Genomic DNA, 104,334 nt, shown 5'->3' on the forward strand with positions numbered 1-104,334 from the left:
TATACAATAAGTATTTATCAAATGAATGACTGCCTTGTAATGGCATAATGAGATCACAGAGAAAATAGTCATGCTCCTCTCCTGACCAACTAATTTTTTTTTGTCACATAGGAAGTGCAGCCTTTAATGATCCTATTTCTTGGCTCTTGGAAAGATCCTCTGTCTTCTCTCATGTACTGCTAGAGTCTTGGGATATGAGCATCCAGTCAGTCCTACCCATATGTTCCTGTTGCTTCTAGAAGTCTGGTGTTCTTGCTCCAAGGGAAGAATTTTGGATGGTAGATCCTTTTGCATAGAAAAACAGGGAAGAGAAAAAAAAAAAAAAGAAAACCAGGGAAGGGTTAAAAATCCTGCCTCTTCCACCAGTGGCTCTCTGGGACCAAGAGGATGTTACCTTCACTCTGCCTTTCAACATGTTGTGTCTTCTGTGTTAAGAATCCTGAAAGGAGGGGCACCTGGGTGGCTCAGTGGGTTAAGCCTCTGCCTTTGGCTCAGGTCATGATCTCAGGGTCCTGGGATTGAGCCCCACACGGGGCTCTCTGCTCAGATGGTAGCCTGCTTCCCCCTCTTTCTCTGCCTACTTGTGATATCTTTCTCTCTGTCAAATAAGTAAATAAAATCTTAAAAAAAAAAAGAATCCTGAAAGAATCCAAGAGTGAGATGTCCTTGACCAATTTCAAGACTTTAATTTTTTTAAATCTCTATACATTCTAAACTCCAACTCAATCCCTCCCAGAACTCCCAATGGCTTCTTCAATATTATTAAACTTCACTTAATCCATAGGTTGATGTGCCTGACTATTATTCCAGAGGGTGGAGTGGCTGTCACAAGCAATCTCACACATTTTACCTTCTTCCCAGACTCATCAGATAATACCTGCTTATTCAGGGTGCCATTCTCTAGTAGCCCCAGTAGAATATAGTCATCACAGTCATTGACCCTATTAGTAGCATCATAGCCCAGTTCTACTTGTCCCTCTTCCAGATGATTCTTGCCTTTTAGGTGAGAGCCAGTCAGCACTTGAACTTGGAACACTTTGGCAGGTACATCCAAAACCACAGTCAGATGACTGCCAGCCTCCGCTGATTTGGTATAAAAGAAATTCTTATCCAAGCTATAGGCATTCATGAGAACAGAGTCATTGGCAACCTTCAAGCTGGTGTAGATGGAAGCAGCAGGGTTGCTGGGAGAACCAGGGTCATTTTCCTCAATCTCTTTATCTTTGAGGCTATTGAATTTGCTATCAAAGAAGGAGTAATTACCCATGTGCTGGAAAAGAGAAGGGAAGAATTGGATTGGTGCTGGTTCCATGAGAAGGTCATGAAAATGAGTGAAGAGGTAGTCACAGGGCATTTTTTGGTAGAAGAGGAAAAGGAAGTGAACCAAGCAGGGAAGGTCTCTCGTACGAAAGAGTTTTCCAGTGAAGCCCAGCTGAGAGAAGTTTAGAGTCAGCCAAGGTTTGTTTCTCCAGGCAGACACTGCAGTAGCTATCTGGGTGACAAATCCTGGAGCACATGTCACATCATCTTCGATCATCAGAAAATAGTCAGAGAGGTTGGTTGCAAAGTTCATGAGGAAGGCATAATCCATGTTCTGCTTGAAGTGGAAGGCTACATAGGCTGGGGTGTCATGAAAGTTTTTCTTAAGGTCCTTTAAAAGAAGATAGTTTTTAAGAGGTGTATTGATCACTACTAGCTGTCTGGCCTGGATATATGGTTTAAACAGGGTTGAGATGTTGGAGATCATTTGAACAAGCCACTTGGGGTCAGGATCTGCCAGGTGTACCAAGACAATGAAGTGTTTCCGCTCAGATGAGGAGGAAGCAATGAAGAGAGATTGCAGGGTGTCCAAGAGGTAGCTCCCACTGGAATGTTGAACTGAGGAAATCCCTATGGTCAGCAGTTCTAGGATTGGGGAGAAAAGAGGACCTTTAACAACTTAGAGAAGTGAGGAGAATAGTTGCTATGAGTGAGGTTATAAATCTTTCTTAGGTCTTTCCATATGCTAAATTCATTTGTCCCTCCGGTTATTTTACATTTTCTCGCCCCCAGGTCTGGGTATGGACCATATTAGGAGTTAAAAATATCTGGTCATAAGCTATGAGTTAAAAAGATTATCTTTGAGGGGGCGCCTGGGTGGCTCAGTGGGTTAAGCCTCTGCCTTCGGCTCAGGTCATGATCTCAGGGTTCTGGGGTCGAGCCCCACATCGGGCTCTCTGCTCAGTGGGGAGCCTGCTTCCTCCTCCCTCTCTGCCTACTTGTGATCTCTATCTGTCAAATGAATAAATAAAATCTTAAAAAAAAGATTATATTTGAAAAACTACTGTGGGAGAAATAGATAAAGAAGATAAACTAAAATCATTGCATTCACGTCTCCTCCCACCCAAAGTCCCACTGAGAAACCAGGAAGGTGGCCATGAAAAGATAATAATATTTGAAGAATTCCCGGAATATAGAATTTGGAACAGGATTGGTGGAGAAATCTAAGTAGAATTTATAGCCCCAAAGACACACAGAGAAAACAATTGCACAGATGCATCTGTATCAGAACTTCAGAAAAGTTCTCAGTTTGAGCCACTAGATAGAAGAGGTATGGACTCTGGAATGGTCACCTGGATAATTACAGAACTGTTTCCAGAACCACTAGACCAGTGATCACTAAGAGGCTGGTGGTAGCAACACACATGCCCAGGCAAAAGTCATAAGGATTTCTATCTAAATAAAGTGGAAGGTTTGCCAGGCAAAGGCCCAGAGTGTGAATCCTGGCGGTGGAAAGAACATCAGAAATGCAGGCAAGAACTCTAGGCAACAGAAGAAGGGGGAAAAGAGAGAGCATAGCTGACTATGGCATTTACCTTTACACTCCCTCAAGTAGACATTCAGAAATGTAGAGCCTGCCAGAGTGTGTAAGCAGGTAAATGGGGGAAATTCCCCACATGACTTAGGGTTCTACTGGGAGAATTAGCAGGACACTTTGCCCAGAAGATCTGTTATCCACATTCCTTACTTCCTCTCTGTGTCACTGCTCCCCCATAATCTAATGAGGCAGGCTTCTATAATCACAATACACTTCTACAGAGAGGCAAAAAGGACTGGTTATCTGTAGAGAATTACACTGCTCATTCTAGATCCTGGAATATAAATCTGAAACAAGAATCAAAGAACATTTGAATATAAATATGAAACAAGAATCACCAACATAATGGAAGAAAAACGACTCGACCAGAAAGAAAACTGTAAAAATGTAATAGAGGGAATCCTGAAATGAAGAACATTTCAAATATATTATTATCAATCCTCAGAGAGATTGAAGAAGAAATCATACTTTTTGGTGAAAGGACAGGTTCATATGAAAAGAAATTTGTAGAAAATATGGATATGGTGACTTGATCGAGTTCAGCTTAGGTTTATCTGATATGTTCTTCCATCAGAAGGCACACAAAGGCAAACTGTTTCTGTTTTTAGGTTCTTAGCAGCCTTTGATGTTCAGTGTCTAGATCCATTAATACTCTAAGGATTGTAATATGGTGATATTTTAAGTCAAACATTCCTTCTGCATTCATTACCTGGAATGTTTCTATAAAGTGAAAATTCCCTTAATCTCCTCTTTGGTTACCCAGTGGTATAGTTCATATAGGTAAATGAGATAAGTATTTGATTCTTTCCTTTTACTCACCAGCTTTCAAAATAATGATTGGTTGCCTAGCATTTTCCAATTGTGACGAAATTGGTTGGTTGGTTTTCTGTTTGTTTGTTTGTTTTGGTATCTATATGAACTCATGAATTTTATGATTCAAACCACAGAAATTTTATCGATGTTTAAATTGTCCTATCTTAGGCAAGTAGTCTCTTGAAGTTGGGTCCTGAGCCCATTTAATACAAGTTTAGTAATTTTTCTTTTCTTTTTCTTTTTTTTAATATTTTATTTATTTATTTGACAGAGAGAGAAATCACAAGTAGGCAGAGAGGCAGGCAGAGAGAGAGGGGGAAGCAGGCTCCCTGCTGAGCAGAGAGCCCAATGCGGGGCTCGATCCCAGGACCCTGAGATCATGACCCGAGTCAAAGGCAGAGGCTTAACCCACTGAGCCACCCAGGTGCCCCAATTTTTCTTTAAAAAAAAAAAAAAGATTTATTTGTTTGTTTGTTTTAGAGTAGGGGGAGGAGAGGGGGAGAGAATCTCAAGCAGACTCCCCACTGAGCCAGGCTGGACATGGGGCTCCACGTGGAGCTCAGCATCACGAACCATGAGATCATGAACTGAACTGAAAGCTAGAGTTGAATGCTTAATCAACTGAGCTATCCAGGTGTCCCTCAACTTTAGTTATTTTTGAAAGATTCCTTGCTATCGGTATGACACTTCCTGCCTTGGACGTGAAATCAGCCTTTTTTTTTTTTTTTCAAGGAGGACTGGTTATTTTATTATAAAATGGAATTACTCACTCCTAGGGGGTTGTTTCTAGACCCTAGGGGACAGAGCTAAAAAAACTTTTTTTTTAAGTCTTTTTATTTATTTATGACAGAGAGAGATAGCAAGGGAGGGAACACAAGCCATGGGGAGCTGGAGAGGAAGAAGCAGGCTCCCCCCTGAGCAGGGAGCCCAATATGGGGCTCGATTCCAGGACCCTGGGATCATGACCTGAGCCGAAGGCAGAGGTTTAACCCACTGAGCCACCCAGGTGCCCCCTAAAAATTTTTTTTTAGAAAAAGATAAAACACATCATGGGTTCAGGTTCATTCAATTAAAAATGCATTTAAACTTAAAGAAAAATGTAGTTTTCCCTTGCTGAGATTTCTTTGTATTTTTAAGACCAACAAGCTTAAGCCCTCTTGAACTTAATCTTATTTTATTGACAATAAATAACTTTGTGTTGTTCTTTGAATTCTTAAAGTATATGAGTCAGTTAATGGTTATTCTGTCACAAGATTTATTTTTTCTTATCAAATACCATCACAACTTATGGGGATCAAATGAATGCCATAGCTGGACCTCAGAAGGGTACACAATGCCAAAATGAAGCTTGTTCAGCAAAGAGAATCACAAAGTCCTGGTTGAGCTGACGGATAAAAGCCACATAGTCAGGGCACCTGGGTGACTCAGTGGGTTAAGCCTCTGCCTTTGACTCGGGTCACGATCTCAGGGTTCTGGGATCGAGCCCCACATCGGGCTCTCTGCTCAGTGGGGAGCCTGCTTCCTCCTCTCTCTCTGCCTGCCTCTCTGCCTACTCGTGATCTCTGTCAAATAAATAAATAAAATCTTAAAAAAAAAAGCCACATAGTCTCTAGCCATAGACTTCATAATGGATGCTGGCACAGTTACCAGCGATAGGGGAAAGAGGGGTACCCTTACTGCAGAAGTTGGTGAGGACCACAGTCAGATCTAGGCTGCAGCCGTACTTTTGAGAGTACGTGATGGTAGTTAAGGCTGTGAGATTAGATGAGGTCACCAAGACAGTGAGTCTAGACAAGAACTAGGATACATCAGCATTTAGGCAATGGCGAGAGAAGATAAGCCAGCAAAACAGACTGAGGATCTACTAGTGAAGCTGGAGGAAAACCAGAAGAGTTTGGAATTCTATAAGCAATTGAAGAATGTTAAAAGAAGAGTGATCCACTGTATCAAATGCTATCATAGGTCCATTTCCTTCCTACTGCCTTCTGTCTCTACTCTTGTCTGACCTGTCCCAGCATGTTCCATACCCCTTGTGCATACTCACTTTTTTCCAAAGGAGGAGCTCCAATCAAGATTTGGGCGTTTATGTTTTTGAGCAGTTCTAACTTTTTCTGCATATTTTTGAAGGTTTCCAAGTGGTTTGTTCTACCAGGGTTGATCTGCATCCTGGCTCTCTGCCAAGCTACCATCTTGTTTTCCTCCTGAGAAAAAAGTAAGTTTCAGCTCTATTATTCAAGCCCTTTGGGAATAATAGTTGAGTGGATTCTCTTTGTACGACACAATGAAGTATCTCTAGGATACAGGGCAGGTTGCTCAGGGCTGACTTCAATTTCTTCCTTATTCTCTAAAGAATATTTATTTATTCTTTATTTTTATTTATATATATTTATTCTTCTAAAGAAGTTCTACACGAGGGGCTCTTGTATAAACAGTGGGTCTTGGGATGAAGGGAACTGGAATTTCACTAGCTTTCCTGGGTTCCCTATGACTACAGCTTGATACGGGTTCTGTGAAGGGCAAAACATCTATTAAGTGTGAGAGATACAGGAGAGAACGTACTTCCACCCCAATGTCCCAATCTAAACTCTTTCCTCTAAGTGGCAATTCACTCTTGCAAATTCGTTTACTACTCTCCCTTTTCTTGTCATTTCTGGTTTCTAGGGCAATTTTCTCAACTCTTGAGACTTTTTCTTGGCTTCGATAAATGACTTAACTTTTCTGAAATTCAGCATCCTACTATATAAAGTGGGCCGGAGGAGATATGTAACTTTAAAACTGAAGGAAATTTTCTAAAATGGGAAACTTACTAAACAAAGAGAATATTTTAAAAAATAAACATATAATGTATTATTCGCTTCAGGGTTACCACTGTGAATCATCAGTCTCACACAATTCATGGCACTCACCATAGCACATACCCTCTCCATTGTCCATCCCCCAGCCACTCCATCCCTCCCCCCACCACTGCCCAGCAGCCCTCAGTTTGTTTTCTGAGATTAAGAGTCTCTTATCGTTTATCTCCCTCCCCATCCCATCTTGTTTCATTTTTTTTCCTCCCCCTCACGACCTTCCACCCTGCCTCTCAAATTCCTCATATCAGAGAGATCATATGGTAATTGTCAGAGTATTTTATGTCTCATCAATTGCTATTAAAAAAGAGCCAACTTTGCCGAAGTATTAAATAAGCGTTATTTTTTCCTCAGCCCTAAATTCTCTGTTCTGGAGTGCCACATCCCTTATTTTCTCCATCAAAGAAAAATGATATGCTGAGTCCTCAAATTCATTATCTTTTTTCTTCTTTGAGTGTCTACAGTGTTAGTGACAATTTCACACAAATAGATAATTAGATAATCTTTTTTTTTTTTTTAAGTCAAGGGATTTTAACTTTGCCCTATCCATAGTTTCTGGTACTCACCGAAGATAGGAAACTTGTAGTATCAAAGGGATTTTCTCTAATGAAAAAGCAGATCGGGAACACCATTACTGTTGCAGTAACAATGAATAGCCATAGAAAATCTTTCATGGTGTTGGGGCTGGGAGCTTGTAGAGCTGTTTCTCAGTCTGTGATTCTTGGATGTATATTCGGATGTCTGCAATTTATAGAGTATCAAGAAAAGTTTTCATTTGGCAGTAATTTTTTTTCATGAATCAAGGAAGTTTACAGTATACAGTTTACTTATGTAAGTAGCATTCTTAAAAAAAAAAAGACTTTTTAAAAGAGCAGTTTCAGGTTCACAGCTACATTGAGAAGACGATATAGAGATTTTGCGCATACCTCCCTCTCCTACAGAGGCATAGCCTCCCCTGTGATCAACATCACTCATCAGTGTGTGTTGTTCAACTGATGAACCTACATTAGCACAGCTTTGTCCCCTGAAGCCCATAGTTTACATAATGGTTCAGTCTTAATGGTGTATTTGATGGATTTGGACAAATGTATAAATGACGGGTACCCATTATTATGGTAACTTACAGGGTATTTTCACTGCCCTACAAACCCTCAGTGCTCTGCCCATTCATCCCTCCCTCTCTCCTAATCCCTGGAAACCACTGATATTTTTACTTTCTCCATGGTTTTGTCTTTGCCAGAACATCCTATATTTGGAATCGCGTAGTGAGTAGCCTTTTCATACTGCCTTCTTTCACTTAGTAAGATGCGTTTAAGGTATTTCCATGTCTCTTCATGACTTTATAGCTTATTCCTTTTTAGCACTGAATAATATTCTGTTGTCTGGATGTACCACGGTTTATTTATCTAACCATTCCCCTACCAAAGGGCATCTTGGTTGCTTCCAAGTTTGAGCAATTATGAAAAAAGCTGCTAGAAATATCCCCATGCAGGTTTTTGTGCAGACATGTTTTCACCTCCTTTGGGTAAATACTAAGGAACTCAATTTCTGAATTGTATGTTACGAGTAGGTTTACTTTTGGGATGCCTGGCTGGCTCAGACGGTTTAGTGTCTGCTTTTGGCTCAGGTCATGATCCCAGGGTCCTGGAATCGAGTCCAGTGTCGGGCTCCCTGCTCAGCAGGGAGTGCAGCTCCTGCTGCTTGTGCTCAAGTTCTCTCTCTTTCTCTCACCAATAAATAAATAAACCTTAAAAAAAAAAGTAGGTTTAGTTTTGTAAAAAAACCACCAAAGTGTCTTCCAAAGTTGCTGTACCATTTTACATCCCCATTATGATATATCAGAGTTCCTGTTGATGCACATCCTCACCAGTATTTGGTGCTGTCAGGTGTCCTAGATTTTGACCATTCTAATAGGTTAGTGATGGTATTTCTCATTGTTGTTGTTGTTGTTTTTAAATTTTTAAAGATTTTATTTATTTGACACAGAGAGAGACATCACATGCAGGCAGAGAGACAGGGGGAAGCAGGCTCCCCGCTGAGCAGAGAGCCCGATGCAGGGCCCGATTTCAGGACCCTGAGATCATGACCCAAGCCGAAGGCAGAGGCCCAACCCACTGAGCCACCCAGGCACCCCTCATTGTTGTTTTAATTTTCATTTCCTTGATGGCATATGATGTGGAACATCTTTTCATATGCCTATCTGTCATTTGTATATCTCTTTTAGCTAGATGTCTATTAAGGTCTTTGTTCATTTTTTTAAAAGATTTTATTTATTTATTTGACAGAGAGTGAGCAAGCATGAGCAGGGTGGAGGGGCAGAGGCAGAGGGAGAAGCAGACTCCCCACTGAGCAGGGAGTCCTATGTGGGACTCAATCCCAGGTGCCAGGGATTGTGACCTGAGCTAAAAGCAGACACTTAACAGACTGAGCCACCCAGGAGCCCAGCATAGTACTCTCTTATACTTTTTTGTTTTTGTAGAATTGGTAGTAATGTCCCCACTTTCATTTCTGATTTTAGTAATTTTAGTGTTCTCTTTTTTTCTTCATCCATCGAGCTAACAGATTTTCAATTTTGTTGCTTTTTTAGAAGAGCCAGCTTTTGGTTTCATTGATTTCTCTTCTATATTTCATTGACCTTTGCTTTCATCTTTATTACTTCCTTCCATTTTCTTTGGATTAGTTTGTTCTGCTATATCTAGATCCTTGAACTGTAAAGTTACGTTATTGGTTTGAGATTTTTCTTATTTTTTTGGTGTAAGCATTTATAGCTATAAACTTTCCCTTTAGAACCACTTTCACTATGCCCCATAAAGTTCGGCATGTTGTATTTTAATTTTCATTCATTTAAATATTTTCTAATTTTTTGGTGATTTCTTTTGTGATTTACTGGTTGTTTAAAAGTGTGCTAATTTCCACAATTTTGTGAAATTTCCAGTTTTCCTTTTGTTAGTGATTGCTAACTTCATCCCATTTTGTCAAGAGTAGATACTTTGTATGGTATCTATCTTTTTAAATGGATTGAGACTTAATCTGTGGCCTGACATATCCTGTAAAATGTTCCTTGTGCACTTGAGAAGAATGTGTATTCTGTGGTTGGTGGGTAAAGTGCTCTGAAATGCCTGCTAAATCTAGTCGGTTTACTGTGCAGTTTAAGTCCTCTATTTCCTTACTTATTCTATGTCTAGTTGTTCTGTTCATTATTGTCAGTGGGATATTGAATTCTTCAACTATTACTGTATAACTGTCTATTTTTCCCTTCAATTCCATCAGTTTTTGCTGCTTATATTTTGACGACCTGTTATTAGGTATGTAAAAGTTCATAATTATATCTTCTTGCTATGTTGAACACTTTAATGAACTCTTAAAATGCCCTTGTTTCTTATAAACTTTTTTTGCTATAATGTCTATTTTGTCTGGTATTAGTTTAGCCACCATTCTCTTTTGCTTAGTATATGCATGGAATATTTTTTTCCATCCTTTCACTTGCAACCTGTTGGTGTCTTTAGATCTAAAGCAAGTCTCTCAGGGTGCCTGGCTGGATTAATCAATGGAGCAAGCGACTCTTGATCTTGGTCTTGTGAGTGGGTGTAGAGATTACTTAAAATTTAAAAAAAAATAAAAAAAAATTGAGTCTCACATAGACAGCACAGTTGGATCAGATTATTTTAAAAGATTTTATTTATTTATTTTAACACAGAGAGAAAGACAGAGAAAGAGAGAGACAGGCAGCGAGAGGGGATGGAGCAGGGGGAGAGGGATAAGCAGGCTGCCCTGAGTATGGAGTCTGAGGATGGCCCAATCCCAGGACCCTGAGATCATGACCTGAGCCGAAATCAAGAGTCAGATACTCAACTGACGGGGCCACCCAGGTGCCAGATCAGTTTTCAAAGTCAATTCTGCCAACATCTGTCTTGATTAGACAGTTTAGTCAATTTAAAGTAATTACTCCTAAGAGTGACTTCTGACATTTTGTTACGTGTTTTCTAAATGCCTTACAGTATTTTTGTCCCTTATTTCCTGCATTACCATCTACTTTTGTGTTTAGTTGATTTTTTTTGGTAGCGAAATGTTTTAATCATCTTCTCATTTCCTTTTGTGTGTATTTTATAGCTATTTTCTCTGTGGTTGCCATGGGGATTACATTTAGCATCCTAAACTTACAACTTTTTATCTTGAATTTCTACTGGCTTAACTTCAAGAACATAGAAACTGCTCCTTTATAGGTCTACTATATATATATGTGTGTGTATATATATATATATATATATACACACATATATATATTTTTATATACATTTATTTGTATTTCTATATTCATATATATAAAAGTCTCAGCCACAACACATGAAAGTCCTCACCTTTATTGGAGCTTTAGTTCTGAGACTTCTTTTGGGAAGTGCAGAGGAACTCGGCTTCACAATTCTTCAGAGTTCCGGACTTTCTCCAAAGTCAAGAAGAAGAAAGTACCATGTTTGGGGGAGCTGGGTCGGGGCCATAATTTGCACCCTCTGAGGTAAGACAAAGTTGGTCACTGCTTTCAGATGACACTCCACCTGACAACCATTGTTCTCCCTCAAAGGGGCCTGTTTACCCTCCAACTTCACACCAAACACCAGCTCCTTGGTGAAGGTCCTGGGGAAGTGGTGAGGAAGTTCTGATACCAGCTTCCTGGGATTCTGACCTAGATCCAGGACTGTGGACTGGGCCACATTTTTCTTCAAATAAAAATAGTTTTATTGGTGTTTCCCCCAAGTTTAAATACAATGCATGTTCAATGTAAAACTTTGGATTAATTAAAAAAAAAAGAGAATAAAAATTACCCAAAATCCCAATGGCAGGAGCCAACCAGGTGACCCATATAGCTTACTTTTAACAAATATATTTACTAGGTAGAGAAGCATATGAACGAACAGCTGCTGGATCTTCCTGGATTTAACTTGGTGACTTTCACATTACAACCCCATAAGGATGAAATGGTTGGTGACATATTTGACAGGATGCTTCCATTTATGGATTTTCTATCTTTCAAAGAAATGTTTCTGGACTACAGAGCAGAAAAGGAGGTCAGGTACAGGAAATAACCAATGGTTTAGTGGCTATTCGTGCAAATCATCTTTCTGTCATCCAGAACACGGCAACACTGGCTTTTACCTCCAGCCAATGGGATTGCTTTGGACATCTACAGCTCAGTAGGCTGGGAGAGGATTAGGCTAACAATGACAGAAAAATAGATCTTGGAAGATATGAATTTGTACCTGTTTGTTAATGTTAAGTATTGACGAGTCAAAAAGTAAACAGCAGATTTAATGTTATTAACATAACAACACTCCCCAAACTGATATGTAAAGAACTGTTGCAATAAAATGACAACCCATTTATGAGTGGAGTATTCTCATAGACATTTCACCAAAGAAGATGTACAAATGGCTTATTAGCCATGAAAATATGCTCAATATCATTAGTGAATAGGGGAATGCAAATCAAAACCACAATGATATACCCACGAGAATGGCTATAATAAAAAAGATAGACAATAACAAGTGTTGGTGAGGATGTGGAGAAGGTGGAATCCTCGCACACTGCTGGTGGGAATGTAAACTGGTACAGTTGCTTAGGAAAACAGTGTGACAGTTCATCAGGAAGTTAAAATTACCTAATGGGCTGGGTGGCTCAGTTGGTTAAGCATCTGCCTTCAGCTCAGGTCATGATCAGGCTCCCTGATCAGTGGGAAGTCTGCTTCTTCCTCTGCCTGCCACTCCCCCTGCTTGTGCCCCCTCACCCCGCCAAGTAAATAAATAAAATCTTAAAAAAAATTACCAAATGACACAGTGATTCCACTTTCATGTGGAATATACCAAAGAGAAATGGAAATGTAAGTGCACACAAAAATTTGTGTATCAATGTTCAAAGCAGCATTATTCAAAATAGCCTAAAAGTGGAAGCAATCCAAATGTCCATCAATTGATAACAGACAAAGTAAGATAGTTCATGCAATGGAATATTATTCAGCCATAAAAAGGAATGGAGTGCTTGTTTATACATGTTACAACATGCATGAACCTTAAAAACGTCATGCTAAGTGAAAGCAGACAGACTCAAAAGGCCACGTATTGTATGATTTCATTTATGTGAAATGTCCAGAATAGCAGATCTATAGAGACAGAAAGTAGATTAATGGTTGCTAGGGATTTGGGAGAGGGAGAATAGAGAAAATTGATAATTAAAACTGTGTCTTTTGGTGGTGATTAAAATGTTCTGAATTCGATGTTGGCGACGGTTGCACAACTTCGTGAATATGATAAAAAAAAAAACCTACCCAACTGTATGCTTTAAAAGGACGATTTCTGTGGTGTGTGAATTATACCTCAATTAAAAAAAACAACAACAAACCTTTAATGGCCTGAAACCTGACTTCAGGGATTGCTGTTTCCTCTAAACTATCTTCTTGTATTCGTAATTCTAGAACACCTCTCAGAGTAGAGAACTGTCCCAGGTGCTTCTGAATCAGACTACTTCAGAATGAGCTGAGGTTGAATATTCTACCTGGGAGCCCCTTTCCCCAGCACACATGCTGAACCCCCACTTCCAAATGCCAGAGACAGGATTTGTATGAATGTTTTGTGTGTTTATAGCTCTTTCCCATGGGCAAGTGTTTCAATTTTTCAAGCGCTGGAAGCTCAGCTGTGCGGTAGTTTTGAGTGTTTGGGAATGTTTATCTAAGATGTTACTCAAACTAGCTGCCCCTTCTTAAGTTTTCTGAAGATCCTATTTTCTGCCCACCATTCTAGGAAAATCATAGTTTTGGTGGTGGGAATCAATTGAAAGTGATGTGCTTTACCTAAAAGATAGATGTAAAAATCAGCCCCTAGGCTTCTGTTTGAAGTCCTTTTTTAAAAAAAAATTTTAAATAAACATATAATGTGTTTTTAGCCCCAGCGGTACAGGTCTGTGAATCGGCAGGTTTACACACTTCACAGCACTCACCATAGCACATACCCTCCCCAATGTCCATAACCCCTGCAGTCCTTTTTGCTAAAAGGACTGTATCTTTTGCTGATCCTGATGTAGTTCTACTGCTTCTAGGAGAAACCTCTTTCTTAAAAAAGCATTATTTTTGAAAAAAATATATGTATTTTAAAATATTATTTATTTATTTGACAGACAGAGATCACAAGTAGGCAGAGAGGCAGGCAGAGAGAGAGAGGGGGAAGCAGGCTCTCTGCCAAGCAGAGAGCCTGATTCGGAGCTTGATCCCAGGATCCCGGGATCATGACCTGAGCCGAAGGCAGAGGCTTTAACCCACTGAGCCACCCAGGTGCCCCGAAAGATATTTTTAATACATTAATATTCAGGCTAACCTAGTGGATTTAATCTTGGGATTTTGAATGATCACCTATTTAAGGATAAAATAATATATATCGTGTGCTTTCTCATTGTTAGTGCTGAGAAGGCAAAAACCCTTTATGTTTTGGAGTCCCTAGTTTCTTGGGCACCTATGAATGTATACTGTGTGCTGGAAGCAAATTAAGCAAGGTGTTCTTTTCTTATGGCATGTTCTGTGTCTTTGTGCAGGTTTGCTTAAAATCCTTTCTGTATAAATCAGTTCATTAGGTTTTCTGTTGGTGTGGGAGTAAGTTTGGCAAAAAGGCTACTGACTGTAAGCTAGGAGATTAGGAAATTCCAACTAAGTCCTCCTGTCAAAATCTCTTCTACCATCATGTTGTTCTTTTTTTTTTTTTTAAAGATTTTATTTATTTATTTGATAGAGAGAGATCACAAGTAGGTGGAGAGGCAGTCAGAGAGGGGAGGGGAAGCAGGCTCCCTGGTGAAGCAGAGAGCCCTATGTGGGGATTCAGGGCTTGATCCCAGGAACCTGAGGTCATAACCTGAGCTGCAGGCAGAGGCTTAACCCACTGAGCCACCCAGGTGCTGCCCATCATGTTGTTCTATAGTCTAGTTCAACGTGAGTAAGAGGAGGTAGCAAACAGCTTTACTAGTTACCTATTTATTTGGCTTTGGTTTAGTAAAATGTTTGGTATAATATTATTTACCAAAAAGCATATATGTCAAACCTTTGAGCCTAGGCCAGGCAATCTCAATGAGCTCAGCTTATGGGAGGTAGATGAACCCAGGGATGGAAAGCCTTTGGTCTCTCTGCCATGGGTAGAGCAGGAACTAATGATAGAGTTCCCCTCCACGTCACTGTCCCCTGGTATGTGATTTATTTATCTAGGCTTCTGATAACAAGGCAGTATAGGGGGAGGTTGTTTTTGATTTGCAGAGGATGTAAGCTGATGGGGTGAGGTTAAGCAGAAGGTTTAGGTATTTTAGGTAATAATGTGGTTGTCGGTTTGAGCCAAAGTCTGAAGGTCCAGGGGAAATGTGGCCGGCATTTCAACATTCTCCCACATGTACAGCTGGAGCTGTCAACTCTCCCCATGTGGCTAAGACTTGTTCCTCAAGGCCCTTCCCGATAGTTCTGTTTATTCTTAGCATTCACTGAGTGGTACAGCTTGCTATTTTTAGCTCTGTGTGGTTATAACCTCTATTTCCCATCTACCCATGCTGAGCCCCAATCAGTAAGTTGCAAGTACAGTGTTTACAGGTAGCAATGCAGTTCATTTGTTTTCTTTTTTCTTTTCTTTTTTTTTTGGCATCCCACAGGCTCCTATGTTACTCAGAAGAAAGGATCAGAGCAGATGTTCCCTAAGGAAGGAAACGGTATAAAGGTCTCTGAGGTTAGACTTGAGTCTAGCCCTCAAAGTTGACTGAGTCACGAAGTGTGGGCTTATGAGGCTAAGGAAGGTTGTGTCCACCCCCTAATGTGGTCTGCCGTTTGGACATGATGCTTGATCAAACCTCTTCAACTAGTATCAATTTCTTCTTATCTTTCCCATTTTGTACTAAACCATGGTTTAGCAAGTTAGCGACCCGATTCTCAAACTTTGTAGGGTTAATAACAACTTACAAAAGCAAAGTAGTGCACCTACTTGGGCTGATACCCATCCTAAACAGAGTGTATTAAGAGAATGCAGGTTAAAGGAGAAGAACAAAGAGCTTCTTAGCTGTGAGCATGGCCAGATTAGCAAGAGAACTGAGAATGTGAAATGCCATGGAGGACAGAGTTTGAAGAAGGATGGGATCTCCATAGAAATACAAGAAAGAGAACTCAGAAAATACAATTAGGAGGTCATTGGTGATCCTGGAGAATAACCTTCAATGAACAAATGAGCTTTGAAGCCAGAGTTCAAAGACACCAGAAATGACTAGGTGCTAAAGAAAGGCCATGGGTAAAAGCTCTTTTTACTAGGCATGAATGGTAGACAGAGGAGGGATCAATGTCTAGCATAGTTTTTTTTTTTTAAGATTTTATTTTTAAGTTATCTCCACACCCAACACAGGGCTCAAAGTCACAACCCAGAAATTAAGAATCATATGCTCTAAAGATAGCCAGCCAGGTACCCCTGGCATAGATGTTTTCAATACAGAATAGACTTATGCATGATTGGAAACTACAGAAAAGAGCTTATAGGTAGGAAAAGTATACTAATTTTCATAATTCCTGATGTGTTTAGTTTAGCAGTCAATTTTCAAGTTTAATAGTCCCTAAAATCTTGATCCTGTAATGAGGCTGTATTGCCCCCATGTGGTATGGGCTGCCCAGCAAATTCATTCTAAACTAGGAATTGACAAACTTGCTGTAAGCAGTAAATATCTTAGATTTGAGTAAAAGTAGCCACAGATACACATAAACAAATAGGTGTGACCATGTTCCACTAAAACTTTATTTTCGAAAGTAGTTATGGGACAGATTTGTCAGGTAGCCACTAGTTTGTTCACTCTTTTTTTTTTTTAAAGATTTTATTTATTTATTTGACAGAGAGAGATCACAAGTAGGCAGAGAGGCAGGCAGAGAGAGAGAGAAGGAAGCAGGCTCCCTGCCAAGCAGAGAGCCCGATGCAGGGCTCGATCCCAGGACCCTGAGATCATGACCTGAGCCGAAGGCAGAGGCTTTAACCCACTGAGCCACCCAGGCGCCCCAGTTTGTTCACTCTTGATCTAAACCTCATTATTTGGGCTGAACATTAAAGTTATCTGAGGGTCTTTTTTTTTTTTTTTAAAGTGGGTGCCCAGGCCCAAGACTTATTGAAAAAGAACCTTCGGTTGTGGGGCGAGGGGGTATTTCGTGAATCCCACCAGGGAGTCTGTTGTGCAACCAAGGTTGAGAATCACTGATTCAAACCAGTAAATTTCTAGTTGAAGTGTAGCAAATAATAACTAATTTCATCAAGTTGTTATTGTATTCCAGGTGCTGAGCTAGGAGCCTTCCATATATTCTTATTTAATCCTCACAACTCTATTAACTGGGTGCCATTATTATGCCCATTTGATAATAGATAAGGAAAGTGAATTTTAGTGAGATTAAGTAATTTGTTCAAGGTTAAGGGTACAGAATATGCCACCCCCAAATATGCCACTTTGTGCTAAAGGTATTTGCGATTCAACAGCTGCAGAAGAAAAGGCCTTTTAGACTTCCCTTACCTGACTAAAAGAAACCACTTCTGGGAAATAATACTACCATAAATTCTTCTTGAGGGCAGATCTACTCCCAGAAGGAAGGATAAGAATGAAATAGAATGAAAATGAGAATAAAACCTACCTTAAATCCTTTATTTAGGGAAGTTTTATGGTCCTAAAGGAGACAAAAAGACCACTTGCACCAAGATAGAAAACCATTTTCACAAACTTTCTTATCTCCTGTTTGTTCTCCTGAAAATCCATTTATCTTTCCAAAAAGTCATTTGTTTTCCTCTAAGTGCTTTGCTCCTCCTTCCTCTCACCCATTAAGATGGTATATAAACCTCAAATCCTAATAATCTCTTTGAGTTACTCATCACTGGAGTCTCTCATGTGTGTGCATGTTGCACATTAATTAATCTGTCTTTTGTCAGTTTAATTTGCAAGACTCCAGTGACAGAAGCTAAGAGGGTAGAAGAAAAGTTTTTTTCCTCACCTACAAGGTCATTAGCTTTTAAGAGGAGGAACAGGGATTTAAACCTAGACATCTGCTTCTAGAAACTGAGCTCCCCATTACTAGACTACTCTATTTATTATTGTTTTTAACTGAAAAAAAAAAACCCTCCATCTTAAACTATTTTACCACACACTATATTTTAAATAAATTATATAAAAAGTTAGTCATAAGCACTTTTCTCTAGATCAAAGTTAATATACTTTTTCTAGTGCCACTGAATCTTATTTTTTGAATCAAATTGTTGACGTACCTTGTCCACGACTTTGGCACACCATAGAAATTCATTAAGTACCCTTTCAGTTTGTTTTCTGTCCTATAGATTTTCCCCCCTCTCAGCCACTGTTTGATACCACATCTGTTTAGGCTATTAATATCATTCAAAGGCAAAGCTTTCATATGACTCCCTTCATTTTGGTGGTAATATGGTGCAGTGATTTTACATATGAGCTTTGAAACCAGATAATCTGAGTTTGAATTCTGTACTGTCTTACTGCATGGTAAGTACTCAATAAGTATCAGCTAGTCTTCTAGCATTTTAATCAACTAGAATGTATGTCTTGCTTCAATTTCTCTCTTTATACAGAAGCAAAAAGGACCTTAGTCATCTAAGGTGCCTTTAAATAAAAACACCACTACAATTTTAACTATCACTACCACAACAATAGCTGACATTTATTGAGAGACTACAATGTGTTATTTTAAATACTTTCCACGGATTAACTTAATTATTCCAAAAACCCTATGAAGCAGGAGTTATCATTATCTTTAGTTTATAGATAGGAAACTGAGGCCCAGGAAGATTAAATAACTTTTCCAAGGTCACATGGATAAGGCAGACACATTTTCTGAACCCAAGTAAGTCTGGCTTCAGAATCCACACTCTTTATTACTTTTCGATATTGCTTTATACTGCTTCCAACAGGAAATGCTACTATTATGTATTTCTTCAAATCAGTAGGAACAATCTTCCAGTCTCTCCAAAACAATGGTTCCTAGGCTTAGGACTTCATAGGCTATTAAAATTTAAAAGAAGATTCTGATAAACAGCATAGATTTGCCACTTTTAAATTTTGACAAGAAAGGACCTCAAAAAACCAACCACCACCACCACCATTTACTATTAGCCCAAAATAAAGGATGACTTAATACCCCCAAAGTAGGATGGATATAACTTAGAAAGATAACATCCTAATGCTCTCTGTATTCATGTATTGTCCTTAATTTTTCCACTTTGTTGAGGACAAAGACTTTAGAACATTCTCCTTCCTTCTTTTTTTTTTAATATTTTATTTATTTATTTATTTGACAGAGATCACAAGTAGGCTGAGAGGCAGGCAGAGAGAGAGAGAGAGGAGGAAGCAGGCTCCCTGCCGAGCAGAGAGCCCGATGCAGGTATCGATCCCAGGACCCTGGGATCATGACCTGGGCCAAAGGCAGAGGCTTTAACCCACTGAGCCACCCAGGCGCCCCTTCTCCTTCCTTCTTAATATTGGGTTAATAGCTACATGCTACTTGCATTTAGATACAACAGCTCTTTTAGTAACGTTTACAACTTGTCTTTCTAAAAAAAACCCATGTTTTGGATCTGGAAGCTAACAGTGGTACTAATTAAAAGTTATTGCTTTTTAATAAAAAGTGGAATAAAAGACCTATAGGTATTTTGTTCCACTAAAGTGGCCAAAGGACTTAATGGTCTGAGGGGCCTTATTTCTCATTCTTGAAAATTTGAAAGGTGAAATAAAGTTTTGGGATCAGCACTTCTTTCATTCCAATGCATTAAAGTAGTAGTGCACACCGTTGAAAATGGGAACATTTCAGTTAAACCCTTTAAGTCTGCAACAGTGACAGCATTTTAATAGGACTTTTTTTTATCTTTTGCACCTTTGATTTCCTCCAGAGTCCTGATCCCTGAGTGTTTTCAGCAAAGTGCCACATCAGCAGAAATCTACACGAACGTTGGCCTTATTAATTTTTTATTGATAACATTGTGAAATAAGAAGGCTCAGTGCTTATCAGCTGCATTTTGAACTTGACAACAAACATGAATTATGTATACATGGAAAATTATTTGCAACAATTTTTAGTTAACAGTCTATTGGATCCTTGTTTTATGTTATGCCTTTAGATAAATTAAATTTTAATAGTTCACAATTATAATCAATTATATTCAGCTCCAATTATAATTCCTAATTGATTCAAGCGTATTACGACAATGTTAGGAGAGTGGTTTGTTCCTAATGAACTCTTATGTATTACGCAATCACATTAAAAACAAGACTTTCCTAGGGCGCCTGGGTGGCTCAGTTGGTTAAGTGTCTGCCTTCGGCTCAGGTCATGATCCCAGGGTCTTGGGACTCAGTCCCACAACAGCCTCCTGGCTCTGCGGAGAGCCTGCTTCTCCCTCTCCCTCTGCCTGCCACTGTGCCTACCTGTGCTCTCTCTCTCCGTCAAATAAATAAATAAAATCTTAAAAAACAAAACAAAAAAACCCCGAGTTTCCTAAATATCTTAGGGTGGGTCCAGCAGGTTGGATGTCTGGCTTCTCAAGACCTGGACCAGCACCTTTTGAGAACTGCAAGGAAGTGAGAAGGACAAAGAACATAACTCAGAACAAGAAATAGCTTCTTATTCGTACTAGCGCTACCCGTCCAGGATCCTGCTCCCTTGCAGTTCTGTAACCTACACTGTGACTTTTTTTTCTCTCAACACAAAGGAATGACAATTTTCTTTTCTCATCGATCCTTCCAGAATTTTGTTTGGAGGATGGTGGTCCATCGAAAAACTTTTAAGAACCCCTCCCTCCATTTTGAGAACTCAGAACTTTATGGCTTTTGTATAAGAAATAAGAGTGAGGGCTCTTTACAGACTCATGTTGGAATAGCAAGCACCAAGGCGACAACGTACGGACCTTTGGGTGCTGGAGCGAACCCGGTGTGTGGACAGAGGCAGTAGCTGAAAAATCCTGGGGACCAGAGTGTAAACTCAGTTTTAGTTAGCACGGGCGTGGGATCCAGGTCTGAGACACCAATCACCTCATAAGACGTGCAGCGAAATCCCACACTGCCCAGAAAAACCGCAATCCACACACAGGGCGATTCCCTACCGAACCCCGGGGCAGGTAATCCGCAGGCGCAGGATGATGACGTACTCCGCAGGCCAGGCGGTGATTGGTTTCCGAATGGGGCGTGGACTGCCAACGCTACACGGGGCCCGGGCCTAAGTCCTCGCGAGAGCCGCGGACTCCGGTGCGGGATGGCCGCTGAGCCGGGCGGAGCTGGCGTGCGGCTCCCGGAGCCGGCTCTCCGGCCCAAGACATGGCCCGGGGGCCCGGCCTGCTAGGCCGGCCTCGCCCCGACACGGTCGCCATGCCCAAGAGAGGGAAGCGACTCAAGTTCCGGGCCCACGACGCCTGCTCTGGACGAGGTGGGTGAGGGGGCGGGGGCGTTGAAAGGCTGGGTGCTGGCGGCAGGGAGGGGGCTGGACAGCGCCGAGGCAAGCCCTGGCTTGCCTGTAACGGGAGGGCTCTGGGGCCGGGGACCTGCAGGAGCAGGAGGTCTTGGCTGAGAGGACGCTGACGGAGCGAAGGCCTCCTCCTTTGAGGGTTGTTGCTGTATTTCAGTGACCGTGGCGGATTATGCCAACTCGGATCCGGCGGTCGTGAGGTCTGGACGGGTCAAGAAAGCCGTCGCCAATGCTGTGCAGCAGGAAGGTAGGCTGCCGGCGAGTCTTTCGGACTCGGGCCGGGAAGGCAGAACTAGGTGTTTTATTTCCTGGAACTCCGCCTCAGTGTTTTTCTTGCAAAATCCTTTGGGCATCCTCCCGTGAACGAGTTTGCGGTCTTCAGTGGCCCGTCATGTATTCGGAGGAGGGGAACGGGAGGATTAGCCAAGAGCAGTAGCAGGTTCTGCAGCAGAAATACTTTATTTCTGTCTTTGCATCAAAAAAAAAAAAAAAAAAAGAAAGAAAGAAAGAAAGAAAGAAAAACCTTTGCGTTCTCTTCTGTAGTTTCAACTGCTTTCTTCTTCGTTATTCATCTTTTTCCTGTGATTCATTCACATATATTCTCCACGTCTTCTGCAGTTTGCTTTCTTTGTGAAATAAAACCCTGAAGTATGCCTTTCCTTTTCTCAACGTTTCTCTTAAGTTTCAAGCCTTTTACTCACAGATCCCTGAGACTTGTGCTTTTATAACATCTAGTCTCCAGCTTAGGAGCAGGGTCAGATTGGCTTCATTTTCTCTCAAACATTGCTCCTCAGAACTTACACAAATGAGAACAGCGTTCACTTTTTGTTTTTATCCTGCAGGGCTTATAGTGGGAGAATAATGCACTCCCTTTTTCTTCAGGTCTGAAGTTGACACTTTTAAGGAGTCAATCTCTGCAACTTTGGGGTCAGTTTGTTTATTGCTTTCCAGTTTTTAGTATTTAAATGCTAAAATTTCTTTCTTTTTAGTTCTCAACCTTTCTACAGCAGACTCACTCACACTATTGCTTCCCCCCACTCTTTTTCCTTGTCATCATCCTGTCTTAAGTCATTTGTATTTCTGGATGGGACTCTGCCATCTGATTCTCCCCTTATTTTCTTCTAGTAAAATCTCTTTGTGGCTTGGAAGCCTCCCAGGTTCCTGCAGTGGAAGCTCTTTCTGGGGTTGGTGAGCCCTGTGACATCATTGACAGCAGTGATGAGATGGATGCCCAGGAGGAGAGCATCCGTGAGAGAACCGTCTCCAGAAAAAAGAAAAGCAAGAGGCACAAAGGTATAGGGCTTGTTTGCTTTTGAATTAGTCCTGTCTGTGGTGATAGCTTGAAGCTCTTCACTTCAGTAGCATTAAGAGGTGATACCAGTGGAGAACCAGGTTTTGGATCTTAGTAGTGGGACAGGTTTAATATACCAGGGCTTTCTATTTTGTCTACATTTAAGAAGAAAGGAGGTTGGTCAGAGTCAGATTTCTGGAGCTCTAAACTCGAATATAATAGCCATTCTTTGAGAACATGTCATTATTAGGTGAAAACCCATATGGTAACATGGAAACAAAGAATCTTTACATTTTTGGATTTCTGAACAGGTAAGGAATAAAAAAATGTTTTCCCAAGTATGTGGATTGCATATAACTGATTTCATTTCAGCTGGAGTTAGATATTACTATGGACTTTTAAATGCTCTGCAATTATTAGTGTCTGCTTTATGTCTAATAGATACTGTGGGAAATAGAAAAATATGTGATTTTATACCTAAAGGCAATAAAACTCACACAAAGGAAACAAAGAAAAATAAACTAATAGTATATAATATGCCAAACCTTCACGAAGTGGTTTGCTCTAGACTTAATGAATCAGACTTTCTTGGGTTAGTACCCAGAATAGCTATTCTTTTTATTTTTTTTATTTTTTTTTATTTTTTTTTTAAAGATTTTATTTAGTTATTTATTTGACAGACAGAGATCACAAGTAGGCAGAGAGGCAGGCAGAGAAAGAGAGAGGAGGAAGCAGGCTCCCCGCTGAGCAGAGAGCCCGATGTGGGGCTCGATCCCAGAACCCTGGGATCATGACCTGAGCCGAAGGCAGAGGCTTTAACCCACTGAGCCACCCAGGCGCCCCCAGAATAGCTATTCTTAAAGCTAATCTGATTCCAGTGATCAGCTAGAGTTAGGGGAAGCTGATATAATAAGTGATATATGTATTTTTGGTCTCAGATCTACCAGAATTTTAACCTGTACTTGAGAGTCAGATAACAGACACTTGTATTTACTGAAATATATTGAAATAATTGATAATTAATGGACTGTCATCACTTTGCAATTATGCCAGCTATTTTCAGTGAAACCATTGTTTTCCAGAAGGCCAAAATTAATACTGACATTCCTCACATTTCTTTGTTTTTTAATTTCCGGCTTGAAATCCCTACTCATCATCACCATGCTGTTAGAGACTTATCTCGCTCTGTTTTGTTTTTGGGCACACTCCATAGAACAGTTTCCAGACTTTTAAAACATCTTTAATGACATAAAATTCATTTTTTTAAAGTGTACAATTGAGTGGTTTTAGTGTGTTCACATGGTTGTGCAGCTGTCAATGTGATTTTAGAACATTCCTGTTACTCTAGACAATTATATAATTATATAATTAGCATTATTCCTTATTCTCTCTCAACCCTCCCACTCCCCCTCACTCACCCCCCTGACCACTAATTTACTTTCTGTCTCTGTAGATTTGCCTCTTCTGGATATTTCATATAAATAGAATCACATAATATGTGGCCTTTTTTGTCTAGCTTTTTTCACTTAGTGTGTTTTCAAGTTCATTCATTTTGTAGGATATATCAGTCCTTCAGTGTTTTTTTCAGTTGGCTATTTTGAATAATGCTTTGAACACTCTTGGACAAGTTTTTGCATGGATATATATTTTCATTTCTGTTGGGTTGGGGTAAAATTGCTGAATCACATGATAACTCTAGTTTAACTTCTTGAATAATTGTCAGTGTGTATGTGTTTTTAAAGATTTTATTTATTTATTTGAGAGAGCATGAGAAAGCATGAGCCAGTGGGAGGGGCAGAGGGAGAGGGAGAAGCAGACTCCCTGCTGAGCAGGGAGCCCAACACGGGGCTCAATCCCAGGACCCTGCAGTCATGATCTGAGCTAAAGGCAGACATTTAACTAACTAAGTCATCCAGGCACCCTGCTGGTGTGTTTTTTGAGGTTTCCATTTTACATTCCACCAGCAATGTGCTCAGAGTTAAAGTTTCTTTACATTCTCGCCAACACTTGTTATTGTCTGACTTTTTAAATCATAGCCATTTTAGTGGATATTTTGTGGTATCTCATGGTTTTGAGTTGCATTTCTTTGATGGCTAATGATGAGCATCTTTTCATGTGTGCTTGTTGCTCATTTGTATGTCTTCTTAAGAGAAGAAGAAATGTCTATTCAAATCCTTTGCCCATTTTTTTTAAAAGATTTTATTTATTTGAGGGATGACTGGGTGGCTCAGATGGTTAGGTGTCTGCCTTCAGCTCAGGTTAAGATCCTGGGTCCTGGGATCGAGTCCCATGTCGGGCTCCCCACTCAGCGGAGAGTCTGCCTCTTCCTCTGTCTCTGCCTCTCCCCCTTCTTGTGCTCTCTCTCTCTCTCAAATGAATAAATAAAATCTTAAAAAAAAAAGATTTTATTTATTTGAGAGAGAGATTGGTTATGAGAGAGTACACGCTGGGGGAGGGGAGGGGAAGGAGAAGCTGACTCCTTGCTGATCAGGGAGCCTGACATGACCTCAGCGGAAGGCAGGTGCTTAACCTACTGAGCCACCTAGGTGCCCTCCTTTGCCCATTTAAAATTTGGGTTATCTTTCAATTATTGAATCGTGGGAATTCTTTGTATATTCATGATACTAGTTGCTTATCAGATATATGATTTTTGGCTTACAGGTTTTTAACTATAATTCATTTTTTAGTTGTTTGCTCTGCTTTATTCCCATTAGGTTCCTTTATTCTAGTCAGACTGGTTGTTTTTTCCCCTATCTTTTTGCTTCTTTTTAATGAAACAAATACAGTAGAAGAGAGAATTGTACAAGGAATCCCATCTAGCTCTTACCCAGAATTAACACTTACTAACTCATGGCCATTTTTGTTTCAGCCACTATTCCCCAACTCCAACACACCCACTGTATATTATTCTGAAATAGTTTCCAGGTATCCTATTATTATCTCTAAATGTTTTGGTAGTTCCCTTCAAAAGACAGGTACTTTTTAGCAACAACAAAAAAAGTCAATCATGTCTAAAAAAGTTTACAGTAATTTCTTGATAGCATCAAAATCCTGTTAAACTTGTCTCTTTATTACTATCACATGTATTTTGTTTTTCTAAGTATCTGGGCTTCCTGTTAGCTGTTTATTTCAATTGGAATACTCTTGCTCTTAACCTGTACCTATCAAAAAGTTCTTTCTGTCCTTCATGGTTTATCTCTGTGGAGTTTTACTGATTCCATTTCCTATATTTTGAAATTTCTTTTCTTTTCCTTTTTTTTAAAAAAAAGTATTTTATTTATTTATGTGTCAGAGAGAGAGAGAGCGTGCGTGCACAAGCAGGGAGAGCAGTAGGCTCCCGGCTAAGCAGGGAGCCCAGTGTGGGACTCCATCCCAGGACCCTGGGATCATGACCTGAGCCAAAGGCAGACGCTTAACTGACTTAGCCGCCCAGGCATCTCCATTTTGAAATTTCTTAATAATGTTGCTTAAAATACAATTATTCCTCATCAGTAATTATTGAGTTATGTCACTAAAGATGGAACATTTTTTAATAGCAGTCTGCTATGTTAAAGTCCTGATGGATCTCAGTGGGAGAAATACTGATAGTCATTTACCTTCTTTTTCAGAGAGAGACTTAATGTGGGAGAAGATGGGGCTCAAACATGCTAGGACCAAGCCGTCAGTGGTCACTGGAGATTACAGGGAAGATTAGGAACCAGAAAAGAGGATGTCGTTTTAGACTTATGAAGAACCCAGTGCAATAACCTGACTGCGTCATACTGCTGCTGTTAGCTCGAAAAGTAGAGGCAGCTTTGGGGAGGTAGTGTAGCGTCTTTTTGCCCAGGAAACAGAAAGAAGAAAGCTGGTTTTTGGATAGTTCTGTGAACTAGGTCTGAATTACAGGTTAGAAGTAGGATTTGCCCAGATGCAAGTACATTTATGGAGTGTGAGATTTTAACTTGAACCTGAGACACCCAGTGGACCTCAGGGTCAAGAGAATGAACCCTAACAAAGTCTGAAAGAGGAGGAGGTGGGGATACATTGTCACAGGGTATCTATGAGTACTGAACACCTGTGGCTGGAGTCATAGCGCAAACTGGCAATGAAATGAGGAACTAGAAGGAAAGAAACGTCTACAGGCATTTATTGAGTAATGAAAATATACCGTAACATACTGGGTGTTTTACTGAGCTTATACTTTGACATTTCCTCATACCATCTTAAAATCAGTTGTTGTGTTAAATGACTGAACTGAAGAAAGTGTCTGGTGGAAGGGGACCAGGAGGGAAATCGGGGCAGAGTTTATGGTGCAAAGCCGGAATTTAAAAGTAGAAACCCTGGGTCTTTTTACCTTAACTAGTGGTGAGGTTATATCTTCTTACTAGTGAAAAGGGCACAGGAATATTTTCCTTATTTCCGTTGAAGAATTGTTAGAATGGAATGATAGTAATGGTGTGCAAAATTTTGAAAAACTTTGAAAACTTCAAAATAGTGTGTGAATAATTGTTGAAGAAAGGTCTAAAGAATGAGACCCAGTCACTTGGGCAATAGGAAACAAAAGTTTCCAGCAGCTAGAAGAAGCAGGAAATCATGAGAATGAGAGGCTTTGTTGGACTTATTTAAAACCTGTTTTCTTAACTGTGCAAGCCCTGGGAGAATTGAGGTGATTGGGGTCCTTAGTATGTATGTAATTGAAGGTCAAACGTTATAATTCTTTTTTTTTTTTTTTTTTTTTTTTTTTCTGTTTCAGAAGACCTGGACGGGGCTGGAGGAGAAGAGTATCCCATGGATATTTGGCTATTGCTGGCCTCCTATATCCGTCCTGAGGACATTGTGAATTTTTCCCTGATTTGTAAGAATGCCTGGACTGTCACTTGCACTGCTGCCTTTTGGACCAGGTTGTACCGAAGGTGCGACCACAGAGACTCACTCTGTTATCTGTGTAGCTGATTTCATTGCTGTTTGTGATTTGGAGCTGCTCCCTGGATGGTGACCTCTTTTCATTTTCTTTACTGCATGCCTGGGCATGAGCCTAGTTTTGGACTCCTTGAGCCCTTATCTAATTTAAGTTTGATATTATTAATTCGTCCAGGTAATTGTCTTCCCTATGGCTGTCCCCTTCCCCCATCCAGTATCCACTTTGAGCAAAAAGTCTTGCTTCAAGTCTTAAAAAGCTGTGTTTGACTTGTCTTCAGAAGTTTATCTTACTAGAATTTCCAAAAGCTGCAGATGCCTATCTGCTTACCTTTCTAACTGGATTAGTTGTTTCTTATTGGGTAGTTATCTTGAAGTATCATAGAGTTTTTGTACTCATGCTGCTGAATGTAATAGTTGTAGTGGTGAGGAGGGAGTGAATGATAGGACTACTCAGACAGCTAGCTTTTGATACCGGGTGCAGAAGTGTAATGAAGATTATAAACTGTCAGTCAGGATGTTGTAGGAAGGGATGTTGAAGTGGAATGGTGTAGAGAACTTGCCGAGACCTGTGGTGGGAGAACCCGGTCGTTCTTCAGTAGACATTCCTTTTGAGCAATGGAAGTATATTGTACTGGTGTCAGGTCTGAGACATCATTTTTTAGAGTAAAATAGGATTTAAAATTTTAACATGGATGGAGGGAAGGATTAAAAGGTGTATGTGAATTGGGTTTTGCATAGCAAAGAAGCAAAAGTAGCTGAGAAACGAAGGAGGTGGTGATGTGTGTGTGTGTGTGTGTGTGTGTGTGTGTGTGTATGAGAGAACACTGGGGCCAAGCTAAGTATTGGCCAGTAGAATAGTGTAATTAGTTCATACAGAGACCAGGAGTCCTGGGAGACTGAGCTAGAGCAGGGGAGACAAGTCACATATTGGTAGGAGTAATGTGTCATGTTTCAGGCACTACACGCTGGATGCCTCTCTGCCTTTGCGCCTGCGACCAGAGTCAATGGAGAAGCTGCGCTGTCTCCGGGCGTGTGTGATCCGATCTCTGTACCATATGTACGAGCCGTTTGCTTCTCGAATCTCCAAGAATCCAGCCATTCCAGAAAGTACTCCCAGCACATTAAAGAATTCCAAAGTAAGTGCGAATTACTGTTGGGGCCTAACTAATGATGTGGTGGGCCTGTTAATACAGCTTATCTCTGGCTTCCTTGATGGGGAGGGCTAGCGCGGTTGGTCCCAGGCTGCCAGGGGGCTAATGTAAACTTCAGGGTTTCACTTCTCTAAGACATTCCTGCTCTGCTGGGCTGGCTTCTCTTCTCTTTACCTTAAAGCTTTCTTGTGCTTTTAGCATATTCTTTATTCTCTTTAATATATTCTCATGCATTGTACATTGGACCACTTTAGATGATTTTGATGGTCTGGGTTAGGAAGAGCACAACTCACATTGGGGTAGATGTTAACTGTTAATTTTTCAGGGTGCTATAAATCATGATGCAGAGATACAATATGAACACCTTAGTAATTTTCTTTTTCTAACATGACTTGATATCTGGGATTCTTCTTTCTTGTTGATCTCTTTAAAAGACTGTGATATGGACTTCAGCATACGCTAAGTGTCCACTATTGCTAAGCTCTGGGCTAGGTCATTTCGGATACTGTAAGGTATTCCCACTCACAGACTTTAACTCTCTAAAATTCTTCCTGTGTCTAAGGCTATATCTTATATCTTGGGATTTCCCCAGTAGTTTGTGTTCATATATTGTATTCAAGTGTTGGGCGTTCTTTTGATTGTAAATAGGTCTGTTAACCTTTGGCCCTTTCTCCTTTTCTCCATAACGAAATAGCCAATGAACCCACCTTTGCCAAGCTAGACCGTACAACAGATATGATTACTTAGGCAAGTTGATGTCTCAGCCTGTTTCTCCTTCAACTAATCCCATTGTCTGAATTTTCTCTCTTTTGAGTTAGTGAGTAATTTTTATTACTCTGTTCCTACCCCAAATCTGGTGTTTTATAGCACTTTCTTTGCTCTTCTATTTTGTTTCTATTTTGTTTTTGTGTTCTGGATGTTCTGTAATGATTCTTCTCCCCTAGTTTGCTTCCAGTGTGATAATATTCTACCTGATACATATTGATTGGAAGGGTCCTATTGGTCTCAAGATTATCAGGGTTCCTTCAGAGGTTGCAAACTGAGAGGGTCAGGGCCATGGGCTGAGCTCAGTTTAATATCACACTAGCTGGTGGCTTTAGGGCAGGAGTAGAATGCGGGGCGAGTAGAATGTCACCCAGCAGCTGCTTCTGCTAGTAATACGAGTGGACAGTGTATCATCTCACATTTGCAGTTTCCCTCCCTCAGAAACATTTGATAGTATCAGACCAACTATGATGAAGTGGGGATCCTCCCAAAGCTAACCATGCCAGGTATGACTCAGTTGCTGGGAGTAGAGCAGCATCGGGCAAACTCCTCATGCTGGACACATCCTAGCGGCTCCAGTGCACAATGCAAGTGCTACTGCCTAAATCAGAAGTACCTGTGTCTTCATATTCATGTCACTGTTTATGAATTTTTTTTTAAGTAGATTATAAAAAGCCAAGGTGGTGATAACTAAGGTCGTAATGCAGTCAGTAAGCCCAGGCCACCTGGTCGCTGCTTTTGTGCATTGTTGTTAGAGATCTCTGAAGAGGATACGGGACCTGCAGTGACAGGTGTCCCATGCATGGCCTTGCCACTTGTATAACCACGATCGCATGGCATTCAGGGAGTTGGCAGCATGCCTAAAGGAAGTTGTCCCAGGTTCCTGGACTCCAGCTTTTCGTATTTGATTCTCCCTCTCTCTCTCCAATAGCATAGCTTGTATGGGACACTGGAGCCGCTGTGATGGCAGCAGAAGTATTTGCCCCTTAAAGCCAAGCCCATTATTTTTGATGGAACAGCAGGACGTACAGGGCATGTCTGAAGGGCAGGACAGCTGGCACGGCGGACGACCCACCCCTTATCCCCTGGGAGGTACTTAACTTCTTGTGTTAACCCTAGCTGTAGCCTGACTTTCATGGCGGGGCTTACTCTAGACCGAATCCAGTCCAGCTCTGTCATTTTCACACCGGCTCTCTGCTCCCAGAAGGTCCTGAGTGGCTTGCTCCTGTTCTAGGAACGGCCATCTCTGCCTGCCTTATGGCTTTGTTATCATCTTGCCTGGTGGCAGCTGGCTGCCCTTATATTTTCATATAGAGGAGTGGCTTGCTGACTCAGAGAATGTCCCAGTCTCTAGAGACCATGATTCTGTCTTTTTAACGATGAGAACAGTGGGGGTTGCCCTCAGTAGCATCTGAGGTTGACTTATGTCGGTCCCTCTTCTCTTTATGGAATAGCCCTGGGACTGTCTCTTTTCATGTTGCACCAGTGTCAAATTGGGGGGGTTCTCTATCTGTGCCAAAGTGAAATCTCAGCATTGGGGCTGTGGCTGGCCTTGGAGCTGTCAGACAGGTTTTTACTGATTATTTTTTATTACCTTATTTTGAGTTTTTCCTTTTCTGTCTTTTATTTATTTATCTTTGGCTTATTTTATTTTTATTTTCTTACAGTGCTTACTTTTCTGGTGCAGAAAGATTGTTGGGAACAGACAGGAACCAATGTGGGAGTTCAACTTTAAGTTCAAAAAACAGGTATGTAGTCATATGTTCTCTTTGTTTTTCAGGTAATATGTTATTCTAATAAATTTCATTAGGCATAACATTTCCTCATTAAAATCCAATAGGACACATCGACATTTATAAAAGTGCCGGGAAAAGAAAGGGTAAAAGGAATCGTTCTGTATGAAAGAGATACAGCAGTGTAAAAGCTGAATGAGTGGGGACTGGATCAGGGAACAAAGGGCTATAAAAGATACCTGGGACAATTCAGAGATTTGAGTATGCTGTAAATGTTCGATGACATAAAATTATTGTTAATTCCTTAGGTGTGATAACGATACTGTGGTTATATATGTGTCTTTATTCTTTATTCATGCTGAATAGGGGTGGAGCGTCAGTGCTCCTTTCAGATGACTTTGCCCTCCTCCACCATTTTCTACATAAAATGAAAGGTGGGAGGAGAGGAAGCAAATTTGGCAAAATATCTAATGGTAGGGGCTATACAGGAATTTATTTACTATTTTATTAACTTTCTGTATAGTTGAAGACTTTCTAAAGGTGGGAAAAAGGGGAAAACTTGTTACAGCAGTGTAGTGAGGTTATTTGCTTATAACTTTTTTGTTTTTCAAAACAAGTGTATTTGCAAACAACAAAAATTGATGTCACTTTATACCTGAAGCTGTTTGGGGAAGTTTTGAGGAAAGGGACCACTGTTAGGAGGCTCTTTATAAGAAGACTAGATAGTATTCTACTCTGTTTCTGCCTTTTGCTTCGATGGTACCTGAGATCTTGGCCACAGAGGATCTCCTTTGCTTGTCTTTATTCTTACCCTCACTAGCTCATTTTGTCCTTCTGTCTCCCCTCCTTAGTATCTCACCGAGGAGACCCATTACAGATAGGATTAGTTATCCCTCACTTGATGGCTGGCAAGTTAAGATAAGTTTGTAATTAAAGTAAATAATATTTTTCCATTGATTTTTTTCATAAACATGGTTTTAGGGAAGAATTTTGGTTTCTAGTCTCTTGCTTTTAATAAGATTCTTCAAATGTGCTGTCGATGAGATGTTGATGGAAAGTCCACCATAGGGTCTTTCTGGGAGGGGGCTGCAGGGCGATCTCAGCAGGGTTCAAGCTGAGAGCAGAATTAACTAACTACAAGAAGGTGAATGCTCGCGTTGCCTTTAGTTCTGAGACTTGTGGTTCTTTTATTTCTGGTGCCTAGAACTAGATGGCCACTTCTGCTTCTGCCCTTTTGTGCAGCAGACGTTCTTTGGAGCCCGAAGATTCACGAGGGATCACAGGTTCAAACGTTGGGGAGCCTCTGATAGAAATATAAGCTCCCATTTCTTGCCGGATGGCAAAAACTACCATCTAAACGAAGCATATACTCACTACCACTTTGCCTATCCAAATATGTATCCTCTTCTTTCCAAGGGCAGGTTTTCCTTGAATTGTATAGAAACCAATATGTGTATAAAGAGAACCGTAGGATTTTCACTGATGATGGAGTCTTAGAGTTATCAGTATTTCCTCTAAGCCGTTTGAGTAATTCTCGGTTCTGTTCAGTCCCCTAGATTAAAGAGCAAGTGTGTGGGAGGGTTGCAGCCTCCCATTCAGTATGAAGATGTTCATACCAACCCAGACCAGGACTGCTGCCTCCTACAGGTCACCACGCTCAATTTCATCTTTATTCCAATTGTCATGGGAATGATATTTACCCTGGTAAGTGGAGACAGATTGTAGACTCTCACTATAGCTAGGTTTTGAAAGAAATTTGTAAATTTAACCACTGAGGAGAAAATCTTTGAAGAATAGTTTTTAAAGTCTGAGAGCAGACTTGTACATTAGGAGTGGAGTTATTATTTTTTTTTTAATTTGATGTTTCATTCTTTTTGTTTTTTTAAAGATTTTATTTATTTATTTGCCAGAGATCACAAGTAGGCAGAGAGGCAGGCAGAGAAAGAGGGGGAAGCAGGCTCCCTGCTGAGCAGAGAGCTCGATGTGGGGCTCGACCCCAAGATCCTGAGATCATAACCTGAGCCAAAGGCAGAGGCTTAACCCTTTGAGCCATCCAGGCGCCCCTGGAATGGAGTTAATTATATCTGAGAATATTTTATCTGTTTCCTTCTTACAGTAAAGGGAATGTTTTTGCATCTTCTGTGTAGTGATCATTAATATTTGAGAAACATTATCCTTTCAGGGATAATAGTGAGGCTTATATATGAGCACTGTATGTCAGGACCTTGAGGCTTGCTTATGGTGTCATAAGTGGAATACTAAAATGTAGGGTGATCAGCTCTGTCCCTTATGTGATGATGACTATTCACGTCTTAGTTAAGAACTAGATTAGTAAATAACAAATATGTCTCTGGTATATTTTCCAGGTTTTTAAAAATTTTAACCGGGTTGAGAACTTGAGAGTGTATGCAGTTTGTTTTCCCTGTCCTTTAGGCTTATTTGAGATAGAGTGAGCGAGGGAGAGAATAAGAGCTGGCGTGGGGAGTGCAGAGAGAGAAGGAGAAGCAGACTTCCCACTGAGCAGGTTGCCCCACACAGGGTTTGATCCTGGGACTCCAGGATCATGACCTGAGCTGAAGGTAGATCCTTAACTGACTGAGCCACCCAGGCACCCAGCTTTATTCTTTTTTTAATGGTGAAATAATCAATCCATGCTTCATGGAAAGAATTTAAATAATACATAAATACATGGAAAAAGTAAAGGTGACCTAGGCTTTTACTGGCCTATAACTATCTATCTTTCGGGAACTGTTCTTTCATGTATCTGTTATTATGTACTTGTATACACCCATTCTGTTAAATAATTTTGTTTAATTGAGATTATATCTTTTATGCTGTTTTGGTTGTTAGGCACCTCACCCCCCTCCCTCTAGGTTAAGTCACATTAGTAACCTAGTTATATACTCCTATTCCAGGGACTTCATATTCACATAATTCTGTTCAGACCAGCGTATACATAAACAGATTTAGAGAATTTGTGGTGTATTTTACCAAAAATGTGATCAGATGTATGTTTCATGCATCTTGGTTGACTTGCTCAACAATATCTCATCAGAACCCCTTCAAGTCATTTTGTATAGTTCCAACCCACTTTTAAAAAATTGGTTTCAGTGCTAGTCTGTGTGCATGTATCCTAATTTATTCAGCCATTTGAGATGCTTTCTTTAGCATAGTTTAAATGTGAAGAATTTCATTTCGTGGCCTAGTATAAATTTTATCTAGACTGTCTTATTTCAGAGTGAGCCATGGGAAAACAAGGTTGTTTAATTTGGGTACTGAATTTGCTTTCTCCTAGTTTACTATCAATGTGAGCACGGACATGCGGCATCATCGTGTGAGACTGGTGTTCCAAGATTCTCCTGTCCATGGTGGTCAGAAACTGCGCAGCGAACAGGGTGTGCAAGTCATCCTGGACCCAGTGCACAGCGTTCGACTCTTTGACTGGTGGCATCCTCAGTATCCGTTCTCCCTGAGAGCATAGTTACTGCTTCCTGTCCCTGAGGGCAGCCCTGAGCTAGGCCAGTCCATTAGTAATCAGATCCCAGTTTGGAAGGGGTGTCTGGATTGTATATCTGGTTAATAATGCACATGCTCTTCTGGTTCCTGTTAGGGGAAGGAGAAGGATTGAATCAAGAGGAAAAACGACTATGATTTATAAACATATTTTAATGTAAAAATTTGCATTTGAAAGGAGAAACTGGGCCCTATTTTCTGTGTTAAACCCCATTTGGTGCTATTGAGTTTGTTGTTCTTTATTCTTTTATCCCAGCAAAAATGGATGATCTTGCTATAGGGAAAAATTAAACTCATCCATCTCCGAACAAGGAAGTTTCAGCATTCCCTTGTGATCAGAGAGGAGCCTTTGAGGCCTGAAATTGTTGCTACTGCTGTTTCCCATTAAGCTGCCCCTCAAATTCAAGTGAATATTTTCTCTTCTCCCTTTACCCTTCTCCAGAAATAAAGCAGGGGACAGGGTTTTCAGAATCTTATAAGATTGACTTGTGTATCTTTCTTTAAAAATAATTTTGGATATTTATTGTGTGAATATTCTTTTGCCAATTTTGGATTTTAGGTTTTTTTTTTTTTGCATGAGGTTTGATAGTGATGGTGATGATGACTTTGTGCCCTTCGTACTATACCAGGAACTTTGTGAAATATCTCTAATTCTCATGATCCTGCAAGGTAGGGATGCTCTTCCCATTCTGTAGTTGAGAAAACTGCGTCAGTGACTTACCCAATGCCATATGGCCAGGTCTTTTTGCTATACCACAGTTAAAAAGTTCAGTTTCATTCGCTGTGGTAGATTGTGGCAAAAGGGATTAGGCAGAGGGTACATAGACAAGAAAGTAAAAGGGTGAATAAAAATTTCATTGTGGTATACCTTATCCCTCACCAATGTAAAAGGTATATAACATTGATGAGTCTTTGAAATGATACGTTTCTAAGTAAATTGTAAAACTAACCAAGAAAGGCAGGAAGGATAAGAAGCACAATGATATTTTCATTGAATTGTTAGAAAGGCATTTACGATGCTGAAGGTCATTTAAAAAAAAATGCATCCCATGTTAAAACTAGCCTCCTGAACTATAAGCACTTAATGACCTTCTTCTGCTTTGCCAGGGCCTGTGCTGTCCATCATCCTGTGTGCCTACAGGCCTTTCATCCCTGCAGAAATGCTAATAATGTCCTGTTAGAGGGCTTGCTGTAGCTGGTGTACTCTGAGAAGAGGATAGGGGGTAGGATTTTGGTTTTATTTTCTTTTTGCTAAGAAGATAACCTTGCTACTTGTCCTCCCTCCTTAGCCCTCCAAGTTAGCCAGTGAGCTGGGTATTAGCTGGATGTTGCCATGAGATGGCCATTAACGTAATATTCTTTGAACATGAAAATCTTGTGGGGCAGTTATTATCACAAACCAAACTGTTAAATTAGTGTTTTTTTTTTTTCCTTAATCATCCTCCCTAACCCCTGTTATTTAAAGAATATTCTTAGGAAGCATCTGCTTAATACAGCTGCTAGCAGTTAAACGTTTACCCTGCACTGAGGGTGGTACTAAAAGCTGTTTACATGGAAAGTGAGCCTGGGTCAGTGAAAATCAGAATTTGCTCAAGTAAATGATAAAAAACAATAAAAGAACCCAAGGACAATAAGCACCTTGGACAATAAGTACCTTTCACAACCAAAAGTTGCTTCTTTGAGGCAGAAGAAGAGAAGCACAGAGTTCTGGTTCCCTGGACTGAAGATGCCTAGAAGTAGAAGATACCTAGAATTATTCTGGTGGATCCATGTCCTTCCCCATTTGAGAGTTGCCTTTAAAAGGGGAGTGAAATTAATTTGGTTTAATAATTGTGTTCCGACTCATCCTTTAAGTTTTTATATTAAACTTTATGATGATAGGTACAATATTAGGTGTCATCTCAGCTGTTCTCTTAGCATGATATTGACAGACTTTGGTAAAGTGTATTATCATGGCTTCTGCCTTCCTTCTGCATTGACTGAGTTGCCTTTTCTAGGATGATTCATTTTAGTGAAAGGATGTGTGAAGTGTCTCAGATTTCCTTTTGAAGAACCCCAAACCACCTGGAGAAGAATTGGAACTTCTGGACTACTTTTGTAAAAACTGCTTTGTAATTTTCACTTTTAAAAATACATGTCTTGATTTTGCTCTCAGGGTCAAACAAAATAACACAAATTTAACTTCATTTCTCACCCTTATAATAAATCAGAATTACTCAAATTTTCCTGCCTTCTACTGAAGATACAAGGAAACTAAGCCAGTTGGTGAATTTATTGGAAGAAAAAAAATAAATGAAAGGTTGTATGTGCCACCGATCTCAACTATGTACAGTGTTTGTTGTAGAAACTGTTGCATGTGTATTTATAAATATGTACACATTGCGTGTATGTAAAAATTCTTTGCACTTGTAGCAGTGCTTAGTGGGTATTGTAAAGGATTGAGTAGGCACTGTGATGACACTTCACAAACCAGATGGGAAAGATGCAATTAATAGCCACACAGGACAGGGTAAGGAGCAATTCAGGAAACTGGAGAGATTTAACTAAACTTTGTCAGGAATTTGGCATTGAGACTGTCTTCATACTATGTATATATAACAAACATTTCATATTCTAGTAACAGTGTTAGCACAGCCAGGGGCCTAAATTTCACTCAAGTGCACACTATGGCAATGTATCTGGATTTCAAGATTCTCCACTTAAGAAACAGATGCTACCAAGAGAAGAGTAATAAATGGGCGCAAGAGAGCAGGTGTGAAGGGTGACAGACCGTTGGCAAGGAGAACAAGGCCAGGACCGAGGTCAGTTTAGTGAGCAAGTGGTTAGATGAGGAACAAGGGTGGAGGTCAAATGGAGGGACAGGACATGTGCTGCACCTCACTGGGAAGGAGAGGGGGCGCCACTGAGCCCCGACACTTTGGTCGTCCTGGGTAAAATGGCTTTCCGCCACCCCAGCGCGACTCTCCAGGCCAAGTCAAGATGGCGCGCAGTAGCAAAGGGGCTCTCGTCACGTGTCGGGGAGGGGGCGTGGCCTCGAGGGAGCCAACCAGGCCCCGCCCTTGGGGGTGGGGCCAGAGGCCTTCCGGGAGACAGGGGCGGGGCGCTTCGGCGCTGGCGGAGGCTGCAGCTAGCTATCTCCGCGCCGGCTCCGCTCCCTAGGACGCGTCTGGCTCCCCGGGTAGGGGGCGGCTCCCTTCCGCTTCGCAGCTGAGCAGCCCGTCTTTCGACTACTGCAGGCAGGTGAGCGTCCAGAACATGGGGTGGGGAAAGGATGCCGCTTTTCCCACCTCCAGCTCCCCTCCAGTTTGGGGAGGGGTCTCTGTCTAGCGCGCATTGGAAAACAGCATCGTTTTACTCCGGATGTGTCTTCTGCGGCTGACATAGATGCTGCTCCCTCCGCCGCTCCTCGCCGGCCTTTGCAGTGCCCTGTGCCCTTGGGGGTGAGAATGGGGGGCGATGCCCGGTTTGCGGGAGGGCGTGGAGTTCGCCCTCAGCTCCATCAGCCTCGGAGTTGGCAAGTCTCCCGGTGGGAGCTGGATGGACTGCGCCCCCATTAACCATCCTGGAGAGTCAGAGAAAAAGCACCTCTTAGCTCCTGGGCCAGCTCCGCTCATTTGGACACAGGAGGTGCTGAGGTCTTCGCGCTTACCGGGGGTCTTAATCCTTCCCGCGTTGCTGCTAACACCCCTTATTAATGTCGCTAGCTCTCTGTTCCTTGAACTGCCAGTCTCAGGCTCTGCCAGAAATGCCCCCGTCTCCGCAGTGCTAGGGCGATGGGATGGAAGGAGCGGCCAAACTGAGGTCTGGCGGGGGCGGGGGTGAGAGTGGGCGCAACCGGAAAAGAGGGCTGGAATAGGTTCCTGAACTGGGAGGGTGGGAGTAGGGAGTTGACTTTGGACCACGCAGTAGCGGTGTTTTGGTGTTTTCCGGTATAGATCCTGCAGCGTTTGATGGTGGGTGGGAAGAGAGAGGTCGGTTTGGAGGACTTGGAAATGTGTGGGTGGTTTTCTTTGAGGAGGAGGAGGAGGGATCCAGGACAAGGTGCCATTAGGTGCTGATGTCACCTTTGAGGAGAGATATACTGGTAGTATCCATTAGAGGGATATGGGAGTTGGGGCTGCTGTTCTGCTGTTCTTTGGTGAGCAAGTGGTTAAGGAGGAGGCTCTGCTTAGCATGGAGATCCCCTCCTGGTGGGAGCTTACAGGGCCCCTCCAGTAGCTAGGTTTCAGGGACTTCCCTCCGTCTTTCCGGAGGTGTTGGAACTGATACCTAGTAGTTTGTTCAATACTCAACAAATATTTATTGGGCACCTACTGTATGCCAAGCACCATGCTATGTGCTGGGTCTTCTGAAGGCAATTTAGGTCCATGGAGCAGCCGAAAGATACACACAGTAGGCATTCTCTTAACAGCCCCTACTCCCCATTTTGTTACATTGGCTATTACATTATAAAAAAGCAGAGCCCTGTCCACGTGCTTTCAAACAGCTGTCCGAACTGGATTCCAACCCATCCACCCCCTACCACTGTTAACTGGCCAGGTAGTCCCGAGAGAAGCTGCCTTAGCAAAAGGAACAGTTTGAATGATTTCGCTTGGCTGTTTTCTAAGACTCTGACTCCTGAGAAGGCTGCCTGAAAGAAACAGCGTCTCAAAATAATGAGATGATGAGTAGCACAGTGGTTATTGGGGGCTAAGAATGCAGCGAACAGCTGGCAGAGTGGGAGATGCCGGCTCCGGAAGATAGAAGAGTGTGGGCGAAGGGGGTGTGAAGTGAAACCTTGTCCGGGGGAGCTGGGTGTATGCTGGTGAGCAGGTCATGATGTCAGAACTGCGGCGTATATGAGGTCTGGTCTTTGGGTGGTAAGGAGGGATTGGAGGAGGGGCAGGGCAGGCAGCTGGGCTCCTGGGTCTCTTTTCTGAGTTGATGGCTGGAATCTCAGAGTTGGCAGGTGTCATCAGGGACTTTAGTGGGTCCTTTCAGAGCCTCTGAGAATAAAAGGGTGAGAGCTGGGGGGAGGAGGAGGAGCCAGGGTTCAAGCCCAGTGGGGCCAGGGAGCTGGGGTCAAGGGTCTTTAGGGTGTGGAGGCCGTAGCTGAGGAATTTTTCTGCCAGGGATACTCTCCCATGGGGCTCTGTGCCCTTGGATGGGTCACTGTAGAGCAAGGTGTAGCTTCTGATGGGCACAGAGTTGCATGTGGCATGTGTGTCCTGGAGAGGAGCTCGTAAAGAGCAGGGGGGACCACAGAATGGACAGCTGCCTCAGCGTCTAGGTCCCAGGTATGGGACCTGGAGAAACCAAGGGGAGGTCAGAGGGAGGGGCGGTGTGTATCGCAGCCACATGAAGACACCATCTGTCCCCCCTCTGGCCTGCTAGCTCACTGACCTATAATTAGCTCTGGAGGGCATCCTGTGTTGGCTCACAGGAGCGTGGCACTTCAGATGGCCAGGAGAGTAAAAAGTACTGGGATGGACCGTGGTGAGAGGGGCAGCTTCTAGGGGCCCCTCAGTCTCTGCTGTGCTGGGAGGAGCCCACGGGAACTGAGAATGCCTCGAGGGCAGGACCCATGAGGGGTAAGGGCGGGGGTGGGGGGATAGTGGGAGAAGGAGCTCTGAGCTAGCATGGTGTGAAACTCCCAGGCTGGGCAGAGCTTGAGGACGGCCCTCTTCTCCTTGGCAATGGCTCTCCGATCACACAGGAAAATTGACTGCTGCCCAGCTCATTGCTTGGCTCTCAGAGAGCCTTGGTTGGGTGCTGCAGACCACCCCCCCTTCCGCCTCCATCAAGTGTCTTCTATTCCCTTGGGTGAAATCAACTCTAACACAGAGCTGCTTGTTGCCTGTAGGGCTTCGAGGCCCTGGCTGGGGCTGCTTCATTCTGAGAGAGCTGCAGGAGAAACCGCCACCAGTAAATTCAGTTGGTCATACTCCAAGTGGTTCTCTGTGCTGACCCCCAGGCTGTGCCAGAGATTGGGTGTTTGGTCACATGCTACTCCCTGTTGCTTTTAAACCATCGCTTGGGATGGCAGTCTGCCTTTTCACAGGGGATACATTCCAGGACCCTCAGGGGATGCCTGAAACCACAGGTAGTACTCGGATCCTGTATATACTCTATTTTTTCCCCAAGCTCCACACCTATGATAGTTTAATCTATATGTTAGTCCTAATAAGAGATTAACAACAATAACTGATACTAAAATAGAACAATTATAACAATTTACTATAATAAAAATTATGGGACTGTGGTTTCTCTCTCTACGTATCTTACTGTCCTCCCCCTTTTACTTGCGATGATACAAGATAATAAAATGGGGGTGCCTGGGTGGTTCTGTGGGTTAAAGCCTCTGCCTTCAGCTCGGGTCATGATCCCAGAGTCCTGGGATCCAGCCCCGAGCCCCGCATCGAGCTTGCCGCTTGGCAGGGAGCCTGCTTGCCCTTCCCCTCCGCCTGCCTCTCTGCCTACTTGTGATCTCTGTCTGTCAAATAAATAAATAAAATCTTTATTAAAAAAAAAAGATAATAAAATGGCTCCCTGATGGGATGAAGTGAGGAGAATGATGTGGGCACCGTGATGTAGGGTTAGGCTACTGTTGACCTCCTGATGTGTCAGGATCTTCTGCTTCCATCAGTGGTTGACCGCTGGGAACTGAGATCACAGAAAATGAGGCTATGGATGGTGGTGGGGGAACCACTCTAACTGTGTTCTCTCAAGTAGACCATAAACTTTTGGGGGGTTGACGGCATATCTTACCTACCTCTTGTGTCCATGACAACTCTTAGCACTGGATTCAAGGAAATCTACTCCATAGGTTAACTGTTGTATTGAATCGAAGAGGTCTGTCTTCTGATTCCCTGAATTCAATGAAACTAGAAACATTGAACCTGGAGCAGAGCAGCCTTTGGGGACCTAGTATGGTGGTGGTACATCTCAGTGGGATAATTAGATTCTATAGCAGTAGGTAAAGTGAAAATCCCCAGGTCTCCCGTATAGCATGGTATATGGCTGTAGGTTTCTAATGTGGAACAATAACGTTACCGTACAGACGTAGCATACATTACATATTAATTATGTAATGTGTACAGTGATTTTAAAAAGAGTACTTCCATACAATATAATTTTGTAGTTAAGTGTGGAATGAAATAGCTGGTTTGCATTTGAGTCTTTTATGGCTTATTTTGCTCACCCAAGATAGTTAGATTCTTGCAGATAAATTATGCTGCCCGTGTGACTTCATGGCTACTGTCTTCAGATAGATAACTGTCACTTCAAAGGGGAGATAGGTTTCCATTCAATGGAAGAGGAAGTTTCCTTAGGACAATGAGGGCTTCCTCATTTAGCAGGGAGCTCCTGTTCCTGAAGGATAATCAAAGAAAGACTGAGCTGTAAGGGAGGCATGGAAGGTTGGCCTAGGTGACCTCGGAGAAGATGCTTCCAAGTTGGAATATGCAGTTCTAGGTAAGGGATGGGTTGGGGTAGGCGGTGGATGGTAGGGGTCCTTAGCAGCCACTCCAGAAGAGGAGTCCCCTTCTCCTTTCTGGCTTGGAGGATGCTGAGGGTGGAAGGCTTGGGGAGGGGGGACCAGGCCAGGACCTTGGTCTGGGCTGTTTTATGAGGAGTGACACGCCGGGACATCCAGGGGTTGACCACTGCCATCTCTAATGCACAGGGAGTCCTGGGCTTGGATGGGTGGCAGTTAGAAGGGTGGGCTGGGTGCCTTTCCTTGGCCTCGGCTCCCACCAGGCCAACTGCGGAGTACCCAGAATGATTTGCTTTCGTTTGGGTCAGAGCCCCTGGAACAAGTGGGATTTTCATTCTTTCTTTATCCTCTCCATCCCTCCCTCTCCTCCCTCTCATACACACTCACACAGGTTCAAGACTGCGCATGCGTGGACTCTCCTTCATGATCGCGCACGCGCGGAAGCTCTCATGGCACCCACGTGCTCTTCTGAGCATGCGCGATTTCACGACTCCCAGGTGTATGTGCTTACATAGCCACACGCATTCACTCTCATGACTGTACGTGCACGACACGTTGGCATGACCATAGTCCTATGTCGTGAGCCCTTGACAAATGACCACACACAGTCTGTCTCGCCATTATGCGTATATACCCACCATTATATGTGCCGCTCGCTGTGCATGCAACTGTTTGCAGGACTCCGTTCTTATGACCATGGCCGTCTCTGCACACCACATATTCTCATGACTCTTACACACTGTTTCATGGACGCACAGGCCCCCCCCGCCCATACACACACATTCTCTCTCTGATAATCACCGCCTCCCCACACCCTTTGGTCATCAGGCACACACATGATAATGCAGTTCTGAGTACTCTGGACCTTCCATGCCCTGGCCCTGGTCAGCACTTCCCTCTCGTGTTCCTGATGCGGGCAGCTCTGTTTTCTGCTCCAGGACAGCTCCCTCATCTAGGGGCTCATCTACTAACACGGATACTTCTGAGCTTTTTTTTTTTTTTTTTCCAATGCCAGAAGAATCATATTGGGCCTATAGCTTTGGACCCCTAGTTTTGAAAGATTTTTATTCTCCAAATAAGTCACATTTATTACTTTGTTTCTTCTTTTGCAAACAATTTTTAAGGGGATGTATGAGCGTTAACGGATGGCTCTGGTTAGCAGAAGTCAGCCAGGGTTGCCGAACTTAATGAGGTCAGTTCAGCCCAAGTCGTGCGCTGTGTTCCGGGGCTGCAGGCTTGGTTGGTTGAGATCTCTGGGGGCCCTTTAGAATGTGGGAAGGAGTCGGTGGACCCCCCCCCCCCCCCCCCCCCCCCCGTGCAGCCTTCTCAGGCTGGTCGTTCTGTGGCACTGATGTGCTGATTCTCTGAGGGAGCAGGTGTTTACTTAATGGGAGCCTTCTGGAAGCTGTACGTAAACATATGATGCTTTTTCGACTTGGAGCCCTTTTATACAAATGAGACCTTAATCAGACATCCAGAAACATCGACAGATTCGGAACAGATGAGATTATATTAAGAAAAGGGAGTTCAGGGCCTTTTGCCTTTGCCTCCCCTCTGTGCTGTGGTATTGTCCCCGGGCAGGCCCTAAAGGTACTATCTCAGTCTGCAAATCCTGTCTCCTTTTATTTTTTTAAAGATTTTATTTATTTATTTGACAGAGAGAAAGAGAGAGTGTGCAGTGGGAAGGCCAGGGGAGGGTCAGAGGGAGAAGCAGGCTCTTCTCAGAGCAGGGAGCCTGATGCGGGGCTTGATTCCAAGAACCGGGGATCATGACCTGAGCCGAAGGCAGATGCTTAACCGACTGAGCCACCCAGGCGCCCATCCTGTCTTCATTTAAAGAGGTAGTTGCGATGGCTCCACTTTTGGGTATTTTAGAAGAGGAAGTGTTTAGAAGAAGAGACTCCCAGTCCTCCTTTCCCCTCTAGTCTTTGACGTTATTCCCCCTGGGGCGGTGATAGTGAGGGTGACCATAAAGGCAGCTGTGCCTCAGTTTATACCTGTGTTCTGGTGTGAGTGTTCACAGTGCCTCCATTCGTTCTCAGGAAGGGCTCTTTTGGACAGTAAGTCATATACTTACCAAAATGGTAGGCCTTGTCTTGGGAAGAAGTGGCCCATACCTAGTGTGTGGGGAGTAGCTGGGGAGATGGGCTGCATAGAGACAGGCCCAGGGGAGCCTGTTGGATAGAGACCTCGCTCCCTGTGCCTACCTGAAGGTGCCCGGCATGAGGATGTGGAGTCCCTGGGTGGCCTTTGGTGCCCATAGGTCCTGGGGTATTATTTTCTCCTCTTCAGATCAGTTTCTGTCTTATCCCCTTTGACCCTCATGACAACCTAGAAGACCACTAAAACGTGTTGCGTGTTATGGCCTTCATCTTCCAGATTTGGGAACCTGAAGCCCAGAGAAATAAAGTCTCATTGTTGGTCTTTTCGGAGGCCTGGAAAACTGTGTGCTTTTGAAGGGAATCTTGCAGCCATGAGAAACTGTCAGGAGAGCTTTTCCAAGAGGTTTTCTTGGGCAGTGGCTTCCTGTAGCTAATACAGATTTTTAGTTTTCTTAGTATGTTCAGAGTGGGCCTGGCCTGGAGGTGGCTTAGGAGCCTGAGGTGCTCGGATTCACCCCTGAGCGCTGGGCTGTGATCCCAGCCCTCTGTGTACGTGAACTCCAGTGATCCTCAAATCAGCTGTCTGAGGTGGGCATTGCTATCAATCCCCATTTCACAGATGAGGAACTGAGGCTCCGAGAGATTAAGCATCTTTTCCCAGCCACGTGGGTGGTCAGTGGAGGAGCCAGCATCAGACCCATCAGCCTGTTCTACAGTCTGCCTTGCCAAGCGGGGTGGCCCCTGTCTTGCTCTCCAGAAGCTTTCATTTTCAGAAGGCAAGATAAATGAACCTCTTCCCAGGCCTTGAGCCAGTTTTTACTATTTTGGGAACTTGGGCAGGGGTGGTCTGTCCAGAAACAAACCCTGTCACACGTGTCTGTTCCATTCTATGTACGTTACAACCCCTGCGTTGGGGCATCCAAAGGTAAGTAGGGCATGGTTCTTAGCCCTGGGTCTTCCGATGAGATGATGTATCACGGAGAGAGGTAAGAGTAAAAGGCCGTGCTGGGTCTGTGGAAGGCTTGATCTTACTGGGGGGGATCACAGAAGGCCCCATGGACGAAGTAGTGTTTGAGGTGGGCTTAGAAGGGTGATTGGAAGTGCCTTAGGCTGACATGGAAGGGGAGACTGAGGCAGGCTGGGTGAGATGCCAGGATCTCGTGAGCAGTGGTCCAGGAGCATGACAGTGAGCAGGGGAGGAAGCTCACTGGGCTCTCACAGGAGAGGAGGAGTGAGGGCAAGGCTTTTTTGGGGCAGTGGGCTGAACAGGGAAAGGGACGGGAGGAGGAGAAGCTTCTGGGTTAGAGGGAAGGAGAGGTGAGCAGTTGGACGTCATTGTCCTGGGAGGGTAGTATCTGGAAACCCCACAGGGTGAGGGGAGCCGAGGGGTGTCCTCAGTTCCTGAGGGATGTGGTGTGGTGTGCGGGTCTCAGGGGACTGCTCACAACTCAGTGGGGAGCCCCTAGGGGAGATGGGGTTGGGGGAGGGATTTAGATGGATGGTGGCTGAAGCCTTGGACATGGGTCACCTCTGGTGGGGAAGTGGCCCCCTGGGGAGCGTGGTGGTTGCTCGTCAGGGGCCTTCCTTCTCCAGTGGGGTGGGTGGAGGAGGGCCAAGGATAGATGGCCCTGGGCTGCCATGCCCTTGGGCGAGGGTGAGAAATCGTGAAGGAGTCACAGTCTTTCTTGCCCTTTCTTAACTCCTCTCCCTGCCTTGGAGTCAGACAGACTGGGATAGAATCCGAGTTCTTCCTCTTCACAGCTCTGTAGACTCGGGTACATGACTCTGAGACCCAGTCCTCACGTCTGCAGAAGGGGAAGGACTGTGTCTTCCTTGCGAGGGACTGTGAGGATTAAAGTAGGTGAATGGAGGACAGCCTGGCCTGGGGTAAATAGCCAGTAAGTCAGAGCTACTCTCATAATTGGTATGATTTTCCCGGAGGACCACCTCCCTTCTTCTGGCCCAGTGGGGGCAGGGCCCGCCTGTCTTACCGCTTCGCTCCGGGGCCTCCAGCCTGAGGCCCACTCACACGGGCACAGCGGCAGCCAGCTTCGCCCTGGCCCTCTGGCCCCCATGGGGCCACCGGCTGTGCCCTCCAGGAGCTCCCTCACCAAGGTGGGGCCCAGCTGGCATCTGGGAGGGCTGTGGGGAGCCAGCCAGTTGCGTGTGTGCAAGTGTGTGGCTGGTCAGATCATCAGGCCCAAGTGCACAGCCCTCCTGTTTGTGCGGAAGAGATGGGGGTGATTTTTGAGAAGCCAGAGAGGCCTCTGATTTGCCTCTTCTGGCAAGAAGAGCCCAGACACCTGGTGTGGGTCTGACAGCCCCCCCCCCCCCCCCGCCAACTCCCGCCACATGCACACACACACCCTCACGCCTGCTCTCTCTGGAGCCCTCTCCCTCTGTTTCACAGCCTGCCCACACTCCTCGCTGGCAAAGCCCCTCAAATGCTCACTTTGGGGGCTGGTAGCTGTCGCCTCAGAATCAGGACCTGGGAGCGTTACTTAGAAATTGTGCAGGAGTCGAGGAGGCTTCTGTGAGGCTGAGATGATAATTACGCTATTTAAAGCCGGCCCCGGAGCCAGAAGGAGCCAGGTGTCCCCGCCTGGCTGGCCTTGAGCTCCCTTCTGCTCTCCTCGATGCACCGGCGGGACCAGGGCGGGGGGTTCCTTCTGCTCTCCTTGCTGCACCGGCCGGGGCTGGGGCAGAGGGTCTCGGGCAGCCGTCTTGGGGCATCGAGCCTGGCAGCACCCTCTGGGCTCATCCACAGCCTGCTCTCCACGATGCCATTTCACAAGGGGAAGCACAGTGGCACCCGGCTGGGAGGGAGGCTGGGAAAAAGCCTTGCTTACACAGCCAGCTTCTCTGTTGCCAGAATGACCAGAAGGATTTGAGGAGGCCAAGTTGGACCAAATAGCTAGCACATCACAGTGGGCGGCCCGAGGTCTGTTCTCCCTTGCTGAGAACTTCCAAGCCCTTTCCACAGGCCCGCCTTTGCACACCACCGATGGTCCTTCACACACCCCTGCAATCCTGCGCTGCTTTCTGTTTATCTGTGATCTCCTCCCTGGAGGGTGGGCAAAACAAGGGTCGTGGGTTCCATCTGACAGCAGAGTTCTCAGTAGGCGGTGACAAGCCCAAGGTCATCCCGCTGATCTGTGGCAGAACCACAGCCTCGCTGTCCAGAGTCCCAGCTCTGGGCTCCCTCCTCTCCACTACCCTGCAGGATGCTCGGGATCTGTTGGGCTGAGGCGGCTCCTGGACCCCTGAGCTCCTGAGCACACCATGGCTCTTCTCCAAAGGACAGATTCTGCCCCCAGGAGCCCATTTCCCAGCCTAGCCTTCCCTCCTGCTCTCTCATTTTTTTCTTGGAGTGGGGTGAGGGCGTGGGAGGGAATGACGGCCCGGCCGCTTGTGAGCTTGGAGAGGTCTGGGGGTGGGGGGGCGGTATCATGGCTTTCAGCCTCAGAGATCAGAGCATTCAGGGTGGATGGGAGAACTGGGGGAATGGCTGTTATCAGCATCAGTGAGTTGTCAGTCCTGGCAAGACTGGGCTGGCAGCCCGGTCCTGTCCACCCCCTGCTGCTCTGTGGGGTGGGGACGTTAAGGTGTGGGGGGGGTGCAGACCAGGGAGCTACTTTTCACCTCTGTGATTTGCTGGGACACTGCCCTCCACAGTGGCTGTTCAGCTTGGGGAAAGGATCCCCTGGGTTAGTGTCAATGTCCAGTTTGTGTCGAGAGCAGGTGTGTGGCCACATGCTTAGGTCCCAGGTCCCTAGGTTTCTGCGTCTGCCTATGTGTGTGTGTGGGCACACCTCCGTGCCAGCCTGAAAGCCCAGGCCCCCTGGGAAGGGCTGTGGGGGTGAGCTCAGGAGTTCTCAAGCTGGTGCTCTAGCTTGTGTCCCATCCAGGCTCACATTCCTCCCCAGCCTCCCTCTTGCTGCTTCCATTTCTGCCTAGATCCCGAGTACTTGGTGGGGGGTGGGGTGGCGGGGGAGATGACAGTCAGGTTCAGGTGGAAGGGGTGTGGCCCTTCTATGGTTGCCCTGCTGGGCTCAGCCCTGCCACAGGCTGGGGGCTGCCCAGGGTCTGACTTCTCATGTTGGGTCCTGACACCTCCTGTCTCTTCCCTGACCGTCCCAATCTGCCTGTCGCCCAAGCTGGCCACCTAAGGGGTAGGCGAGACGCTGTCCCCATGTCTCCCAAATGGGGAGGTTAGGGTAGGGAGGAAAGCACCATATATGGAGCGTCTCCTGTGTGCCTAGGGCTGTGCTGGCTGCCTCCCATCTTGTTTCTCATGCAGCAGGAGCTCTGAAGACAGCTTCCTCTGAAAACCGACTAAAGTGGTGGTCTTCCAGCAGCGGGCAGGGCACCTGGAAGCCCATGACGGGCAGAGAAATCCCCAGCTGCAGCCACCTTCCCTAGCACACCTTCCTTTGCTCTGACCACTGGGCTTCCCTGTGCCGGGCTCCAGGGGTTCCTGGAGTCAGGCTGTGCACACGCTAACTGCCCTGGCTGGTGATGGCTGTAGACAATTACACGGAAGGAGAAGATGTCTAGCCATGAGCCGGGGCCCGTACACATCAGGAAAGTGACACCCCGTACCCCCCGCATGACCCCGGGTCCCTTCACCTCATTCAGGTCTTGCTCCGCTGACACGGAGGTGGTGGGCCACAAATTCAGTGTGGCAGCCTGCTGTCTGCCTGGTTTCAGGAGTGGGGATGACTTGAACCAGAGCCTCTTTCCCAAATGATGGGCATGGAGCCGGTCAGGGCTGTCTGCCACCCCTGTGCCCAGCCTGTGCCTTTCCAAGGAACCAGACTGTGTCAGTGGTCTGGGTAGGAGCTGCCCTGCCCCTGTTTCCTGTGACCCTAGTGCTCCCCTGCCCATGAAGAGCCCTTTAACCCCTTCTGTGCTTACCTTGGCCTAAGTGCGGGGGAGAAGGCTATGGTGAGGCCAGAGACCCTATCCCCCCACTCTTCTCTCCCACCCCCGGGTCTCAGGAGGACTCTGGCCAGCCTGCTGGCTGCTCCCTTGCCACTGACTGAATCATTTCTATATTTGGCCAGTGAGCCACGTGGGTGGGGAACCACTCCACTGCGGCTGTACTTCTGACAGCTGGGGGTGGGGAGAGCTAGAGGCAGAGGCTACAGCAGGCAGCGGGCATGTGCATTCCTTGGGAGAAGTGAGCAAGGCGCCATCTGAGTGAGTAAGCCTGGAGAAGGGGCATGCGCCAATGCCTCGCTCTCCTCCCCCACCTTCTGGTCCAGGTCCTGTGTCCTGTGCCCCCACCCCCACCCCTGGATGCCCTTCTTTACTCAGCTGGTCCTCACGGCAGCCTCTTCTTCCACAGACCACTGCCTTCCAGTAACGATGGGTGTCGCTAGACCCAGCTGGGACTCGGCCAGGCTCCAGCGCTCAGCCTAAGCGGAGGGCCCTCTTCCAGCCCTGCTCCGTCTGCCTGTCATGGCCACATTTGGCTGCTGCCTGCTTGTCTGGGGACATAGGGCACCCAGCCCCAGCCCTGAGAGGTTAAACCTGACCCTCTGGCTCCAGTCCACAGGGGTGCCCCGGGCACCAGGCCCCTTCCAGAGCAAGAGCAACTGATGCCATGGGAGAAGTGCCCGCCCACCCGTCCACTTGCCTGGCGCCGCCTGCTCGGAGACCCATGCCCTGGGTCCCCCCGGAGGTGTCAACCCTGTGAACTCCGTCCCAGTCCCCTGCCGCTGAGAAGGCCCTGCCCACCCCCACCATGTGTGAGGTGATGCCCACAATCAATGAGGGGGACCCACTGGGGCCCCCCCACAGCGCCGATGCTGACGCCAACTTTGAGCAGCTGATGGTCAACATGCTGGACGAGCGGGAGAAGTTGCTGGAGTCCCTTCGGGAGAGTCAGGAGACCTTGGCGGCCACGCAGAGCCGGCTCCAGGACGCCCTACATGAGCGGGACCAGCTCCAGCGCCACCTTAACTCCGCCCTCCCCCAGGTAAGGCCACGTGGTCCGCACCTCCCTCATCCCTCAGCTCTCCCCTAGCCCCGCAGAGCCCAGCACGGGTGAGCTCTGGGTCCTCAGTTTATCTGCACCATTTGCATATCAACAAATGGAATTCACAGATCTTTTAATTTCCCTTCATCTGCCTGCATAAATCCTTTCCCACTTCCAAGCTCCTCGGCCTGGGATTGGGCCTGGGATTGGTTTCACCCGGAGAAATGGATGGAATTTGATGCTGGAAGAAAACCCAGCCATAGCTGTCCACTGCAGTGAGCCATGCGGCCAGCAGGTGGCACCCTAGACTGGAAAGACACCTCTGCCTTGCTGGCGCCTCATCAGCGCCCTATTCTCGGAGGTGGTGGGTGGGGAAAGGGAGGGTGGAAATGGAGAAGTCTTAGGATCATCTAGTCCACCTCTTATCGCACAGATGGAAAGAACAAGAGGCATGGCATAGAAAAGTCTAGGCAGAGCTGGATTTAGAAGCCAAGTATCTTGACACCTGTCTTGGGCTCCTTAATCAACACCACCACCACTGCTAGCAATGAAGTCACCATTTCTGTGTTTTCTGGGTATTAAGCACTCTGTGTGCAGTTTGCTTCGCTAAATGCTCGCAGCTATGAAGTTGGTACTGTTACCACCATCATTTCTATTTCACAAGTGATGGAAGGTGATGCTTGAGGAGATTAGCCGGTTGCCCAGCCTGTGTGTGCGTGTGTGCGTGCATGCGTGCATGTGTGTGCATGCGTGCATGTTTGTGTGTGTGCATGTGTGTGTGTGTGTGTTGCTGCCTGGACCGGGGAAGCAGCCGTGAGGAGCCATACGTCCACCGTTTCCCCACTTGTGGGGAGAAGAATCAGGGTGAACCCAGGTGGACCACAGGACTCTCCTGCCCAGTGCTCAGAAGTGGTGGGGGCAGAGGCCTAGTGGTGCTTCATGGAGAGGGATAGAGAGTCCTGCGGGAGGTCAGGGTTCAGGAGGCCCTGAACAAGCCATAGATTGAAGGAGCCAGGCCCTGCCCCTGGGGCCAACAGACTAGAAAGGAGACAGATAAAAAGCCGAGTGACTAGAAGTCCAGGTAGGTAGGGGAAGAGAAGAGCGGCACCAACAGTCATTTAAACTGCATCAGTGTTAAAAGTTGCTGCCTTTGGCAGACCTGTGCTAAGCACTTTACATACATTGGCTCATTTGATCATCGTAGCAACACGGAATGAGGCATGTCCTTCTATCTTATAGATAGAGGCGGAGCTTCAGAGAGTCTAGGTGACTTGTCCAAGGTCACATAGCTAATGGGACAGAGCTGGGATTTGAGTTTAGCCCCATGCCGGGAGCTGCTGGCAGGCAGGGCTTATGTGTTTCTTGTCACTATGTCCCCAGGGAGCATCACAGGACCTGGTACATGGTAGGTGTTCACGGTAGTTGTGGTTGAACGATGGGTTCCTAAGCTGGTGCTGTTGAGCTCTGTTCCAGGCAGCATTCAGGGCAGGGAGACAGCCTTCCTCTGTGGAGTCTGGAAAGGTTCCAAGGACGTGTATCCTTTGAGACAGACTTTGAAAGATAGATGTGATTTCATCACCTGGTGACAGAGGGTTGGGCTTTCTGTGGGGGTGTAGCCCACTGAGCAAAGGTGTGGAATCAAGACAGTTTGCTGGTGATTGGACATGGCAGGAGACCCAGGTTGACCAGGTTTTAGGGTGTATGAAAGGAGCCCATGAGAGAGAAGCTTGAAAAACAGGATCCTCAGGGCTTATATTCCACGTTGTGGACAACGCTGGGCTTTGGGAGACTGTCCTGGCAGCATTGTGTCCAATGGGCTCGGCAGATGTCCTGGTTGGGGAGCCCAGGGAAGGGCGGGGAGGAGAGGACGGGTCCTTCGGTGGTGGCGCCATGGCGTGGGGCTAGGGACATGCTGAGTTCCATCTCTGGGTATATGTACGTGTGCGTGTGTGCATGATGTGTTTGAGTGTGAGTGTGTAATGCGTGTGAGTGGGCGTAAGAGTGAATGTGTGTGAGTGTGCGTGTGCATGATGTGTGTGTGTGTGTGTAAAGGAGGGGAGCAGCACCGGGGCCATGCCTGGCTGGTGAGATGTTTGGCCACCTTTGGCCATGGCCTTGACAGAAAGACAATAATCAAGGAACAAGGTTGGAGAGATCTGAGGCTTCTCAGGCTCTGGCATCCCTGGGTCCTTTGGCCCCTTCCCACAGCCCTTGTCCCTGTTGCCTAAGCTGGAGTGATAAGAGGGGATTGCTTTGGAATTCTTCCTTCAATCACGAGTCCTTGGTGGACGGAAGGAGGCTTCAGTTAGGAGAGGGCTGCAGCTGCTGTTCAGTCCCTCCCAGACCCTCCACATCCACAGTTCGGGCCACCTTTCGGAAAACCTTTCTGGAATGAGGTGATGTCTGCTTGAATAAGTAGGGCACAATGGACCTGGAACTGCGGGGCCAGCCTCTCACCCTTATGTGCTTGTCCTCACTGAGATGCGTGGGCTGGAAAGGTGTCTCGGTGTGTCTGGGCCTGACAGTGTGGGGACAGGGCTCCTCAAAGGGTCACTTTGGGCATGGGTACTCTGTAAGGCCAGAGCGAGTGCCCTGGCATCAGGCACCAGGTTGCAGTCCTGGACTAAGGAAGTGGGGGTCCCTGGGATGTGGACTAGAGCCACATGGCTGACCAGGCAGGTCTGCAGGCTCTTCTGTTCCCACATACATGGGTCCTTATTTCAGTCCCTTTATTTCACGGCCACCCGTATCTTGCAAAGCCCTGGCGGCGGGTGCGTGGGAGGGAGCTCCCTGGGGCACTCACTTCAAAGCCCCCTCTCTTCCTTATCTAATATCCACCAGTCTCTGTCGGGACCTTGCCTTGCCAACCCAGAGGTGAGACTCCCCTCCATCTGTTTCTAAAGGATAATGTCATTGAGCAGAAATACAAACTAGGGGGCAGGATATAATGGGGTTATGTTGTTGGCTGGAGGGGGAAGGGGCCTCAGAACAGATTCTTTGACTTTCTCACTCTTGTTTCCACCTCCGTCCCCTCGTACCCTAATGTGTACTTGGAGTGGATGGAGGACCCAGAGATGGGGACCCCTCTGGGGGCATGGATGCTAACTGTGGGTTTGGATGGATGGGGACTTTTCTGGGGGCAGGTGCCAGAAGTAAGGGGTGGGTGAGAAGATCCCATCACCGATGTGGGCATGCAGGGCACTGGTTAGGGGGCAAGTCCCCGAGCACTTAGGGGCCTTGGGGGTTTTTAGGAATTTGCCACCTTATCTCGGGAGCTGAGCATGTGTCGGGAGCAGCTTCTAGAAAGGGAGGAAGAGATATCAGAGCTGAAAGCAGAGCGGAATAACACGAGGGTAAGTGGGGTGACCTGGTGTGTGTGTGTTGTGGGGTGAATCCCCCACCGAGGGCGTGGCCAGGGCCGGGCACATCCCCGGCCCCATGCTGACCTCTTCCTGTCTTATGTTCTGGGGTCAATCCTAGGTTTCTGCCCCATAGATGAGGGTGGCCCTGGGAACGTCTGGGTCTTGGGACAGAGGCTGGGGCAGCTGGCATGGGGCAGCAGCTGTTCACCAACCTGAAGCATTTCAACATTTTAATAAGGGGGTGCACGCCCTACTCATGTCTTCTCAGTGGTCACGGGGGTCCTGCTTCTAGCTCCCGGGGCACTGCTCACAGCCCTCCCTCTTGCCCTGCCCCGTGCCCTGCCAGTTGCTCCTAGAACATCTGGAGTGCCTGGTGTCCCGCCACGAGCGGTCGCTGCGGATGACTGTTGTGAAGCGCCAGGCCCAGTCGCCTTCAGGGGTGTCCAGTGAGGTGGAGGTGCTGAAGGCCCTCAAGTCGCTGTTCGAGCACCACAAGGCCCTGGACGAGAAGGTAGCCGGCCTAGGCCTGCAGCCTGGCCCACCCCACCACCCGGCCTCGCCTCTGCGCGTCCCTCCTCTGCGGTTTCTGCACCTGGTGTTGAGGGAAAACTGCCCTTGAGCTTCGCCCCGGCCCCTCCTCCCACCAGCCTTATTTCCGGGTCCTGTGTTCCGTTCCCTCTCGGAGATGGGCCTCTTGGCAGGCCCCTCTCTCTGCCCCAGTGCTGGTAGACCAAGGCCAGGCTCCTGCAGCCGGAGTCCCGTGGGGTCCCTTGTGTCTTCCTCCATCTCCCCTTACCCCGGGCAGGTGCGGGAGCGGCTCCGAGCAGCCCTGGAGCGAGTGACCACCTTGGAAGAGCAGCTGGCAGGGGCCCACCAGCAGGTGAGCCACCCGCCCGCCCTCCACCTGCAGGCTGCAGCTCCCGGTAGCCAAGGCGGGTTCACTGCTCTGCCCCACTTGCTTCTGCACTGGACTTCTTCCCACGGTCATGGCTGGAGACCACTAGCTAACGCAAGGCTGGGAGGAGGCAGGGGACTCAGAAGGGTCTGGAATACACCGGAAGTTCTCTTCTTTTTGACTCACCACCCTGGGGGCTTTGCCCTCCATACAGGTGTCTGCCCTGCAGCAAGGGGCTGGGGTTCGCGATGGAGTGGTGGAAGAGGAGGGGACCGTGGAGAGGGGACCGAAGCACCTGTGGAAGGTGGGTCATGGGGAACTGCGTGGCAGGGGCAGGGCTGCCCCCAGACGGGATGTGAGGGCCCCACACTGAGTTTGTTCAGGAGAACAAACGCTTGAGTGAAATTCGGGGCTTTCTCCAATATTCCCATGTCTCTTTCCTTCTTCCCCCTACCCCATACGCAAAGAAATTGATAGATTTTGTGTGTGTGTGCCCCACATGCTGCTAGGCGCCTACTCTGTTGTTTGCTGGAATCCTTAAGGCACTGTGTGTGTCAGTGTCAGATCCGATCCATTCTCTCTCCCCGAGCCTTTGTTCCCCTAATCATGCCCCTTCCCGGGTGACAAGATTCTGAGACAGCAGGTAAAACTAGACACTACGGTTTTTCAAAAGAAACACAGGAGAACAAGGGTGTTTTGTTTGGTCCCTGTCTGGCTCGAGCTCCTGGGGCCCCGAGGAAGGCCGGTGCTGCTGGAGGTGTGCACGGTCATTGGAGGCAGAGCTGGGATCTGCTCTGGGAGTGCCGTCCCTGGGGTGGGCCAAGGGAGTGGGCTACCCCGGGCCCGATGACTGACTCACGGCTCACTGTCCCCGGAGGATGACACGGGCCAGGTAGAGGAGCTGCAGGAGCTCCTGGAGAAGCAGAACTTTGAGTTGAACCAGGCTCGGGAGCGATTGGTCACCCTGACGGCAACAGTGGCCGAGCTTGAGGAGGATCTGGGCACTGCCCGCCGGGACCTCATCAAGTCTGAGGAGCTGAGCAGCAAGCATCAGCGGGACCTCCGGGAGGTGAGCTCGGGCCCCTGCCTGCCCCCACCTGGTTGCCGTGTGCAGGCATTCAGCACTCTGGAGAGCAGCTGCTAGGATGCCCTAGGTGTGGAGGGAGGCCAGGCTGGGGCTGGGGAGTTTAAGAGGGAACACTGGGTGGGGTCCACTGTGCGGAGGCATAGCAGGAGGGCTGGGTCAAGGTCAGAAACTGGCAGGGAGGCATGGGGAGGATATAGGCAGTCAGGCATTGGTGAGGAGGTGCAGGCAGGATGGGGGCAGAGAGAAGCTGATGCTCTTCCCTCCTGTGCCCTCCTCTCCTGCCCCAGGCTCTGGCCCAGAAGGAAGACATGGAGGAGAGAATCACAACACTAGAGAAGCGCTACCTGGCTGCGCAGCGCGAGGCCACGTCCATCCATGACCTCAATGACAAGCTGGAGAATGAGCTGGCCAATAAGGAGTCCCTGCACCGCCAGGTAACTCCTCCCGCTGGTGCGGGGACTGGCGTTGTACTTGACCCTGGAGGTCCTGGTGATCATGCTGGAACCTCTTCCCCGGGGGCCCAGGAGCCTGGGGGTCCTGCAGGTCTCCTCGTGGGCAGCCAAGAACTGGGTTATCCTTGGCTCCTCTGGCCTGTCACCTGCTCTCTCCTGGGGCAAGGGCCTGGAGCAGGGATGGGGCAGGGGGAAGGCTTTGGGGCTCCCTCTTGACTCCCGGCCGTCCCCGCATGGTACTAGTGTGAGGAGAAGGCCCGGCACCTGCAGGAGCTGCTAGAGGCTGCAGAGCAGAGGCTGCAGCAGACCATGCGCAAGGCTGAGACGCTGCCCGAGGTGGAGGCTGAACTGGCCCAGAGGATCGCAGCTCTCACCAAGGCAAGTGGGCCCAGGGTGCGGGGCTCTGCCTCTGTTTTGGCTTCCGGAGCTTTATGGAGCTCTGATGCGTTGTGCCAGAGAGTGGGAGGCACGCGGGGCTGGGAGCCAGGAAATGGCCTGTCACCTCATGACTCCAGGAACACACCGTCTGTGTCTGTCTGCTGGAAGAGTCGTCCCTGCCCTCATCACCCCTCAGGGAAGTGATGGTCCCCTGACAAGGGCTGCAGAAGTCCACGGAGAAGTAGATGAGACTGTTGCTGATGCAACGTGTTTTGGATGATCGTTGACACTATTGTGTCACTATTAGCCATTGCTGGGGGCTGGACTGGAAAAATCAGGACTGTTTGGTCCCTGGAAAGATGAAATCCGAGAGAAGATCAGATCAGAGCAGGTTGGGGGGTGGGTAGTGGGAGTGTGGGCTGAGCATACCTTTCTTTGTCAAACGGAAGCATTCTGGATCTAGAAACTAGCTCTGGTTGCTTGAAGGCTGCAGCCAGAGGATTCATAAAGGGGAATAGATTTGTACCTGATGGATAGTTAACTTGATGGAGGAATCATTTCTAAGAGGTAGGCAGGCTGAAGTCATCATGGGATCTGGCAGAGCTGGGTAAATGCAGGGACCTAGATGTGCAGTGGGCTAATCAGGAGACTTTTCGGTATTTGCACCCCATTGGATGCTGTTGGGGGGGCTCACGTGGGCTCCCTATAGCTACCCTCCCACCAGCCTTGGAGAGAAGGAAGTCAGCACTGAGTAAGCAGCAGGCTCTGAAGCCTCTGGAGGATAGAGGCTGTCGGCTGTGCCAGTGTGACAGCTGGGGGCTCCGTGGCCAGAGCCTCCAGCCTGGGTGCTGGTTGGTCAACCCAGGACCAAGTCTGCTTCTGCCACCGACCGGCTCCGTAACCTGAGAAAAGTCCCTCCCTCCCTAATCAGGCATTTGTGTCATTATGTCTTTGATCATGTTATCATCTCAGTGATGATAGCATTGCACTTGGCGGTGTGTGAGGTCTTTCTTGTGCCCAGGGAGGCGGTGCTGGGCTGACGTGCGGTGGAGGACACCGCGTGATGCTGGGCTGTCCGCGTTCCCAGCTTCCCAGACCAGACGGGATGGGCTGCAGTGCTTCATATGTTCAAATGAATCATAGTAGGGGGTTCTAAGGAGGGGTTTCCTGACTATGCTAGTCTGGAATATCTTATCAGCAGAGACATGGGATCTCCGCCTCTGGAGACACAGGAATGGAAGGGGGCCCCCTCTGCCTAGGCTGGTTATAAAAATGGCCAGCATTTGCTGAGTGTTTATGGCATCCTAGGTGTTTGCCATGGATTATCTGATGTAGTCCTCGTGGTGATCCGATGTGCAGAGATGCTATGGTTACCCATATTTTACAGTGGAGGAAACTCAGGCACATAGAGGTCCAGTAACTTGCCCAACATCACACACCTGGGAAGAGAGGGAGCCGGGATTTGAACCCAGGCAGTCTGGCTTGCATTCATGTTAAGTGCAGGTCCGTCTGCCTGGAGGCATAGAGGAGATTTATGGCAGCTCATACTTTCAAGTGGAGTTTTTTTCTGGAAGTGGGGAGTCCGTTGGGCTGCCAGTTCCAGGCTGTTTTAAGGCAGGCCCTGAGCTGGAAGCAGGGGGTGGGGATCACCTGGCAGGGAGTAGAGAGGGCTTGGGAAGAAGGGTAGTGGTGGTGGAGTTCTGCTCCAGGGGGGGAGGCGGAGGGTTGGGCTTTGTTGGTACTGAGGCCCTGACCCCCAAATGGGTATGTGGGCTGCGGAGCCTGAGCAGTAGGGCAGGGGATCTGGAGATGCACTGACCCATGTCCGCCTCCAGGCTGAAGAAAGGCACGGCAGCATTGAGGAGCACCTGCGGCAGCTGGAGGGGCAGCTGGAGGAGAAGAACCAGGAGCTGGCGAGGGTGAGGGCACCGGGCTGGGCTCGCAGGCCCCCTCTTTGTCCTCAGGGCAGCCTCCCAGATTGGCGCATGGACAGGCCGGAGGAGTGGGAGCTGGGAGGGGCCCTGGGAGGTGGTCCTGGGAAGCTGGAGAGGGGGGCTCTGGAGGATGAGTCCGGGGCAAGTGAGTGGGCTGGCACCAGGTCGGAATGGGTGGCCCTGGGGTGACCTGGGACCAGGTGTGCTGGCTCTGCAGGTGCGCCAGCGGGAGAAGATGAACGAGGACCACAACAAGCGGTTGTCAGACACCGTGGACCGGCTGCTCAGCGAGTCCAACGAGCGCCTGCAGCTGCACCTCAAGGAGCGAATGGCCGCCCTGGAGGAGAAGGTGCGGTGGGTCGCGGCCCTGGTGGGCGGAGCTTCCAGGCCGGGGCGTGGCGTGGCGAGGGTGTGGGTGGAGCCGAGGGGAGGAATTGGGCCGCAAGAGGTTAGTCAGGGGCGGGGCGCGTCTGGGACGTCGACCTGGGTGGACAGACGTCGGGGAGGCTGGGGAAGGGAGGAGCAGGAGGGGCGAGGAGGGGCGGTCTGGCCTGGAGAGGGCGGTTGATTAGGGAGGGGAAGGCGCCGGCCAGATCGGGTGGAGGAGCCAGGGCGGGGTCGCTAGCTCCCAGCTGTTCTCCCCCAGAACACGCTGATCCAGGAGCTGGAGAGCTCCCAGCGGCAGATCGAGGAGCAGCACCATCACAAGGTACCCAGCTGCTGGGCCGCCCCGCCAGCCTGGGAGGGCCGGGCTTGCGGTGAGGAAGGAACACGCCTGTGTTTCCTGCAGCTGCTCTGCCACCCAGCACCACGCTAGTCTGTGTACAGACGGAATTGCGCTGATCCTCGCTAGAGCCCTTCACGGTGGATGCGTCACCACCCACATGTAAAGAAGAAACGGAGGCCATAAGCTTAGGGCATAGCGGGGGCAGCAGAGGCAGGGCCCAGGGAAAGATCTGATGGGGCCTCAAACCAGGTGAGGCAGGAGTCCAGTGATTCTGGGAGGACTGGTCACTGGCCCTGGCTCAGCCACGTCTGTGAGGTCTGGGCGGGCACCCCGCGCCCCTCGGCTGCCCAGCCTCCACCGCCATGCATTTATGTAGTGCTGAGGGCTCATCAGACCTATTCCAGTAGAATCCTTACCAAGACAGACCCTCTTCTGGCCCTGCCCCTCTGCCTGCCCGCTGCCGACCCTTCTGCTCACTTTCCAGTTGGACCTCTTCTCTTGGTGTCATCTGCGGGCCTGGCCGGGGGCCCCTGGCTTTGGACTTTGCAGTACATTCTTCTGCTTCTCCCCAACTCTGCTGTCCTCTTTGTCCCTCTCTCCCCTCTCCGCCCCTCCCTGGCCCCACCCCCACCCCGGGTCTGCCTGGCACAGGGCCGCCTGTCTGAAGAGATTGAGAAGCTGCGCCAAGAGGTGGACCAGCTGAAGGGTCGAGGGGGGCCGTTTGTGGATGGCGTCCACTCCAGGTACTGGAGCGCGGGAGGCTGGGCGTGCTGGGATGGGGTCCTGGATGGACCCTGAGGAAGGAGACTTCCTCCCACCAAAAGACCGCCCAGGACCTCAGGGTCCTCCTCCTATCCATGGTGGGACACTGAGGCTCCCAGAACTTGGTCAAAATCACCTAGCTCACTTGGGCCGCGTAGAAGGAGCACCTGTCCTCTGAGGGATGCTGAGAGGCCAGTAAAGGATGCTCCTTCCCCAGTGCCGTGGGACACAGGCTGTGCTTCCTGATTCCTTGACAGAGGACATGCCCTGGAGAGGGGTGTGCTGAGTTACCTGCTCACCGATGTCCCACAGGACTTTCTCATGGAGAGTGTCTGGTTCATTCTAGTTCTTTGGAGACACCATCTTTAGAGCTCTGGAGGATTGTTGCTTCAGAGTTCAGGACCACCTAGGTTCAGACAGCAGGCAGGGAGCAGCAAGGCAGCACGAGGGACTGACGTGAGGAGGCTCCAGAACTTCCTCATGGTTGGAAGTTGAGATGCCACGTCATGGTTGTGACCACCCTTGTCCTGGAAAACATTGTAAGAGACGGGGAGTGGCGCTGTTCACCTAATGCTTGAATTAGGTCCATGTTTTAGGGAACTTCTGGATTTTTCTCCACATTCTGTGAGGTAATTGGCATTGAACTCAGACCTTAGTCCTGCCTCCACTTCTCTGCCCGGAAAGGCAGGGTAGAGACTGAGGACACTAGTAGGCGATGCCCCTCAAGGTCTGTGGGTCCCAGCTGTTTTCTCTCCAAACCAGTATCTCACAGAAGGGAGTCTCTGAGGTTTCCTTCAGTCATGCTCTTGCTGTGTTGGGGCAATAGGGATCAGTTTCCCTGAGAAGAGGTGACAGGAAAGGTGTACATGCCCATCTATGTGGGGAGGGGTGGGGCTTACATTAGGGAAAGGGATGTTGAACCTGAAGAAGGGAAGCCTGTGGGTGTCTGGGGTGGTAGAGACGTAAGTACCGCCTTCAAGTTCATCAGGAATTTTTGTTTAGGACATACAGAGACAGGCAGGAAACAGAGACAGGGAATAGTAGTTGGAATTCCTCTGACTTCTTCCTTCCGGTAGGTTTCTCCGAAGAGAGCGCCCCTGCCCCAGCCCCCAATGAATATGACTCATGACTCCGAGTACACTGAGCTATTTGCCTGATTGCTTTCCTTAATGGTTGAGAATTCTTGGCATTGACCATAGGAATTGGGACTGAGTTGGAGGAGAGAAGGGGAGATAAGCAGAAACTCCCCTTTCCCTGCAGCTACCTTATCCATTATAGGCTTGCCCTGTCCCTCTGCCCTGAGCCCCCTCAAACTGGGAAGGCTTGGGAAGGCATCATAGGGAAGGAGTGTCACTAGGGAAGGCATCCACACCTTCCAGAGCCTCATTACTGGGATTCTAAAATCCTAGGGTTGGAATAAACCCAGGGGGCATGTAAGTGGTTTTTCTAGTCCATGTCTCTGATAAGAGTGTTGGAGACCCCCGAAGCTTCCTGGGGATAGGGAGTCTGTCTGGGTTGAATTTCAGCCAGGAACTCAGTCTAGATTATGGGGAAACCCAAGGGAAGTTGCTGGGAGAGGACGAATCCCTTGGGATTAAAAGGACCTTTAGAGACCCTTCCTTGCAAAATCCATTCTTGTCAGATGGCCCAAGAGCTGTTGCTTGCATGCCTCTTTGATGGGGAGCTCAGCTCTTTCAAAGTCACCAGTTGCATCATAAACCAAATCTTACCATCTGAAGGTGCTTCTTAGGTTGACTGGAAAGCTGCTCCCCTAGAATGTTCTCGCCTGGATCATTCTGATCCCTGGGGCGCCAGAGAGTAAATCGAATCTCTTGTTGACACAGCCACCCTTAAACTATTTACAGTAGCTCTCTGCCCGCTCAGACTTCTCATCACCAAGCCAGAGAGCCCTTAACTCTTTGGGCCCTAGTGGGTGTGAGCTGGGGCTCCCAGTCCTCAGGGCCGGTCTTTTCTCCCCCTGAACCACTCAAGGTCGCACACGGGCAGCGCAGGGGATGTGCGGTTTACCCTGAGCACAGCCACGCACGTGCCCTCAGGCCTGCACCGCCGCTACTCAGCCCTGCGGGACGAGTCTGCCAAGGTGAGGGGTGGATGGGTGAGTGTGGAAGGCTCTCCCCTGGGCGAGTTTGGGGTCAGTTCGGCCGCGTGCCTGTCTCCAGTTTCACAGACGGCTGGCGTGCGGCGCAAATCCTCCCCCTCCTGTGCCGCCCCCACGCCCCATGTGGACAACAGCTGCAGCCCTGGGGCTTGGGGCCATTGTTAGCTGCGACAGCTGTGCCCCTTCGCCTTGGCCTCCTGGTGGGCAAGTGGTCGGGGCTGGCGGGCGGCCAGCCGGTCCCTGAGGCCCTACTGAAGCGTGTGCACGTGTGCCTGGGGTGTGAGCGTGTGCTTCTGGTGGTCGGGGCGGGAGACGCAGGGGTGAGGTGGAACTGGCCGGCTTTCTGGAACACGAGTTGTGGTTTACGGGGGAGATGAGGGAGGGATGGCAGGTTTAAGTGGCCCTGGGGATGGCACCTGACGTTTTCTGAGAAGCAGCTTTGCATTCTTGCTGAGACTGCTGCCTGGGGGATGGGGGTTGAGGGTGGGGGGAGCAGGAAAGAAAGGACAGAAGAGGACTGACCTCATCTTTTATCTGGGGAAGCGTGATTCCCTCTTAACCCCAGAATTGTTAAGCACACCGTGCCCTGGGTCCAGGGCCTCGGCTTGCTCTAAGGCACTACAAGATACAGGTAGAGGAGGGAGCGCTCCTAGTCTGATGGGGGAGGACTCCTCTCTGCCCTTAGGTAAGCCCTAGTCTGATGGGGTCACAATCTGAAGGCCTCTCTTTCTCCCTTCACCCTTTCCTCTCTCTGTTGATAAGAACACAGCAGGTGTCTAGAAAAGAGCCTTAAGGGGAACTTGTGGGTCTGGGTCCAAGAGGGTGGGGTTAGTATACCTCTCTGTTCCTGCCTCCCGCTCTTCTGGCTCACTCAGCCCCCTTCTGTGCTCTTTCCTCTTCCGGGCCTTTGTCCACTGAAGATGTTTGTAGCGTGACTTCTGAGACCACCGCCTCTCAGGGCTGGGTACGTCCTGAGACGTGCTGAAACCCTGGGAGATGCCAGTCAGATAGGACTGCTTGGCTTCTCTTGTCCCCTGGATCTAGTTACTCTTAGAGAGTTTGTATTCGTAGAAAGGGGTAGCCTTTCATAGTGCTAACTTTGTGCCAGACACTGTGCTAAAGTCCTTACTCTGTTCTCACGATTACCTACCACATAGGTAGGTACTGTTACCATCCCCATTTTACAGATGAACAAACTGAGGCACAGAAAGGTTAAACAACTCTATCACTGTTGCACAGCTAATAATCAGATTCCAAAGCAAGACAGGCTCTCTCTGGAATCTGTTCCTAACCATTATGCTACCTTGTTCCTTGCACTGGGGTAGTATTTCTTAGACTCTAGTGGCAAATAAATCACCTGGGAAACTAGTTAAAGTGCAGGTACTCACTTTGTGTGTAGCCTGGGGTGGGGTCTCACATTTTGCGCTTCTAAGTTCTAACGAGTCCCCGAGTCCCCGGGAGGAGCCTTTGCTGCTGGGATAGGTGGGGAGGGGCCGGCTCCTCAGCTGCCCGGTGTGTCTTATCAGTACTCTCCCCTCTCCTTTGCTAAGGACTGGGAGCCCTCTCCACTGCCTGGGGGGCTGGCCCCCTCCGCCGCCCCTGCCTTTGACAGTGACCCCGAGATCTCTGATGTGGATGAGGATGAGCCAGGGGGTCTGGTGGGCTCCGTGGATGTTGTCTCCCCCAGCGGCCACTCGGACGCCCAGACTCTGGCCATGATGTTGCAGGAGCAACTTGATGCCATCAATGAGGAGATCAGGTTCGGGCTGGGGCAGAGGGCCTGTGGGCGCCTTGAAGGACGGGGTCCCTTTAGGTTGGGGCACCGCAGGACAACTTCTCTGTGTATCTGCTTGTCTCTTCTAGCTGCACCTCTGAGTGCCTAGTCTAGGGATTCTGTGCGGGGCATCAGGCCCCGTGCCGGACCGAGAGGGGTGAGGGCTCAGCCTGACTTCTCGGGCTTCATCTCCCCTCCCGGGACTGGAGAGGCTGTGTTCCCGCAGCGCCTGTGTTTGAGACTGGAGCTCCCACTGACTGAGGCCAGATCAGGGGGAGAACTTTGTAGATGCCCCCGGCAGTCTTACCACAGTCTCTGAGGGAGGCAATGTTATTTCCATTGTCCAGACAAGGGACCAGCAACCAGAGAGGTTAAGTGATTTGCCCGAAGCCACACAGTAAGTGGCAGGGTCAGGATTCAAACTCAGGTCTACACTCAATGTATTGTAGCATTCCTCCCATCCCTAATGAGGCCTCAAACAGAAACCAGGGGCAGGGTAAGGGATCAAGACCTGTACTTGACCCTGCCTTTATAGGAGGTTTATGAATGTTTATGCCCAGCAGCAAGCAAAAATCTGAGCCAGAGTGCCTCAGCCTAGAGGGCTGTAGGGGACATCTGGTTCCACGGTTTCCACACTTTGGGATTTCACAGACCAGTTAGAAAGAAAACATCTCTCTCTCTCTCTCTCTCTTTCTCTCTTATACACACACATACATACACACACACACACACACTGGAAAGAAGGATATTAACATAGGGCTGCCAACTTTTATTCTGGAAAGGAAAACATGAAAGGTAACTACTGTCTCCTATCACAACCATTCTACAAAAGAAAGGTCATTTTCACATCCCTCACATTGGAAAGACATACTCTCAGAATAAAGACGAGTCTGGCTCCTAACGGACAGTTAGCATTGTCACATCAATGCATGTACGTGTGTGCACACGAGTGAAGGAACAAAGACATGTGCCTCTGTGACCACCCGCTCCCCGCCCACACATACAGAATGATCATGGGTTTTCTCATTTTTCTTGGAAGAGGAAAAACTCCATCAGGGGTCAGCATCAGTTAAGGGACCCAGGTTTGGGACCTGTTGGCTTGGGCCCCTCCTGACATTGGGTCTAGGGGGAAACTGAGGCCAGAGCGTCTGACTCCCGGTGGCCCGCCTAGTCAGTGATAGGTCAAGAATTCTGCCTTCCGGAATGGCTTGATTCCCACTGACTAAATGCCCTCCTTCACGTTCTGTTACGTGAAGTCAGCTAATAAGACAGAGAAATGTTTCCGAGCTGTTGGGGGGAAGATCGAGCTGTGTCCGCGAGGCCTGGTGTGTCCCGGCCATGCCAGAAACAGTGTGGGTTCCCCTGCCATTGCCTGCTGCCTGGGGTCCCAGGGTGGGGGGTGCGGTGCCGGCACCTGTCCCCCTGCCGGGCTTGCAGGGGATGTGGGGGGACCAACACAGTGTCTGGTTGGGCCTGGTCCCAGGATGATCCAGGAAGAGAAGGAGTCCGCAGAGCTGCGTGCTGAGGAAATCGAGACTCGGGTGACCAGCGGCAGCATGGAGGCCCTCAACCTGACTCAGCTGCGTAAGCGCGGCTCCATCCCCACCTCTCTGACCGCCCTGTCGCTGGCCAGCGCGTCCCCTCCGCTCAGCGGCCGCTCCACGCCGAAGCTTACCTCCCGAAGTGCTGCCCAGGACCTGGACCGCATGGGGGTCATGACCCTGGTGAGAGTCTGAAGGCAGTTGATGAACAGCCCAGTCGGCTCTGTGCTCTGCTCTGGGGGCTGGCTGAGGGTCGCCGAGAAGGCTTGGTAGGGCTCAGTCCTCTCGGCTGGGCCTGGCGTCCTCTTCCCATGTTGGGCACGGACCCCAGCATGTCCGGCTACCAACATGTCCTCCTGGGATTGGCCGGGGCCTGTCATGTCTTCCTCAACCCTGTGGAGAAGCAGAGAGCGAGAACCTCAGCTCCTGCCCGTACCTCTCCCTCTCTTCCAGAGGGAGCCCTGACTTAGTTTTCCAGGCCGGCTTTTTTTGGCTGTGGTATTCTCTCCAGGCCACTGAGTCCTACCTTCTCCTCCTAAGGCCACTGGGCTCCCTTGGGGTTGACTTTCAGGCATCTGGAGGGTGATTCTGAGCTTACCCTTTACTTTCTCTTCCAGCCCAGTGACTTAAGAAAGCATAGGAGGAAGCTGCTGGTGAGTGCTGCCCAATGACCCAGGTACTAACGGGTGAATTCTCCCAGGCCCTTCCCTTTGGCTTCTCTCCCCTGGGCCCTTGAGTCTGAGTCTGGGCTCAGAGAGGCCCCCAGTCTTCCCACTGCACTTCTCCAAGTTCCTCTGCCTCGTCTGGGCTGGGTAGGCAGGCCCCAGATCTCTCCCTCTATCCCCTGACGGCTTCACTGTCTGTTCAGTCGCCAGTGTCTCGGGAAGAGAACCGAGAGGATAAAGCCACCATAAAATGTGAGACTTCTCCTCCTTCCTCACCCAGGACGCTGCGGCTAGAGAAGCTTGGCCATCCCGCCCTGAGCCAGGAAGAAGGCAAAAGGTAAGTGGCACAGGCCCCACACCTCGAGTCCCTCTACCCCAAGGTCATCTCATCCCTCCCCCTGCCTCTAGAGGGACAGAGTCTCCTGTATCCAGGTGTCTGAACATCTCACTTCTCTTTGAAACACCGTCGGGGAAGGACATTCCCATGTCTCCTTTGGTCACCTTCTCTAGTCACCCCCCGCCTCCACCCCCGACCAACCTTACTGCCTGAAATTTCTCCCCGAGGTCTCACTTCAGGTCTCCTGGTGTAACGAAAGCCTGTCTCTTTTCATTGCGCCCCCTCCTGGCTGTCTTCCTGTAGTGCTTTGGAGGATCAGGGCAGTAACCCGAGCAGCAGCAACAGCAGCCAGGACTCCCTGCACAAGGGCGCCAAGCGCAAGGGCATCAAGTCGTCCATCGGCCGCCTGTTCGGGAAGAAGGAGAAGGGCCGGCTGATCCAGCTGAGCCGGGATGGAGCCACGGGCCAGGGTGTCTGTCCACGTCCTAGCGAATGGGTGCAAGTGGAGGGGCCAGAGCAGGAGGGAGTCCTGGGGTCTGGCCTTCTGCGCTGGCCTCTTGGGGGCCCGTGGGTGGAAGCCGCAGTCACGCAGGTCTCGACTCCAGGGAGGAGAGGCAGGTGCTGTGGGCGAGAGCTGTGTCGCCATGGCTCTTGGAATGCTGTGGAAGGGATTCCTGCCCGGGGTGAGAGGTTGGGCCTCTGAGGTTTCTTGTAGTACAGAGGTTTTCTGATGTCCTGTGCTCAGTACCTCTGGGAGGACTCGGTTCTTGATTAGAACTTATTTCTAGTGCATCTGCCCTCCAGGATGCAACAGGTCGTAATGCCTCTTGATGGCTTCATAGATACTACATTCTCATAAATGCTTGGGCAGCAGTGGCATTACCACCTCTGTGCTAATAGAAAGTTCTGCTGCGTGCTTGGCACCTGGTGGGTACACAGTAAATGTCAGCTGTCCTCCTCCGCCTTCCCCTGTTCCTGCTTTCCTTTCCTTCCTCCCCGTCCTTCTTCCTCTTTCCCTCATCTATTCAGTCATTTGTTCAACAGACATTTATTGAGTACCTACTGTATACAAGACTTAGTGTTGGCCATTCTCTCAAGGAGCTCAGTGTCTCATAGAAAGGGAAAAGGGAAAGAGATGATTCCAGAACAGTGTTAGGATAGCAGTGTGCTTCAGGAGCTTCTGGAATGCAGAACTCAGCCGTGGAGTGGGACAGACGCCTGCAGTGGCTTTCTCTACTAGGCAACTGCTGGGCTCAGGTTGGAAGGCTAAGTGGGAAGTAGCCAAGCCAAGAAGAGTTGTGTGTGAGGGGTCTGGGGGTCTGGGGGAGGCAGGTTCTGGGAGTGGGAGCTCTGTATGTGATTGAGGCTCTTCAGAGTGGAAGAGAGAGAGGCTGGGAGAAAGGAGGAGGTGGCTGTGGACCCTAGGTGGGCTGGCTCAGAAGGGCATTGACAATGGCATGCTGGGGGGGAGGGCCTGATCAACTAGAAGAAAGGAAGCTTTGAACCCAAAGGTCTAATTATTAGACCTTCCTTTGCCTCAGAGAAGGTGTGAATTAGAAGCCAGCTAGCTAAGTGAGGAGGAGGAAGAGGGAAAGCAGGTACCACTGTCTAGGTGGGGAAGGAGGGGAAGCACCCTGCCCCCAGCCCTGAGGGGTGCGGGGAGGTGGGGGGGGGTGGAGCAGGTGCAGAGGGCACTGGGAGGGAGCTGAGAAAGGCTCATCTGTGGACGAGATCTTCTCCGGGCAGTCTTGGGATTTTCTACACTCCCTGCACCACAGTGGTGCCTGACCCTGAGATAGCATTTCACCTTGTTTCCTGGGTCACCCCAGACCTACGGCCAGCTGCACTGGGTGGAGGGACGGGAATGTGATGAATTCTAAGATGTGGCACCTGCTGTGAACTCTGTAGGGGCGTGGCGTCTGTTCAGGGTCCTTAATAGAAAAAGACAGAGCTAGGGATGCTCCCCCATGGGTACTGTGCAAGAGTGCTCCCTGAGCAAGAGGCTGAGGGGCACACGGCTCTCAGTGTGCCCGTCTTCCCACCCCCAGCCAGGTCAGGATGATCCTCTGTGAGCCCAGAGTAGACTCTTGTCTGGCTCTGTGGGTTTCCTTTGCACCCTGGTTTGGAGGAGAGCTATGTTCTGTCTAGGATTCTGTGGTTGGAGGGGTAGGAAGGCCTTGGTCCATCTGGCTGGAAAATGCCTCCAGGGCTGAGTCTCCCCTGGGGAGACTCTCTGGTCTGGGTGACCCCTTTGATGCCATGGTGGGACCACCGGGATGTAGGGACATTGAGCAGAGGCTCTGGGAGTGATAGATTGTCCCATTAGGCCTCCTGGGTTGTTAAATGCTGAGGGGCCTCCTGCGGGTCTGCTCCCCAGTCCTGGCCCAGGCGAAGGGAGGAGAAGGAGGGGCCTGGCTCACATGCCATCTCTTCCTTCTAGTTCTGCTAACAGACTCCGAGCTTGGTCTGCAGGAGCCCATGGTGCCTGCCAAGCTGGGGACCCAGGCAGAGAAGGACCGGCGGCTGAAGAAGAAGTAAGATCCACAGGCCAGGGGTGCACCCAGCCCCTCACCCACTGTCCTTCTCTTGGCCTGCCGTGGGACTGAGCTCAGGCAGCCAGAGCCAGAGCCAGGCCCTTTCTGAACTGAGTTGGCCCGGTGCACCTGGGCACAACAGGGACTGGGAGGTGATTCTGAGGGTGAGCCAAGGAAGAAGGAGGCTGGGAGGGCTGGGGGAGAGAGACCCAGAACCTGTGCGTCTCTGGCAGAGTGGACCGAAATGTCTGCGGGTCAGGCCATGTGCAAACAAAGTCGGAGCCCCTTGTCCTCTGGGGATGGAGAGGAGTCCTGCCTATGTCTTGCAGCACGGAGCAGGGGACAGCAGTCTAGTGGTGGGGAGTCGGGTTGTGAGAGTGCTCTTAGCACATCCCGCGGTCTCAGGAGTAAGCATGTTTGGGAGAAAAGGAGACTAGGGGTCTGTTCTTCCTCTTCCCACAAGACACCAGCTGCTTGAAGATGCCCGCAGAAAAGGAATGCCCTTTGCCCAGTGGGATGGCCCTACTGTGGTCTCCTGGCTGGAGGTAAGCCTATAGTTTGTCCCCAGAAACTAATCACCCATGTGATATTGGGAAAATCCCCTCACCTTCTCAGGCTGTAGATTTTTCCATCTGTAAAATGGGAAGGAAAGACATTCGGTGGTTTCATCTCTACGTTCCTAAATTCCGCACCGTGTTTGCTCTTTTGAGACTATGGATGAGGCCTGGCCCTTGTTCCTTGATATCGTCAAGCTCTTGAAGGTGGGGAAGGGGCTGAACTTACCCCCTGTGCCCGTGTCTGCAGCTCTGGGTGGGGATGCCTGCCTGGTACGTGGCCGCCTGCCGCGCCAACGTCAAGAGCGGAGCCATCATGTCGGCCCTGTCGGACACAGAGATCCAGCGCGAGATCGGTATCAGCAATGCCCTGCACCGGCTCAAGCTCCGGCTGGCCATCCAGGAGATGGTGTCACTGACCAGCCCCTCTGCCCCGCCCACCTCCAGGACCGTGAGTGGCCTATCCCTCACCACAGGGCGTTTTCTGAAGTCCTGGCGTAGAATTTGCGAAGTTTCCCATTGGCCTTTGGGAAAGTGGCAGCCTTGATTCCTGCCCCTTCCAGTCCCTCAAAGGGCTCCATCTGGTCTCTAGGAGGGGCTGACATACCAGGAGGATCCCAGCAGCCTCATTCCCTCTTCCAGGTTCCCTGCGTACCACCCATGGGCCCCATCCCCCTATCCCCACTCTGGGAACCATTGCAGATCTCTAGGCAGAGTTTCCAAGGATGGGGCTTCCAGGGGTTCTGCGTGGTTACTGGACTTGGGGATATAGAGGGGGAAGGCACTTGTGAATTCTGTCCTGGTCCTCCAGCCTCTGTCCGACTGCAGACTAGTCCACAGACTCTCAGAGTAAAGTCGCTCACGGCCATGCATCTCTCTGATTGGGATCAGCCCGTATTCTAGATCTGCGCCATTCATCCATCTTCATTCAGGAAATGTTTGTGGAGCTTTTGAGATGCCAGGCCCTGTGCCAAGCAGTGTGGCTGCAGAGATATGGGGAGGTGCTCAGAGCCTCAGTCTGCGGGGCTTGGGGCTGTGCCTGTAGGAGGACTCAGGGGAAGGGATGTTTGTCCTTGTCCTTGGGGTTCCCAGTCTCCAGGGAACCCTGGGGACCCACACGCAGGACCTGCTAGGTTTCCTCTCTGCCTACAGTCTTCCGGGAATGTCTGGGTCACCCATGAAGAGATGGAAACTCTGGCAACACCCACTAAAACAGTGAGTCTGGCCCTGGGCCTCGGGCCTGGGTTGGGGCTGTTGACCCCCACAAGGATGATGGGAAGGTGGTGGGAAGTCAGAGGGGGTGGCAGTCGGTTTATATACGAGACTGATATCCTGATGTGTGTTGGGTTCTGTTCTCAGGGTGGTGGGTTGGGAAAGGAGTGGGAATGGGAACAGTTAGTGGGTGCTGGGGGTTCCATCCCAGGGGGCCCCGAGCTCACCTTAGGCCACTGGTGTGCTGTAGTGGAGAAGAGCTGGCCTTGGGAATAAGGAGTGCTTTGCCCGGCTCTGGGCCTGAAGCTGCAGAGTCCTTGTGCTTGATGCTTGGTGGGGGACAGGAATGGGGGAGAACCTGGCCCTTTGAGGGGCTCCCAGCCAAGCCTACAAGGTGTGGGAGTGTGTTTTCGCCATACACATTTGTCCCGCCCTCAGCGCAAACACAGACACCTGCACTAGCCTCGTGTTCCGTCTTGCCACCCCAACAAGCTCCTCCTAGTCCCCTTCCCAGCCATTGGGGTGTCTACTCCCTCTGCTTGGTGGGGCCGGGGGTGGATGCTTCCAGCTTTCTTGACTTTGCCTGTTTCCCCTGACACGCTGCACTCGTTCCCGCTAGGACAGTGAGGAGGGCAGCTGGGCTCAGGTAAGATCCCCTTCTCTGTCCGGAGCCACCTCTCAGGAGTTCAGGACAGTGTTCTCCCCACAGGCTCTCTGCCCAGCAGGACTCCCCGAGTCCCAGTCTGTTTATGTCCCCTCTTTGCACGAGAGGTCCTAGACGGGTTTTCTCATCCCGCTGAAGCCCCCTTCCTCCTCGTTCCCCTTGAGCTACTTGTTCTGGCTTCTCAGGGTGACAGATACTGCCATGGAGGGCCCTGTCCCTGGCACACCTGCCTCTTCTCCTCTCTTCCCAGGAATAATGAGACTGAGATTGACATGAGTCCTCGTGCTCACCCCATCCCCTTTAAGGGGCACCCCTGGTGAGCTGAGCAAAGAAAGACCTTTTCCTCATTCACTGAGTCGGCAATTATCATGTCAAGTGCAAAATCTAAGCCCCCAGAGATTCATAGAATTTTATACTACAACTAAAAATAAGCAAACTTAATAATCTATAATTTTAGAGAAATACACATTGGTGATTGGAAAAACTGTAAAAACATTTCTTCCAGCAAGGGCATGATAGAACCTCAGAATAGCAATGACCTCTAGAGGGACAGCAGGGGATGGGACCGGGAAGGCGAGCACGGGGAAGACACAGCCATGGGTGGTGTGGTTGGTGTCCATTGATGTTACCTTCCTCTTTATGCTTAATATTGAAGCTATACTATGATATTATGCTATGTTTATTTTTATATGTATAACACTTTCACTTTTACAAAGCTAAAATCAGTGTTTCAATCTAAAAAAATGAAGTAGGGTAAGGAAACAGAGTGAGGGAGCGGTGCTCTTCCTAAAGTCTTTTTTTTTTTTTTTAAGATTTTTTATTTATTTGACAGACAGAGATCACAAGTAGGCAGAGAGACAGGCAGAGAGAAAGGAGGAAGCAGGCTCCCTGCAGAGCAGAGAGCCCGATGCGGGGCTCGATCTCAGGACACTGGGATCATGACCTGAGCCGAAGGCAGAGGCCTTAACCCATTGAGCCACCCAGGGCCCCCCCTAAAGTCTTTCTAAGGATAGATGGCCAAAGGAGTCCCTGCTGTCGGCGGGAGGTGACAACAGAGCGGGTGGAGGGGGGCGGCTGGGATGTGCAGAGTGCTAGCGAAAGCAGCAAACAGAGGGGCTGGGGAATTCCTGGAGTGGACACCAGAGCTCAGAGTGCAAGTGCAGGCCATCCCCTGTGGCTTTTGACTTTAGTCTGTTCCTAACTCTCAGGTAGATGTGGGAGGCCAGTTTCCCAAGTGAGATCGACTTTTTTTTTTTTTTTTTTTTCCTTGCCGCAGAGCGGCCCACGGTAACTCGGCCTGTCCCCTGGGCTCAGTGGGCTAGAGGCCGGTGGAGAAGCAGGAAGGCAGGTCGGCCACACACCACCGCAAATACATTCCCGGGTCGACAGGAAGGACTTCGTATTATCTGCTGCCTGGATAGCTGCTTCTGTTCATTAGTGTAGATAATCGATCCGTGAGTGGAGCCGTATCATTCTGAGGTCTTAAAAAGTGCCATTTAAACCCCTCCCCCTCCTCCCACTCCCAGCTTCTCAGTGAACATAAGCGGCTGCGGTGGCTGTGGGGGCCGTTTCTCTCCACAGGCTACGCCAGCTGCGGCCGGCTGGCGAGGCCCTCCTCCCCCACAGACACTCTGCCTTGTTCCTCCAGACCCTGGCCTATGGGGACATGAACCACGAGTGGATCGGGAACGACTGGCTGCCCAGCCTGGGGCTGCCCCAGTACCGCAGCTACTTCATGGAGTGCCTGGTAGACGCACGCATGCTGGACCACCTGACCAAGAAGGACCTGCGGGTCCACCTGAAGATGGTGGACAGCTTCCACCGGTGAGCAGGGCAGCCTGGCCCTGTGGCTCTGTCTGCAGGACCACGGCTGCCTCTGGCTCTGCCTGTGGCCCGTGTGGGTGCCAACGGGTCTCCCCCTTGCAAAAGCCAGGTCCTCTTCCCATCCCTCGACGTGAGGGAGGATTTGGTCCTCTCCCCTCCAGCCCTGAAGACTCAGAAAGTCGTTCTTGCTCAGCTTCACATCCTTGGGGCTTTCCCTCCTAGGTCTGCCTTTCATTTCTCTGCCTTTGGGCTGCCCAGGTTTCTCTGTTTACTCTGGGAAGCCTCCGCCCAAAACCCGCTTCCTTGTCTACTGATTTCCTTCCAAGCTGAGAGGAAAGGTCTTTTTGGGCCCTGCTGCTCCTTGCATCCCGGATTGTTGCCTCTCAGCTTCGAGCCCGCGCCGTTTGGTACAGGATGCCATCCAAGGCTCTCCTCCCCCTTGCTGACAAGGTCTTCTGTTCACACGTGTCTGCAGCGGAGGTCTCCAACTGGCAGTCCGTGGGCAGACTTTGGCCCCACAATTGTGTTTTGTTGGGCTGACACGGTATTTTAAAGATTATGGATTTAGTTGCCAGTGTTTAAGCACTAGGGAATTTTCCACAAAATTCTGGATGTCTGGCTTCTCTTAAAAACTGGAAGATGTGTTGACACATTCTAGCGTGGGGACAGCTAGCTGGAGCTGGTGGCAGCCGCCCTCCTACGGCAGGTAGACACGGTCTCCAGATCTGCTTCACTCGCTGTAGACCTGCTTCACCATAGGAAGCACTGGGGCTGGGGAGCCCGGTGGGCGGTAAAATCTAGGGCTTGACCGTCGTTAGGAAGGCTTTTCAACACGTAGCTTCAAATCACACAGGTCGCTATTTCAGCCACGTTCTTTGTCTTTTACCTCTAATGCCCACAGCCACCCTGCAGGAGAGGTATTGCCCCGGCTCATGCGCTCTGAGTGCCACTCAGCTGGACAGTAGCGCAGCTGGTGTTCAGACCCAGGAGAATGAGAGGATAATGCGATGAATGTTGGGGCTGGGAGCGTGTGGCTTTTCAAGGTTCTCTTGGGAGTCTGCAGACGTTTCTCGGTCTCTCTGACTCATAAACCAGGGAAGGTTCAATTCGGAAGGGATCTAGCTGGCTTCCCCATTTCACGGGGAAGGAAACTGAGGCACGGGAAGGAGCATCAGGGATGGTAACCGAGTCCAGCCCTCTTGCCACCACTCTGCAGAGCCTGTGATGCTAGAACTCCCTATTGTGACCTCCCTTGGCACTCCCCAACCCCTTCCCAGGGCTGGAATCTCTTGTCTCTGTCCGGGAGGCTGCCAGGCCTTGCTGCACCTGTTCCCCCCTCAGTGATGGATAGGGCTGGGGAGAGGAGGGAACCCCCCCTGCTGAGCTGGGAGACATGCGCCTGGCGGGGGGGGTAGGGGATCAGTCAGCCCGGCCCCACCCAGCATTCTGGAGGTCCCCCTGACGACCCTCTGCCCAGGCCCCTAGAGAGTCTCAGCTCTTTTCCTTGGAACATTGTGTTCTCTTGAGTGGCTTTCCTAGAGAACTGGCTGTTTTGATAGGAGAACCCGCGCACACGGTCATCAGCAATGTTCTCCTGATCGTGGTGCCATTGCTGAGGGCCTGGATGCCTGGATGCTCCAGGGGCTAGACCGAGCCCGTCTGTGCACCATTCTCTGTGATGCTCATGGCAGCTCTGTGGGACAGAGGTGGCCACATCTCCATGTGCTGAGGGCCACCAGGCTGGGAAGTGGCACAACTGGCATTCAGACCCAGGCTGATCTGACTTTAAATTTTCGCCATGCAATGCAACGGCTTTGAAAGCCCTAGGAATTAGACAGAAAACGATAGCAAGTGGGATCAAAAGTAGACAGAAGGCATTTCCAATCAGGAGGTATGTGTGCACCTGCTGCCTCCAGTGGACCATGGCTTAAACCAGGGGCCTGAGCAATGACTGGTTGCCTTGGGCCAGAAAAGAGTTCCTAGAAGTGGTATCTGTGAGCTTCGAGGGCTTGTTCTAGGAAGCAGGGCTGCCTGGGGAGAGCTGAGGGGAGAGAAGGAGGGAGCAGGCAGCATGATTTAATTTCACAAGGCAATGGCCTCACTAATAGAGTTGGGAGGGAATGTCTTTTCCTATGTTTGATAGATGACAAAGCGCAGAGAGGCTGAATGACAAGCAGGTTCAAGGGAAGGAAGAACACTAATGAAAGGCGGGATGAGATGCCTCGGGAGGTAGTGAGTTCCCTGTCTCAGAGGAGCTCGAGCTACTCAGAAGGATTCTACACAGGTGTCGTCTGCGTGAGATGGGAGCTTGGGCTGGTGGTCCGTGGAGACTCTTCCAGCCTACAGATACTGTAGCGTCCTTCTGGCTTGTTAGGATTTATTGAATGCTTACTCTGCACCTGGTACTGGTTAGATACTCTTATTTCTGCGAACTATTTCATTTCCTTCATTAAGCATTTATGGTGTTTACTGTGTGCTAGGCATGATTCTAGGAGTTTGAGACATATCTGTGAATAAAACATGTTGCCCTCATGGACTTTACATTCTAACTGAGAGAGACAAACAAGGATCTATCCATCCATCCATCCATCTGTAGTGTGTGTGTATACATATATAGTATTAACAGATAAAAGGCAGTAGTAAAAAAATTAGACCAGGGTAAAGGGGATTGGGAGTATGAGCTGTGGTCATGATGGCAATGTTGCCATTTTAAATCAGGTGGACAGGGGGACCACTGAATGGAGAAGATGACATTTGAGCCAAGACTTAAAGGAGACGGGGTGAGCCATGCAACAGATAGGGGGAGGAATGTTCCAGGCAGAGGGAGCAGCTAATACAAAGGCCCTGAGGCACATAGGCAGGCAAAGTGTGCCTACTGTGTTTGAGGAAGAACACAGGGGTCCGTGTCCAAGGCAAATCGTGTAGCATGCATAGGTCACTGGTAGGACTCTGAGTGAAATGGGCACTCAAAGAAAGATCTGTGGGGATCTTTCTGTAGGGTCCTATCTGTATGGGTCAGGTATCTGTAGGGCCATTCCAGTGCCTAGAGAGTGGGGGGAGCTGTTGCTTCATTCAGGGAACTTTCTTTCCATCAATCAGACCCATACCCTGGCCGCAAGGGGGGACCCGGGGTGGGCAGAGGAGGGGAAGTGGCCTTGGGCTGGGTCACGTGTAAATCCTGGGAGGAGGAGCACGCTTAGGCTGGGGGCCCTTGCAGCTGAGAGACATAGGCCTGGGCGTGCCGGGGCTGGTGTTGGATGCGGGGTCGAGGTGGCAGGCATGTGGCCCCACGGAGACTTGGCTCGGGGGGCTCTGTGCCTGCAGAAGCAGTCTTCAGTACGGTATCATGTGTCTGAAGAGGCTGAATTATGACCGGAAGGAGCTGGAGAAAAGGCGGGAGGAAAGCCAGCACGAGATCAAGGGTAAGCTGGCCAGGCTCCGTGGCAACCTGTGGGGAGCAGGGTCCTGCCTCGCTGTTCCCTGCCCTGGGGGAGCGGCGGGGAGAAGAGGCATTCTCTACCTCGGGGAAGCTCCAGCTGCCAGTGGGTACTAGTCAGCCCCGGGCTGTGCGAAGAGGGAGACACAGTCCCGCCCAAAGGATGTTGCATCTGGTGGAGAAGAAATAGTCCTTGCTCAGTCAGCCGTGACCCCACCCTACCCCCAACAATGGCCACCAGCTGGACAAAGGCAGTGACTCCCCTCGGACAATGCTAGAAGCTGGTGTGGGAACGCGCTCGTGGCACTTGGTGATCTGGGCGGCAGTGGGCAGAAGAGAGGCAAGTCTTAGAAGACTCTTCGAAGGTGGAAGACTAAGAGGACCATCCCAGTCTGGGGGCAGGAGAGGGCCCACGCAAGGGCTCTGGGAGGACAGCCAGGAGCCGGCTGGCCTGGCCTTGGATCCTATGGGCTGGCAGCGATGGAGGGAGGTGGGGCTGGTTCCCTAAGAGAATCAGCCAGGGAAGACGGACGAAAGACAGAAAGCGCGGCAGACTGGCGCTCTGCGTCCAGGGAGCCCCATTTCTGTCCCTGGAGGGGGTGTGGCCAAACCTGTTGCCTCTTCCTGGTCCTTTTCTTGTTCTGCCCTCCAGATGTGCTCGTCTGGACCAATGACCAGGTGGTTCACTGGGTCCAGTCCATCGGGCTGCGGGATTACGCAGGAAACCTGCAGGAGAGCGGCGTGCACGGGGCCCTGCTGGCCCTGGACGAGAACTTTGACCACAACACGCTGGCCCTGGTCCTCCAGATCCCCACGCAGAACACCCAGGTGGGCGTCCTTGTTCTCAGTCTCAACCTCAGGCTCCCTGCTCTGCTCCACTCTTCGGCTCTCTCGCGCTTCCGTGCATGTGTTTATTGATTTGTTGGGGGACTGTTCTAGGGGGGCTGTTTCAGAGGGGAATCATGATGGCCTCAAAACTCCAAGTGGCCCCGGTGCATAACCAAGGCATCTAGGGAAAACCAGTGTCCTTCACATACAAAGCCCACCCAGCCCAAGCCCTGCCATGGACACTGTGGGCACCCCGCTCCTTCTCCCGACCCCATCTTCGCATTTGACACTCTGCGGCTATCTTTCCCTCACTCTGCTTTTCTGACCTTTTTCTTAGAGGGGAACTAGCCCTGGGGTCTGAGGGGATCAGAGAACCCACTGTCTCCTTTGTCTCCTGCCCTGAGGATCTGCTCCTGGGCCCCCAGGCTTGAGAAAGCTAAATATACCAAAGAATACGACCCAGAGCCTCTCCATGCCAGGGCTGTGTCTCCCTGTCAACAGCTCAAAAGATGAGATGTCTCCTTAAATTACATTTCATAATTATTATGGAGCTGCCATCCAAGACTCTATCTAAACTCTCTTGAACCTATTTATATGCTTGGCCTTTCTAACTTCCTGTGGGTGATGGACTACCTGTTGTGCAAAGTACTTCTGATTTTATTTGTCCTGAATCGGGGCTCCCCGCAGGGGAAGGGAGGGTGCTGTCTCCTCCTGACTGCAAGGGTTTGATCCAGCCTCACCTTTTGTCATTTCATCAACTTTGATTGTGTTGCCTCGGGGCCCAGGCCTTTGTCACTCCAGACGGAGTGGTCTTAATTCTTTTAGGCTTTCCTCATATAGACGCACCACTGTGCCCTGATCATTTTAGCCGCCCTTGTCTGGACTGTTTGCAGCTGTCAGGCCTCTTGAAATTCAGCCACCAGAGCCGCGCAAGCTATTCTGGGAGCAGATGCGTGTTGGCTCGTGTGAGGGTCGGCTGTGTCGGCTCATAGTTCTGCGGGGGCGTGGGGGTGGGGTGGGGGGGGTGGGTGAGTTGGCCTTTTGGACGTATCGGGTGCCATGCAGGGCCAGTGTGTCCCATAGGCCCTCTGCGGTGACCCCACCAACCAGTCAGCACGGAGAGCACAGATCCCCTGTTCTCTAAGAAGAGCCGAGGTCCCATGTCCCCTGTGGTTTTTCTGTATGTGCACACTTCTGACCTCCTCAGCTTTCTAGCCTGCTCCCACAGCTTTGGGAGACCTTTCCGAAGTTTTTGTCAGCTTCTCCCCCCACTGCCTGGAGGACCAGTGTCTTCCGGGTACTTGGACGTGGACTAAGCTTCTCCCTTCCCGTCCCTTAAGAGAACATTGCGTTCTCAAGACTGACAGAGGCGGTCCTTATGAAGCTCTGTGGTTGCCGTTTTCCACCCAGAAACAGGCTAGTTCTTCTCCCTTGTTGCTCTCCTGTCTCTAAATACGTCCGGGTTTTGTGGCCAGCAGTGCCTTTGCACAGAGCAGCGGGAGACCTCTCTGGTGCTTGCTGACCTTCTGGTTTTCCTGGCTGGTCCATTTCGCTCAGCTCTTAGAGAAAGTGGCTGCTGACCCGATGTGGAATTCTTCATCAGCAATGGTTAAAAGTATCTGGTGGCAGTTTCGAAAACTTTGTTCCTGGCATTTCCCAAATCTCCTGCTGAGTTAGGCTCTTGGGAGGCCAAGCCCAGGCCTATAGGCACTAGTCAGCCCAAGGGCCACTAATGTCTGTGCCTGAGCAGTCCTCCTGGTTTAAATTTTTGATATGGAACCGTATGAAATATGTTTCCTTAAATAAACTAAATCCTTATTTTCTGTGATCTATGTGCTTACTGCCCCTTCAGAAAGGGAGGAAGGCATGATTTTCCCATATAGACAGAGTGTGAGGCCACGTGCTCTGTGGTCCCACTTTGTACAAAGTTACAGTTTTCCAGTGTGCTCTGTATGAAAGAATCCTAAGGTTTATAGTTTCGCTTCCAAGAGTGCGCAGAGGTTTGTGTGAAGGTGCAGTATTGTGTGAAGGGCTCATGGGCTGAATGCACTGGATACTCCATCTCTGCCCTTGGGCCCTAAAGGGGGCAAGATGGCATAGAGGTCATTAACTCTACCCCTTCCATCTCTCCGCCTCTAACCCTATGGACTCCAGGCACGCCAGGTGATGGAAAGAGAGTTCAACAACCTGTTGGCGTTGGGCACAGACCGGAAGCTGGATGATGTGAGTACTTGGCTGTGAATTAGGGGCCTTTGGGATTTGGGCACTGTTGGTTCGTTGGGTTGAAATTCATGAGTTGTGTTCTCCTTGGGCTGATGATTGGTGGGTGGCCTAGGAGAGGAGAGCTGAGGGGATGAGGATGAAGTCAGGGAGTTGGGGGAGAGGTGCATGGCCAGGCCTAGAGGAGTCTCCATGAAACTCCTTGTACAAAAACTAAAGGCTTCTATGTGCTATATACTTCATCTAGCATCTTTCAGCTCTGTGCCTCACCACGCTCCTAACCACACAGGATCGGAGGCTCCCCTCAAAGGCCATCTCTTTGGGATCACACCTTTTTCTTCATTTCTCAGACCCCATCTCTCAGTGCCCTTGGTACAGCACAACTCCAGCCTGCTTCTCAGGATTCCCATCCCATGCTGGAGTGGTTGTTTGGAGGTCGGCATTATGCCGAGGTCCTTAAAGAAGCGTGTGCTTGCTCGTTTGGCCGTGGAGTTTGACGCTCTGGCCCGGACGTTTTTCAGTGCTGCTTCCTCTGCGGTTCTTCTCTTGAGTTAACTTCCAGCCACGTTAAAGTTCTCCTCTCCTGGCCTCCACACCCCCCGCCCCCGCCACAGTCAGTGAAAAGCCAACCTTTTCCCCTGGGTTTCGTCAGGCCTTTCCCTGAGTTTAGGTTGGACTGTGTCCGGGGGGCCCTGGGCATTCTAAGCTGTAATGCTCCCTCCCAGTGGCGATGCCTCGCAGAAGATACCTGTTTCCTGAAGAGGCAGCCCCCTCCTCAGCCCTCCTTCGCTCTTCCCTTCTCCTCCTCCCTTCCTCCCTACTCACTTCCCGATCACCAGCCTTGCCTGGCTTTGCCTGTCAGGTCAGGCTGGGCTGCCTTGGCTCCAGACAAGTTAAAAAAGAACCCAGATTATTTATTTGTAACATCTCCATCTTCAATCAGATCTGTTTCTTTCCGTGTCTCCAAGGACTGCGTAGCTTCCCTTTCTACGTACTCCTGCCCCATCCAGTGCCTCTGTTGACTTTTGGGCCTCTTTTTTGGGACACCCTTAGTGTCCCCTACATATCAATTAGTCTTTCTCAGTTGGGTTTAACAGGGCCAAAGGCCACCTTTGTGGAGTGGCTGTTCTGCTTCAGTAGCTAGGATACACTCAACAATACACAGAATTTGTGGAGGGGTTTTTCTTCACAGAGGCACCTTGAAATTTGGAGCGTGTTATTTACACACACATAATATATGTGTGTATGTGTGTGTGTATGTACTCCTGTCAAGGATATAAATTGCCAGACCCTACCAGCTGTCCCTGCTACCAGAGATCTTAATTTTGCCAGTGCCCCTGCTATGTGGACCCTCCTCTCATCCTCCACACACCTAGGATCTTAGATTTCTTTGATGCTGCTTAGAAAAATGACACCTCTACACATTTGCGTCGGGCTTTCTAATTAGAAAGCTATTTATTTCTTCAGTCCTTATAAAAATATTCTTTGAAGGCCTAATCTGGGCCAGGCATTGGCCCAGGCAGAGGGGTATAGTGGTGACAGACATCTCATTTTATGCTAACAGTCATCATGGGGGATGGGTTATTACCTCATGGGACTGACTGATGAGGAACTAAGCTCAAAGGGGTAGCTTACCTGCTGTCCCAGGCTGATGCATGGCAGAGGAGGGATGGAGCAAAAGTATATCTGAGTCCTGTTCTCTCCCCTACATCTTGCTGCTTCCTAGAAGCACGCAGAGCTAGCCAGCCTCTCTGGCTTGAGACATTGGGCTCAATATTGAGTAGATGATGTCATCTTGACAGCACAGAGGGATTTCTGGGATGCAGCTAGGTGTGGGGCTGCAGAGGACTGGTTCTTGCGGGAAGCTCAAAGTCAAGGTAATGGGAAGGAGGTGGGATTTGGTGATGGCGGGTGCAGGGGAGGTCAGAGATCCAGGGACACTGCTTCCTGGCCAGACATCTAGTACAGCCTCAGCAACCTTGAGCTGTCTCTTATACTGTTCCTCTGTCTGTTCTGGTTCTCAGTTTCCCCCTCTCAAGCTTCAAGGGTTGCATCCAATTTTCCCCCTACATGGAGAGCAGAATTCCAGGGGAAAGAGGAGGGGAGCAGGAGGAACATCTATTAGGGGACAGGTGATACAGACATAAGTCTTAGGGTTGGCTGAAGGTGGAAATGGAGGGGGAGAAGCAGGGACAGAGCGAGAGAGAGAAAGCGGGGGGGGGGGGCGGCGGAATGCACTCTGGGCTAGGTTAAGGGGAGGATCATGGAGTGGACAGAAGCAATGAGGAAGGTTCCTGATGAACTCAGGAGTGGGATGCCTGCATAGGAAGCCAGCTGCCATCCATTCATTTAACAAATATTTATTGAGGGCCTACTGTTCCCAAGCACTAGCTTTGCAGCTGGGAATATGTTGGTTGGAACAAAAAAGATCGTGGTCTCTGTCCCTTGGAGCATAGAATTTGAAAGAGGGAGAGCGTTGAGGGAGCGAGGTGGAGGGGAAAGGAGAGGGAGAGCTTATTGATATATCATAAGTAAATGGAAAAATGATACTAGGGTGAGTGCTGGGACAGAGGGCCATAGTGCCAAGAGGTGATAGGAGCCCTTGGCTTCCTCAGGGCACAAGCAGCAAACCCCAAGGGCTTGGGGCTGGGAGGGGCTGTTGAGGCAAGAACTGGTGGGTTAGTGTCCCTTGCTCCTCTGGCATCTCTCGGCCTGCCCCAGTTCTGACAACAGGGGTTGGTTTGGGGGTGGGGGGAGATTAGACATGGCTGCCAAGCAGGGTGGAAGTGGGCTCATCAGGGTGAACTGTGTGGAGGGGCCTCCTGTAGGGTTATGGCTCTGGGTGCCCTTTGGCAGACAGAGTTTAGGGACTCAGCTGGTAGAGGGCAGAGGCCCCTGGAGCAGCCTGCCTCTGATGGGCCATTCACCTGATCCATCACTGTCCCAAGGTGATCCACTGGATCCCACTAGGGACAGGCAGCCAGACAAAGAGATAAGGCAGATAATGTCCTTCCTATTTTACAGTAAGGGAAGCTCAGAGAGGTCGCTTAACTTGCCCAGGGACACGGAGCTAGTAAAATGGGTGCACTTCCAGCGCCTGGGGCCCAAGCCAGAGCGAAGGCAGGAGGGTTTGGGTGGGGGCTGGCCGCTGCCCATTTCCCACGGGACGGACGAGGCTGAAAGGTGGGGGCGGGGGTAAATACTTGAAAGGTCCGTGGGCATCTGCATCCCAGGTTGAGATGACGGGGCGGGCAGGGAAACAGTTCAACTGCAGGAGGCTGCCCGACGGTGACAGGTCGGACAGCGGAGACTGCACCCCACCTGGAGACGGGGAGCCTCAGAGCCTGTTAGGGCCCGCGGGAGTCGTCTCCCTCCTCCCGGTCCATCTGACAGCCGGACACCCGGGGTCCAATGGGCGAAGTGAGCCTGCACCCCGCCGCCTCCGGGCGGGACGGGCGCGGCAGCCCCAGGAGCGGCCGCGGGGGCCCTCCGCGCAGGCAGGGAGTGACGGCCCCCGCGTGTCGCGTGCAGGGCGAGGACAAGGTGTTCCGGCGCGCGCCGTCCTGGAGGAAGCGCTTCCGGCCGCGGGAGCCACACGGCGGCCTGCTCGGCGCCTCGGCGGAGACGCTCCCGGCCGCCTTCCGCGTGGCCAGCCTGGGGCCGCTGCAGCCCCCGCCCGCGCCGCCGAAGAAGGTCACGCCGGAGGGTGAGTGACGGGCCGCGCGAGGGGCCTGCGGGCGCCGCTGCACTAACGCTGCCGCCGGGCCGGCGGGCGGGCGGGCCCCGCCGAGCGCGCACTAACCGCCGCCCTGTGTTCTCCCGCGGCCGCCGACTCCTGCCAGCGGGGACGGCGGGCGCGCCGAGACTGGAGCCCTCCACGGTGCGGACCTACTCCTGCTGACCCCCGCCTCCCGCCCCGGCCCTCGCGGGGGTGTGCCCGTGGCGCGGGGTAAGTGGGCCGGCCCGGGCCGCACGCCCCCCGCCGCCGCCGCCGGCCCCCCACCCCGCTCGCGCGCGCTGCCCCCGCCTGGCTGCACCCCCCCCGCCGCACCCCGCTTCCGCCGAGCGCCTGGCGCTTTTGCAAGCTCGCTGCTCTCGCCTGCATCCCGGGGCTGGGGACGACGCCCCGCTCACCGCGCAATTCCTCTTTCTCCCTCTCTCTCTCAGCTCGCTCCCACTATCTCTACGGACACATGCTCTCCGCCTTCCGGGACTAGCCACGGCCCCCAGGGGCAGCGTCCTCCGGCTGAGTGGGCTCAGCCGGCCCTGGCCCCTCCTGCTCGTTCCCCATCTTCTTACAACTCCTGGTTTCGTCGTGACTTTCCAGTTGCCCTGGGCTTCAGAATATACTCCTCCATCCCCTCGGCATCCCACTACCCTGAGTCCCACCGTGTGCCCTTTGTAAGTCTCTTGTGGCTGTGGCTGGGTGTCCGGGTTGTCCATGCTTGGGATTCTGCAGAAGGGACTGGACGACAGCAGCCCAGGGCCGGGTGTGACTTCACCCTCCTTCTTCTGGACCTAGCCTGGTCTGGACTGTGACCTCCACCAGAGACCATGATGAGGTGCCAGGGACTAGGGATGGCCCTTCCAAGAAAATGGCACTTCAGACTCTGCCTTGCTCGGGCCGTGGGACCTTCCCGTCCACGTGCACATCCCAGCTGTCTGACATCTGGTTTCAGCACTCCCAGCATCACACCTTTCCCAGCTCATCTTCACCAGGGCACCTCCTGTCTCCAGGACCTCCTTGGGGGCGGGGAGGGGCTGCAGAAGGCCCCATTCTCTCTCAGGATGGTGAGGCTGGGGAGGAGAAAGGCTAAGGTGGTGATTCCAGGCCTTCGCTTAAGATGAAACCCAGATGTGATTTGGGGATGGATCTGAGAGAAATGGGCTCCTGAACTTTGAGCCAAGGTTAAGGACGGGGAAACTCTCAGCCCTCCACCCAGTGAGAGGTGCAGGTCGGCCAGCTGGAGGGAGAGCGATTGCCAGTGTCAGCCTTAAGCCTCAAAGGCAGGGGGGAAGCTATCCTGTCCTGCCCCAGCCTTAAGGTGTAGGGGGGGAGTTGCTGCTGGGGCAGGGCTGGTGGGGGTGGGGTTGTGTGGGGTCTTGGCTCTGGGGCAGAAGAGAGCTACCCGTGCACCGCCCACTCCATTCCCAGTATCCCCTCCCTTGCTGTTCTCCTCTGCCCCACCTCTTTAGTAATCCAGCCCCAAGAATATACACGATGTGTGGGTTGAAGATACATTGAGCTCCAAATCAGATTTGGGAAAATGTAGTGTGAAGCTTTCTTCTCCTGATCTCTTGGGAAGAAAATAAAGCTTCCCCTTCCGTGAGTCCTGTCCTAGGTCGAGGAAATCCAACTCTCCTGTTTGTCCCTGCATCACCCGCCCCTGGTTCAGGGCTCTTTTGGTGTGCAGGGACCGCCTCCTCTGGAAATTCCAGAGACACCCCACCCCCTCCACCACTGCCAGCCTCCATCATTTTAATTGCTTTCCTCAGCAGCGTGCTGGCAGCCGGGGCTTGGGGGTACAGGTCCCGGTTTGGTCAGAACGCCATTCCCAAGAAATCCCTCCTCCTTACTCACTTCCTCATCCTGCTAAAATGCCTGGAAGTGTTTGAGACCCAAGTTCAGGGTGAGTTGATGGACCCCAGTAAGAGGAGGGGAAGAGTAGTTGGAGCCGGTTTCCTGGAGAAGTGCCAGTGCCGAGCCGTCCTACAGGTGACTGAGCAGCTGGTTTGCAACCTGATCGACATGGGTTCTGAGCAGGGGCTCAGCTAGCAGGTGGGATAGTGGGTCCGAGCACCCTAGCCAGAATGAGTGATGGAGCCTGGGGCGATGCCAGGGCTTGGAGCCCTCTGCTGTTTTTCAGTAGAGAAGATGTCCACCCGTGCTGGGGCCGAGTGGGCTCCCGGGTGTGGGCACGGCACCAGCTGCTCTGTTCTCCCTCGTTGTTCCTTGCCCTCCCTGCTTGGCAGTTGACTGCAAATGGAGCTGGAGGCTTTCTTGAGCAGAAAATGAGTGGGATGGAGGGAAAAGGCCCCAATTCCTGGGTAATGGAGTTAAGATTATGGAGAACCCCTGGATTACTAAGATTGGTGAAGGTGGAGACCACAAGGCCATCTGACTGCTGGCAGGGGACTTTTGATGGACCAGCCAAGTGGGAGACTCAGCCCCAGCTTCTCCTCTACACCTTCGCCCTGTCATGGTTGCCCAGGTGCCTGGGTCTATTCAGGGTGTCCTGGGAAGTATTGGAGGGAGGTGAGGGGCAAGAGAACTCGCGCATACAGTGCTGGAAGGCTGTTGTCCTGGTGTCTCTCTTGCCTCACAGTCAGAGTATTTTCTACTTGGAGAGTTGTTGCCAGTGCCCTGAACGCCCCCCTCACCAGCCTTGTGTATCTCGTCGGTACCCCTCTCAGTACTGTACAGGCTCAGTGCATCAGGAGTGGCTGTGTGGGTGTGGATGAGTGTGAGTGTGCGTGTGTACGTACCAATAAACAACCTGGTTTTAAGACAGCCTACACGTGGCTCTGGTCTTCTTCTTCTTTTTTTTTTTTTTAACTTAGACTTCAGCAGACCTGTCCAGCTTCCTCCACAGTCCTCAGGGCTGTGCTCCTCTGGGAAGTAAACATCTGAGTTTTAAAGACATCAAGTCAGGAACCTTCTGTTTACTTTCATACCCATGGGACTGCTGGAGAAGCTAATGTTCAGGTTGCTTGTGTCAAGGGAGTTGAGGACAAGGAGTGAGGAGCCCCGATGCTGGGCTTGACTTCTTCCTCTTCTTCCTGTCTGCTCACACGGTCGAGCTCCACCCTCCTCCTGGCCTCCAGGGCCACTGTGCCCCTGCTCCGATGCCCCCTGGTTCACGCTGCAGCAGCCCTCGCTGCCTGTGGATCAGAGGACCATCCCCTCCACATGGCATGACGGGCTGCCTGTGACTGGGCTCCAGTGCCCCCTCCCTCACCAGTCTGAGTCCACTGAGTTCCAAAACGTCTGACCCCCAGCCCCATCACCAGAAGGCAGCAAGAATGCCTCTTGCTTTCCCTTTGCAGCGGCGAACCTTCCAGACCCACGTAGGGCATCACCGGGGAGGCATGGCCAGCTCCTCCCCAGCAGAATTACATAAGCAACAGCCCTTTGCTCCCTGGCACTCTGTACACCACCATGCTTTGCAGGCTTTCTCCTCGTCCGTTCCCACGGGGGCTGTGAGGAAGCCCCTTGGGTCTGTCTTATCGATCTCCTGATCCCTAGATGGACACACTCGAGTAAATAAATGAATCAATCGTATCTCAGGGGGTTTTTATGAGGATTATTATTAAATAAAGTAAAAGTTACTGGGAACTATTGTGTGCCAGAACCCATTTAAGTATGCTCAACGTATTAGCTCATTTAATTCTGCAGCCCTGTGATGTGTTTATTGGCTATTTTGCAGGACAGGAAATTGTAAGGCTGAGACCACACAGCTGGTAAGAGACAGATGTAGGTTCCAGAACTAGGCCTTCTGACTGCAGTGCCTTGTCCTCACTACAATATGTATGTTATAACTTCTGACTTAAAGCCAGGACTGCCTACCAAATGTTATTTGCTTCTCTCTCTCTCTTTTCTTTGCTTCTGTTTTAAGTGAGCTCAAGCCTCTGTCCCTTGGCTCAGCCTCCTCCAGCTCCCTTTCCCAAACCCACACTCATGTGTCACTTGGCTTCTATGGTCTTCTTTGGACTGTGTTTCTTCTGCTCACCTAAATTGTGGACTCCTTCAGAGCAGTGTAATACACCGTATCCTTCCCAAGGCTATCACTATCCCAGACACTGATGGCACAGAGTGGCAGAGTCCGTAGGCACAGGGGACAGGATGGGAGCCAGACAAGGCAATCTGTGACCCAGGAAGGGCACACAGAAGAGGGAAGATGCTGGCCTAGTGCCTGCAAGCCTCTGGGGGGGTCGCCTCCCACCCACTCCATGACCAAAGGTAGAACTGACCAGCCTTGGTGACCAGCTGGCTGCAGGATAAGATCCGAAAGAATCCAGAACAACATTTTTTGGACTGAAAACTATTTCCCAGTGTTGCCATCCACTGGGATGGGGAAGGTGGAAGGAGCAAGCGTGTGGGGAAATGTAGGTTTAGTTGTAGACATGCTGAACTTTCTGTCAATGTTTGTAGAAAAGAAAGAAGATTCTAGGTTTCCATCCTAGAACACTTTCCTTTGCCTTCCTTAGGAATGCTCCAAGCAGAGCGAGAGGCCAAGAGTCTGTGTCTTGTGGTTGCCTGTGGCTGGCGGGTGAGGTACAGCCACAATTGCCGTGGGGTGGAGATTGGGTGTTCCCACCCACGCCTGGGCTGTGGGTCCTTAGCCAAGACTCCAGCTGAACCTCGAAGCTTCAGTCCTTCTTCAGCTCTGGTGTACCACCAGGCATCCCAGCTCCAGCCTGGAGCCCAGAAGCCAGAAGTCAGACAAGTCCAAGGGATGGGACATATTGGTGATGGGGGATGGGACACGTTGGTGATATGGTTTATTCATGAAAGGGACACCTGATTTGAGAGGGCTCCTCTCTCAACCTCCATTGCCCTCTCCACCTCCCTCTCCAGCTGGTCCAACCAGCTACTACACCAGCAGCACTGAAAAGGTTTTCCAGTTTGCCAGATAGATGACTGAGAAGTTGGATACCTAAACAAACCATAGTATTGGAAACAACAGCTAGTCCTGGAAGCCTTCTGCAGTTCATGCTAATTAGCTAAACGCTCTGAGAAGTCCCTGTTTACACACAGACAACCAGTACGCCAATTCTTGAGTAATTCTTATCTTTACGTTCTAGAGGATTCCCTGAAGTCCATTATTAGGTAACATTTGATTAACCCGGTTTGATTCATTGCAGGTACTTCCACTGGAGACTGGATTTAAGCTAATTTCCCTAAAGAACTACCTCTCATTATTCATTAATTGGAGTCTTATCTGTAATTTAATTGGGAAGGCTAAGCATCTAGCTCGGGAAAGGCCCAGCGCGTTGATGACAGTTGTGTATTCTGTGCAAATAATGGCTGAGGTTGAGCTTCCATTTGCAAAGTTTGCTGTTCACACCTGTGAGATCCCAGCACCTTGTTGCTCTGGTGGGAGGCTTAAGGACTTAAAGACCAAAGAAGAAATAGGTAGACCATGGCCACTGCTAACAATGGTCGAGAATGTTGACCCTGATGGCCATTGCTGAGGACTGTTCATTTTTATCAGGCTAGGGATATGAGCCTCAGTTTCCAATTGATGTGATAAGTGAAGAAGAATAAGCTTAAAAAATATATCCAGCCACTCCAGAGCCTGTCAGCTGTGTAGCAGAGATGGGTACGCTTGTCCTTGGCTGCTCCTAGGCCCCCAATGAGAAGCCGGGTGACTGGTGGGATTGTATCCACCTGGGAGCTTGGGAGGCAGCAGGGACAGAGGAAATGAACTTGAGGGAGACCCCCGCCTCCCTTGAATGTGGAGTTCAGCGTTTTCGGTGGGTAGTGAGGGAGTGAGTGTAGATTCGAGAGCCAAGGTGCTGCACCCAGGCCTGTGGCCTTCCTCATCTCCAAGGGCAGTGAGTCAGGGGGTGCTGAGGGTCCTGCAAATGATGTAGGTATTCCTCTTCGGCCCTTTCAGAGAAGGTAAGACTATAAACACAGGACACAAACGCAAGAAGACCCCACAGATGGGGCAAATGAAGCCAGTCTGGGATTCCCAGCAGGCCCAGCTTTGACTGATTGGAGACAAATGGGCCCGGGGCTCCCTTCTGCACCCTCACCTTGGTCCGTGAGCCCAGAGCAAGTGCAGAATGGGTCCCAGAGCCTGGGGGGTCAAAATGGGCGAAGCCCATTGTCAGGGACCCTGAAGAATTGAGTGGGGGCTAGAATATATCACGCTCCGAATCCCCAGACTCCTGTAATGATTCTGAAACTTAAAATTTCCAGTAAATCAGGCAAATTTAGCCTAAAGCAGTTGGAGTTAATAAAATTTTTAGTAGATGCTCATGGTCCATTCAAATTCTAGCTTTTGCTCTCTCCCCAGCTAGTCGTTAATGTAATTTCTGTCCAGGATCTCAATTCTCCACCCACCTTCTCCCTTCAGCCTGTAGTTGGAAGATAACATCCCACGAAGAGAACCCCAGCTTCTCTTCCACTGATTGTTCCTTGTGAGGCCCCCCCTTGCCCCCCACAGAACCACCTTCATCCTCTGAGCTGTGGGCAGGGGCCAGGATCTGCTTTAGCTTGGAGGGATGGAAGGGTGTGGCAAGGGAACACGCTGGTTGGCCTGCAGGGAAGTGGCAGAGTCTGACCTCCATCAGGCTGATTTATTCACCTCCCACTTTCCTGCAGGGCTCCTGGTAATGTCACACCAGAGAGGGATTAGGGAGGGGAAACCCACAAATTCCCCCTCCACAACCCTGCCTGCTGGCTTTGGGATGAGCGCTGGGCATAGAGCATGGTCATTAGTTGGAAAAGACGGGACCCCCTGGGCTTGAAGATGGAGCACATAGACTGTTGCAGCGTCCGTGAATAAGGAAGTGTGCTGCAGAACGCGGCCAGGCTTTCCTCCAGGCCTTGAGGGGTTTGTGGATCTGGTCTTTGCCCAGCCGGTGCACCACACCCAGCTTTCTTCATGGGGGTAACAAGAGCAGAGCTCCCAGGACTTAGTGACCACAGCAAGACAGTTGCCTCAGCTGCTTTTGAAGCCCCACTAAATCCAGTCCTTAGGAGGCACCTAAGAGGGGGAGGGGCAGGAGCGGCGGGCACGCCCCCATCATCTCAGAGGCTCTTCTAGCAACCAGTCTTTATTCATTTTTTTAAAAAGAAATCCAAATAAGTTAGCAAAAAAAAAAAAAAAAAAAAAAAAATACAAAATAAGGTCAAAACCACACGATGCTTAGTTAAGAAAAGAAATCACCCCAAGAGCCCCTGCCCCCCTCCCTGCCTGTCCCTGGCAGCTCGTGCACAGGAGACCTTGGTCAGATGGGAGCTTTACAAACAGCACAAAACATAAAACCACTGGAAGGTTCCCAGTATTCACTGCAAAAGCTTGGCCCCCCAGGGACTTGGGAACAGAGGATTGTTCCTCTCCCTTTCTTCTCCCTCGATTCAGGGCAGGCCCAGCCCAGCCACTGGCATTGGGAAGAGACAAGAACAGGAGATGCACACAGCTCATCCTGGCCAGGACACTGTCTCCGGCTCTCAAGCCGCTTTTCTCAAGGGGGTGGAATCGGCGGCATTATGAACAAAGGGAAGCTCCTGAGTTTGCCCCCTGAGATGGGGCACACACGAGGGGCACTCTGGTCCCCTGCTTCATCTCCCCGGAAACAGGATGCTCCTTGCTGTAGGGAGTCAGCTACGTGAGAGTAGCCGTTCCCTCTCTGGGTGATGAGTTAACCTTATATGGATGAGGAAGGGGACATTCTGGCATTTGGCAGCCCCGGGGCTGGCTTTCTGGCATCAGGACAGCCTGGCTCAGGAAGCCCGTGCTGCGGGAGCAGTGGCATCTGTGGCCAACGTTGGGGCTCCCACGGACACCCGGCCTGGCAGACGGTCTCAGTTAGGCATGGTTTCATCCGGGAAGGCCACAGAGACGTCTTCCACTGTGATGCTGTCCACAATGGAGGTGAGCGAGTGCAGGTTGTGGGCGTCGGCAGGATCAGCTGTGAGCAGGTGATCTGGACAGAGAAGCAGGGAGGATGTTACCCGGGTGGTGAAGGGGGTGTCGAGATCCAGGACAGGGACTGAGCTCTTTGGGGGTGGCGCAGGTTTTCCCGGACAGATGGGTGAGCAAAACTCAAGAATCCTACTCCCCAGCCCATGCCTTTTCCAGCGCTCTGCGCGCACCCGCGTGTTTATCTGTGTGTGTGTACACTGAACACATATGCCTCCTCTCTGAACTCCCCTAGTTGGGTTAGAATTTGAAAGCAGCTACTCTGTGGTGGGGCCAGGACGGCGTCTCCTGGGAGACTGGAACTGCCTTTTGCTGGCCCCACTGTGCAGGACTGACTCAGAGATTCCCAGGGACCCCTGGGGCAGGGACATTCTCCTCTCCATGGAGCAGGTCAGGCCCCAGGCATGGGCTGGGGAGCTGCAGGAGGCCTAGACCGGTCCTTTGCTGGTCAAGATCTCAAGGAGGCATAGGGCCTTCCGGCCCACCGTTTGGGACCCTGGGTTCAGCCGTTCCCTGGAGACACCAAGGGAAGAGGACTGGAGCAGACAACTGGGCCTAGAGACAGGCTGATGGGGTTGAGCCAAGGTTTGGAGGGTCTCACTTACCCCCTGTGTTGGGGCCAAACTCCAAGGTGCTGCCCCACTCTGGACTGCAGGAGGCGCTGTGGGGGCTGCATTCGCTGGGCACCTGAAAGACGGTGAAGGCCCAAGGTCAGAGCACGGGCCATTTTTGGTGATGTCTTTCTGTCCAGTTCCACGGGGCGAAAGCTCCCATTGTGGGGTTGGACAGTGGGCCACAGGCTGCAGCGCTCCAGCCCAGGGCAGCCCCCAGCCTCAGGATCTTCACAGGCAGCAACTTTCATGCTCCTGCCTGACCACAGAGGCCCTGCTTCCAGGCCTTTCCTGTCCTCCATCCTGGGTGGTGAGTCCATCGTCACAGGACACCCAGCCTAACGGGGTCCCAGGTTTTCCCGACCCTAGGATAAGGATGGAGGAAGCAGGTGCGGGTCGGCTGGGGCTCTGGGAGAGACGCTGGGTAGTTATTCTCTGCTCAGCCACATACCCAGGATGGCATGGGGTGGGGGTACAAAGTGGGCCTCGGCCGTGCCTTTCAGACCCCAACCCCAGGCACTGGGATGAACTCTCACTCCCACCCAGGCTGACTCTGGATTTGTTCTTGGATCCCCTTCCTCAGTCCTCTGCCACCCCCCTCCGCATCTGCTTCTACCCTTCTACCTTCTACCCTTTAGCCTGGCTGGGAAGGACAAAGGGACACCAGAGGTCGGTTGGACAGCCCCGTTCTGACGAAGGAGGGGGTCCTGTGGGCCCATAAGATCCCACCTGTCACCTGCTCCCACCCTCCGACCGAGCACCGCCCCCCCAGGGTCACGAGGCTGTCCAGGGTCTCCCGTGGCCCCTGCCCCCGGGGCAGCCGGGGTGGGACAGCCACTTACCCCTGGCTGGGGCCCGCCACCGGCCCGGTAGCGGAGGTCCCGCTCTTCCTGGTGGAGGGAGCTGAGCAGGGCCTGCAGGCGCTCGATGTACTGGATGGCGCTGCGCAGGATCTCCACCTTGGGCAGCCGCTGGCTGGGGTTGGGCAAGGTGCTCCTCTTCAGAGCCTCGAACGCCTCGTTCACCTTCTTGAGCCTGCGCTTCTCCCTCAGCGTCGCCGCGCGCCGCCGGTCCACCGACACCGACTTCCTCTTACACACCTTGCACGCCCACGGCAGGCACTGGCCCAGGCAGTGCTCGGGGGTCCCCAGCCCCTTGTCCTCGAGGGGCCCTCGCACCTCGGGGCTCAGGCTGAGCTCGGCCCGCTCGTAGCCCGGCGGCTCGAAGGCCTGGAGGTGGACCGGCAGGTAGTTCTCCCCGTCATAGAAGTGGGGTTCCTGGTAGAAGTAGGGGGAGGTCTCATACAGCTCCATGGGGTCGGAAAAGACTCGTTCCCCAAGCTCCTGCAGCCCCTCACGCCAACTGCTGGGTGCCATTTAAACCCTCCCCGCTGGCATGGAACCAGAGATAAATATAGCCAACGCCGCAGAAACCTGAGCCCCCCCTAAGCTGTTGCTGCACATCAAGACGTTTACAGTGGATTAGATGCGACTCCCCTTCCCTCTCCCCGCAGCCCCACCCCACCCAGCCTCCTGCCCCAGCCTGGGCTGGCTCCTGTGCACGGGGAGGGAGGCCGTCGGTGTAATTTGATTAGTTTTCATTTCTCAGCAGCCCCTGTGGGGCAGGGGAGGTGGGGGAGGACACACATTCTCCTCTCATCTGCTCCTTTCAATTACTCCTAGCTGGGCGGCCTGCCTGGTCTCTCCTTGCTAGTCCCAGAGAAGTGTGGTGGGGGTGGGGGAGAGCCGAGGGAAGGGAACAAGGAAGGGCAGGGTTCAGGCTGGAAGGGGCCTGAAGAAGTCAAGGTGTCCGTCCCCCTGCTTCCTAACAGCACCTCAGTCAGCCTCCATCCGTTGGAAGCATGAGACCGCTTTGAATTCAGGGTGTGTATGGGGGCTCCATGTCCAGGGGTAAGAAGGAACCTGGAGAGGAAAATGACTTCAGCTCCTGGCTTTCTAAAGCAGCCTGGATGTCTTATATCTCACAGGTCTCCAGTAACAGAGGAAGTGGAGGCAAGGAGAATTTTTTGGTCTTTTTGGCAAAAGTCGGTAGAAGTCTTCCCTTTAACACAGCTGGTCAGAGGCAGAGCAAGAATGAGGACTTACAGGGCACCTGGGTGGCTCAGTGGGTTAAAGCCTTTGCCTTCAGCTCAGGTCATGGTCTCAGGGTCCTGGGATCGAGACCCGCATTGGGCTCTCTGCCTCAGCAGGGAGCCTGCTTCCCCCCACCCCCTGACTCTCTGCCTGGCTCTCTGCCTACTTGTGATCTCTGTCTGTCAAATAAATAAATAAAATCTTAAAAAAAAAAAAAAAAGAATGAGGACTTACAGGCTTACCCCTTGCCACCTTCCCCGTAGTAGCAAGGTCAAGATCTAGGAAACCCTCTGTCTCCTCCCTCTCGCCCTCCGGATCATCTATCTGCCCTTCTGTGTTGCCTCTTCAACTCTGTTTCCTGCCCCATGGCCAGCCTTTCCTGACTGCTTGGTGTGGGTGGCTGGGAGGGGGAGAAAGCAGAGCCCTCCGGACTCACTTTGAATCTCGCCTCTCCTCGACCACCTGGCGTGGTTCTGTATCTTCTCATCTAAGCCATCAGTTTTACATGTAACGTGTAGGTCTCAAATGTCAGGGGGAAGAGGGACTACTCCATCTTTAGGCTTCTCAGTCCATGGTTACCTCTCAGCAGAGGGTTTGGGGTCTGAGAGGACCAATCCTCCCAAGACTGTGGGCTGGCCTGAGAGACCAGCAGGGGACAAGCGCAGTCTTAGGGCTAAAGAGTTACAGGGAAGCCTCAGGCAGGTTCTCTGTCCTCAAGGACCTTAGCATTAGTAGACCCTGATGGTTACCTAGTTCTTGCCAACCTGTGATGCCTGAATCCCCCTCACGGGTGGCCATTGTCCAGCTGTGGCTCACGAGGCAGCCTATTCCACTGATGTGCAGCTCTGGCCATGGGGAGGCCTTCTGGATTTTGGACTGTGCTGTGATGTCTTCCCTTTTTTATCCGTTGGTCCTGTTTTCTTCTCTAGGAACCAGTGGACTAAGTCTGGTTCCTCCTCCACTTGATATTTGAGATTGATGTTATAAGTTCCAAACGGTGACAAGGACGATAAGAGGTGGAAGAATGGTGCTGGGGACTCAGAGAGGACTTCTTAAAGATTTTTATTTTATTTATTTGACAGACAGAGATCACAAGTAGGCAGTGGGGCAGGCAGAGAGAGAGGGGGAAGCAGGCTCCCCGCTGAGCAGAGAGCCCGATGCAGGGCTTGATCCCAGGATGACGGGATCACGACCTGAGCCGAAGGCAGAGGCTTTAACCCACTGAGCCACCCAGGCGCCCCTCAGAGAGGACTTCTTAGGGGAGGTGAGCCCCGCATGGAGCTTGAAGGAGCCGGCTTTCCTGCCGCTCACCGTCTACGGTGAGGAGCTGGGAAAATGCTGGTGTCTGTTTGGGGTAGGGAACAGAGATGAGGAGGGGTGGCATTGGGGCAATAAAAAAAAACCCTAAGCATGTTGAGGGAAGCAGTGAGGTCTTCACAGGGTTCTAGACCTTCCCAATGTGGCAGCGGTTGGGGGCAGGGGGGGGCTTTGGGTTCTAAATCCTGCTTTGACTCTGCTTTGACCAGCTGGGCTGAAGAAGAAGTGCTATTTCTTAAAACACATCCCGCCAAGCAAAGAAAAAAGAAAAACCTTGCCTCAGTTTACACCCCAGTCCTATGAGCCCTGAGGAAAGAAGTGATGTGGAAGTTACTATGGAAACCAGAAAATTGCATCCTTTGGTCCTTTTGGGATGCAGTCTGCCTTGCCCCTAAACAGTGTGTTCACATCCTCTAAAAATGGAAGCAGGAAAGCTGGGCTTGTTCTGATTTCCAGGATCTTACTATCTATTTGGCGAGCATGGACACTCAAGTGTGAATGTTAGATTGTAATGTAAGAGCGCTATTTTAATTCAGCAGGAAACATGGGGGCCGTGATCGATTGCAAAGGAGTGGGCTCACCAACTAACGTTTCAGGAGTTTATGGAAAGTCAAAATCACCAAAGTCTGGTCTCCGTGGAAGGCTTGAGGAGGAGGAGAGTGTTGGGCTGGCTCTTGGAGAACAGGTGGGATTTAGATGAGAAGAGAGGAGGGGAAGGGGGCTCTGGGTGGAGGGTTTGCATGGCTCTCGGGGTTCCGGTAAGTAGGCGATCCAACGAGTCTGTACAGATGGGAGGGGGCCCAACTGGACATGGGCAGATTCGAAAGCTGAGACAAAGAGACCCCATAGAAAACCATAGCAGTGATCCAGGAGTGAGGTGCTGAAGGTTGGAGCAACCCACTAAGTTGGGGGGAGATAGATTCCACTAGGAGAGGGTGTGGGGATCAGCTGGCAGAGGGATGGTGTGCGTGTGCATGCATACGTGTGAGAGGGGAATGGTCATTGTAGTAATGAACACGGACCGTGGAAACACCCAATAAGTATCAGTCCCTTTCTTTGCTTTGTCCTCTCCACTCCTGGCCTCTCTCCCAGGCTATTGTCCTGGCTGTCACCGCCTCCAGGGGACCAGAAGAGCAGGAGTCGGGGAAGGAAAACCTGGCCCCACCCCAGGTGTTCATCTGTTTTCTCACTCACTCTTTCAATCAAGAAATATGTATCGCACACCTTGTGCTGCGTGTTGGGGTCACCGATGTGAATAAGATGTGGTCTTTGTGCCTGCAGCCTAGTCACAGTGGAGTAAGGGACATGAGTACACGAAGTTCTCTAGCCAGAGTGGGCCGTGTTAGCTGGTGGAAGAGTACTTTAGAAAAAGTGCTATGCTATAATCCAGAGAAAGAATTTATGAACTCCCCCCCTTTCTCAGCTGAACCCGGTTTCCTAGGAGCCCTCTCTGCGTCATTCCCCGGGGCTGGGGCTGCACCTGGGTGGGAGCAGGAAACAGGCTCAGCGGCCACTCTCAGGTTCAGGTGTGAGTTTGGTCTTGTGTGTGTAATGTTTGCCTCTAACCAAAGGTGAGAGCAGGGCTGGAAGGTTAGGGTGGTCTTCTGTGCCTGGGTTTCAGTGAATCCCTCTCTGTAGATGTGTTTGTATCTGTCTGCCCCGTGTAAGTGGCCTAAGGACCATGTCAGGGCCCAGCTGTGGGGCACAGACCCTCCTAGGACTGAGAAGCTAGGGTGGCCCAGGCATCTCTGAGCTCAAAACCCTGGTGGGGGTTCCCACCTTGTTCCTCTTTCATAGCTGAGCTGCGGAGCAGTCGCATCTCAGGGCTTGGCCTTCCTCCTCTGCACACTCACCCAGCCCACGCAGGCTGCCCTCTGATGGATGGGAACACATTGGTGCCAAGCACAGAACAGCCTTTGTGCTCCGCCACCAGCGGTGATCCGTCAGCTCTAACCTGACAGCAGGGCGTCGGGCCCTAATCCCCACCCCTGCTGGCTTGGGCACACGGAGGGGGGGGGGGCTGCCCCGACTGTAGCCTCCTCCATCCGACCCGCTCCCTCCAGAAGAAGCCCTTATCCCTGGCTGGGGCTCCAGGGCTAAGCTGTTTGTGCCCCCACCCTGTCTGTCTCAACTCAATTCTGTCTGTTTGCATGCTGGACTGATCTCATCTGCATGGTAGTGGCTGGGTTTCCGAATGCCCAGAAATCCCCTTCCCCTGCCTCTCGGATCCTTCCTTCCCCCTCTGCTGTACTCCTAGTTCTACTCTCTGATTCCTAGCCCCTTCCAGTCCCTGCCGACCTCACAGGTGGGCTGACCTGGGCTGCCATGTAGCTTGGCCAACATCAAAGCAAGTTTTCCATTCTGGAGTCTCAAGTGCCTGGCAATAGAGAAGCAAAAAGAAGAGTCTGGAAAGGGTGGGGGCTTCAGGCTTCTCCAAACAGACCTCATTTTTTGTTTTCTTCGCCTGGGTCTCTGGGTGTTGTGGATGAGAACTGGGTGGGGATTGGGTGGCAGGAATGTATGTACATTTCAAGGACCTAGATGCGTGAATGTGGCATACAAATCAGCTTGATTATTTGGGAAGCAGTAGCCTCATGGTAGGGTGAGAACCCATCACAGAATCATAGAATGTCAGAGCTGGGAGGTAGCCAAAGGATTAGCTGGTTCACCTTCTTCCTTCTACATGCTGGGAAACTGAGGCCCAGAGGTGGGATCAGACTTGTCCAAGGGTGCACAGAGCACCAGTATCAGAAGTCTGAAGGGTGTCGCTCTTGGATGACCCGATTTTAGCCCTTGGGGCTGAATCCAGGTGTCTCCTCTCCCTCCCTGAGGCTGACAGGTAAGGAACACACTTCATGTGAGTACGTGATTTCCAGGTGGCAGTCCGTGAAGGGACTGGAGTGGCTCCAGGCTTGGAATGGAGAGTCAGGGAGACGTGGAGAGATGAAGACAGATGAAGGGGGTGAGAGACACTAGGCTAGGGAGACCAAGTGAAGCCTGGGGGTTTGAGACAGGAGGAGAGGTCTAGAGGCAGATGGGAGCCCCAGCTGAGAGGTGAGGAGCACGGGGGGCCCTAGGCCTCCGGAGGCAGCACATTGTTTCCATTGAGGACTGAGCATCAGATAACCACTGGGAAATCCGTCCCTGCCTGGAATCTGGAGCTCAGGGCCAGGCTCATTCATCAAGAATCTTTGGCCTTGGGTGGGGGAGGGTGTGGGCCTGGAGGCGGAAGGGAATGGGTCCCCGGGGACGGGGGCGGGGGGGTGCGCTGGGGGTGGTGATTGGTGGACACAAAGCACAGAGCTAGGTTTAAAAATAACCACACTGGGTTTCAGCACAGTGTGTCGCTGGGTGAACCTGGGGGCCTTTGACAATTGGGGTGAGGATTTCTTATGAGTATTCCATGTTCCTGTGTGAACTGGGCCTTCAGCTCCGGATGGAGACAAATACTGTGGGGAAGTTAAGGGCAAGTGGAAGAAGGAACCGTGGATAAGGAGGCAGGGCACGTCGCTGCCAATTCTCCTCTCGGGTTCTCAGTTTCCCTGTTTGTAAATCAAGATGCTGATCTGAATGATCCAAATGACCCCTTCAGAGGTAACATTCTTTTTCTGATTCAGCCTGTGGGTCTGGAGGAAGTGCTCATAGGGTCAGCATGGGACTGTTTGGAGAGTGGTTTGATCCGAGCCTGGCCCAAGAGAATGGACTTGTAGGATGAGAGAGGACAGGTTTCCTTGCTTTTTGTCCTTTTCCCATCTCCACTTCTACTTCCAAACTCAGTTTCCCTGAAAGGCAACCAGATGGTTCTCGGGACTCATTTCAGTCTCCCTAGAACTGGCTGGCATGTATCTGTCATACTTGCCCCCAGACTTAGCCCCCCCCCCACCTAGCCCCCTTCCCTTCTAATGCCCTAGTACTCCCCCACATTCTGCCCCCACTGTGGGTTCAGAGCTGCCCCACCCCCTTCCACTCCAGGGACAGCTTCTATTTCTGCCTCTTTGACAAGTTGTGACATATTTGGGAGCAGCTGCTGCCTGGGTGGAGATGCCTTTGCTTTTCTCCTGGCTCTGTCTTCTCCTCCCCAATACCTCTCCCAACAGCCACCCCTTCCCAGAATGTGCTGGAAGACCCTCCCTGCATTCCCCTCTGTGGAACTCAGACATCCAGCTTTTCCTCGGTTTCTGCAGGAGTGGCCCAGCCTCTAGACTGAGACAAAGGGAGCCTTCTGGGATAGAAAGTCAGGTGGCCGGGTGTGGGGGATAGGATCTCTTCTGCCAAGTCCCAAGCTGTGTGGTTTGAGGCAAGTCCCTTTCTTGCCCTAGGCTTTATTTTTCTATCTTTAAGATGGAAGTGATGAATTTTGTCTTCCCTGCCAACAGCAAGTAGTTTTGCCACCTGTTAATTGCAGAAACTTGGGAACTCCCCCTGTGCCATTGATCCCATTACCCTTGTATTCTCTAAAGATTTAATTTCAATGTGACCTGCAGAGAAAAAAAGCCAATTGAAATGGATTAAAAAATGATAGGGAAGGGGCGCCTGGGTGGGCTCAATGGGTTAAAGCCTCTGCCTTCGGCTTGGGTCATGGTCCCAGGTTTCTGGGATCGAGCCCTACATAGGGCTCTCTGCTCAGCAGGGAGCCTGTTTCCCTTCCTCTCTCTGTTTCTGCCTGCCTCTCTGCCTACTTGTGATCTCTGTCAAATAAATAAATAAAATCTTAAAAAAAAAAACGATAGGGAAGATAGAGGGGGCACAGGGGTGGCTCAGTCAGTGGAGTGTCTGACTCCTGATTTTGGCTCAGGTCATGATCTTAGGGTTGTGGGATGGAGTCCCAGATTGGGCTCCTCACTCAGTGGGGAGTCTGCTTGAGGATTCCCTCCCTTTGCCTCTCCTACTGTGTGTGTGCTTATGTGCTCTCTCTTTCAAATAAGTAAATAAATCTCCTTCTTCTCCTTCTTCTTCTCCTTCTTCTTCTTCTTCTTCTTCTTCTTCTTCTTCTTCTTCTTCTTCTTCTTCTTCTTCTTCTTCTTCTTTTTAAAGAAATAATAGGGTATAGAATTAGGCAGGGCCATTAAAAGAGCTATTATAAATATGCTCAGTATGTTTAAGGATTTAAAGAGAAACATGAACATAAGAGAGAATTAGAAGATACAAAAAGGAATCTTATCCTGTGAAATACAATTTCATAGGATAAGATTATATATTAGTCTGCTTTTGTTGCCATACTAAAATACCATAGACAGGATGGCTTAAACAGCAGAAATTTATTTTCTCACAGTTCTAGAGACAGAAAGTCTGAGGTCAGTGTGCCAGCATAGTTGGGTTCTGGTGAGAGCTCTCTTCCAGTGTGCAAACGGCTGCCTTCTTGCTGTGTGCTCACATGGCCTTTCTTCAGTGCATGTGTGTATATACAGAGAGATATCAAGCCTCCTGGTGTTTCTTCTTATAAGGGTTACTAATCCCATCAGACAAGGCACTCACCTTCATGACCTAATTACCTCTCCAAAGCCCCATCTCCAAATACATCACACAAAGGGCTTTGACATTTGAATATTGGGGAGAACACAAACATTCCATACATTCCATGTTAATAGCAGATAAGATGTTGCAGAAAAAAGTTCACTGAATCTGAATACAAAGCAATAGAAATATCCAAAATGAAACACAGAAAAAATAATATATAAAAAAAGTTTCACTGACCCATGGGACAATATCAAGGAGACTAACATACAGGTAATTAAAGTCCCAGAAAGGGGCAGAAAAATGTTGGAAGAAATAATGGCTATAAATTTTCCAAATTTGATGAAGACTATAAATTCAAAAATCAAAATCATTTATCCCCCAAAAGCATAAACACAAAGGAATCCACACCAAGACACATCATAATCAAATTTCCAAAAAACAGTGGTAAAGAGAAAATTTTAAAAGCAATCAGAGAAACAGAGGCACGCTATAAATAAGAGAATCAAGTTTTTAAAAAGTATTGATTTATCATCAGATACTACGAAGGCCAGAAGACAACAGAACAACATCTTTAAAGTGCTAAAAGGAAAGAAAAAACTATAAACCAAGTCTTCTATGCCCAATAAAAATATCTTTCGAGAATGAAAGTGAAGTAAAGACTTTTTCAGACAGAGACTAGCTGGCAGAATTTATCACTAGGAGATAGTCACTCTAGTAAGGGTTAAAGGGAGTTCTTTAGGCAGAAGGAAGATGATACAAGATGGAAACTTGAATCTTCAGAAAGGAATGAAGAGAATCAGAAGTGCTAAGCATGTGAGTAATATGAAAAGGATGACACTCCACCCCCAAGAAATTTAAAAATTTCTTTAAAAGATAGCTGTCTATTTAAGACAGAAATAGTAACCATGTGCTATAGGATATATAATGTAAGAATAGAATGTATGAGAACAGTAGTACAGAGAATGGGAGGTGGGAAATAGAATCACACTGTTTTAAGGTTTCTACATTATACGTGAAGTAGTATAGTATTATTTGAGGGTAGACTGTGAGAAGTTAAAGATGCATATTGTTAATACTAGAGGAGCTTCTAAAAAATAAATTGTAGACCTATAACTAATAAGCCAATAGTAGAGATACATGGGAATATTAAAAAAAATGTTCAGTTAATCTAGAAGAAGACAGGAAAAGAGACGAACTGGAACAGAGAGCAGATGGAACAAATTGAAAGCAATTTGCAAGATAGTAGATTTACCCCCAACTATATCTCTAACTGCATTAAATGTAATTAGTAGGACTGGATAAAAAGCAATATCCAACTATAGGCTGTCTATATGAAATTAACTTAACATGTAAAGACAGATAAGTTGAGAGTAAAATGATAGAAAAATATATACCATGGGAACACTAATCAAGAAACGTTGGGATGCTTGGCTGGCTCAGTCAGTGGAGCGTGTGACCCTTGATCTTGGGATTGTGAATTGGAGCCCCATGTTGGGTGTAGAGATTACTTAAAGTAAAAAATCTCAAAAAATTGAAAAAGAAATACAGAGTGGCTGTATTCGTATCAGGAAAATCAGATTTCAGACAAGCAACATTGCTAGGGATAATGAGAGACATTACATGATGAAGGGGTCAATAATGAATCAATAAGACGTATTAATTTTTGAATGTCTATGCACCTAATAATAGACCTTCAAAATAGATGAAGCAAAAAATGACAAAACTGAAAGGAATACTAGATAAACCTAAAATTTCAGTTAGAAATTTCATTTTAAAAAACATTTTATTTTTTAAGTAGGCTCCATGTCCATTGTGGAGCCCAGCATGCAGCCCAAACTGACAACTCTGAGATCAAGACCTGAGCTGAAATCAAGCGTTGGATGGTTAACCGATGAGCCACTCAGGTGCTCTCATTAGAGATATCAAAAATCCTTTCTCAGTAATTCACAGAACAAGTAGGTAAAATTAATATGGAGATCGAAGACTTCACTCATTCCATCGATTTGCCAACTCATGTTTGTTAACAGTAAGTGGCATACAAAACACTTACATATGACATATGACATAGGTCATATGCTGGGCCACTGAAAGTCTCAATAGATTTAAAAATACCATAATAAATAGCATATGCTCTGACTGCGGTGGCTAAATCGGAAACCAATTACAGAAGTTTCTCAAAAATCCCCCAATATTTGGAAATTAAACTTTTAGATAACCCATGAGTCATTATTTATTGAACCCTTTCTGCCAAGTCCTGTGCTGCTAGATAAATTGTGTCTTACTTAATCCTTACAATAATCCCCATGAGATCATTACTCTTGTCACCATTTTGCCAATGAGGATCCAGAGCCCAGAGAGGGTAGGCAGCTGGGAAATGGTAAAGCCAGGACCAGAAACTGAGATCCGTCTCATGCCAAAGCCCAGCTTGCACTCAGTTATGTTGTTCAACAGTCAACTAGTTAGAGACGGGCACCCATTTGAGGTGGGTGCACCAGAGAGCTCTGTGCTGGGAGAGCCCTGTTGGGCCTGGGGTGGGGGAGTGCGTGGCTGAGCTGTTGACAGGCTGCTTGCCTCCTCTCCAGCTCCCCATCCCCAGTATCACCACCAGGCTCAGTGCTCAAGAACATTCCTTATGGAAAGTTTCCCATTGGAGGTTTCTTCGCGCTCTTCCCCACCCAAATTCCTCTCAGCTCTGGGGCTCCCGTCCCCGGCCAGCTCTCTCCATGGCGGGCTCCCTGGCCTTGTGCAGATGCTCCATCCAATTTCTTTCCAAGTGCTCTTGAACTTTCTCCTCCAGGGATCCTACTTCTACTGCCCCCATCTTGGCTCCCCCAGCCTGGCTCCCCCATCCTGATCTCAGTGAGCCTGCTCTCTGCTTCAGGCCTTTCTGGAACCTTATCCCCGGGTCCTCCGTTCCAAACAAGCCCTCAGACACTATGCCCCTCAGATAGCTTTCTCAGACTAGACCCACTGTGTCCAGTCACCTGGAATCCACGCTAATCAAAGTATCCTCAGACTGTCCAGCACTGCTCAGTGGCTTGTTTTTTCTTGGTCTTTTACTTGAGAGACCCTTGAGCCGGACTGCCTGGCTTGTAGTCCTGGCATTGTCACTTTTGAGCTTTGTGACATTATATAAGTGACTTGACCTCTCTGTGCCTCTACTTTTTAATCCTTTTAATAAGGATAAAAATAGGACCGTTTCATGGAATTTTTGTATAGATTAAATGGGTTCATATTCATAAAGCACTTGTTACTTAGTGTCTACTCAATTAACTTAGCTTCATTATTATTATTGAACCTGCCTTCTGTCCTTGTCTCCTCCATCGGACTGGGAGCTACCTGAGAGCGGCAGTAGTGTTTTTTCCTATCACTCTATCATCCTGGGAGCCCTCTCGGGAGAGGGGCTCCATCTTCCCTAACGAGCAGGGGGCTCCCCAAGGACACAACATGTGTCTCTACCATTAAACAGGAACTGTGTCTGTGTCCACAGACCCTTCTTTGCGTGCCCCTCTGTTCTCAGGACAGGGACGTGAATGTGGCAGGCTCGGGGGAGCTCCCAGGAGGTGAGGATGGTGCATGAAGGGGTCCTGTTGAGGGAACCATGTAGATAGATTCCTACCCAGGGCAGGGTGGCCCACAGAGAGAGTAGGGCAGCCCTTGGAATGATGTCACAAGGCAGCCTCCAAGGACTACTTCTGTCCTCAGGAAGGGGCCAACCAGGAGTTGTCCCAAGACCTTCTGTCCACGTCCACCACTGAGGTCATCAACCCTTGGCACAACCTTATTCCTCTCTCTCCATCGGAAGACGGGAGATGCGGATGGCATGGGGTAAAGAACGGCCTGAGATGACACCGAATCCGGCTTTGCTGCTTGCTAGTTGTGCGATCTTTTATTCATTTAATATCTTGGAAACTGTTTTAATCACAGACGAAATGCTCTTTAGAAAACCTGTTTCTTCAGGCCCGTC

General features: G+C 49.5%; 4 protein-coding genes across 11 annotated transcripts; 2 read left to right on the forward strand and 2 right to left on the reverse strand.

Annotated features, from left to right (window-relative positions):
- Positions 1–676: 676 nt before the first annotated feature.
- On the reverse strand, positions 677–20,581 carry LOC116879693 (alpha-1,6-mannosyl-glycoprotein 4-beta-N-acetylglucosaminyltransferase-like). 2 transcript variants are annotated; one of them, XM_032878084.1, is made up of 4 exons: positions 20,463–20,581; positions 7,086–7,260; positions 5,715–5,871; positions 677–1,905 (listed from the first exon to the last, which is right to left on the reverse strand). In XM_032878084.1, exons 2-4 carry the CDS (start codon positions 7,191–7,193, stop codon positions 770–772), a joined length of 1,401 nt encoding a protein of 466 aa, XP_032733975.1. In that variant the 5' UTR covers positions 7,194–7,260; positions 20,463–20,581; the 3' UTR covers positions 677–769. The 2 variants fall into 2 exon arrangements, with proteins under 2 accessions (XP_032733975.1, XP_032733974.1); XM_032878083.1 differs by lacking the exon at positions 20,463–20,581 and adding an exon at positions 10,878–10,999.
- A 190-nt stretch (positions 20,582–20,771) lies between these two features.
- On the forward strand, positions 20,772–34,914 carry TMEM183A (transmembrane protein 183A). 3 transcript variants are annotated; one of them, XM_032878304.1, is made up of 8 exons: positions 20,774–20,977; positions 21,174–21,263; positions 22,142–22,309; positions 27,040–27,199; positions 28,162–28,342; positions 30,790–30,870; positions 32,404–32,559; positions 34,151–34,914. In XM_032878304.1, the coding sequence occupies exons 1-8, from the start codon at positions 20,869–20,871 to the stop codon at positions 34,334–34,336; spliced, it is 1,131 nt and encodes a 376-aa protein (XP_032734195.1). In that variant the 5' UTR covers positions 20,774–20,868; the 3' UTR covers positions 34,337–34,914. The 3 variants fall into 3 exon arrangements, 2 of the variants coding, with proteins under 2 accessions (XP_032734195.1, XP_032734196.1); XM_032878305.1 differs by having other exon boundaries at positions 27,043–27,199; XR_004385106.1 differs by lacking the exons at positions 32,404–32,559; positions 34,151–34,914 and adding an exon at positions 30,054–30,214 and having other exon boundaries at positions 20,772–20,977.
- Positions 34,915–37,541: 2,627 nt separating this feature from the next.
- Positions 37,542–84,245, forward strand: PPFIA4 (PTPRF interacting protein alpha 4). Of its 4 annotated transcripts, none has more exons than XM_032878307.1 (31): positions 37,542–37,608; positions 49,295–49,927; positions 53,179–53,280; positions 53,636–53,800; positions 54,095–54,169; positions 54,399–54,488; positions 55,062–55,253; positions 55,559–55,705; positions 55,967–56,101; positions 57,937–58,020; positions 58,253–58,384; positions 58,682–58,744; positions 59,414–59,505; positions 61,517–61,625; positions 63,194–63,402; positions 64,901–65,141; positions 65,576–65,611; positions 65,827–65,960; positions 66,264–66,430; positions 68,401–68,494; positions 68,958–69,039; positions 69,299–69,499; positions 70,201–70,263; positions 70,880–70,906; positions 72,573–72,748; positions 76,073–76,170; positions 76,837–77,012; positions 79,167–79,235; positions 82,764–82,938; positions 83,075–83,181; positions 83,400–83,512. In XM_032878307.1, the coding sequence occupies exons 2-30, from the start codon at positions 49,694–49,696 to the stop codon at positions 83,131–83,133; spliced, it is 3,627 nt and encodes a 1,208-aa protein (XP_032734198.1). In that variant the 5' UTR covers positions 37,542–37,608; positions 49,295–49,693; the 3' UTR covers positions 83,134–83,181; positions 83,400–83,512. The 4 variants fall into 4 exon arrangements, with proteins under 4 accessions (XP_032734198.1, XP_032734199.1, XP_032734200.1 ...); XM_032878306.1 differs by lacking the exon at positions 37,542–37,608 and adding an exon at positions 49,059–49,146 and having other exon boundaries at positions 83,075–83,112; positions 83,400–84,245; XM_032878308.1 differs by lacking the exon at positions 83,075–83,181 and having other exon boundaries at positions 83,400–83,556.
- A 6,426-nt stretch (positions 84,246–90,671) lies between these two features.
- Positions 90,672–92,876, reverse strand: MYOG (myogenin). 2 transcript variants are annotated; one of them, XM_032878085.1, is made up of 3 exons: positions 92,343–92,876; positions 91,495–91,576; positions 90,672–90,893 (listed from the first exon to the last, which is right to left on the reverse strand). In XM_032878085.1, the coding sequence occupies exons 1-3, from the start codon at positions 92,874–92,876 to the stop codon at positions 90,772–90,774; spliced, it is 738 nt and encodes a 245-aa protein (XP_032733976.1). In that variant the 3' UTR covers positions 90,672–90,771. The 2 variants fall into 2 exon arrangements, with proteins under 2 accessions (XP_032733976.1, XP_032733977.1); XM_032878086.1 differs by having other exon boundaries at positions 90,672–90,896; positions 91,498–91,576; positions 92,343–92,870.
- Positions 92,877–104,334: the final 11,458 nt, after the last annotated feature.

The sequence above is a fragment of the Lontra canadensis genome, unplaced genomic scaffold (genome assembly GCF_010015895.1).
Source record: "Lontra canadensis isolate GAN:19392208 unplaced genomic scaffold, GSC_riverotter_1.0 scaffold63, whole genome shotgun sequence".
Classification (NCBI taxonomy): Eukaryota; Metazoa; Chordata; class Mammalia; order Carnivora; family Mustelidae; genus Lontra; species Lontra canadensis.

Coding starts and splice junctions, on each gene's coding strand:
- LOC116879693 (XM_032878084.1), bottom strand. CDS start 7,193: ATGAAAGATTTTCTATGGCTATTCATTGTTACTGCAACAGTAATGGTG. Junction 5,872..7,085: donor CTACAAGTTTCCTATCTTCG/GTGAGTACCAGA, acceptor CTTTTTTCTCAG/GAGGAAAACAAGATGGTAGC. Junction 1,906..5,714: donor AGCTCCTCCTTTGGAAAAAA/GTGAGTATGCAC, acceptor CCCCAATCCTAG/AACTGCTGACCATAGGGATT.
- TMEM183A (XM_032878304.1), top strand. CDS start 20,869: ATGGCCCGGGGGCCCGGCCTGCTAGGCCGGCCTCGCCCCGACACGGTC. Junction 28,343..30,789: donor GCACATTAAAGAATTCCAAA/GTAAGTGCGAAT, acceptor ATTTTCTTACAG/TGCTTACTTTTCTGGTGCAG. Junction 30,871..32,403: donor ACTTTAAGTTCAAAAAACAG/GTATGTAGTCAT, acceptor GGTTCTGTTCAG/TCCCCTAGATTAAAGAGCAA.
- PPFIA4 (XM_032878306.1), top strand. CDS start 49,694: ATGTGTGAGGTGATGCCCACAATCAATGAGGGGGACCCACTGGGGCCC. Junction 53,801..54,094: donor ACAAGGCCCTGGACGAGAAG/GTAGCCGGCCTA, acceptor TACCCCGGGCAG/GTGCGGGAGCGGCTCCGAGC. Junction 54,489..55,061: donor GACCGAAGCACCTGTGGAAG/GTGGGTCATGGG, acceptor CTGTCCCCGGAG/GATGACACGGGCCAGGTAGA.
- MYOG (XM_032878085.1), bottom strand. CDS start 92,876: ATGGCACCCAGCAGTTGGCGTGAGGGGCTGCAGGAGCTTGGGGAACGA. Junction 91,577..92,342: donor GTGGCGGGCCCCAGCCAGGG/GTAAGTGGCTGT, acceptor ACCGTCTTTCAG/GTGCCCAGCGAATGCAGCCC. Junction 90,894..91,494: donor GTTTGGCCCCAACACAGGGG/GTAAGTGAGACC, acceptor TTCTCTGTCCAG/ATCACCTGCTCACAGCTGAT.